At 38.5% G+C, this 144,179-nt stretch overlaps 2 protein-coding genes and 1 non-coding gene across 3 annotated transcripts; 2 read left to right on the forward strand and 1 right to left on the reverse strand.

Moving 5' to 3' along the window:
* The first annotated feature begins 17,293 nt into the window (after window positions 1–17,293).
* On the forward strand, window positions 17,294–19,236 carry LOC149848174 (putative serine/threonine-protein kinase WNK11). Its single transcript, XM_090010621.1, has 2 exons — window positions 17,294–17,902; window positions 18,701–19,236. Exons 1-2 carry the CDS (start codon window positions 17,399–17,401, stop codon window positions 19,070–19,072), a joined length of 876 nt encoding a protein of 291 aa, XP_089866747.1. The 5' UTR covers window positions 17,294–17,398; the 3' UTR covers window positions 19,073–19,236.
* Window positions 19,237–31,063: 11,827 nt separating this feature from the next.
* LOC149848175 (DUF21 domain-containing protein At1g55930, chloroplastic-like) lies at window positions 31,064–118,839 on the forward strand. The gene is made up of 14 exons (XM_089981681.1): window positions 31,064–31,827; window positions 32,482–32,579; window positions 32,722–32,815; window positions 62,821–62,898; window positions 63,022–63,125; window positions 66,527–66,608; window positions 68,650–68,789; window positions 68,879–68,957; window positions 69,102–69,165; window positions 69,431–69,522; window positions 105,593–105,658; window positions 116,007–116,123; window positions 117,722–117,892; window positions 118,482–118,839. Exons 1-14 carry the CDS (start codon window positions 31,270–31,272, stop codon window positions 118,731–118,733), a joined length of 1,995 nt encoding a protein of 664 aa, XP_089837807.1. The 5' UTR covers window positions 31,064–31,269; the 3' UTR covers window positions 118,734–118,839.
* Window positions 105,820–105,893, reverse strand: TRNAT-AGU (transfer RNA threonine (anticodon AGU)). Its single transcript has one exon. It is a non-coding gene; the product is annotated as a tRNA-Thr (tRNA).
* Window positions 118,840–144,179: the final 25,340 nt, after the last annotated feature.

Genomic DNA, 144,179 nt, shown 5'->3' on the forward strand with positions numbered 1-144,179 from the left:
GACAACATTGAGAATCGTGCTCATCTTTGAGATTCATGCCCAGCTGTGGCTAGGGATGGCAGTGGACCGGGGCGGGGGCGGGGGCTAAGGTCTCCACCTTTGCCCCGTTTCAAAATCTGAACCTTCATCCCCATTTCATGTCCTCCATCCCCAGTTCAAGCGGGGGCGAGGCGGGGCTACGTTTTCCCTTAGTTTATAGTCATCCTTTAAAGGATTGGGGACGGGGCGGGGCGGCGCTAGGCGGAGATTGGGATGGGGACGGGCGGGGCGGGGAAAAACGTAAGTCCATCCCCGCACGGAGATAGATTTTAACCTTCATTTTCGCCTTAATCCCCGTTTCATGCCCTTCATCTTCGGTCCAAACGAGGGGAGGCGGGGCGGAGCCCTGTTGTCCCCCGGTCCACTGCCATCCCTAGATGTGGCCATGTATTTTCCTCACTATCATCATCTTCATCTCTTTCATCTCCTCTATCTTCATTTTTTTGTGGTTCCTCTACTAGCCGACCGCTAGGGGAGGTGATTTTTATATTTTTTTGGGATACATTCAGCAACAAGAGATTTGTGACATTGGGATGCATGCATCCAGTGTAGAGGATGCCCAACTATGAAGAACTAGTCCAGCCTCCATTGCCGAATTGGGGTTTTTTGTCGATTTTGGAGAAATTGCCTCACTCGATTTTCGATCTACGTTGATTTGTATGTGAAATAACTTTTGACATCACCTCGTGTTTTAGCACTCTCTGTTAGTGTAAGAGAGTCTCAGTTGAGCCTTAATTGTTGTTTTTTCTGGGTGGTGCACACACACACACAAAGTGTTCGATGAATTGCCAAACGGCAATTCATTACAGTTTTCGTGAAACTCTTTAAATTTTTGGGTTTTGCAATATTACATTTCTGGATTTACGAAGGTAGAATCTCTAAATTGAACTCGATAAATACGTAATTAGGTTGTTTGGTAGCAATCTAGTTTATTTGTAGTGTTATATTGAATGATACATGTAGTGTAGTATCATGTTTAACGAATTATGTTTTGAGATGCCTAATTAAATGATTATGCCATAATTTAATTATTTAATATAGCAAGTGTATAATTACCATGATTACATTAGTTTATTTAATTTTGTAGTACATGTATCTAATTCTGGAAAATCAATTTATGCCTTCAGAATTGTGTTCATTGTGTTCTGTAAAATGCCTAAGAGCGTGAATTCCAAATTTTGAAATGGTTTTAAACAAGATTTAAAATCAGTTTTCAAATATAATTATGTGTATTTAAAACTTAGTTTTGAAGAGGTTTTATACATAATTACGTCATGGTTATGATTATGTATGAATTGCATCATAAAAATGCATATGAGTAAGTACAAATATGCATAGTTAACTTTGTTAACATGTACATTACCAATGCAGTTTTGTGTACGTGCTCATGCATTGTTTATGTTCGGAATTGAAAGCATGTACCTCGCGAATTGTATAAATACTTAAATGTATGTACCTTGAGAATATATGAATTGTCAAGCAGGTACCATAAATAAAATGATAATGCTAAGTATCGCAAAGTGACCATTGAACCAATGCATATTAAAAAAGAAAATGAATGCAATATTTAAAAAAAATGGATAAACTACTCATGATGAGTATGTGTGATGCAAAGTATCATGCAAACCTTAAATTATAATTCAAAGATCATGCAAAGCATGATTTGAATGTATAGGGATAAAATTGTTCTTTTATTGTGGTTCAAGACATCATGCTTCACATGATTTTAAATAGAAGAATATGAAGTGCTTTTGCAGGTACATGTGTACATATGCATGATTGAACTGAATGTTCCATGAATGATATGAATGCATGGCTAAATTGAATGTTTGCATAAATATTTGCATGTAAAACATGTCATGTATGTAATGAATATATCATAAATATGAATTTGAGTCAAATAAATCATATATATGAACATGAATTGATCATGACATGTATCATGTGTCAAAGTATATTTGAATGTATCATATATCATGAATGAGAGCATGAATTAAATATAACATGAATCATGCATAAGAGCACGAGAAGGATATCCTGTGAGAAAATGGCACTCAAATGTGACATGTGACTTTAATGAAAAGATAACCCTAGGACCACGAGCCCGAATGAGATATTGGTTAAATTGGGCTCTCAAAGATAGTTAAGTCTATCATTATCTCATGTCTTTTTTAAAGAGAAAAATGTGGTGGGTATTATGATGTTGAAGGACTACATGTATCTTGTTGCCGCCCTACGAAGGTTATGGAGATAGGCCTATCCGAGGATTCACAAAGTAGAGCAAAAAAACTCTCCAGAGTAAAAGAAGACATTTCTTTTATTTTTAGCTTGGGTGGCATACGTGGGTATGGACGAATATAAGGACTTCATGTCCATCTTTCAATCGCTGCATTACAGGATTGACCTCTTGGGATAAATCCAGCTACGCCACATAAAGGAAAAATAAAATACATAGAATAATAAATACTCGTATGGTTGTTTCTAGGCAGCTATACTATCTATTTTAGCAGACGTGTTTAAAATAATCAAGAGAAATAGTGCATTAGATTCATAGAATCACAATTATCATATGCATAAATACATAGAAGTAGACATGTAGAATTTATAATGTTTACATATGTCATTGCATATGAGCGTATATATAAATGAAAAAAACATATATAGGGTCATGTGATTGACCTGAAGATTTAAGTCACGAATTTGATAGAATGCATATAAGATATATGTATGTATGAGACATAAGGAAAAAGTTGAGAGAAATGACATATTTCTCATATGATTAAAATACAAAAGTGCATAAATGGTCTTAAGAACAGACTTAATGGTTATATAAATGTAAGAATGTGTATGATAGTCATGAAATGAGCATATTTATGGTCATTTGAGAAAAGAATGTGAATGCATTCATTGTTCATAGACTTGTATGTCTTATTTACTTGAAAAACATGTGCGTATAAGGTATGCTAGAACGGTTGAATATAATTTTGACTTATTTTTTATATGCAACTTTATAAATACATATGTTATATTTTGGAATAGACTCTTATGTTCTGACTTGTTTGAAAAGCAAGAGCATGTGTTTCACGTTGGACAACATCAATGATATCTGACTTATTACTTTATGCAATTATACATGAATTGCTTAATTATTAATCATTTATGTGAATGAATGTCATCGAATAAATGAATGAATGTCATTGATGTGAATGAATATTATGATGTGGATTCCATTTACCCTTATTTTATAAATGATGGGAATCACACTATGGTTCTATCATTACAAACTTGTTTTGTATCATTCAAGTTTAATTGTGGGTTTTCTATTGGTACATTGTTAATGTTCTACCATGTTACATATATCATTCTTAAATATTAGAGCAAAAGACGGGTTATCACACACTCAAAGGGATTCTCTTACTTATTAAAATGCCTAGGGGATCCAGACTTGATTTCTTTTCATATTTGTAAACATTAATTTTTATTCTGGATCATTTCTACTTCAATGACTTGTAAATATTTTGGAATGAGAGAGACTCGTTGATGTTGTCATTTCTTCTATGTAATAATTTCGATATGAATGTAAAGCTCAATTTTTACGTAACTCTTCAATTTTCTTAACCCTTAAATAAATTTTGTCTTTCATATTTTAATATGATTTTTCTAAAGTAATAACCTCAATCGATTTGTGTCTAAGGTTAGTTTTGTATTATATCTGATACTGAGAGGCTAATATACGCTCACGGTTGCGCTTAAACAAGCTATCCAATATTTGAAATAGTTGGAATGGGAGTCATAGATGAATTCGCTGACATATTACTCTCTAAGACTCATGTAAAACTTTATAATAAAAAAAATATTTTCTCAAAATTTTGGGTATTAAGAAAAGTTTTAAAATGTTAAATTTTTAAGGAATGTTACGATTGGTATCAAAGCAAGGGTAAGAGTGACCTCGAGTTGCGAGTGAGCCCGCCTTTACTCGTAAGATATATGTTTATTAATGTTGTTGATGTGCACATATGAAATATATTTTGAATTATCGCTCATGACATATCATGCATCTAACATCATCAAAAATTTTAAACTTAGGTTGGTTTTCGGATTCAAGTGTCTCTCACGACGGTTTATCCCTCAACTCTAACTATCAAGGCAATGATACATGTTCATTAAGTTAAAAAGTAATTATTATTTGTTCATCGATTCACTCAAGATAATAATGTTATTTTTTAGTTTCACTCGTCTCACCGTTGTGTTAAAGATTGTTGTAGATTCTATAACGGATAAAGGAATTAAGAAATGATTAAGAATGATATTGTCAATTGGGCCACCCACATTCAGAATCGCCTAGCAAGTGAATTCTAGATTTAGTTTGTATTTTATTAATAGTAGACTCTATAAGTCGCATCCTTGGACAAAAGCCCCTTGTCATCGGTATCATTATCCACCCTGTATTGTTTGGCCAACGATTCAAGTGAATCCACCGATACCCATACTCAAGTGAATACTTATTAATCGGCTAAAAAATAATTAAAAAATTTATTATGTCTCGATTAGAATGCGACTCATGTTAAAGGTATTAAAATAATTTTAAGTATTTTTTGTATTTATTAAAAATATTTGTTTCAAGGGCTACCGATAAGATACGTGTCAGCCTGTACTAACAACGCTGGTTTGAAGTTCACTTTCTAGTAAATGCATGGAGAAAGTGCTGAGCTGGCAATGGTAATAGATACTTTCTCACTAGATATAAAACAAACATCAAATCATCTTAGTGGAAAGTGTCATGTTGACACAAACAGCTTCAACTTTTTTTCACCATGTACCCATTTTTTATGTGTAAATCCTTTTGGTACCTCTCTCGTTATGAGAAAAAATTGAGATAGTAAGATATTTTAGAAATATGTGTTCATTCCCTTGTAAAATTTTTCTTTTACATGATAATGAAACAAACAAGCCCTAAATATCTGAAAACAATCGTAACCCAAATCTGATTTGCATGTTACTCAGGTTGGGTTTGGATCAATACAAGTAACATTCAAATGGGCATTGTTTATGCCAGGGGCGTAGCTAGGATTCATGTGAGGGGGGGGGGGGGCAAACAGGGGTGTAGCAAAAAAAAATTTATTTGTGTGAGTCGGAGGTTCGGGGGCAGCGCCCCCGAAAAAATTTTTTTTTGAGATAAAATAAAAAATAGCTACAATTATTAATAAAAATCCATTTCATATGGACAAATCAAACTATTTGCTGCAGTCGGGGCTGGGCTGGGCTAAAAAATGGATAAAAATCTATTTCATATGGAATCAGGGCAGGGCTAGGACTGGGTTTTTAAAAAAAATTAACTGTTTGGGGAGGCAGGACTGGGCTGCCCCCCCTAGCTACGCCCCTGGTTTATGCCCATAACCAGATATCTAAGTTTTTGGTGCAATTAACAAAAACAAAACTCGTTCATCGCTTTATTTATAACTACCATCTTCTAGAGGCTGTAGCTACCAATTCAAAGATTTGATGGTCTACTTTTCAAATCCATAACATCCTCCCGCTTTCAACTTTCCAAAAAGGGCTTTGTTTGGAGAATTGGTGGTTGGGAGTAAAATGTTTAGGAATCAGATTCCAGTTTCAGTCAAAACTCTCTTTCACAATGGTTGCTTGGGTGAAAGACATTGATAAGGGAATTGAATAATTGAGGAGGTAGGCATTTGCTCGGCTGTGTTGACTATAGTTTAAAAAACTCGCCGGGTCAGAAGTGACTAAATTGACTCAGCCCGGATCGCCTTGGATTGCCTAGGCACTGGGTCAACAAATTGGTTGAACTGGGTTTTTACAAAACTTGGGTGAGTCAAACATATATAATATATTTTATATATAATTACATATATTATATAAAATATAATATAAATATTATGTATATTATATATATAATTATGATTATACATATATTAATAAAATTATACATTAAATATATTATAAAAATATCATATAATACATATTATACATAGTATATTAGTAAAATACTATAAAATATAGATAATATATATTTTATATAAAATATAAAGTTAACATGACCCAAGTGAGTCACTAGTCACTCAAGGATGAGCCTAGATATAAGTCACTGGGTTTCAAAACCATGGTGTTGACACCCAGAACTGGACTTAGCATATACCACTTTTCTAATTCCTCGAGGAAATGAGCCGCCGCTTTTCCAACTCCTCGAATTTCTTCCAACAGCCAGCTGCTACCCAAGCAGAGCTACTTTCCCTTCCCTCCAAGTCCTCCTTAAAACCAAACACGGGTAAGTTTGGAAGTGAGAAAATGATAAAAAAATACAAGGGAAAAAGAAAAAGTGGGAATTTTTCAAGAGCATATCAGGTGATCCAAAAGTGATTTGATATATTCACAGTCCACTGCTTCATCCCACATGGACCTCAAGTGACTTGTCTAATCACCTTTTTTTCTCTCCAATTTTTTCATTCATTCCAAACAATAAAAAAGTAAAAAGAATTTATTTTTTTTGCCTTTGATTTTGATAAGAAAAGTTTCTCTATTTTAGGAGAGAGAAATTTTTCCAATTTTTTCCAGCCCTCTCTAATGAACACACTTTAACATTTTTCTGACCAGATTTGCTCAAATTACACAAACAGGAGAATATTTTTCATACAGAAAAGTTCTCATATGAGAACTTCTCATAGGCTAAATTTTATTTTCATATGAGATTTTTTTCTCCAACTTGTAAACGTGGGTGGGCATTTGTTTCATTGTAGAGCATGAAAAGAGGCTCATTTTTATATAGACCCCCGCCTTATTTGCAATTTGCAAAATAGTCCTGCCTGGTGCTATTTTGTAAAGTTGGACCCATATGTGTTCTATAGATTGTAAAGACAAAAAAAAAAAAAGGATTAGACTCAATACTGAAATATTAAATGCCATGACCGAGCATTGAACCGCATGACTCCTAACCGAAAATCACGGCTTCTTGAAAATTGTTGAAGAAAGTTTATAAATAGAGAATTAGAAATCATTAGAGCGTCAACTGAACATTCTTGCAGCGATTTTGCTTTGCACATAAACAAAATGCCCAATAAAAAGGAAAAATAAATAGCTCATCAGAGCTAAGACCCAAGTAGATATGATACGTAGACGCCCTTTGCTCCACTTTATATAACACTGAATCGGCCCACTCCTCAACCAGGCTACTAGATCCAAAACCCCAAATCGCCTCGAACTTAAAATAAACCTATATATATATATATATACAAAGCCGGACCTGTCAAGAGGCCAATGAGACTTGGGCCTCAGGGCCCCTGGCCAAAAAAAAATTTAGGGGCCCATTTTTAATAGGGATTCAATTTTCAATAGGGGCCTCAAAAAAATTGGAAGCGCTGCTCTCAAACAGGCTCAAAAAATTTTGAGGCGCTGCCCCCGAACTCCTACTATTAATAGGGGGGCTATTTTTAGGGAGCCCATTTTTAATAGGGGCTCAAAAAATTTTGAGGCGCTGCCCCCGAACTCCTACTATTAATAGGGGGCTCATTTTTTCCCTCTGCCTCAGGCCCCATAAAACACAGGTACGACCCTGTATATATATATATATATATATATATATATATATATATATATATATATATGTGTGTGTGTGTGTGTGTGTGTGTCAGAGAACTCCGCTTGTGTATAATTGTTTAGTTATACATTGTCGGTCCCAAGCCCGGATAAAGGAGGAGGGTTGCGGTAGGCCAGTGACAGCCAGCATAAAAACTTAGTCATACCCTATGAATATGAACCAATTTGAGAATTTCATTAGGGTGTTCTCTACTGAGCGACGCGATGTACTCTATAGGCCCGGAGGCAGTGATAATGAGCAAGGGTTGCTAAGTCGTCGCCCAAAAGCGACACATCACACCGACACCCGGGTGTGGTGTCAAATAGGCAAGGGTTCTCTCACTTTGTTGGACGGGTGGGGGTAAAGAAGTTAGCCCAAGACCATAAAATTAGGTTAGCCACTTGGAACATAAGGTCTTTAACTGGTAAGTTGGTAGAGTTAGTACATGTTATGTGTAGGAGAAAGATTGATATTTTATGTCTACAAGAAACCAAATGGGTAGCTTAGAATGCAAAAGTGATAGAACCTTGGGGATATAAGATTTGGTATATAGGGATAAATAGGAATAAGAATGGAGTAGGAATTGTTATGAGTCGTGAGTTTATAGATAATGTAGTTGAGATCCGTAAGAAGGGTGATAGGATTTTACTTGTTAAATTAGTATTATATATGGATATTATTAATATTATTAGTATTTATGCACCTCAAGTAGGTTTAGATGATTCCAGTAAGAGTCAATTTTGGGAAGATTTAGATGTAGTACAAGTAATATCTTATGGAGAAAGGTTTTTCATCGGCGGTGACCTTAATGGGCATGTAGACATTAGTAGGGATGGATTTAAGAGTATCCATGGAGGCTATGGTATAGGAGAAAGGATTTTAGATTTTGGTTTGTCCCATAATATGATCTAAGCAAACACTTGGTTTAGGAAGATGGAGTCTCACCTAGTAAAATTTAAAAGTGGGGTTAATACGAGTCAGATAGATTTTTTCCTACTTAAAAAGAGAGATAGGGGTTGTTGCATCGATTGTAAGGTTATATACCGAGAGAAAGTGTAGCTACACAATATAAAGTCTTAATTTTAGATCTTAGCATTAGACAATGCCGTAAAAGGGATAGACATAGGATAGATCCTAGAATTAAGTGGTGGGCACTGAAAGGAGCTAAACAAGGAATGTTTGTAGAGCAGACAGTTAAGAAAGTTGATTGGTGTCTCGAGGAGGATTCAGAATCAATGTGGAATAAGATAGCGGGTGGCATGAGAAAGGTGGCTGAGGTATTGGGTGAGTCTAAAGGCGGTGTACCACTAGGTAAGGATACATCGTGGTGGAATGTGGATGTCAAATTAGCTATTAAGGTTAAAAGAGAGTGTTATAAAAATCTAAATAAGAGTCGTGATAATGAGAATTTGGAGAAGTATATGATAGCAAAGAAGGAAGCTAAAAAAGTAGTTCGGAACGCGAGGGATAAGATATATAAGGAGGTTTATGACAAGTTGGATACCAAAGAGAGCGAGAAGAATATTTATAGGCTGCAAAGATGAGAGATAGGAAATCGAGGGATCTGGGTATGGTTAGATGTATCGAAGATGAAACACAAAGGGTTTTAGTCAAAGATGAGGAGATTAAGGAGAGATGAAAAGATTATTTTGATAAGCTATTTAATGAAAGTCATGCTCAGGATCTTGGAGAGTTTTCTATTCCTTTTCATGAGATGAATCGTGACTTCATGCGTAAAATTCAAAAGAAAGAAATTGCAGAGGCTTTGAAGAAAATGAAATCAAGAAGGACAGTTGGCCCAGATGGTATACCTGTCGAGGCTTGGAAATGCTTGGGAGAGAAAGGTTTAGAATGGATGACAAATCTTTTTAACAAGATTTGGCGGACAAATAAGATGCCTAATGAGTTAAGGAAGAGTTCTTTGATGCCTCTATATAAGAATAAAGGTGATATACAAGATTGCACAAACTATCATGGCATAAAACTCATGAGTCATATTATGAAACTTTGGGAGAGGGTGATTGAGTCTAAGTTGAGGAAGGTTGTCATGATATCGGAGAATCAATTTGGTTTTATGCCTGGAAGATCAACTATAGAAGCTATACATCTTCTTAGACAACTTATTGAGAGAAATAGAGAGATGAAAAAAGATTTGCATATGGTTTTTATTGATTTGGAGAAGGCATACGATAGAGTACCTAGGGACGTTCTCTAGTGGAAAATGATGAAAAAAGGTGTTTCTCTCAAGTACATTAGTATAATTAAAGATATGTATGAAGGAGTAGTAACTAATGTCCGTACTTGTGGAGGTGTGACAACCAATTTTCCTATAACGGTTAGGTTACATCAAGGATCTGCTTTAAGCCCTTTCCTATTTGCTATAGTGATGGATGAGCTTACGAGATAAATTCAAGAAAATGTGTCATGGTGTATGTTGTTTGCTGATGATATTGTTTTGATTGATGAGTCTAGAGCTGGGGTTAATGCTAAGTTAGAATGATAGAGACAGACATTGAAAGCAAGAGGTTTTAAGTTGAGTAAGAGTAAGACAAAATACATGGAATGTCGGTTTAGTAAGCAACAAAATAGTGATGGGAGTGTAGTGAAGCTTGGTGAGCAAGAAATATCGGTGTATGATTGTTTCAAATATTTGGGATCTATCATTCAAAAGTATAGAGAAATTGATGGAGATGTAAATCATAGGATAAAGGCTGGGTGGATGAAATGGAAGAGTGCAACTGGAGTGTTGTGCGATCGTAGAATGCCATTGCGGTTGAAGGAAAAGTTTTATAGAACGACTATTAGGCCCGCTTTACTATATGGTACGGAATGTTGGGCTGCCAAGAGACATCATATTCAAAAAATGAGTGTAGCTGAGATGCATATGCTGAGATGGATGTGTGAAAATATAATAAAAGATAAGATTCAGAACGAGGAGATACGTAAGAAGGTAGGCGTTGCACACATTGAAAATAAGATGAGAGAGAATCATTTACGGTGGTTTGGACATATTCGGCAAAGGCCTAATGATGCTCCAGTTAGAAGGATGAAGAAATGAGAAAATATATTAGTTAAAAGAGGTCGGGGTAGGCCTACGAAGACATGGATGGAGGTGATAAGAAAGGATATGAATGCTTTGAACCTCACCGAGGACATGACATTGGATAGAAAGATTGGAGGAGAATGATTCATGTGGAAGACCCAGAATGATTTTATTTTTTGGTTCATATCGCCGACCCCAAATATTTTGAGATGACGGCGTAGTAGTTGTTGTTGTATATATATGCCAGAGCTGGGTGAGTACCATAGGGTATGAAAGTGATAGAGGCAGTGTCTGGTTGAAGGAAACCCATAGGCCAGAGTCCTCCTCTTATTGGGGGTATACAAGTCATTTTATGTTACCATTTAACTAAGATAAACGGATAACTATGGTTAAGTTGATGCCACCGGACGGAAGGACTTTTTTGCACTATTGCCATAAAAGATAGGGATGAATTTGTAAAATCTCTTAAGGCAGGAACCCTTTTGCAAATCTAGTATAAGTCAGGAATCGTTTTGCAGAAAATCCTTTTATATAAAAATGAGTACTCGGTGAGTGGGGATGGCAGTGGAACGGGGGGAAAGTAGGTATCTGTTTGAACAGGGATAGAAGACATGAAACGAAAACGGAGGCGGGGGATGGACTTTCCCCCGCCCTGCTCGGTCCCCATCCTGATTCCTGCCTTGCTCTGCCCCGCTCCCTCTTCAATCCTAGCAATGGATTGAGGAGGAAACGAGTTCCTACACCGCCTTACCCTGTTTGAACCGGGAATGAAGGACATGAAATGGGGATGGATGTTAAAAATAAAACCCCGTGCGAGGATGAAGGCAGGGACGGAGGGCATGATTTTGAGATGGGGCAGGGGTGGAGACCTTGTCCCAAGCCCCCTGCCCCGGTCCACTGCCATCCCTATTGGTGATATGGTGTTTAATGCACAAATATATGTGCAATTATATTGCACAGTGAAACGAACTCCTCTGCAGGAACGATAAGCCTTCCTTTTTTTTTATCTTTTATTACGTCAGCGGTAAACATGTGTGCCATTCCCACACGTCGGGTGGATTTTGGTGAGAGCCACAATCCCAAGATGCTTCAAACTTGTTGGTGGTCAAAAAGTAAAAAGAAAAAATCAATAATCATTAGACACACCACCGCCGTGGTTACCCACGTGGTCATCGGGCTCTTCTGTCAAGCTGAAGGCCTGAGATCGAATCACACTAACGCATCAGAGCTGCCGTTGCTTTATCATGGTTGGGAATGTAAGGTTGTGAGTGGTCTTATCCTCAAACCAAAGTTTTACCTGGCAGGGAAGCGCGGGCCAATTGACCGAGTCGTTTATGAACCGAAATTGTTCAATTCAACAATCTCTATTCAAAGTAATTGTTCCGGGGAAGTTTGTAATGTTGTCAGAATCAGTTTATGAACCGAGTCGTTTTCAAAACAATTAAAGAAGCGGCCAATTGAATCAAACCGAATTTGTTTTGAATCAACCCTTTTAAATTTTCAATACATATATACAAGTAAAAAGCAGAAAATTTGTGTAAATAAGAAAATCAGAGATATAAGATAAACAAGAAATGACGTTGATGACACTATTTTTTGGCATAATACCATAACTGGTCGAGAACTTTGGATTATCTTTTTTCAACTAAAAATATGATTTTTTTTTACTCGTGAAATTTTGGTACATTGTGGGGCCTTAATTTTGGAAGCCCTTGAAATACAAAATTACGTGTTCATAAAGCACGATCCAAAAGCTATTTTTCAGTATATAACTATACAGTTCACAACCGTAATGTTAGATTAAAAAAATTAAAATTATAGAAAAATTAAGTGTTTTTTACTAGGTTGCATGTACAATTAAACGACTATAGCAAATTTATATCCCAATAAAAAACCATCTAAATTTGGACTCTTCTTCCTTATATATATATATAGCAGTGGCGGAGCCAGAAGTTTTTCGTTGGCTGGGCAGACTTCAGGTCTCGGGGACAATGCTATGGTCTTGAAGGACGATCCTATAAAGATTATGCACAAATAGCAATGATAGTGGAATTAAATGTATGAAATTCTCAAACTATTTAACATGACTAAGGACTGGTTTAAGTATTGATTTATGGAACAAAACAATTCAGCAAACTGTCTCCTAAAAGATGCCTAAACGCTGTTTAAAATGTGCGAACACTATAGGAACTCGACCCTTAGAAAAAGACAACGGGTGGCCAAAAAATCTGAACCAAACTGGTTCATTTGAGTCAGAGAGCCATTTCACCAAACAGTTGGTGTGTGTCCCACACCCATACTACTAACATCGCTTTTGGCTTAAAATCCAAGACGAAAAAAATCGTGAAACACAAACCCTATCCTAAACCAAATTGCTAACAATTCAAGCAAGCAAAAATAAAAATCAGATTTAACTCAAAAACTACATATAACAGTTGGAGTTGGTTAACACAGATAAATAGGAATAGCTAACTGCCCGACAAACGGTATTCAAATTGAATTGAATAGCGTCAAGTAGATAGGAAGATTATCAGCTAAATGCAAACAAAATAACCCACTGAAAATACGCATTCAGCTGGGATGTTGGGACGTTTCACCCAGTGGCGGAGCCAGGGGTGGGCATGGCTGGGCGTCGTGTTGGCAGTCGTCGCCGATAGGTCTTTCGGTCGGCAACATGGGCGATATGGGTCGTCTGATGCTTTGTGGTTTCTGAGAAACCGAAGGCTTCGGTTTCTCAGAAACCGCAAACAGGGTTATCGTGTTTGCCGATCGACAAGAAAAGCAAGAGACAGGGGGTACGGACTAGGGAGGTTACATGAGACAGTGTGACGGCTGGCTGCTAGCGATGGTCACCGGAGATTGGCGAAGGTCCGACTGACTGGGACATCGGTGCCTCGCGTCGCCGAAAATTGCAGCAGAGAAGGAGAAGCTCGGAAGGGGGCACCGCCACCGCAAATTCACCGAAGGGAGGCCGGCGGCACTGCAAAGCACAAGGGTTGCCGACGAATGGGGTTGTCGCCTTGCCTGTGACAGAAGGGGAACGCCGGAACGGAGGGGCAGAGCACATACGATAAAGGAAAACTGGTGAGGGTTTTACCCCTCGCCCCTTTTGGCAGGCTCTAGACTCATCGAGAGCCCGGGTCCCGATCGACTCAGTTTGACGAGTCCCAATTCGATTTGGTTTTCCGAGTCATGAGTCGACTCAGTTTCAAATTTGGTTTTTCGAGTCAAGAGTTGTGGAGTCTGATTCAGAGTTTTTGCCCTTACAGAAGAAGGGTTTGGAGGCTCCTCTCAGCGTGGGTAGCATCGTTTAACTTGATTCGTTGTGGAGCCTAATTTAGAGTTTTTGCCTTTACAGGAGAGGGGGTCCGGGGGCTCCCCCCCCCCAGCGACCAAATTTTTTTGGGGCCTTCCAACAACGATTTGTAGTGTTATCAGACTTTCCTATATCGATTTGTAGTATTTTCGGGTCTCCAACGAGCCCACAATGATTTATAGTGTTATCCGGCTTTTCAACATCGATTTGTAGTGTCTTTCGCAAATCGCTATAGCGATTTATATTGTTTTTGGATCTCATTATAGCGATTTGTAGTGTCTTCCACAAATCGCTATAGCGATTTATAGTGTTTTTGAATCTCACTATAGCGATTTGTAGTGTCTTCCGCAAATCGCTATAGCGATTTATAGTGTTTTTGAATCTCACTATAGTGATTTGTAGTGTCTTCCGTAAATCGCTATAGTGATTTATAGTGTTATTCAGTAAGCAAATCGCTGTAAATCGCTACCCGAATTAGGACCAACTTGTGAGGGCCATATCTCCTTAACCGGATGTCATATTTCAAATCCGTAAAAAATGGTGTCTTCGTTATTGAAATTAGTTTATTCCTGTAAATTTTAAGCAATTTCTATTGTCATTTCATTCCCCATTTTAACTGAAAACCAGACCCTTATTATTTTGTGTTACTTGAGTTGCACAACACCATTCTCGCTTGACATCCACATCTTGATTCTGGTATGCTCCCTGTTGGATTTTTCATTGATTTCTTCCAACCTTGCTTGAAACAAACATATGTCTTTCTCACCACGACACCCTATGCATTTTTTGACCACGACACCCGGGACCCGTGCCGGGGGGGAGCCCCCGGATCCCCCTCCTGTAAGGGCAAAAACTCTAAATCAGGCTCCACAACGAATCAAGTTGAACGATGCTACACACGCTGGGAGGAGCCCCCAAACCCTTCTCTTGTAAGGGCAAAAACTCTGAATCAGGCTCCACAACAAATCAAGTTGAACGATGCTATCCACGTTGGGAGGAGCCCTCAAACCCTCCTCCTATAAGGGTAAAAACTTTGAATCAGACTACACAACTCATAAAGTTGAATGATGCTACCCACGCTGGGAGGAGCCCTCAGACCCCCCTTTTGTAAGGGTAACAACTCTGAATCAGACTCCACAACTCTTCAAGTTGAATGATGTTACCCACGCTGGGAGGAGCCCTCAGACCCCCCTTTTCTGTAAGGGTAAAAACTTTGAATCAGACTCCACAACTCTTCAAGTTGAATGATGCTACCCACGTTGAGAGGAGCCCCCAGACCCCTCTCCTGTAAGGGTAAAAACTCTGAATCAGGATCTACAACTCATTTAGTTAAATGATGCTACCCACGCTGGGATGAGCCCCCAAACCCTCCTCCTGTAAGGGTAAAAACTCTGAATCAGGCTCCACAAAAGTCAATGTGCAGGTCAGCCGGTGCTTGATGGAGCAATGTAAGATCTTCTGTTGGATGTGCATAGAAGCAGAAATAGAAGGGAGAGAGAGAGTGAGAGGGTTGATGTTCATGGACTCCTCCAGGGGAGATTTCTTTCTCAGATAATCCTGCAGTGCAGAGACTGGGTCTTAAATAATCATCTTCGGGGCACTTAAGTCTTTACAACTACTCCTTTTCAAGAATCGTCATTTTTTTTGCACCAATGGAGAAGAGGGTACTTAAGTATTTGCAATCGCATCAAACTCCAACGCTAATTAATGCTGACAAACATGGGGATACAAGACGCACATGCTTACATACGTGGTGCTCTTTGGGACCCCCGAACAGGAGATGTAGCTAACTGTCCTGTTCAGGGGGGGGGGGACATATAACCTGCTTCACCAAGTACGAGTCTGCAGAATTATTAATTGATGCATTTGGTATAGGTAAACGGCAGGGGAAGACCTATTCTAAGGATGTAAATGGATCAGGTCTGGTTAGACTTTTGATCTGGATCGAGCAATTTGTTTCTTTGTTTGTACCCTTAAAATATGATCCAGACGTGTATTTCATCGGATTTGGATTTTTTATCCAAATTAGATTTGATCAATATTTTCATCAGATTATGTTTATATTAAGGGTCAAATCCAATACATTTGTGCTTTTGACACGTACAAAGCTTCTTTTCAGCCTTCTTTTAACCGATCCAATGTGGCACATAATTTTGGATCTGTAACTGGTCCTATTTCATCAGATGTCATCTGGACCTGAACTTTAATTTGCATAGAATTTAGATTTAGATTTGGATGAAGGATGATTAAGCCTGTATTCAAGATGTTCTCACCCTATCCTATCTGGTCCTGGATATAAACCTGAGTGTACAGTCAGTAAATGGTAAAAAACAGTGGATAGAGGATCAGAATAAAGGAAAAAAGTGAACCATCAAAACCTGATGTGAGGTTGGACCAAGTCCAAGATTCAATCATGCACAACGTGTGGACCTAGTTTTGATCTAATTATGCAGGTAGTTGAAACATAACATCCCAACTCACATATGGCCCCAACAGACCAGCATGTGCTAGTGGAAGAAACCATCTCATCTAGCCAAGTCAACAGATCCATTTAACGGGTTCAGACCTGATAAAACCTGACTCTCATCATGGATCAAGTCAACTGGATCTGGTGCAACCATACTTAGGGATGTCAATGGCTCCTATTTCAGGTCGGAATCTGAGTGGGGGATGTTCCCTTTAGTCACAAGTGGGACAAAGAACAATCACAGTTGAGAAAGTTGAAGTTTTGATTGTTGGTAGAGTTCTGCCTAACCCCAGCTTGCTAGTCCAAAAAGAAAAAGTCTAAAATCCAAAAATACCGTTTGATCAAAATTTTATAGAGGAAAGAGCATCCATTAACAGTCTGAGTTAGATTCAGTTTTGTGATTCTACATCCAAATGTTAATCAAAGTCTAAACCAAATCCAATACCTGTATTTTATTCTAGTCATTACTACATTTTTCCATCCGAGTCCGAATCAGATTAAGAATGGGATTAAATAGGATACGATTAGGTCGGATTCAGTGAAGCCTGTATCTGAACCCAATCCGACCCGTTTACACTGACCCAAAGTCCTCACATTACAAAGGTCAGTTACGTAATTCCGTTCAACTTAATCAAAGTAAAACTGAGTTTTGCCGAAGTTGCGTAACCCAACCAAACCTCTCTCTTGCATAACCTCGGAGTCAAACCCCACTCTAGAACCTCTATCTTTCTCGGGTCAACTGCATCCTCCTCGCCCATATAAACGGCGAGCCCCTCCACGACTTCTTCGTTGCTCTCCGTTTTCCTTTAGGAGGAAACACTTCGGCGGAGGCTCGGTCGTCGTCTTTCTTGGTGATCCGTTCGTCATCGGTGTTCATCTAGCCGGTTTTTCAACGTTTTCCGGTTCTCTTGCCGTAAAACTTTAGGATTCCGTTCCGGGAGGATGCAGAGCGTTCGGCCGGATCCGGCGGGCAATGACGCGGAGCCGTTCGTGGAGGTCGACCCGACGGGGCGGTACGGGCGGTACAGCGACCTGCTGGGCTCCGGCGCGGTGAAGAAGGTGTACCGGGCGTTCGATCAGGAGGAGGGGAGGGAGGTCGCCTGGAACCAGGTCCAGCTCCGGAAGTTGACGGAGGACCCGCCGATGGTCGGTCGTCAGTTCGCGGAGGTCCGGCTGCTGCGATCCCTCCGGAACGAGAACATCATCGTGCTGTACGCCGTGTGGGTGGAGGAGGCGCAGTGCACACTCAACTTCATCACGGAGGTGTGCACGTCGGGGACGCTGAGGGAGTACCGGAGGAAGCACCGTCACGTGTCTGTCAAGGCCTTGAAGAAGTGGATGAGGCAGATCCTGAGGGGTCTCCAATACCTGCACACCCACGAGCCTTGCATCATCCACAGGGACCTCAACTGCAGCAACGTCTTCGTTAACGGAAACGTCGGCAAGGTCCCTTTCTTTCTCTCCTTCCTCAATCCGATTTAGTGTTTTTCCATCCATGATCCAGGTCTCATCATGCTTCCGATCATGTAAAGAGCTTTGTTTGAATTCAAGCAATTTTTTTCTTTAAACAAGATAGCTTTAGCTCAGGCTCATTATAAGCCTGAACTTGGTTTTGGCTCAGTTTAAGAATAACTCAAGCTTGAACGGTTCAAGCTCAGCTCATTGGGCTCGTTTACCGGCTAGCTAGCTGGTTGTTAAGCAATTTTGTCACAAAACCAACTTTCTTTCTGTGTTTTCCATTGGGGAATCCATTCCCATAACCATGGTGTGTTTTCCATTGGGGAATAAGTCTTTTCTTTTGTGGGTATCCTTGCCCATTACGTCTCCTACAGAATCTGCTGAGGAGACTCTAGAGAAGGCTGCCCTCTTTTACCTGAAAACGAATCCCATCATTTGAAACAGGTTACATTCAATCCTAACCATCTAGCCGTTGATTGAATGATATGGGATCCGTGTTCTTTCTACCTTCATCTATATGTGAAAGTTGGCGTTGCGTGACACCTTTATTCAAACGCCTACTTTTTTTCTTATTAATAATTCCTACTCTTTATGGCCCACAGTGGCCTGGGTTTATTCGACCCATTAACATGCTCTCTCTTGTTTGATTCGGCGCACCGTTTCATACACATATATTCACTTACTTATACATACACATACATGTACGTACATATATACTTACGTACTTGTATATCCTTGTATATAATTTGATCATCTTCATTCTCATGCTCCAATACAAACTTGCAGGTGAAGATTGGTGATCTGGGTCTGGCGGCTATAGTCGGAAGCGACCACGCGGCGCACTCGATACTCGGGACACCGGAGTTCATGGCTCCGGAGCTCTACGAGGAGGACTACAACGAGCTGGTAGACATATACTCGTTTGGCATGTGCGTGCTGGAGATGGTCACCCTGGAGATCCCTTACAGCGAGTGCGACTCCATCGCCAAGATCTATCGGAAGGTTGCCTCCGGCATGAGGCCCGCCGCGTTGAGCAAGGTCAAGGACCCCACCATCACGTCGTTCATCGAGAAGTGCCTGGCTCCAGCCCAAACCAGGCCTTCGGCTTCCGAGCTCCTCAATGACCCCTTCTTCACCGGTTTAGATGATGCTTGTTGAAACGATCACTTTCATATAGCTTGATTTTTGTTGTCCTCCTTTTCTTTTTAGGCACTTTTTATAAACAATGACGTTGTTTGTTTTTTTTGTTGCTTTTGGTGGTGGTCTCTTTGTAAATGTATATGCATTTCTCTTTAATCACCAAGAAACAGAGCTTTGTAAAATATTTTTGTTTCCTTTACAGGTGATGATGTTTGCTACCCTGGTAAGCAAGGAACCCAATAATAGGAAAACACTATTTGTTTATTTATTGCTTTTACACATCTGACCATCCTGAGGGATTTACATGTTTGGTTTAAAGTATAAACGGGTATTAAGGTCATGATCTTCATGTTTGGTTTAGTATAAAAGGATATTAAGTTCATGTTTTTATTTTATTGCTCGTTGAAATATCAAAAGGTCACCGTGTTTTCAAATTTTAAATATTAGAAAACATATTTTTATGTCAAAAAATACGATTCAAAGATCATTTCCTACTATTTTGACCTTTTGACCATGCTGAACACATCTGCGGCCCCTGCGGGGGTCAATTTTGACTAAAACAACCATCCTTATGAATTTCAAATAAGGCGGTACCTTGTGTGGGTAATCAATATTTTCTCATTTTATATTCATTCTTCTTCGAAGTATGAGTTCGTGTGTATGGCTGCTTTCTTGTTAAAGGGTAGAATTAGGGGTGATCCATTTGCGTATTCAAACATGGTTGGTGAATGGTGCTTAAGGGTATGTTTGGTGGCTTGTCCAAGTTTGGACAGAACAACCCAACATAGAAGATGTGTCCTATAACAACTGCACTACATTTAACGGTAGTCTCGACTAGACAAGAAGTTGTGTTTCTTGTACTTAACGTTTGGTGCTTATGTTGTGTGGATAACACATATGGATAATAGGTCGGATAACTTTGTTTTAGATCGCACCCAACCACATAAGTGTTTTAACATATTTATTATAGATTCTAACTTTGGATATGGATCTCAGATTAAATCTAAAAACTAAAAAATATTTAAAATTTGAGTAATTTGAGAACAATAAAAATTAATAATTTATTAATATATAAATGTTTTAATCAATGCCATGTTGGATCTAATTATGAAAGCTTATCCAAAAGTTAAGGATTTTAGCCTTGACATTGTGCAACCATTGCTTCTCCTATTCAAATGCAAGAAGAATCACTTATCCTAAACTAACACTACAAGAAAAACTCTAATTAATTAGCGATGGAAATTTGCAAGGGATTTTTTTTGTCACAAATTTACGACAGATTAGCTAGAGAAAACTATCTGTCGCTAACATTCAAACTATTTGCAGAATTAGCGACGAAAAAAATTTCGTCATGAATCCGTCACTACCAAAAAATTTTGTCGCAACTTAGCGATGGATCAACGACAAAAAAATTTCGTTGTTACTTGACAATGGATTCACGATAAAAAAATTTTGTCGCTAATCCATCGCTAATTTCTCCCGTAAAACCTTAATGCGAGCCTCTTTCTTTCCCTTTTTGTTTCATCCCTCACCTGTCGCCCATCGTCGGTCGCTTGCCACCTGTCGACCTCCCCCTTCGACTCAATCCTCCTCTCACCTCCACTCACCTCTCTTTTGCTCTCATCATTTTTCGGCCCACGAGCTCCGTCCAGCAATCCCCTTACGACCACCCTGTCTCCCTCTCCCGACTCCGGTCTCTCTCGTCTGCCGACACCAATGTTGGCTCCTTTCAGGTAACCCCTGACTCCCTTCTCTCTTTCCTTTTTCGCCGACCGATGAGCCCCTTTCTTTCCCTTTGTTTTCTTTTTCGATCTCTCGGTCTTACGGGATGCGAGGGAGGGGCTTGGCCCCCTCCCTATTCTTTTCTTGCTAGGGAGGGGTCGAGCCCCCTCCCTGTCTTACGAGATGTGAGGGAGGGGCTTGACCCCCTCCCTGTTCTATTTTTACCAGGGAGGGGCCGAGCCCCCTCCCTGTCTTACGGGATGCGAGGGAGGGGCTCAACCCCCTCCCTGTTCTTTTTTCGCTAGGGAGGGATTGAGCCCCCATGTTGTCTTACGAGATGCGAGGGAGGGGCTCGATCCCCTCCCTGTTCTATTTTCACCAGGCAGGGGCTCAACCCCCTCCCTGTTCTTTTTTCGTCAGGGAGGGGCCGAGCCCCCTCCCTCTCCTACAGGATGCGAGAAAGGGACTCGGCCCCCTCCCTGTTTTATTTTCGCCAGGGAGGGGTTGAGCCCCCTCCCTGTCTCCCTATCTTACCGGATGCGAGGGAAGGGATCGACCCCCTCCCTATTCTATTTTCGCCAGGGAGGGGCCGAGCCCCCTCCCTGTCTCTTTGTCTTACGAGATGCGAGGGAGGGGCTTGGCCCCCTCCCTGTTATATTTTCACTAGGGAGGGGCCAAGCCCCCTCCTTGTCTTATAGGATGCGAGAGAGGGGCTCGACCCCCTTACTGTTCTTTTTTCGTCAGGGAGGGGCCGAGCCCGCTCCCTGTCTTACAGGATGCGAGAAAGGGGCTCGACCCCTCCCTGTTTTATTTTTGCCAGGGAGGGGTTGCGCCCCCTCCCTGTCTCCCTATCTTACAGGATGCGAGGGAAGGGCTCGACCCCCTCCATGTTCTATTTTCGCCAGGGAGGGCCGAGCCCCCTCCCTGTCTCCTTGTCTTACGAGATGCGAGGGAGGGGCTTGGCCCCCTCTCTGTTATATTTTCACTAGGGAGGGGCCGAGCCCCCTCCCTGTCTTACGGGATGCGAGAGAGGGGCTTGACCCCCTCCCTGTTCTTTTTTTGCCAGAGAGGGGCCGAGCCCCCTCCCTGTCTCTCTGTCTTAGGGGATGCGAGGGAGAGGCTCGACCCCTGCCCTATTCTTTTTTCTCTAGGGAGGGGCCGAGCCCCCTCCCTGTCTTACGGGATGCGCGGGAGGAGCTCGGCCCCCTCCTTGTTCTTTTTTTGTCAGGGAGGGGCCCCTCCCTGTTTGCGTGTCTTACGGTCTCCCTCTCGCTAGTAGATTGTTTTGTATTGTATTATTTTATATATTTGTGCTTCGCAGGTACGTAGCTGAGCTAATTGCGCGATGTTTAGTGCTAAGCATCACATACGGTTAAAAATGCAATGCAAAAAGAAATAAGAAAAAAATGCAAAGACAAAAGCAATGCAAATCGGGTAAATACCCGTGGTGAGTAAGTGATGCAAGCACATCACAGGTTATTTAATTTCTTGGATGCAACACTTTTTTTTCCACACACTCACTTAGTTGTGGATATCTAGGACTGCTTTGATGGAGTTCGGAGATGAAGGCCAGTGCAATAAGCACCCTAATTATGGTCATCCGAGTAACTGGAGAATAGGTGTTTAAGTAATCTATTCCTTCCTTTTGTTTGAACCCCTTGGCAACCAGTCTAGCCTTGTACTTATCAATAGATCCATCTAGTTTTAAGTTTTTCTTAAAAATCCATTTGTACCCAATAGTAGAGCTACCATGAGGGAGGTCAACCAGTTCCCAAGTGCCATTAGAGACAATGGAGTCCATTTCACTCATTATGACTTTTTTCCAATGCCTTGCTTTAGGTGAAGCCATTGCATCTCGAAAAATGGGAAGATCATCCTCGATCAGGTAAGTGATATAGTCACTTCCCAAATCTTTGGTAATTCATGGTTTCTTGCTTCTTCTTGGTTCAATCACTTCCTCATACTCAATTGGTCTAGAGTGAGAACAATATCGCTCAACCCACATCTGTCATCCTTTCCACATGTTCAGGAATAAAACTAGAAGTTGAAGATACATCTAAAGAAGAAAGATTCTGAGGTACACCAACTTTAATGAAAAATGCATCCTCAAAGAATGTAGCTTCTTGAATCTCAACAATAGATTTACATTTATGCCAGATATCTCAGATTTAATTACTAAGAACTTATAGGCATAGTTGTTCTCTACATAACTCAAAAAGATAGCATCTACGATTTTAGGACACAACTTCTTCCTATTGTACTATAGGACAAGTATCTTTGCAAGGCACTCCCACACTTTGAGGCATTTTAAGCTAGATTTTCTATTTATTCAGAGTTCAAATGGACTACTATCCTTATGCTTCTAAGGAACTCTATTCAGAATATGACAAGCTGTATTTAGAGCATCCCCCCACATATAGGTAGGTAATTTGGAACTCCCAAATAGAGCATTTATCATGTCAGTTAGGGTTCTATTCTTTCTTTCTGCAATCCCATTAGATTGAGAAGAATATGGAGCGATAAACTCATGAACTATGCCAACAAATTTGCAATATTTATCAAGTTTATTATACGCATATTCTCCTCCTTTATCAGTCCTCAATCTTTTAAGTTTTCTACCAGTTTGTGTTTCTGCTTTATTTTTAAAAATAAGAAACTTATCAAAAGCTTCATCTTTTGATTTTAGCAAATACACATAACAATATTTAGTGTCATTATCTATAAAAGTGATAAAGTACTTTTTATAATTTATAGTTAACACTCCATTAAACTCACAGATATCTGTGTGCATCAGATCCAATATTTCAGAATCTCTAATAACCATATGAAATGGTTTCCTACATTGTTTTGCTTGCACAAAAATTTCATATTTTTTGGTTTTATCTATGGAATGTTTAAGAATCATTTTCAAGTTCACCATGCATTTTATAGAATTAAAATTCACATGACCCAATCTATTATGCCACAAATCAGATGATTTTATATCATAAGCAATATTAGACAATGAATAAAAAGAAACATCATTCTCTAATTTATTACTGCAAACATGTTTAACACGAAGTTTAAATAAACCATCATCTAAGTACCCCTTGCCAATAAAGGTTTCAGAATGTAAAATAACAACTTTATTATATTTAAAATTAAATTCATAACCCTCTCTAACTAGATATGAACCACTTAAAATATTTCTTCTAACTACAGGAATATGGTGCACTCTGTGTAAAGATAGATCTCGTCTTGAAGGAAAGTTCAGGTCCACGCATCCAATCCCCAACACCTTTGCAGCCATAGAGTTGCCCATAGTCATGGATCTGCCAGCAGCAGCCCAGTAGTGCCCTCAACGACGTCAGTCACCGTATTGACTTGAGGCATTCCATCTGTGGTCCCATGAGCCTTGGCCTTCTTGGAAGGACATTCCTTAGCCTAGTGCCCAACCTGTCCACAGTTCCAGCACAGTTAATTTGTTTTTTGCCTTTTTCTGGATTTTGGCCTTAGGTTTAAATTGGTTTTTCATTACAGGTTTCACTTTTTGTCCCTTGCCTTTAAAAGATCTGATCATCATATTTATTTTAGGTTGTTCAATTGGCATCACAACATGTTTCTGACTCCTATGCTCTTCCTTAATGACTATGGCTACCATAAGATCACCTAGGGAGATATTTTCCTCTACGGTGCTTGAGAGACATGCCAAAGTCTACCTTCAATCTGATATTTCAGAAACTTGCCAACCGAGTACTTCTCAAGACCTTGGTCTTCGATTTTATACTTTTTATCAAGTTGATCCTATAAGGCTTTAGCAGTGATAGATGAAGAACAATATACATCGAACAAAGTATTGGACAGAGCCAACAAAATGCAACCACAACATATACTATCATTCTCTTTCCATTCAACAGTCGCATTAACAACAGCAAAATCAGGATCAGTCTCAGAAACGAAAGGGCATTCGAGTTCTAAAACAAATAACAAGCCTATAGTCGTGAACCATATTTTCATGCGTTGTTGCCAGCGCTTGAAATTCTAACCAACAAATTTTTCAGGCATACTGGACATGTGTACTTTCGGTATAAAACCTGATGTAATCGACATGCTGCAACTCTTCTCTAAGACTGATAAAATAAAAAATAGTGTCATGTTGTAAATCAGATTTTCATATAACATGATATGAAAATAAAACATTTGATTCAAATTATAACAGGGTTCAAGCATATCATATACTGTTTTAAACCAAAATCCAGATAAGATCAAAAGATCAAAATATGCATTGAACAAGATAAAAACAACAAAGAAAGCATGTTATTATTCTGTAAAAGGCTAAGGCGTATAAAAATACTTCCCTTAGAGAAGATTTGCCCCCACATACAGTGCAAAAAGGTTCGGCGTCCTTCTCGCAGGATACAGTAGCCTCGACAATCTGAATCGGTGTACTCCGATGGTAGATCGTCCTTCGATGACAACCTCAGCGAACGAATGATGCAGAACTTCCCTTTCAGGAGAACATCCACAGAAAAACAAAGAGAGAGATATATATAGCAGGGAGAGAGAAAACCAAAATGCGAGAGTCACATGCATCTTCGTTTGTGTAACCCGAGCCCTCTAACCACATTTTATAACCCCTGTACGGTTACAAAATGTTAAAGAGACCCGTTACAAATTACGAAGTAAGGTGACCCAATAACAGAATGATCCGTTATCCATTTCTCTTATCCCATTATTTAAACCAAATAAAAACAATAATGTGGGATAAAAAGAACATTGGATTTATAATGGATATGGCCCTAAATGGCCAATTACCCGAACCCAAACCCGAACTGGTGCGGCGGGCGGGCACGTGCGTGCGTGTGGTAGCCATCTCATCCCCTTGTTCTTTGGAACAAGTGTTAGAATCTCCATGTAGGTTATAAAGCCCATAACCTTTTTGAGATTCTTCAATATGGGATTATTCCATATCATCAAAGTCCAAAAGCACTCCATAAAAGAGTGGTCCCCAATTATTTTCTTTATTTGAATTACCTCCTCATCTCTTCCTACATTCAACATTTTTTACTGAAAGGTATGGTAGACTCGAGGGTAACAAATATTTACACTATCAACTGGTTGACTTAGCTTGGATTGCCCAGGTTAAAAACCAGTATAAACTTGTTTTGTACAAAATTCGACAGTCATTGGCTGACTCAGCTGAATTGTAGCATGACTTGGCCAAGTTTGCCCATGACTCAGCCTTGTGGTGTATTTATACATATTTAATATATTATATAAAATATAATATAAATATTATGTATATTATATATAAACTATAGTTATACATATATTAATAAAATTATACATTAAATATATTATAAAAACATCATATAATGTAGATTATATATAATATATTGATAACATATTATAAAATATGCATAATATATATATATTATAAATATAAAGTTAAAAGAACCCAGCTGAATCCTGAGTCACTCAAGAATGAGCCGACTGACGAGACAATGGTTTTAAAACTATGCTCCATTGTATATAGACAAATTCTTCCAATTCTTTTTAACCCTGTTTTTCTTCATCTCCCTCCAGCTCATTTTCATACATGCAATTATCATATCCCAAACAGAGCCTAAGAAAATTGGTGGATTTGCCAGCTGTTGAATCCTAATTTAAAGAAGTTTGTTGAGACGTGAGATTATCACTGATTGGTGAACAAGCCTTATAAAAGGAGGCAATGATGCTTGAGAAGGTGCTGCTTAGGTGAATAAAGTGACTGTATGATCAACTGTAGCACGTATAAAATTCTTCACCAAAGAACTGAAAGGGGCAATAATTTATAATATTAGATAAAGGATGGTTTCCCTGGCTTCGGTGAGGGTTTTTCATCATAAAAAAAATGAAAAAAGTTTCAAATATCAAATATTTAATTGTGAAAATCAGTAGATCGATAGGCAGCGAACACTAGAAGGGGTGAATAGTATTCTTCAAGGATAATTGCAGAATAAAAAATTACAATACAATCAAATCACATGAAAACACACTATATGTCTTGGTTCGGTCTAACCAAAACCTACATCTAGTCCTCAAGCAACCTGCTTGAGATTTTTACTAAATCAATCTTGATTATCCAAGATCAAGCCAATACACACCCTTTGACGAACACACTCATCAAATTATTAAATAAATTCGCCTACTAAAATCAAACCTGTTGTTTTTCTTAGCTAGAGAAACCTTTACAAACCATTGTTGAAGTTCAATACTTCAACTTAACTTCTATAAGCCTTGGAATCTTGAGTTCTCAGGAAAAATTATAGGCTAAATAGTTATCTCTTGAAACTTAAAAAAAAATATAAGAGAGTTGGACCACAAGAACGTTTTCAGCACAGTAGTGAGAATTTTTTAACAGAAATTTTTACTTCTTGATAACTGTCTAGATCCAATAAACATAAAGACTATATAAAGAGTAGGAAATGTTATCATTTGGGTCAGTTCATCAAGAGTTGTGACCCTTTAAAAAAAATCTAACAGAAAAAATAATGGTCACAAAATTTTTAAAACATGTCTTAACATTAGTTTGAAAATACACATCGTGTTTGAATTTTTTTTTTTTTAACTAGGCTGTTACAGATTTTCAAGGTTTTATGTTGACCAAGGTCAAACAGTCACAATGGTTTAACTCTCCCAACGTCATTTTGAAAATAAACTCAAACTTCATTTTAATCGAATTCTAACAGTCACAAAAATTCAAAAGACAACTGTCCTAATGTCATTTTGAAAATAGACTTTAACAGTTACAAAATTCAAAAGAGAACAGATAATTTTGAATTCAGAGTCGGATTATGAACAGTCAATTTTTTTTTTTGGCCCTAACGTTTTGAACTCAAACTCAAAAGGTCTTTCTCTCTTAAAACTCGTCTTCTTCAAATTGTTTGTCGTTTTCAATTTTGTCTTTTTTTTCAAAATGTTTTCAATGTCTTCTTTTTTAAATTGTTTCAATGTCTTAAAAATTTATTTTATTCTCTAAAAAACATCTTTCTTAAAATACTTTAAAAAAGAAACGCCTTTCCCTGAAAAAAAATGACTATCTTTTAAAACATGTGAACGAAGATCTCTTTTTTATTTTATTATAAACACATGAAACTGGAATAATAATAATAATCATTCTCAGAAGAAAGAAATTTGATAGTGAAGAAAACTCTTTCCTCTTGTTCTTCCCAGTATGGAATGAGTAAAGAATCAAGCATTAATGGTTTCTATCGGTTATTAATGTCTAAAATAAATACATGTGAACAAAAATACCTATATTATATAATTTTGTAATAAAAAACATCTGTCAAAAAATTTATTTTTGACATTTATTATGTTTGGAGTCATCAAAACTTAACTTATCGAGATAGTCATTTGCATGACTCAACAAATTGTGTCAACTTAAATTAAATGATTGTTTGGTGTAGTGGGATGGTGCCTAGGCCATTAGGTGGGTGGTTTAGGTTCAAATCTCATGAGCATCATCCCCATGTGATCGTGACCTTTTGGGGGTGAGGGGTAAGCCCTCTGAGTTTAACGTTGTCAGGACAACAACCGTAAGGCAAACAAAGCCAATGCAACTATGTCTATGATCTTGGGAGGGTTTTTTCGAGTAAAAATCAACAAAAAAACCTCTAAAAAGAAAAGAAAATCTAAATGTGGTTGTCCTAGCATCCTAGAGTCCATAAATTAATACAAACAAATAATTCTTAAAAGCTTTAATTTTCAAAGGGATATATGTGACAATTCTTCCTAATTATACTATAATGCTTACATGTCTAAAAACATAAATATGCGTTACTTAGATGTCTAATAATTAAGGGTGTCAACGGGCCTAGTTTACCCGGACCCGACCAAACCAAACCTTATAGGGTCTGGATATTGTGATAAATAAGAAGACCCGATTAAGACCTAGGTCCGGACTCAAAGGTCCGATTAATAAATGGATCTGGGTATAGTTTGAGAAATTTTATACCAGACCTGGATCTGACCTGAGTTCCATTTAAGACCCACAAATTTTCAATGTAAAAATGATAAAAAGTATGGTTTGATTGGGTATGGTCCGGGTTTGGTTCATGTAGTTCTCATCGAGTCCGGGTATGGTTTTTGTTATAGTGAACCCGATTAAACCTGAGTCTGGACCCGATACCATACCTAAAAATCTGGTCCAAGTTTGGTTCCACCTGGGTCTGCATGACCTATACCCAACCTGTTGATACCCCTACTAATAATAATCAGGACTTGGGTGTCGTTGACCTCACCTCGAGATTAGTGGAGGAGAACTTCATCATAGAAAAAAAAACCAAGTATCCGTATGTGCTTGTGTGTATGCATATCGCATGCATAAAGAGTCAATTGCCATAGCTGGATTGTAAGGTCACACTATTATAAAGGGCAGTCCGCAGTCCCTGGTTCGAATCCCAGGTTATTACCCAGCTTTCTTATGAAAAAAAGTGATGATAACTTCAAAAAAGAGATTGAATTCTGAAATTTTGTGTTGCATGAGGTAGAATTTTCAAGATTATATTTTTTTCCACTAAAGCACAACTAACCCAAGTCTAGATCAGGAAAAAAGAAAAAAGAAGGGCATATAAGATGAGAGCATATACATGAAGTCCAAAATAAAAGAAGAGGAAAGAAAGATAAATATGCAATTGAATACATAATGATAAAAACCTTTTGTACATTCCAAATGAATGAATTCTTTATAATACAGCCACGTAAATGGATATAACATAGGCGTAAAAATATAAAACATTGGTAAAATAGTAGAAAAAATATACATTTTTGAATACGCATATGTTTTTGCTTATATTTTTGGTATGACAAAGATTTAGAATATATCGTTACTTATTTAGTTTTTCAACTACATGTTGGTGATATTATTACCATAAATGTTCCGAAAAAAACAAAAGAATCCGCTCATATATGTAGAAGAGATATGTCTAGCATGTGCTTTCTACAAAAACAAAGTATTTTGAAAAAAAATTGAATTTGGGTTAACAACTAAATGGAAATTATTTAAAAAACAATTGCAATATCATGTTTTATCCCAAAAGGAGATAACGTGGCAAGATCACAAGAACAATCAAGTTACGACACAACCCATTTGCTCAACCAAAACAAACGGATAGTGAGGTGGAAACAAAAAAAAAGTATATAAATAAAAAGCGATCCATCCTTTTATCTGCAAAATCTCCTCCACCTTTTCTTTTAGCTACCTTAATACGTAAACACTGTCTTGTATAAATGGGACACCACATTGCAGGAACTCGAATTTTGAGTTCCATTGGGAGTCTAATTCATCACACCCACCTATGCTAGCTCGAACCCAACAAAACTGTATGTTGGTCAGGTCAACCTCATAACTAGGGGTGTCAACTGGTCGGGTTTGGTTCGGACTCAGGTAGAATCAGACTTGGACATGATTTTCGAGTATGGTATCGGGTCTGGATCTGGGTCTAATTGGATCTACTATAAGAAAACCATACCAGGACCTGATAAGAACTACATGAACCAGACCCGGTAAAATAATATTTTTTTTTATCATTTATACATTAAAAATTTGAGGGTTTTAATTGGAACTCGAGTCGGGTTCAGGTCTGGTATAAATTTTCTCAAATTATACCCGGGTCCATGTATTAATCAAACCTTTGGGTCTGGACCAGGTCGGGTCTTATTATTTATCACCATACCTGTACCGTATAGGTTTAGTTCCGGTAAACCTGACCTGTTGACACCTCTACTCATAACCAACATAGGGATGTAAACGGCTCTTATTCGAGTTGAATGCAGCTAATACCATATTTGACTAATTAATTGAATATTAGCATAACAGATTCAAATTCGGATTCAGATTTGGATAATAAATAAATAATGCTAAATCCGGGGTTTTACATGTAAATGGATTCAGATATCCATCAAATTCGAATATTCAGCAGATGCGGTAACAATAAATCAAGATCACAACCACCCCTTTGGCCACTCCGACGACACCTCTGATATGCTTTTATATCGACAATGTTGAGATGGGTGGCTGTAATACAGCAGAATTGTACTCATTTACAGTTATGTAATACAGCAGAGATAGATAGATTATAGAGGGAGAGAGAGAAGGAAGCTGTCACATAGACACGATGCACATAATTTTTTTTGCACACTTTTCATCAGCTTTTTAAGTAGAAGCAGAAGACAATAGGACACGACACGAGCGTAAAGGTGAGGTATCCCTGTGAGAAATGGATGAAGCCATCTGTTAATGCTTTGAGATTTGTTATTCCCTTCGAGCAAGGCCACCACAGAAACAGCAACAGGCAACAAACGGGGACACTCCCTCCCCCCTTCCCCCTCCTCACCACCCCAAGAAAAAAAAGCTCTTCAGAGTTACTCTAAACCAACAATTCACAACACCTAGCTCCGAACAATGGCTCTGATGCGTCCTGTTAGCTCTTCATCAGCTCCCACGTAGCCCTCTCACTCCCTCAGCAGTCATGGCTCTCTCAGTAGACTCCCCCCTTCTTGGATGCTCCTGCGCCCTCACCACCCTCAGAACTCCATTCATTCCCTTCGGAGATCGTCTCCTTCGAATCCCCGCCCGGATTTTGCCGGTTTTCGCGTTCCCGAGTTGCGGTAACCGGGCGGGATTGAGGGTTTTCCCGATAGTCTGCGACTCCGGATCAAGGAGTTTCAGAGGCAGGGAATGGCGGTGGGTACCTCCGGGAATTCGTGGAATCGGTGACCGGAGAATCGAACTTTTTGGTGGAAATGTTGGGGTTTCGGTGGGGAAGGCGAGGGCGTGGTTCATCGTGATTCTTTGCGGCATTCTGGTGGTTCGTTGCCGTTCAGCTTTCGCGGTGGAGGGCGTTTCGGAGGTGGGGCTGAGAACGCTCGGGCAGCAGGAGGGTCTGTTCCGGAGCGTGTGGCTGCCCAAGATTCTGCAGGTGCTGCGGGTATTGAAGGAGCAGGGGCTGCTGCTAACGGTATTGCTGGGATTGTCGGCGTTCTTCTCGATGGCGGAGACTGCAATTACGACGTTGTGGCCGTGGAAGGTATGCCTGCTTTGGTCTGTTTGGGTGTTTTTGTTCATCATGAACCATTAGCATTCTTTTTTTTTTTTCAAATGTAGTTTGGCTCTTCTGATTCATTTAGTGCTTCTCTTTCTCTCTGAATGATTTCCAATCGGAAATTTGGTGGAATCAGGTAGTTTCTTAGTTTTCTGGGTGAGGTAAATGTTGCTTGAAGTTGTAGGGGAACATGATATACTGTACTTGGGTGGTATCTTTACGGAATAAGGAGTCCGTTCATTAAGGGATATCTGTTCTGGAAAATTGGACCTTGGGGAATTTATAAGATATTTGCTAGGCATTGCAGTACTCACTTGTATGATTCAACGCACAGTTTGAGTTTTTTAAAAACCAAGTTGCTTAAACAACAATCTTCTATACTATAGCATCTGGGGCGATATGTGACTCCAGATATTAAATTCACTGTGAATTTAATATCTGGAGCACAATATATGGCATTTCTGAATGAAGAACACCTTACAAGTGCAATATTGGTGGTGATTCTACTGTCAATTGAAATATGGTGTAATAATTAACTTTCAAAAGCATAGGAATCAGTTTGTCTCTGTGTATCCCATGTCGTGTTCCATCGTTTTGCCTTCCTGTTGACAATTTTTTTTTTCTTTTTTTTCCCCTTAGGTTCGTGAATTGGCAGAAAAAGAAGCTGAAAATGGTGTCTTCCGAATGCTTCGCAGTGATGTTACGCGATTTCTTACTACAATACTTATTGGAACAACGTGAACGCTATTTCTTGGCCTTTTGTTTCTCAGTTTTAGCTTTCTTTCTTTTGATCTTGCAATTATTTTCTAAATGTGTTAAGTGGTAAATCAAATGCTTCTTGAGTCAAAGATGACATTTTTTTTTGTTATTTATGCTCAGTGTGGTCAATATTGGGGCAACTGCACTTGTGACAGATGCAGCAACTGCAATATTTGGCAAAGGTGGAGTTAGTGCAGCCACAGGGGTTATGACGGTATGTTTCAATAAGTCTGTAGGTTTTGCAAAGCCTCATCTGGTACTTCTGTTTAGTTATTTGAGACCTTTGTTCTTGTAATATTTATAGCTTCTGTTCTACTTTTCTTAGGATATTCATTATCAAATATACCTTTCCTTTTGTTTGGAAATTGTCCAAGAGAGCTTATCTAATGTTGTGAACCTTTGAGGAGGCGTTTGGATGACACAAGAAATGCTGTTTAAAAAAATGACATTTCTTGTGTCAAACTCAATTTTATTATATAGAGCAAGTGGATCACATCTATATGACCTTTTTGACATCCAATCGTTTGTTTGAAAGGCAAGGACCCTTTAAATATGATGGCATTGAGATCTATGTCACATGGATACGATTATGGATGTGAGAATGCAACCATTTTTTTGAAGTTTCCAATATGAGTTTTATATATATAAGTCAAAATGGAATATTTATGTGACATAGGTTGAGGCCCAAGGATATGAAAGACAGTGAGCCCAAGACAAAGGCCTAGTCGATAAGACAGACAAATGAGAAGAGGTGCTTTATTTGCTCCAAAATTGACTACGAGATTGCTCAGATAAGCCTATCCTTGGAAATGGAGAAGGAGCAAATAGAGCTATGGATGGAGGCGTTGGGCTCAATTAAAGGACAAGCCCACAATAAGGTATCTAATGTATGTTGTCTCGATGGCCTTCAACAGACGGGATGCAAGTCAAATTCTGGCTGTCAACTTCAAGGTGGCACCCATTATTGGGATAGCAGAGGTGATTTCAGTACAAGTTTCAAGTTGGTTTAGGAAGGTCGACTTCATGGTAGTTCATCTTTTGATGTAATCCTTGACATTTTCTTGTTGAATTATGCTAAAAAACTTCTAAAATTCATTTTGAGCATTTGATAATAAGGCCTTGTGCATGGTGCTAGCAACACTTTAGGGAAGACAAAGAGCATAAAAGCGACTCTGCAGGCTGCAACTAAAGCAAGGGATAGAGAAAAACTGTGAGAATGTGGTGGTGATGCTGCCGAAAGAGGACTTGTCCAACCAATTGAGAGTCCATTCCAATAAAGCCTTCATTTGGATGCACCGATTCTTGTAGTTGTCTTTGGACAAACAAGGGACTTGAGCTTGAAGCATCTATTATGGTACTAGAGTGCTGGATCGATTGATGGGACCTCTCCAAGATATGTTCGAATAGATCTTGAAGTGCCTTCTCCTGAATCCTTTCTTTAATCTATTTTCTTGTTCGATTCTTGTTCTTTGACGTGTTTCCCAATCATCGTCTGGTCTTTCCTCTTATTTTTTTTCTACACATTTTACTATGATATATCAGATCTGATTTGTTTATTCCTTTGGAAAATCAGATCTGATCGTTGTGATCCTCTTTCTCGTCTCATCTCTTTCGTATTTTGGGTTTGGTATCTATATCTATATCTATCTATATATATATATATATATCAAATCTTAATATTTGTTCACGTCTATCTGATTTTTCTTTGCTACTAGAGTGCTTTAATCTTGTGGTCCACACTCATATGCATTGACATGAAGATTTTAGCGTATGCACCATCACATCCACTTTTGTGACTCAAGCGTGAATTCGATCATGTGAATTTGAAGTTTTCTTGCTTGTGAAAGCTGTGCCAGACAAAAAATGACAGATTTATTTATTTATGGTCATTTATTGCTTGAGATTTGGTGCATGTTTGTGTGGAGTCAAATCAGGGTTACCGAAAACGCTGTAGGACTCGGGGAAGTGCGCTTCCCCGAAACACGTTTTGGAAGCGCAAAACGCGCGTGGAAGCGACCCTTTTAAATAGGAAGCATGCTTCCCCTTATAGGGAAGCACACTTCCCATTATGGGGAAACACGCTTCCCGTTCGCTTCCCACTCACTTCCCAATATCAGGAAGTGATTTTTTTTTTAGGGGGCTTGGAGTCTTTAACAAATTTTTTTTGCCCAATATCAGGAAAACTCGATTCGTATTCGTTTCACACTCGAATCCTAGGTCACTTTCCTCTTCGTTTTCTCTTCTCTTTCGGTTTGCTTCCTAGGTCACTTCCGGTTCTCTTCCTTTTTCGCTTTCGAGATGATTCCCGGTTTGCTTCTAAGTCATCCCGCACTTTTCGCTTCCTAAAATTTTAGAAGTGCCTCGCTTCCCGAATCACTTTATGCTTCCTCAATTGGCAACTCTAAGTCATATTGTCTTTTTGATTGGCCCTACACACATTGTCCTCTTTATCGGTTACCCTTCTTCTGATCATCTTTATGTTATCCCTCTTTCATATGTTATCCCCTTTATTGGTCACCCTTCTTTTGTTCATCTTTCCGTTTGCTTGTCTGCATTATTTCATTTGCTTTCTATCATTTATTATTCATTGATTATCATGGATTTTGGTCTTCAGTCATCTTCCCCAAATCTATCTTCTACATTCCTTCCTCAGTTAGTCTAAAAAAAGATCATCAATTCTAACTTTTTAATATGAGAAAGGCAAATTACTCGTTTCATAAGGAGTCAAGATCTATTAGGACATATGGATGAGTTCGTCCCGGTCCCACTGGAGTTCATGGCACTGGAGGATAAAGATGAGAAAGGGCATATAATTGCAATGAAGCAGATCAGGAATCCAGAGTTCATCACTTGGATGAAAAAGAACCAAGCACTTGTTGCCTACATCACATCCACTCTTTCTCAGGAGGTGTTGATCGACATACCTGATGATTGCACAACTTTTCAGTTGTGGGTGTACTTGGCCTAGACTTACTCTTAGATATCTGAGTCTAAGGTCATGTATCTAAGGCGAGAGTTTCAGAATCTAAAGAAGGACAACAACACAAGTATCATGGACTATCTGAACAAAGTTAAGAGCATAATTGATCAGCTTGCTCTTATTGGATATGAGGTTTTAGATAAAGATAAGGTGCAACAAACCCTTAACAGGTTAGGTTTAGAATATCATGTTCTTGCCATGACCCTGTCATGGCTTGATTCTCTTCCCACTTTTGAGAATGAGTCCCAAACTGCTAGCTTATGAGATGTCACTTAAGGATAATGTAAACAAGAGTCAAGGGGATTTACATGAGGTTCTTTTCACAGGATTCGCCCGTGGTGGAGGTCATGGTTTTCGTGATGGTAGATGTCGTGGTTGAAATAATACATGTGGGCGTGGTTTATTGCCTACTCCAAATACACCTCCTTTGGTGAATAACCAAAGAGGACGTGGTATCCTTGCCTATTACTTGTGCAAAAAGCTTGGATACATAAAAACAAATTGTTGGTATAAGGATGACCCCAGGTACAACTCTGAAGCGAATATGGTACAAAACAAGCAGAAAGGTGAAAATCAAGGGCAACAGAAGACTCAACCGAATGGAACTAGGAGTCCCACCAACATTACTTTGGACAAAAAATCTCCTCCTGGAAGCACTTACCGGCTTGAATTTAAAGCAAAACGAGCAAGGGATATAGTACATTGATTCTAGGGCAGCAAATCATATCAACGGTGACGTGGGTAAGTTTTCTGAATTAGTTCCTTATCATGGAAAAGGCAAAGTTATAACTGGTGATGAAGCTTGACACCCCAGATCACATGGTCAAATTTTTGTTCCTATGTCTAACTCTGAGTCTCTTTCTTTGTCAAATGTTCTTTATGTTTCCAATGTTAAGAAAAACTTGATTTCTGTTTTTAAACTTGTGGATGATGCTAATTCTAGCATCGTATTTACCCCTAATTCTGTTTATGTGAAGGATTTTCTCATGAAGAAGGCGTTCACTGAAGGGAAAAGATGGAGAAATATGTATATCCTCAAGGAGAGTCATGTGAAGCCCGTCAAGCAAGATTCAAATATGTTGCCAAAATTGGAGTTGCTGCCATTGTCATCTTCTTTTGTTTATGTTTCCAGTGTTCATAAGTCCAATAAGCCTAAAATATGACATAATCGTTTAACTCATTCTAGTAGGTCTTTTAGTGAGAAGCTTGTCTCTAGTTGTTTGATTCCTGAGTCTAATTTAAATAAGTTGTCCGAGGGTTCTCTATATTCAAGTTGTCAAGTATGCAATAATCATGTATTTTCTTTTTCTTTATATGATAATAATACTTCAAGACCTTTTGAAATTATTCATTCTGATGTTTGAGGTCCTATACCAAAGAATTCTTTGTAAAGAAGTAAATATTATGCCATATTTGTTGATGACTTCACGCGATTTTCATGGATATATTTTATGAAGCATAAGTCTAAAGTCTTCAAACATTTTTCGTAAATTTTATGCGTTTGTCAAGAACCAATTCTCTTCCTATTGTTAATTTTCAATGTGATGAGGGTGGAGAGTTTTGTTTAAATGAATTCATTGACTTTTTACATGACAATGGGATTAATTGCAGAATATCATGCCCATATACTACTCAACAAAATGGCATTGCGGAAATAAAACATTGCCACATTGTGGAGAGTAGTTTGGCAAGTAATATGCCTTTGTTTTATCGATGGAAGCTTTCCACTCTTCTGTGTTTGTAATTTACAGGTTGCCGATGAAGAAGTTGAGAAATAGGTCAGCATTCTTTAAGTTGTATGAAAAGAATCCTGACTATAATGAGTTGAAGGTGTGAGACTGACATTGATGAAGCCTTAAAGACTAAATTTGACAAAATGGCTTGTGTATGCAGATTTGTTGGCTGTGCAGATAGATCTGAGGGATATTGTTGCTATGATCCCTCAAAAAGGTGCATTCGGAGATCTCAAAATGTAGTGTTTGATGGGTTGTTTAAAAATGTGTCCAGGGACATAGATGTTCGTGTTGAGGTTAAAGATACTGTACAATCCAAGCCTTATCAGCCATGGCTCAATGCAGAACTGTTTGCACTTCCTGATCCAGAATTTGTTTCACAAGACGATGTTGGTAAGATTTCAGATCCAAGCAGTGAAGTTGAATCAAGGGATGAGCAGTAGACAGTGATTAGTTAGCCTATGGCAGAGTTCCAAAGGTATAAGGAGGGTGTAGTATACATCCCATGGCCAAGAATTTCAGAAATAGAACCAACAACTCAAGAAGTTCAGCATGCTGAAAATGAATTTATTGAACCAATGATATCAGGAAGGATTCGGCATCCGATAGAAAGATGGGTGAGTTATGACAGTTTTTCTGTGGATCATCCGTTATTCTTAATTGAGATAAGTAAGCATGATGAGCCTAAGTCATACAATCACGTAGCTAGGAATAAAAGGTGTGTGGAAGTAATGAATGAGGAGATGAAAGCCCTACATGAATGCCAAACATGGGAGATAGTACCAGGTCCTAAAGAAAAGAATGGGTTTATAAGATAAAAGTATAAGTACAAAGCTAGGCAACAGGCTATACTAAAGAATATGTCTTAAATTATGATAAAACATTTAGCCCTGTTGTCAAAATGTGTACTGTCAGATTAATTCTGTTGTTTGCAGTTGATTATAGTTGGCCTCTGAATCAATTAGATGTAAAGAATATGTTCTTACATGGGAGTCTTAAAGAAGTGTGTATATGGAGCATCCCTCAGGATATAGTGTTGAAGACCCCAGATCATATGATCATATTGCAAATTGAAGAGAGCGATATATGGCCTAAAACAAGCCTCCAAATCTTAGTTTGAAAGTTTTTCATTAGAGATTCAAAGACATGACTTCCAAAGATCGCCCTTTGATCACTCTCTATTTATATATAAGAAGAAAGATATTATTCTTTTGTTTATTTATGTTTACGATATTATAGTGACAAGGAATTCAGAACAACGTATTAAAGAAAATCAAGTTTTCCTTGGCACAAAGTTTTAGATGAAAGATCTTGGGAAGCTGAAGTATTTCTTGGGTGTCGAAGTGGACAGAACTCAAGATGGTGGCCTCCTCCTGACTCAACATAAATATACCATGGATTTGCTTGCCAAAACTGGTATGAAGGATTTTTAGCCGGTTTCTACACCAAGTCTGATACATCAATGATTGAGTAGTGTAGAAGAGGAATTGTATTATGATCCAACTGAGTACAAAAGTGTAGTAGGTTTCCTTTAATACCTAACTTTTACCCAGCCTGACATTATATATGTTGTCAATTAAGTATCTCAATTCATGCATGAACCGAAAAATTAGTCATATGGAGGTAACAAAGAGAATATTGAGATACCTGAAGGGTACCGCAAGAGATGAATTAGTCTGCAAGAGAAGAGCACAAGGAGAGCATATGTAACGACCCCAACTCATACCCCTTGAAAAACACAATTTTTTTTTTAACCATTGCGGAAAACTTCTCAGAGACCGGGGTCCTCACAGTTCCAATTTCAATTGGATAGCCAAACACTACAAAGGGACTTACATTTATCATCCACAAGAACCAAAGCAAACCTCTTTATTTATGAATCAAAATCCAAGTCCAGAGACAGTGTTCTACTCAACAGAAAATAAAGTAGCAACTAACTGAAACAAAAGAACTGAAAGAAACCGCAAAACTAAAAGAATGAAAAAAAGAGCTACTCTATCCGCAAGTGAAGCCGTAAAAATCCAAGCGTGACTCTCGTGCCCTCCCAGGAGCTGCTAACTTCACTGATCACTTGTTCCTGCGAAAAACCAATAAAGTAGAGTGTCAGAATCGAAATCCTGAGCACATCTACTTCTTTGTGAAACAAGTGAGACAAATGATTAAGATAAGATATCATGCAATAATTTGAGGAAAATGCAAATATGACAATTTATAGCATTTAAGGAATTTTTCCTGCAACAGTTACAAGTGCTAAGCATGTAGAAACATTAAAGCAGTAGCGAGTAACAAACCTTCAACATGCAATAAGAAGTAAACATCATACACTCACTATCTTGTAATGATTGAGGGAACAATTAAAATATGCATGATCTAATGCATAACAGGAAAATACATGACGTATATGCAATGCATGAATCCTTTTATTATCTTTCATTTAAAATTCTCTTTTCCATATGCATGCTCTATTAAATGCATACAACTTTAAGTTTCTCTTTTTAATTACCATTGCCCGCGGATACACCAAACGAGTATAATCCCCGAGGTTAAGTTAGGTTCCAAAGGTAGCTTAACACACAAGTTGTATTTTATTTACTGGGTCCCAAACTCAGCCCTCGACCGAATCATCTTCGTAACATTAGACTTCCATATCTAATACCGGGGACACAAGGAACATCCCACGCCCACAAATGCCACTTCCTTGATATACCAAAACAACAACTGTGTCAAACACACCACCCCCAGGTCAAGTGACAGGTTCTCCCTAAAATCGTGGTTAGGAGAAGGAACCTCAATATCGGGTTCAGGGGACAAAAATAAAGCCCACAGAGTTTTTGTATCCTCACAGTCTCTCTAAGACCGGATCTCTAAGATCCCCATTCTCCAGATGGGAGACTGCAGAACGTATATTACACTGTTATTAATTATTATCCTTTATTAACAGTCATTTATTGACATTTGCAATACCAGATGCATAAATAAAAGCAAAAGCTCGCATCCACCCCTGCGAGGACCCTTACAGGACTCCGGCCCATGAGGAAAACAAGAACAATGTAGTAGAGTGCAGTACCACCAAGTGTGATTCAAGTGATGCAATTAAGCATATAAGAAAAAGCAACCCAACCGACGACTCTCCAGGCCGGTGATGGTCCATTTAGGCCATCGATGCATCACATCTCAAAAGCCAAAGTAATGTGTTATTTATAACACCAAACTCATGCGCCCAAATGCACGTGCCCTCATGCAAATCAAGGCTTATTCATAAGCATGAAATTTTCCAAATCACATGCATCCTTGTCATGTGTATTTCTTGCATAAATATATGTGTCTCCGTGCTAATGCATACTCCCTTGGGTGCGGGTGCACGTGAATATATATAAACCCACCAAATGTGCATGTTCATATTACATAAGACATTAATAATCTGGCAAACGCATGAGAGCACACTTTCATATGTATTATTGCATAACCACAAGAATGCTCATTATAATAAAAATCTATATATATTAAAATTCACATTTCCTACTATCAAAACACATAATTCAACATATGTCTGGGCTGCTAGTCGGGTATGTCAACCCCGGACTGGACAACCTGCGGGTCGATCCGACGAAACAGTTCAGCCGACCTTGTCGGCTGGCCCTATCAACACATACACAAGTGTAGTTATATGTGTACACAAACAACCAACACTTGCAAAAATTCTGGTTTGCATAGCTGTATACAAGCTGTCATTTTTTTTTTCACAAGCCAACACTGGGCCTGCCTCAGCCTTGCTAAAACTCGCCCAACACCCAGCTGACCCTGTCGGCTGGGCCTCCTGTGGCCCTTCCAGCCACTGGGTATTCAATGGGGTAATTACCCCTTGTTTCTTCCACATGCCAGGGATACAATTAATTACCATTAGTGCTCACCCCTAAGATCAGTTTTATATCTTCAATCAAATAAAACAAATGCATAAGCTAAGTTTGGATGAGTCTACAATGTCAGATACGTAATAGTGCCCATCGTAGCTAACAACTTGGTGCCCTTACCCATACAAGCAAATGATTCAACCATCCTAACATCTATCAAACTTGCGGTATGTAACATTCTTGAGAAAGATTAACTTTCTGTAACTTCAAATCTTGTTAACCGAGTGTAACACTTAGCCACCTGATTTTAAACATTGTGATACAGTACAAACTGGATTTATCAACCGACCGAAATCTTCCAGACATGCCCAACCGATCGCTCGGCTGGGCCTACTATCATGGGTACGGCCTGACAGGCCAACCGAACCGGGTTCGGTTGGTCTGTCAGCCGTCACCCACACAATCTCGATGGTCATATATAAATTGTTTTTCTTGAGAAACAATGAAAAATACCGAAAATACATATATGCAATAGTAGAAATCGTGGATCCACTATTCCACCATGGGTTTCCATAAAAAAGATGCATGAAATCCATCTCCACCCTATTCCTCAATCGATTCGCAGAGAGGTACCCGTACCTTAGTGTTAAATTGTAATTTATAAGACAATGTATTTTCTATATATATTTTATATATATAAAAGAAGATACATATACATATATATATATTTCATATATGTATATGTATTCATCTACTTGTATATATAAAATATATATTTCTTTATTGTATTGGCTGTAGGGGTATTTTAGTCATTTCTATATTTTACGCATATTTATGTTTTTGAATATGATTGTAATTATTCCTTTTTATTTTTTTTATTTTTGTAGTTTTTTTCATTTCTTATTTTTGTTTTTTTATATAATGTTTTTATACAAAGTCAGTGGTTGACTGTGTACAGTGTACAACAGTCAGCCATTGACTGTGTACACAATTTTAAAAATATAGACGTTGGGCTGCCTCCCAACGTCTCTAATAAGAGCTGTTGGGAATAGCCCAACGTCTCTTAAGTTTGCTTATAAATAAGGCTACATGAGCCCATTGTATGAGGTATTAGAGTAAGGAGTTGTCTCCTTAAGCTTGTAAACAGTGTGCATTTATTGCACTTTCTTTGGTGTAAAGCTTATAAACACTGTGCATTTATTGCACTTCTTTTGTTGTGTAAAGCTTATAAACACTGTGCATTTATTTTGTGTATTGAGTATTTGAAGTATCAAGTTATTTGAAAACTTGATTGTTTGCAAGGATTCTTCACACTTAGAACCGACGCTTGAAGGGAAAAACTCAGGGATACCGATGGCGAGGAACGACTCAATCAGGCGTCGTCTGAGTGCCTGCCGAACATAGGAAAGAGGTCACAACAGGGAAAAGATTTAACGAAAGGAACAAGGGAGAACAACCCAGAACACGGACCTATGTTCGCTGCTCGTACCTAAGGTCGCTGTCTTCACAACGTACGCATGCTTATCCCCTAGCCCCAAGGCATCCCCACACTTCGGTCTAAGGGGTGCCCATGAGATTTGAACCTAGACCGCCTGCCTAGCAGCGTAAACCCCATCCCACTACGCCAAGTCCCTTTGGGCCTATGTTACACATCGGCTTGCGCAGAGGGGCGTCACCCATGGGGATCGAGCATTGACTGTCCTGCCTAGCAGCCAAGGCCCAACCCCACTACGCCAACCCTTTCTTTGGGTTTTGAACCTGCAACATCCCACTACAAGGAGACTTGCGCTGACAACTCCTACCAACCACGCGGAGCCCCGTTGGTCTCCCCGAAAAGAGGGATCAGGCTGGGGCATCAGCCTTGCCTGTTGGCCAGAACAAGAGAGAAGGGGCGGCAGGGGCCTCCGGCCCCCTGTCGACCCTCAGCAGAGCCCCATGGTAGAGGTGGCAAGGGCGGCAGAGGCGCCGCCGGCCACCTGTCGATTCCCTAACGGGCATAGGGGGTGGCAAGGGCGCCACCGGCCACCTGCCGTCCCGCGGCAAGCCCCAAAAAGGGGAAAGAAAAAGGGGGAGACACGGCAGGGGCCTCCGGCCTCTTGCCGTCCTCCCGACGAACACAAAGACAGAGAGGGGGAGAGAAGAGAGGGAGAAGAACGAAGGCATACCTGGATTGGCCGGCGTCGTCGGTCGGCGTTGTTGGCTGCCGCAACCAGGGAGGAAAAACGAGAGAGGGGAAGGAGAGGCTGCACGTGAGGGCCTCCCCTCCCTGGGCGTTGCTTTAAAGGGTGAAAACGAGGGAGACAATTACGCGTTTCTCCCTTTTTTTTATTTTAAAAAGAAAACCCTACCGGGTTACGGATCCGGGTCGAGTTCAACCCGGGTCCGAGTGTTAAAAAAAAACTCTTTTTATTTAAAAAAAAATACGGGTTTTACATCCTACCTCTCTTAAAAGAATTTCGTCCACGAAATTAGAACGTACCAAACAAGTGTGGGTAGTGTTGACGCATATCTGCTTTAGGTTCCCAAGCGCACTCATCCAACCCATGATGTTGTCAGCGCACCTTCACGAACGGAATCGTCCTACTGCGTAATACCTTTTCTTGGTATTTCACAATCTCTATTGGCCTTTCTTCAGTAGTTAAGTCAGGTTGTACCTCGATCGCCTCATAGTGAATCACATGTGAGGGGTCAGGTACATACTTTCTCAACATCGAGACATGAAACACATCGTGGATTTGCGAAAACTGGGGAGGGAGTGCTACTCGGTAAGCGGTTTCTCCAACGCGTCCAAGAATCTCGAAGGGTCCAACATACCGAGGACTCAACTTCTCTTTCTTTCCAAACCGGAAGACACTCTTCATAGGTGAGATTCGAACAAACATGTGGTCGCCTACCTCAAAACTGAGCTCCCTACGCCGCTGATCGACGTAGCTCTTCTGCCTAATTTGCGCTGTAATCAACCTCTGTCGGACCAAACGCACCTGGTCTGCATAATGCTGGATGATCTCTGGAGACTCCACTTCTCTCACTCCAACCTCATCCCAGCACACCAGTGATCTACATGGTCGGCCATACAATGCTTCATACAGGGCCATACCAATATTTGCATGAAAGCTGTTGTTATATGAAAACTCTGCAAGCTTCACATGCTTGTCCCAATCACCTGCCCAATCTAAAACACACGCTCTCAATATATCCTCGAGTGTTTGGATCGTACGCTCCGACTGTCCGTCCGTCTGCGGATGGAAATCAGTGCTGAACTTCAACGTAGTGCCCAAGGCCTTCTGCAACTGGCACCAAAATCGAGACATGAAACACAGATCTCGATCTGACACTATCGAACGTGGCACCCCATGAAGTCTAACGATCTCATCCACATAGAGATCAACCAGGCTCTCCAAACTTTGACTGATCCTGATTGAAAGAAAATGGGCACTCTTCGTCAAACGATCCACTATTACCCAAATGGCATCTCGCTGCCGTTGGGTCTTAGGCAACCCTACTATAAAATCCATCGAAATGTCATCCCACTTCCACTCTGGAATCTCGAGTGGCTGCAAAAGTCCACCAGGTCTCTGGTGTTCGATCTTCACCTGCTGACATGTGAGACACCGGGACACGAACTCCGCGATGTCCCGCTTCATCCCATTCTACCAGTAAGTTCTTTGAAGATTTTTAAACATCTTGGTGGAATCAGGGTGAACGGAATATCTAGACCTATGAGCTTCACTCATCAATTCTTTCTGCAACGCCTTCAAAACCCACCATCTGTCTCCGAACATGATGGTTCCATCCCCCTCTCGGCGAAACTGCACTTCTAGCTTCTGGGCATTTTCGCATAACTTTTCAAAATCTGGATCTACTGATTGAAGTTCCTTAATTCGGTCTATGATCTCTGGTCGTGCCTGCATCCCGACACAAAGGATGCGTCCGAAAAAGGTTGCCATCTGACGAACGCCTCCTCGACTAGATCCCAACTGCGTTCAATCAAGCTAGTTGTGTGTCTGACACCTTTCTGCTTAGTGCATCCGCCACCACATTTGCCTTACCCGGATGGTAAGCGATGGAGAAGTCGTAGTCCTTCAAGTATTCCAACCACCTACGTTGCCTCAAATTCAAGTCCCGCTAAGTGAAGATATACTTGAGGCTCTTGTGATCGGACATGACCTCAAACTGTTCCCCATAAAGGTAGTGGCGCCAAATCTTCAGCGCAAAAACTACTGCCGCTAACTCCAAGTCATACGTGGGATAATTCTTCTCATGCACCTTCAGTTGTCGGGAAGCATACGCTATGACCTTTCCGTGCTGCATAAGAAAACAACCAGTCCAGTCTCCGACGCATCATTGTATACCACAAAACCATTCGTCCCCGAAGGCAATGTCAAAACCGGTGCCGTGATCAACCTCTTCTTTAGCTCTTGAAAACTATCTTTGCATCGAGGTGACCACTCAAACTTTACTCCTTTCTGCAGTAACCGAGTCATTGGGGCAGCTATACGCGAAAAGTCCTGGATAAATCGGCGGTAATATCCCGCCAATCCCAAGAAGCTTCTAATGTCTGTCACCGTCTTCATTTGTTCCCATAACAGAACGACCTCTACCTTGGCTGAATCAACCTCAACACCTCTCTCGGATATCACGTCACTGAGAAACATCACCCTATCAATCCAAAACTTGCACTTTGAGAACTTAGCATAAAGCTGATGTTCTCTTAGTGTCTGCAGCATAATCCGCAGATGCTCTCAGTGATCTTCCACACTCTTCGAGTATATCAGAATGTCAGCTATGAACACGATGACAAAAGAATCCAGCCACAACTTGAAAACCCGATTCATCAGGTCCATAAATGCCACAGGGGGCATTGGTAAGTCCAAAGGACATTACCAAAAACTCATAATGCCCATATCTGGACCTGAAAGTTGTCTTAGGAATATCCTCAGTTTTAATCCTCAACTGATGATACCTCGAACGAAGGTCGATTTTTGAGAATACCTTTGCCTTCCTCAACTGATCGAACAAATCATCGATCTTCGGCAGAGGGTACTTGTAGTCAATACACAACCGCATCGATCCATCATTCTTTTTAACAAAGAGGACCGATGCACCCCAGGGGATACACTCGGCCTGATAAAACCTTTGTCAAGAGGCTCCTGCAACTGCTTTTTCAGCTCCACAAGCTTAGCAGGTGCCATGCGATACGGAGCTCGAGAGACTGGTGCCGTACCAGGCACTAGCTCAATCGAGAACTCAATTTCTCGATGCGGTGGCAAACCTGACAAATCCTCGGGAAAGACATCCAGAAATTCACGGACGACGTCTAACTGCTCCAAGGGTGTCGCCTGGCCATCCCGAGCGGACACATTGGCCAAGAACACCACACAACCCTGCTTGTGGTATTTGGAGATCTTTAAAGCTGAGACGATCTTAACCCCGCTCATCGGTCTCGTCGAATGATATAACAATGCGGACAAGTTGGGACGCTCCAAGATAACTTTCTTGCCCCGACATTGGAGGGTAGCATTATGTTTAGATAACCAGTCCATACCCAGAATGACATCATAAAACGTCATATCTAGTATGACCAAGTCGGCAGACAACTCATGTCCCTCGATCACGATGCAAACTGTTGAGAGATACTTCCCGCAGGAAGATGATGCACCCATAGGTGACATCACATTAAGAGCCCTTTCGAGGCTAGATGGAACCAAATCGAAGAACTTTGCAAACAAAGAAGAAATAAAGCTGTGGGTTGCAATCGAGTCAAACATCACACGTGCAAAGTGTTCAACAACTAAAAAGATACCTTCGATTAGATCAGTCTGCTCGCTCCGAGAGGCTGCTGTCATCGCGTAGACCCGCTCATTGGTCTTGCACTGACCCTGTTGCTGTTGAGGCCTCTGTTGCTGCTGTCCTCCCGGGGTCGCAGGCTTGTTCGGACAGAAGGGAGTAATGTGCCCTGGCTGCTGGCACTGATAGCAGACCCCCTTGAACGATGGCTAAAAACCTAGTGGATGGTTCTTGCCGCACCTACGACATGCCGGCTGGGCCTTCCCCTACTGTCTCTGTGGCTGAGGTCGACTCTACTGCGCGCCCTGCTCTCGCCCATCACGGGTCCGTTGCTTCTTTCTACTCTGCACCTTCCCTCCTGCCGGTGGGTTCTTCCTTGTCCCACCCGAAGAACCCCCTTCATTGCCGCCCTTTGATCTCTTCCAATCCTCTATCAAAACTGTAGCCGACTCGATCGCATCGGCCAAAGTAGTAGGCCGAATCATCAGGACGCGAGTCCGCAACCCGTCCTTCAATCCGCGCACGAACTTGGCCGCCCTCTCCTTCTCACTGGCGAACAAGTTCGGACAGTACCTCTCTAAACTCCGGAACTAGGTGGCATAGTCCACCAGGCTCATGTTCCCCTGAGCAAGGTCCAAGAACCGCTGCAGCATCTGCTCCTGGGCGTAAGAAGGGAAGTAGGTGTCTAGGAACTCCTCCCTAAACACATCTCAAGGAATCAGCTCCATATCCGCGTACTTCACCCTCTGCAGGGTGTCCCACCACTTTTTGGCATCACCCTTCAGACGGTACGTGTCAAAAGGTGTCTTCCTGTCCTCGGGGACAGGTAGGACGTCAAACGCCTGCTCAATCTCCTCGACCTAGCTCTCTGCAACCTCTGGGTCGGCCTTGCCTGAGAAGGTCGGTGTGTCCATATTCAAGAATCTCTCAAAAGTCACTCCCCCAGAGTTCGAAACCATCTCAACCTGAGGTTCTCGGGCTGCTGCCTACGCAGCCTGTGCCTCCTGTAAGACCTGGGCCGCGTGCATCACCTGCGTCGTCTGCTCTGCCTGCGCTGTCATAGCCTCAGTTAGGGTGTGGATATCACCCATCATGAAGTCCCTCTGCGCCTGCCAGTTTGCAGGAGCACTGGCGGAAGACGAAACACCACGACGTCTGTACATCTACAACGTACAAAATTTATGCAAAATTTAGACTCTTTTTGTTTTTCGATCCTTCCCCCTTGGGGTTGATCCTGTACAAATACTTTTAGAAGATCACATAAGATTACTAGTGTATTCTATAATGAAGTCTACCCATGGATACAAGAAAGAATACAAAATGTTAATGCTTAAATGAAAATATTTAAATAACTTTACCAGTGAATAAGACTGCTCTGGAGGACGAGGCACAACTTATTAATGCTTCAGGACAGAGCTCACATACCAAAAATAAAATTTATCACTAAAAGATGATAAAGATGTAAGTTTTTGTGGTTGCTCTGATACCAAACCTGGAACGACCTCAACTCATACCCCTTGAAAAATGCATTTTTTTTGTATTAACTATTTCACAGGCCAGCACCCAGCCGACTGGGTCGGTTGGGCCTGCCTCTGCCCTGCTAAAACTCGCCCAGCACCCAGCTGGGCCTGCCTCTGCCCTGCTAAAACTCACCCAGCACCCAGCCGACTGGGCCTGCTGTGGCTCTGCCAGCCACTGGGTATTCAATGGGGTAATTACCCCTTGTTTCTTCCACATGCCAGGGATGCAATTAATTATCATTACTGCTCACCCCTAAGATCAGTTTTATATCTTCAATCAGATAAAACAAATGCATAAGCTAAGTCTGGATAAGTCTACAATGTCAGATACGTAATAGTGCCCATCGTAGCTAATAACTTGGTGCCCTTACCCATACAAGCAAATGATTCAACCATCCTAACATCTATCAAACTTGCGGTATGTAACATTCTTGAGAAAGATTAACTTTCTGTAACTTTAAATCTTGTTAACTCAGTGTAACACTTAGCCACTTGATTTTAAACATTGTGATACAATACAAACTGGATTTATCAACCGACCGAAATCTTCCAGACATGCCCAACCGATTGCTCGGCTGGGCCTACTGTCATGGGTACGGCCTGACAGGCGACAGTCATATATAAATTGTTTTTCTTGAGAAACAATGAAAAACACCGAAAATACATATATGCAATAGTAGAAATCATGGATCCACTATTCCACCGTGGATTTCCATAAAAAAGATGCATGGAATCCATCTCCACCCTATTCCTCAACCGATTCACAGAGATGTACTCGTACCTTAGAACCGACGCTTAAAGGGAAAAGCTCAGGGATGCCGATGGCGAGGAACGACTCAATCAGGCGTCGTCTGAGTGTCTGCCGAACATAGGAAAGAGATCACAACAGGGAAAAGATTTAACGAAAGGAACAGGGGAGAACAACTTCCCAGAACACGGACCTATGTCCGCTGCCCGTGCCTAAGGTCGCTGTCTTCACAGCGTACGCAGGCTTATCCTCTAGCCCTAAGGCATCCCCACACTTCGGTCTAAGGGGTGCCCATGAGATTTGAACCTAGACCGCCTGCCTAGCAGTGTAAACCCCATCCCACTACGCCAAGTCCCTTTGGGCCTATGCTACACATCGGCTTGCGCAGAGGGGCGACACCCATGGGGATCGAGCATTGACTGTCCTGCCTAGCAGCCAAGGCCCAACCCCACTACACCAACCCTTTCTTTGGGTTTTGAACCTACAACATCCCACTACAAGGAGACTTGCACTGACAGATCCTACCAACCACGCGGAGCCCCGTTGGTCTCCCCGAAAAGAGGGATCAGGTAGAGGCATCACCTCTGCCTGTTGGCCAAAACAAGGGAGAAGGGGCGGCACGGGCCTCCGGCCCCCTGTCAACCCTCGGCAGAGCCCCACGGTAGAGGTGGCAATGGCGGCAGAGGCATCGCCGGCCACCTGCCGATTCCCTAACAGGCACAAGGGGAGGTGGTGGCAAGGGTGGCAGGGGCACCACCGGCTACCTGCCGTCCCTCGGCAAGCCCCAAAAAGGGGAAAGAAAAAGGGGGAGACACGGCAGGGGCCTTCGGCCTCCTACCATCCTCCCGGCTAACACAGAGACAGAGAGGGGGGAGAGAAGAGAGGGAGAAGAACAAAGGCATACCTGGATCGGCCGGCGTCGTCGGCCGGGCGTTGTTGGCTGCCGTAACCAGGAAGGAAAAACGAGAGAGGGGAAGGAGAGGCAGGCTGCGCGTGAGGGCCTCCCCTCCCTGGGCGTTGCTTTAAAGGGTGAAAACGGGGGAGACGGTTACGCGTTTCCCCCTTTTGTTTATTTTAAAAAGAAAACCCTACTGGGTTACGGATCCGGGTCGAGTCCGACCTGGGTCCGAGTGTTAAAAAAAACTCTTTTTCTTTAAAAAAAAACACGGGTTTTACAACATATGTTGATGCTAATGACATTTCTTAATGTAGATTGAGTTGGAGATTCGGAAGAAAGATCTATTTTTAGCTATCGTTGGTTGATCTTTTTGCAATGGTGTTTTTTAAAAGATATTTTTCAATAAAGAGTTTTAGAAAATCGTCAACCAAAAATATAAAAACTGACTTTCCACTTTCGTGGCAAGTACGGGTCACATCCTCAGGGAATGAGACAATATTCTAATTAAATCTAAAAATTTTACTTTATTAATATAACCGATGTTTACAACTAAGTTAAACACTATAACTATAATTAAGTTACAAACTAAAAATAAAAATTAACTCCTAAAGTAGGTTGCTAAAGCCTTCTCCAGATCACAAGGGCATTTTCATCTTTTCACCACATCTGCATTCGCGCTCTCAGTATGAATACACCTTTTGACCTGTAGTGAACTTATCAACCTAAACAAAATAAAATAAAAAGTCAGTATTCAAACAATTTCAATAAATTCTAAATTACAACTAATTCTAAAATTAGTTACTAAAACTAAATTACAATTAAAATAAAAATAAACTAAAATACATCTAATTAAACTAATTAATTATATCACATCTAACTAAGCTAACTACTGTCAATACACTAACTATTACGCAGAAAAACAAGAAAAACTATAAAAAACTAACTAATTAGCAAAATGATTGTTTTGCCCTCAATATAATGCAAAATTGAATTCTGACAGGTTTTTGAAAACAGACTGTTTGGAGGGGCAAACAAAGTCCAAAATTACTGAAATTTGTTCTGTTCTATTTTTGACACATTCAAGAATCTGTCAGATTTTACAGAGTTGAAAAATTCATCCAGAAGCTCCGGATATAAGCGTTTCAAATTCGATTTTTATTTGGAAACTGCTTATTCCGAAATTTAAAAACTCGAAAAACCTGTTTTTGGAAAACGCTTAAAAATCAGACCAAATCAACTCTAATTGAGCTAATTTTTGGTCAGTTGACAGTCAACACACAAATGAATATAATAGAATTGATTTTTCAGAAAATTTCAGAAAAAATGTACATAAAATGATGAGTACAATATGCGGCAAATTCCGGTTCAAAAGTTTAATTCCCTATTCACATGCAATAATTTAATTCATGCACTGTTAGATTGAAACACATGCAATAACTGACATACAAACTCTAGCACTGCTAAACTACAGTAAACAAACCGAATTATACTACGAAAATTAACTCTACAACCAAAACCTAAGTTACTTGAAGAAATAACAAGCTTAATTCTAAAATAATGCTTAAATATACACGATTAACTAAACTAACTTAAGCTAAAGCATAAATTCAGATTAGAATGTCTACAGTAAAGAAAATAACTAATCTAATGCATTTACTTAAAGTAAACTAGCTACTTACCTTTTAAAAAATCGAATTTAAAACTAACTTGAACTTAAAGTTAAAAACTAACTTAAATCTAACTAGGGTTAATTGACCTAATTAGGGCACTAAGGGGCGGTTTTGAATTTGCTTTAGGCTTAGAGGCTCACGCCCACTAGGTGGACCCTACTATGGCTGATTCAACTTACTACTTAAGGAAGTAATTCATTAATATTCAAAAATCAAAGCTAACATGAAAAATGCAAGGGATAAATGATACAAATGCAAAACGTCTAACTAAAGCTAAGATTTCCTAAATTAATTACCAAAAGGAATAATTACCCTAATCAAAGCAAATCCAATAAAGTATGAAACACAAGAAATTAAAATTAAGAACTTACCTAAACCTAACACGATTTTTACAAAATCTAAGCAAGTCAATTATTACCAAAAACAAAATGCAAAGATACACTAGTTACCATTAGAAATCTACTACTATTAATACTTACTAAAATTGAAACAAATCATTACAATCTAATAACCAACCTATCAATGCAAAAAATGGAATTTACCTAAAGCTAAATAAAGTAATCAAAAGACTTACATAACACATGCTACACGGTTTTGAAAAGCCTAATTAATAACCTTACCTAAATAAATCAAGACAAAGCTGGAAATAATGTAAACAATTCAAGTGTAGAATCTAACCTAATAATTGAAATTGGAAATCAAATGGATCCTAAGAAAAATGTCAACTATTACCTTAAATACCACCTGCACGAGTTTTCCAAAGGGACCTAATTTAAAATCAACGAATACTAAAACTACACGCCCAACCTATATGCTAACCTAATGACGTGATTGTAAAAGTTTATATTATCCTAAGTCTAAAGCAAAGTAACCTAATCTAATTATATTAATTACAAATTAGTAATGCCATAGAACTAAAAATGAAAAGAATCTAAGCTACTCGATTTATAAAAAAATAATTAATCTAGCATACCTAACATTTTAGCTATGTTAATTTTAGCTAAGTAGCCATCTAATAAACGTAATACCTACATTAAGCTATTGTTAAACAAACTGTGAAATATCATACTCATGATTAATAAAATTAGTATTAACTAATATTGGTTAATCATTAACATAACGACTACCTAATTTTGATATACTCTACCTGGCTGATGTGCAACTACAACACTAACCAATCTCACCGAATCTCATTGCTGGTCGGATCTAGTGCTGCAAATCACTATCAGACTTGCCAAAATACAGAATACAATCAACTCTAATTTTTTTTTTAACAGTCTACAGTATGTACATAATCAACGAATTAACCGATTTTTATTTTGAAGATAGCAATTTTGATGCAATCGACTAAACTAATTGAAATCGGTTCTTGCAGAAGCAAGAACACGATTCCTAATGCTGTAAAACAATAAAACAAATATATTTGTGGCTGACAAAAATTGTAAAACAGACCTATGACTGGACCAAAGCACTACACATAAGGGCTGACTCGATCTAACTAGAAGAAAGGGGTGAAGAAGACCAACCTCAAGGGCGATCCGACGAATGTAAGGGAAGGAAGAGAGCGATCTTTGGTGAAGCACGACCCCCACACGACTTTGGTGTTGCTGCTGCACCTCTGCTAGCTGCTGCTTCAAAGTAGCTCCCAAGATACGAAGGGGAAGACACGTGGTGGAAGCAAAGAATGAGGCGCGGTTGAAGAGGGTTCACGGCCAAGCCTCAGCGATGGTAGACGGCAAGCCGAATCCGAGTTGAAGGTGCTATTTGTATGATTGCAACCTGCAAAAACACAACAATAAAAACAAAGTAAGTCACAACAATGGATAATGCATACGAAGTAAAGAAGAGGGAAGAGACACAAAGTGGGCGTTGAGAAGGAAGATGTTCACAAAGTGGCAGATCGAGTGTGAAAGTTGGGGGAAAGATAGGAATCAACAAGAGATGACATTAGAGATGAAGAGAGGAAGGGAGGGGCGTCAGTTCTCCTGCTAGGGTTTTTCAAAAACTATTTAAACCTATACAAACTTTTGCAAATTCAAAAACAGGTTTAAAATAAAAATAATTGCTAGGCGCCACTTCCTGATGGGGTTTTCTGAATTTTTTTATCATTTGGACCTTGGATCACGTGTGGACTGAATTAGAACATTTACAAGCTGGTCCATGATCCAAAAGTAGGCTAGTGGGTCGGATTTGGATCCGATTTGCCTCGAAAACTGCTCCAAAAACTTAAAAATGCTCTATCTTTCTCATTTTAACTCTGATTTAAGTGAAATTCGAACCGTGAGCTCTTTGAACCTAAATACATCAATACATGAGTTCTAAACCTTTAAAACACGTAAAAATACATGAATATCCTATAAAATGATATGCATTTCATGCATCATCAATCGTGTTTTTATTGGCAAAAACTTAGTTTCTTGTAGTACTCGGAAACAAAGAGCTGTTGCCAGGTTAAGTGCTGAAGCTGAATATAGGGCTATGAAAACAATCACTTCAGAATTAACTTGGATTAGCTTTCTTTTGAATGAGTTGGGAGAAAATGTGCAAAGGTCAATATTATTTTATGATAATCAAAGCGTAATTAGGATATCATTAAATCTGGTTCAACATGGTAAACCAAAGCATATAGAGATCGATCAAAACTTTATCAGATAAAAGATTGAGGATGGGGAGTTGGAGGCCAGATTTGTGAGAACAAAAAATCGAATAGCGGATTTATTTACTAATGGTCTAACAGTACAAAGATTAAGATTTTGATATCTAAAGAACAAGTTGTCCATGGTGAAGACCATGTACAACTTGAGGGAGGCTATTGAGACGTGATTGGGACTTTATTGGTTCATATTGATTATAATCCAGACCCAGATCCACTGTTGTTATTATGCGTGTGCTGCTGTGTTTTATTAATATTTTTTTATGTTTTTACCAAGGTTGTATGTATCGAATCGTAACCCATATCGCTCGGGCCCAAAATAAGATATGCATCGTATCATATCATATTGTAAAAAATCGTAAATTTTGAAAAAAAAAGTTAAACATTCTAAAAAAATCATAAAAAATCAGAAAAATGGCAAAAATTCTAAAAATCATAACACACAAAACAATGATAAAATGCACAAAATTCAACCATAAAATCACATGTGAATCATTTATGTCTCTATGAGCTACATAACACATTATCAATCATCAAATCTCATAAGAACAATAGTAATATCTTCAATTAAAAAGTAAAAACATGCCACAAGATTCATCAAAAAGCAAAAAAACCAAGTTCATGAATGCTTAACGGTTACAAATTTCAATACACAACAAAGTTTTTAAGAAGTATACCATCAGTCATCATTATCTTCATCATCTTCTTCTTCTCCTTTTTTGACATTCAAATCATCTTTAATATGTGCGGGGTCTTCGTCATCTATGTCCTGAGCTCCCTCCATGTTTATCCAGTGAATGTCCTCTTCATTTAGGAGGTCTGCTTCTTCTTGAACCCATTCATCCAATACATCGAAGTTCTCTAAATTGATGAGATCAAATTGTTCTTTTTGCCTCTTTGATAACAACTTTTGTATTTGCCTAAAAAGATAACATGAAAATTTAAAATAGTTGAGTTTTGTATGCATAAAAAATATTAAATAACACATGAATATGACAAATAAACTTTATAATTTTAAAATTACCTTTGCCTTAGTCGTAGGTTGTAGCGAATGTACACGAGGTCATTGAGCCTTTTATGCTCTAATATGTTTTTTTGCTTTGTATGAATTTGCTCAAAGACACTCCAATTTCTTTCACATCCACTTGCACTACATGTTTGACTTAGGATGCGAATAACAAAAGCTCTTAGGTTTGAAACATCACTTCTAAACCTAGTCCACCACATGTATGAAAAAATAAGAAAACGAGAAATCAATAAGACAATAACTGATACAAATTATACGATTATAAAAAATATCATAACTAAATAACAATATGAAATTAAAATTGAAATAGACAAATAAATTACCTGGGCGCATCGTGGTAGAGTTTCGAATTGCTGCAGGACTCCCCATATCATATAATGCATTGTCGTAAATTTTCATTTTCTTATGAATCTTATCTTTATTGCCATAATCAGGGTTCAACCTTTCAATGCAATCCAAGAGACCCTTGTTGATTTCCCTGTCCATCTTAAATGTACGAGAGTATCTAAATACATGATTTAAATAATACGCTGCAATATGAAGAAGTTGATGAAGCTGCCAGTCCACCTATGGTCAATGATGTTCCATATAGGCAAATACAATTTTTTCTTTTCATTTAAATGATATCTAATAACCTCTTTTGCCTTATTCATGGCCTCATAAAGATAACCCATAGCTGGTCTGTCTTCGCTGTCAACCAATCGAAGCACCTTCACCAAAGGTATACTTATTCTTAACAACTTAACACATGAATCCCAAAATTCACTTCTAAATACAATATCTATAGTTTCTCTTAGCTTTCTTTTTTGGGAATGGGGATATGCATTCCACTCGTTTGGAGATAACATCTTTTTAAGTGCACTTCTATTCTTTACAATACTCTGCACTGTTGAAAAATTCGTAGCAAATCTTCTACTGCTCTACGAATCAACTCAACTTTACTAGTATACTTCCTCATTAAGCTCAAAAGTCAAAACCCATGCATGATTATAAATAAATTTTGTAATTTCTTGACAACATTTAACTGTATATCGTATTTCATCCATGCTGCTAATGTCCTTAAGCTTGAGGTCTATGTAATGTGAAGCACACAGGGTCCAAAAGAATGACCCATAACTTTTTGCCAGTTCTTTACTTGCTGCTCTATAATTCACTGTAATGAACTATACAATGTTCTGAGGCTGAACCTCTTCTACAAAACCTTCAACAATACATTTGTTGTTTTTGGCATATCAAACAAATCAATTGATTTTGAAAACATGGTTACTTTTGGGCAATAGACAAGAAAATTTATCAAAGTCTTCAACTTTTTGTCTGTCCATCCATCTGCCATAATGCTGTAATGAAATATGCGGAAAAGAAATGTATGTCCTACAATGGACATTCACACATAGAAATCAAAGAACAAGTCCAAAAGAGGACATACACAAAAGCCAATAATGGCTAGAAAGCATAAAATCTTATAAATGCACTAAAGGGCTTGAAGAAACCACACATTACAAAGGGGGAGACCCCCACTTATTTATAGGCAAGAGAGGAGTGAGGGAGAGTTAGAGAAAAGCAAGAGAGAGGGACCATTGGGAGTCACAACAAGGAGTCGTTGGGCTCCCAACAGTCACAATTGTGACCGTTGGGGGCCCAACGACTCTTTGTTGGGGCCCCCAATGGCTGTGCATTAAATGCACAAAAAGAAACAAAAAAGAAAAAAAGAAATAAGGAAAAAATAGAAAAAGGAAAAAGGGAAAATGAAGAAAAGGAAAAAGTCTAAAATGCCCCTATTGGGCGAGATTACAAAACTACCCCTTATCGGGTAGTGACTGTTAAATATATTTATATATATATATATAAATATATGTATTACATATATTTTAACACCCTCCCTCAAGCTTTACGGGGATACAACAGAAAGCTTGTTGAGAAGAAACATGAAACGAGGAGCAGCAAGAGCTTTGGTGAAGAAGTCCGCCAACTGGTACTCGGATGTGACGTAGGGCAGTGCTATGGTTCCTTTTAGGTATTCATCTCGAACATAGTGGCAATCCATCTCAATGTGTTTAGTACGCTCATGGAAGGTGTGGTTGCTTGCAATATAGATAACACTCTTGTTATCGCAACGCATCTTCGAAGGAATTGAGATAACGATGCCCATATCACAGAGGAGACTTCTAAGCCACACAAGCTCCATGGTTGTAGTGGCCATTGCTCGATATTCTGCTTCAGTTGAGGACAATGATACTTTATGCTGCTTCTTGCATCTCCAAGAAATCATAGTCACCTAAGAAAACACAAAAACCAGTGGTTGAGACTCTATCATTGGGATTTCCTCCCTAATCAGCATCTGTATAAGCAATTAAATCAAGGGATGATGAGGAGGAAAGAAAAACTCCCTTAGTTATGGTGTTTTTAATGTATCTGACAATCCTTAAGATTGCACTCATGTGCACAGTTGTAGGTGCATGTTGAAACTGACTGACGGAGTCAACTGCATGAGCTATGTCTGGCCGAGTGATGGATAAGTATGTCAAAGACCCAACGAGTTGACGGTAGGGAGTAGGATTCTCAAGAAGTGTCCCATCTTCCAGCCTTAGCTTTGCATTGATAACCTCAAGGGTTTCTGTCTTCTTATCATCCGAAATTCCAGACTTGGAACAAATGTCAGCAGCAAGTTTCATTTGTGATAGAATATACCGTCAGGGTGAATATGCAACTTCAATACCTAAAAAATATCTTAAGAAACCAAGGTCAGACATGTCAAAATGTTCTTTTAAAATTTTCTTAATATCATGGATTCCTTGCTCATCACTTCCAGTGATGATCATATCATCAACATATAGTAGTAGAATAACTACAGAGGACCCTGCACTTTTCACAAATAACGCAGTGTCAGTATAACATGAACGAAAATTTAGGCTAGTCATTACATTGCTAAATCTATCATGCCAAGCCTTTGGAGCTTGTTTTAACCCATAAAGTGTCTTTTTTAGTTTAAGAATTTTGTTTTCACCAATAGATACTCCTGGTGGAGGATCCATGTAGACCTCTTCACTTAGTTCACCATTAAGAAATGCGTTCTTAACATCCAATTGATAGATAGGCCATTTTTTAACGGATGCAACCGCAATAAGAGTCCTAACACTAGTCATTCTAGCTACGGGAGCGAAGGTTTCTTCATAGTCTATTCTGTACTCTTGAGCATATCCTTTGGCTACCAACCTAGCTTTATAACGTTCTAATGACCCATCACTTTTAGTTTTAATTTTAAAGACCCATCTACATCCAATAGTTATGACATCTGTCATGGCATGAAAATGAAATGAATTCGCCGCATTGAATGGAATGCAAACATCATAAAACCATCTCCTAACCATGACATTCACTTGTTCGACTAAATGCTAAGGAGTCATAGTAGTACGAATGTTGGGTTGAGCCCCAGGGGCAGTCGTAGGAGGGAAAAACTCCTAATAGAGCCTCTAGCTCTACCTCCTCTCATAAAACTCTCTCCTACTCCTCTTTCTCCTCATTTTCTTTTTGTGCTCGCGACACTACTACTGGTACCAACCACACCTTTTCCCTTTGCTGCAGAACTTCTTACTTCTGATGCTACGCGGATCAGAAGTAGGGAGCTCATCTTCGTCTTTCTAGGGCTGCACATACCCCATTTCTGCTTTACTCATCTAATTTTCTTGTCTTTTTTCTCTAAAACCAGTAAGTAATTGCTGGCATTGCCATTTCACGGCATCCAACAGAGTCCTTGACGTGCAGGTCGCAACATTTAAATGTGTCTAAGCTAAATGATGCTTCAACAGAGAGATACCACCCGAAATAACAACATGACAATAGTTGAACTCGGTTTTCAACCCGTTTTCACTCATTATTCGAGTGCCCTGTTGCCATGCCAAATCATTTGATGACATCTTCTCTCAAAAAAGCTCAATAAGAAGCAAATAAGAGGGTTTTTTTTACCTTAACCTACTTCTTTGAGTGGAAAAATGGTGAAAATGCACTCCTGATGAAATCGCAAAAGCCCTCTCTCTTGCACACGGATCGACCCCTAAATCGCTCTCACGAGTCCTATGGTGCTTGGATACCTCTCTAATAGCCTCTACATAAATGAGGGAGTTGGCCCTCAAGAGGTCTTTATAACCCAAAAATGAAAAAATTATGTTTCAGGCATTTTTTAAGTGCACCACACCTATATCATACCACATTGTACAATACGGTACGATACAAACAACCTTGGTTTTTACTGCCCCTATCAGTTATGTACACCATGTATTATGTTTTGGGGGCATTGTTGTAATTTCTCAATATTGCTAATATAAAATAGAAAGGAGATCACACATTCCCACATTGAGAAATGTGAATTGGAGGCCAGCCCTCTCTTATCCTCTCCTATTTTCTTCTTGTGCAAGAAAACTTTGTTTAACCTATAGATACCTAAATCTATTAGCTCTCACGCTCACAAAGGAAAGGCTTAAGAGAGATAAACACTCAAAAACGTCAATTTATTGAATAATACTCTTTACTCATACTCAAATTACATAGCCCATAGGTATATATAGAGTTAGGGCTCCTTTATGCACACTTCTCATGCATACACGATGACTTTTGGCCTTCCTTTTATGGGCCGCATCTCTAACTACGAAATTTCATCTTAATGACTTACTAATGACTACTAATGACATGCACCACTATTTACACTACTTGTATGTCTTAACACACATAACTCATAACTCGTATAACCTCCCTCTAGACTCTTCACATGCTATCTCAATGGCTCAACACTTGACACTTGTCCCGCTACTTGACCCACTACATCCACTTCATGAGTTAAAGCTAAGAAAACTACTCAGGAAGCTGATTAAATCTGGCTATATCAAGGTTGTAAGTATCGTATCATTACCCGTATCGGTCGGGCCCAAATTAAGACCGTATCGTATTGTAAAATATCGTAATTTTTAAAAAAAATCCAAAAAATCAAGAAATTTTTTAAAAAATTAGCAAAAATTATAAAAAAATCATATCACATGAAACAATGATGAATCACACAAAATACAATCATAAAATCACATATGAAGCAGTTATGTCTCTGTGAGCTGCATAAGACATCATCAAACATCAACTAATATAAAATCAAAGATAATATTGCATGCATATCTCACAAGAACAATGTAAAATATTAAATATCTTGCAATTAAGAACATGCCACAAGACACATACTTTCAAATTACATAAACAAAAATATTATGGCAATAGTTGCACTCGATTTTCAATTGGTTTCCACTTATTACTTGAGTGCCTCATTGCCATGCCGGATCATCTGATGACATCTTTGTTGGAAGAGTTTGAAGCCTAATTTCTACCTTGATATAAATTTTTAATTTTCGCGGAATCAACTTTACGGTAAGTTGGTAGAGGGTTGTAGGGGGGAAATGTCCCTCGAGACAAATTTTTTTGGAGGGTAACTTTATAATTTTACTTATAATAAAGATTTTTTACCTTAACCCACTTTCTTGAGTGAAAAAATGGTGGAAATACACTTTTACTTTAGCAAACCGCAAAATCCCTCTTTCTTGTGCACGGATCGGCTCCAAATCGCTCTTACAAGTCCTAGGGTGCGTGGATACCTATCTAATGACTTTTACACAAATGAGGGAGTCAGCCCTCAAGAGGTCTTTAAAACTCAAAACTGAAAATTTACGATTTGGTCATTTTTTAAGAGTGCTGACCCTATATCGTACGATACGTACACGTATCGTATGATACATATGATGCAACTACGATATGCACTTGTATCGCGATACAAGTGCGTATCATATCAATATTCTAAACAGTAAGGATACGGTATGATACGTACAACATTGGGCTATGTCAAACCCTCGAAAGTACCGTTCAAGGTACTGCTGCTATTCTAGAAAAAGCATGCATAAGTCTCTATCTATTTATCAACTGTTGAACGGTGAACCTATTGAAAAAATTGGATTCCAGAGTCAATTGCTCCTATTGGAAGACAATGGATTCGATGCTTCCTTGGTTATGTATAGAAAGAATAAAGCCAAATGACCACAATTTTCGTTATTCACATAATCTTGTCAGTTTTAGGCGCTTTTCTCCTAGTGTTTAAGGCTCTTTATATTGGAGGCCATGTATGATGCTCAAGACCCTTGTAGGGGTGATATAAAAAGAATTATCAACTTGATCCTTAGCTTGTTCTACTCATGTTCACATGTATCTAATCATAGAGTGGAGAGGAGGGGAGAGGAGGTTTGGTTTATGTTTTCTTTAATATGCCACTATTTCTCATTAGTCCGATACAGGTTCTAGAGCGGCCTGCATCATCAATATGGTAAGTCTTACACTAGTTTGTGAGATTTAGATGGTGAGAGTTCTTTGCATAGAGAAAAACTGCCACTATGGTGTATTACCATACATAAATCTAGTGTGGCTGATCACCCCTTATTACTACAAATTTGAGGTGCCTCATTTGCGATGTCTATTCCCTTCATCAGTAATTACAATCAGTCAATCAGAATAAAAAGACAACCTTTCAGACATTTTATTAGCAAAGTCATTCATTGATTTCATCAACACTTTCGACTTACATGATTGCTGAAAAATTCTGGATAGCAAGCACATAGATTTGCTTATTTATATCACATATACTTGTATGATTTCATTTTGCTAAGTACGCGTACCATATTTAGTTTGCTTTATTGCATACACACACACATCCTTTTGCCTGTTATTGTATTATTTTTTGGTCTATTTATTTCCTCTCAAATGCTATCTATTTTTTTTATTCAAGTTCTTATGTTCTTGCTCCTCCAACGTGACCTCCCAGTCTTTCTGTGGTTGGACTGGCTGGCTAGAATAGTTTGAGTTTGCAATCCTGAAAGAGACATGTTGGATTCTGTTCTCCATTATCTTATATCTTTCTTACATAAGGTATTTGGAAATCTGATTTATCTATGAGATTTATTTACTTGCCTGCCATCATGCTGCTACTAACTATTTCATTTAAAATCCATGCTATTCATGTTAATCCATGCATGTATTTTATGTTCCCAACTAATTTCGCTTATAGGTTGGTCAAGTGTACAATGTTCATTGATAGATATAAGTATCATGCAAATGATTTGCATGTGATGTTATAAGGGTGATCTCAAACGTTTCAAAGCACTGCATGGGTTCAAGTTATAAAATTTTGTATTTTTGTAGTGCAATTCCTATGACGTAGTGCATTTTTTTTACATGCATAAATGCGTATATACACATGCATGCATGTATGTGCATACATCTAAAATTTGGCTCAGCGAATTAATGCTTCCAGTATTTTTTTTTGAATGAATCAGGTTGCTATTTTACTACTCACAGAAATTACTCCAAAAAGTATAGCAGTTCATAATGCCACTGATGTTGCTAGATTTGTGGTAAGATATCTCTCTAATTGGAATGTGCTGGTTTATGTTTGTTAAACTCAACTGTAATGAGCTATTGTGAGATCTAAAATATTGTTAATGTGAAATTTTGATCCATCCTTCTAATGCTACTAGGTCAGGCCAGTTGCTTGGCTTTCCCTGGTCCTTTATCCTGTGGGGAGGGTGGTGACCTTTTTATCAGTGGGCATGTTGAAGATCCTAGGTCTAAAAGGTAGAAGGTACAGTATCAAAACTGGTATGGTGTGAAATTTAGATAAATATGCTTTACATACGTTGCTGATGTTAGAAAATATTTCCATTTTATTTGTTTACAAGAGGCACAAACGAGTATGGTGACTCCTTGCATTTGATTTGTATAAGTTCCATAATAATATTGAAATGCTTATGGATTTCCTTTTTTTTTTAACACAAAAAAATTGCAGAAACATTCTACTAATGATCAATCTTAGCTTTTGCGTGTGTGCAAACACATGCACACATCACACACTTCTTTCAATTCATGTCTTTGACACATATACCCATGCATACACTTGTGAATTCATGACTTTGTTAGTAGAAAGAAACTTGTTAACCCTTAGAGATGTAGACCCTGTTTATGCTTCTGGAATGGGGGTAAATGGTACATTTGGAAATAATAAGCTAAAATTGTCAGTTTGCATTAATGCAGAACTCATTTCTTCTCTATAAGACTATTACGTGGTTTTTGTTTGTCCTCTTTGGCCTTTGTTTTCTCTTGTATCTTCCTTTGTGGCTTCAGGGTTTTTTCTTCCCTTTTCCTTCAACATTGTATTCTATTGTGTAGAATAATGAACATGGTTAATGTTTGCAATTGTGAAGGACATGGACTCTTCTTTTCCTTTTTCTTTACATCTAATGTAACTGATGTATCGTGTTTCTATAAATTTGAATACATGTTCTATTAAAAAAATTTGGCAATAATTATTGCCATATGAATTTTTCTTTTTTTTATGTCAATGGCACGTAAGAACAAAATGCACTTCCATGCATGGAGTGTAGATGAACTGTATTTGCTTTACCACCTGTCCTCATCTTTGGCTACTCTTTCTTATATATGCATTCCTGCTTGTCATGCACCACTTCTTAGGTCATGCTAGTCATGCATTTCAAATCTTCGAAGGGAATATTTCAACAAAAGGCTCACAAAGTTCTCTTCCATTGCCTTGCATTTCAAATGCACAAGGGCTTTCTTCTTATATTTGAGAAATCTACTTCATATCTGTGTGTCCTTTTGAAGTTGTTGATTCCAATATCTTGGTCCTGCCTTTTATAATTTTCATGAGCAGTCATCGTTTTATGTTAGTGCTTTGGATTATTAGTATATTATGCTATGCCTCTTTAATCCAACTCGTATAATGCTTTTTTTTTTTTCAATTGATCCTTTTTGGATCGCCAATGATCCTATCAGGTTTTGAGTTTAACAAAACTATCAACAGTCCCAAGCACCCCCTTCAAGCGTGAGTTCAATGGTTCATGCAATGTTTGGAAATTCTTGGTTTCATAGAGTCCAGTACTGTTGTATCATTGTTTGTACACTTCATCAATGGCCCATCACAATATATGTCATTTATGTCGGTGAATTATTGTAACTCGCAATTCATTGAAGTTGCTGAAAGTGATCTGGACAGTTCTTACTGTTTACCTTAAATACAAGTTATTTGGGCAATGCAATGCTTCTTTGTTGATCGGGTAGTCTTTAATTTTGTTAAACTGAACTCTTCTTTTCTTCTACATGGAAAAATTGCTAGGGTGGGGCTAGTCCAATTGCCTATTTCCTATAATTCTAATTATTGAAAGATATGGGTGATCAATGGAAGATGTCAGAGTATCTTACATTGACATGATCTGCTGTTGCTTTTTCGACAAACCAAGTACGTCAGTTTATATATGTCTAAACTTCATGTGGACTTACCAAAGGCGTAGTACAGTTATCAATGGGTTGATCACTTGTACTCTTCATACTTGGTAATATTGTCCTTGAGTTTTTGTCTTTGATTTCTGCCTTGAGAAATGATAATCAACAAGTGGCTACATTTTCTATTTTGCCACCTCTGTCACTAATTTGCTGTCATCGTCACTGGTTTAGTATACTTTCAATCAAGTCAGTTGCTGGGTGAACTTGTCCTTCTCTGTCTGAGCTCTGCTTATTAACCATTCATATGCCTAAGGTTAGTAGTGGGACCCACAGAAACAGTTCCCTGATAAGCGACGATCTCGTCCTGTTTCTTCCTAGCTGGATTATTGTCTGGCAAAGTTCTGGCTTCACAGATTATTTGTCAAGTTATGGGTGCGCAAGAGGGTTGTTACCTCATAATTTTGGGCTCTACCAGATATCTGGTAGGCTTGCAGCATGATCTTTATGTGAAATATATGAAGCTTATTGAATATTGGGTGTAAAATAAAAGATGCCGAAGAATACATGAAGCAAACTTGCATGTTGATAAATTCAAGGACTGTTGCAGATTGAATGAACTGTCCAGTGCTCTACTAGGTGAAAAAAGAGTGTATATTATGCTTAAGCCACTTTGTTCATTGCAAATGCTTATGTTTAAGACATTATAAGAACGTGCAATTATTCCACATGTAGAAGTAATTATATATATCAAGTATGACATCTCAAACTGATCAAAACAAGAAAATAATAAGAAGAAAATGACATTGTTTGCTTGAGGTACCCTTGACCAGATGCACACTGCACAACCAAAATTTGTTATGGATAGCAGGTTCCTGTATTATCATATTATTGAGTATATACGCTCCACCATTTGTCAGTCTTAATACTTGGTTTTAATATATATATATATATATATATATATATATATATATATATATATATATATATATATATATATATATATATATATATATGACTGCAGTGTGGTTTAGGTATGGTGTTAATCATAGTTGCATGTATCAATGATATTTTGAATATATTGCAGAAGGAATAGGATAAAATTATTAAACAACAAAAAGCGATTTAATCATATTCAACATATACAAATCACCAAATTTGAATTTATTGCATGAAAAAAAGTAATAAGATCAACTTGAGAAATTATATTATTCATGAGGTGAAATTGTCTTTCAGCTTCACTTGACTTTTTTTCAGAACACAACATAAATATAAAAAAGCTGTCCACATCTCATGGGCTGTGGGCTGCTGCCTTTATGTGTAACCAAGGGGGTGAAGGGCTTTTTAAAGATTAAGGGAGGGTCTCCCCTCTTTCATCTCTTTTATATGTGACTATTCTCATTGGGAAGAATGAAGAAAGTAGCGATTAGGGAGCATAAACACCAATAGTTTCAAATACAAACGTATGCAAAGGATCCAAAGAATGAACGTTAAAATAAAAACAATCAACTTTTTAATATCTTTACATTTTTATTTTTATTTGCCTAGATTTTCCCAAGGAAAATACATTTTTTCAAATATAATGGGAGATTCGCTTGTCAAAAATATCCTAAGAATGTGATTTGTGACTATGGTATTAAGTATTAATAATATTAATTTTGCTCTCAAGATCTTTCTTTCATACTCCTATGTGTTTTAGTGATAGAATTGAATTCCTTCTGATTTCTCATGATCTATCTTTCCATATAGTGAACCATATGTTACTGAAGATGAGTTAAAGCTAATGCTGCGAGGTGCAGAATTGAGTGGAGCTATTGAAGAAGAAGAGCAGGTTTGTGCCTTTTGGGCCAAATAAGTCAGGCTTCCTCATTTTAGTTCTTCTCTTTCCTTTCTATTTTATGATTTAGAACCTGAATGTGCAGCTATCTATATTTTCTACTAAAATTGTGATGTCAGTGAAACCCAATAGTGTTGATAAGTTTACCATGCATGGTCTTTCAAGTATATCCTGTTTACCATGGGTGTATGTGCATCATAAACTTGTTTAAGTTTATTCTTAGTTGCTTCTAACCTTCTCAAAGCATTTGAGAGCATAAAAACTTTTTGTTACCCTATAACCATGGATAAATATAGATCTTTTTGAATTACCTGACTCATTGTCAAATGTGTTGGAATAATTACACATAATCTAGCTGCATGTCAAAAAAAAGGAGTGTGATCTCCCTATTTCTGTGTGTAGCATGTTGCATGAAATTACTGAATGTGTAAGCATATAATAACCATGCATAATTCAGCCATCATACAATATGTTTTTATATATTACATATTGTGTAGATTTAACTTTGTATTTTTTTATGTGTACGCACACATATAATGTAGATTTGACTTTGTACTTCTAAGTATCGATGAGGTATCATAACAGGTTTTAATCATCAAACCTTTGAAGAAAACAAGCCTAACAAGATTATGATTGGAGTTGGTGCCTTCTTGATGCATGATCAAAGTTTACGACTTCAACATTTATTTGAGGTTTTCTGCATCTTTTTTAAGTTATAACAAAAAAGTAAACAAGAATGAAAGTAGACCGAGAAGAGTGGTTTATTGGAGAAGAAAGAGGAGAATGATGTGTCAAAGGGGAACAATCCAACACATCTAGGGGTCAACTAATTCCTTATTGTAATAGAGTTTGGTAAAGTGCCCAACAAGTATGGTATAACCCAATACACCATAAGTGTCACTATGGATGCCACATGATCATAGCTTTGCCATTTTCGCACCATAACTGCAGGCTTGGATGGGGCTCAGGAGACAGACCCCAAGGCCCTGGTCATCCTTGGGTAAGTCTTGACCCAACTGAGCTTGGCTTGGTTCTTATCAAGCCAGGTCCCTAAATCTGGCCCCATTGTAGCAGGCTGGGTTGGTCCACAGTCTGACACGATTTTTGCCTAGTGCAAGACTGGGCCTTTTTTAAGTTGGGTTGGGCATGTGAATGGTGTAATTGGGCTCACATGCGTGCACACACTGCTTATCAGTTGCAGCAGTATCCAGTTAGAATTCATTCTCCATCACTAATTTAAGCATCTGCTGGATGGCAGTGTTACACTTTTCACTGAACAAATTTCTAAGATCACTTGTGACTTTCAAGCATGACGATTTATGTTTCACCACCTGTTGGATGTGGAAAGAAGACTAATGAAGACCATGAGGTGCTTATGTAACTGAAACACCAGCTAGTTGAGATTGCAATTACATCGAGGAAGATATCTAGTAATCTAGGTGGTAGGCAGCCTTTTGATTATCATGTGGTGCAGAATTATTTCTTCAAGATCCATAGTTATCAAGGTCTTTTGTTCATCTTAGCAGTCCTCTAGAAAGTTGGTATTGTTACACTGCCATTCTTGCTGGCTTTAACTGATCTTCAGATCTCCAGTTAGAAGACATTTTGATAAATATAAAGTTGACGTTGAGCATGAATTTTATTGTGGACATACATCCAGCAAGAAAATTGGCACCTATTATTGAAAGTTAGCATCAATTTCTGAAAAAATAATCTGAATGTAAGTTCATCATTTTAAAAGTAGGAGACATCTATTAGCATTATTAACTCACATGTTTGACTCGTTGAATTTTTTTATGAATTTTATTTCAGACCTTTGTGGGGTGACCAACATAGCTAAGTGAAATTGCCATCTTTTTAATTGCTTAAGGAGCGATTATTGTTCATTCTGTGCCATTCTGTTTGCATTAAGGTGCATGGTCAAGAACATTCTATTTTCTTAAGTGATGGGTATATCCTAAACATTGTTTTCTTAAAATAAATTAGGATCTTTATTAATCCATATTCAATACACATCTATTTAAATTCTTTACAGGATATGATTGAAAATGTGCTAGAGATTAAAGACACACTTGTTCGAGAGGTTATGACTCCGCTTGTTGATGTTGTTGCCATTGATGCTAGTGCAACTCTGATTGAGTTCAGAAATTTATGGGTAACTCATCAATATTCCAGGTATAAAAACCAATTAAAAAATGTTATTCACTAATATGCATTTATACCACAATGTCCTCTGTCTAAACAGGTTCTCTTAAAACTGCCAGGGTGCCCGTTTTTGAGCAGCGAGTTGACAATATTGTTGGTATTGCTTATGCGATGAACATGCTTGATTATGTTGAAAAGGTTAGCTTTTGTAATTCCATGTTATCCTCACAGGTTGCAGTATTTCTGTTGCATTGCATGCTTTTCTTTCTTTGTTTTTTTTTCTTCTGTGCATGTTTATTCTTCAGAGTTTCACTGTAACAATGAGATCTATTTGATTTGTAGACTGACCTACTTGAGAGTTCAACTGTTGAAGAAATTGCTCACAAACCTGCATTTTTTGTACCTGGTAATTGTTATCTTGCAATTCCATGATGGATGTATTGTTCCTGTAACATCTAATTTTTGTGCTTCAATCAACTATCTTGGAAGATTTCATCTTTTACATTTATTTGGGAAGTTTATGGGGCAAAACAAGTAGCTATGAGCCCATTTGGTAAAGAAACTGTACAGTGACTAGCACATTTTATAATGCATCATCTAGGTCCTAGTTTATCCAACAATGCTTGTCAATTTCTAGCAATTGTACTGATAATTTGATGTTTAAAACTCAGAATCAATGTCTGTTTGGAATTTGCTGAGAGAGTTCAGAATCAGGAAGGTTCACATGGCTGTTGTCCTTAATGAATATGGTGGAACTGTAGGGGTATGTTTTCTTCTTCATATTATCTCAAAAGTTTGCCAGATTGGCTTTGTTTTGAGTGCAAATTCTTGATACTTGTTGCTTACAACTGGCCTCTGTTGTTTAAAAATTGCAACAAGCATATTCTCATTCACATGCATGCACTCACTTTAATACTTAGTCCGAGCCTAAGTCGCCATCTATGTCACATGGGTGCGGGTACGGGTTCGGAGCAATTTCAAAAATTTTGGGCATGGGGACACGGTTATATATATATATTTAAAATATATATATATATATAATAAGATTGTAAATTTTAAAGCAAAAATAAAAAAATAATTCTATTGAAGTAACAACACAAACTTACCAAAATATTACACGTAAAGAAGCTTGTGAGTGTGATAACAACAAGACTTATCATAAATCTGCCTCATCATCTGAATTAGAGGGAAGAATAGGATCGAGGTAGTCCACGTTGAGAGTATGCAAATCATGTTTTCCCTCCAAGTCAAAATCTTCTGGATTTACATCCCAATACTTGGATGGTCCACAACTGCATCAAAATATGACTAACTTAGTATCTAACTTCAAACTTTGAATACAAATATTTAAATACGAACTTTGAATACAAAAAAAAAAGTACCTATACTCATCTTTGGTGCGACGAAAAATTAATCGTAGATTAGAGTGAACATAAACCAAATCCTCTGCTTTTTTACTAGTGAGTTTGTTTCTTTTAATGTTGTGAATTTGAGCATATGTACTCTAATTTCTTTCACAACACAATGATGTAGCAGGTTGGGATAAAAACTTCATTGCAAGACGTTGCAGATTTGGTGTCTCTGATCCATATGTTGCCCACTAATTAAGGAGATCTTTCTCGTCTCTTGTTATAAGTGCTGCTAAAGAATCAAATCTCCCAGTAGAGAACTTTTCAAACTCACTATTTACAACCTTAAACATGTGAGGATCATTAAAAAGTCTTCCCAAACATATCATTCTATTCCTTGATATCTCAGGATCTTCATTTGGAGAAACACGACCAAGACCTTCTGTCAACCATTTTTTTGCATAATATTTTGGATTGAGAGAGTGTGCCATGCAATGCAAAGGTGTATTGCTTTTATCCCATCTTCTCACTAAAACTGAATGTACATTATTGTAAAATTCTGAATCATCAAGTGCAACATCTTTTTTCTCATGTTTGAAAATTGATACTTTGAACTTTTTCAATCATATTGTCCCACATTTCGTAAATTCTATGAAGCATGGGTATATCTATGTGAACTTCTCTCAACATTTCCCAAATGCTCTGAAAATTCAACAAAATATGTTATTTTATCCCACAAAAAATCATCGCAGATGCATTTTTTGATAGCTTGAGCCTTAACATCATCTTCAGTATGATAAAAATCCCAATCTTGATCAACCACCATTATCATCAATGCATTCTTGAGTTACTTAATTCTTTTCATCATAACAATGAGAGAAACAAAACGAGTTTCAACAACTTTCAGTAACTTGAGATCAGAATGTCTATTAAATATAGAAAGGCTATGATGATGGTTTACAACAAAATTTCTAATATTTCGATCATGCTCTATTTCCTCAATCCATAAACACATCTCACGTGCATGTGCATCATCTTTTGATGGATTGCATATACTCTTAAGTGCCAAATTTAAACTGTGTGTTGCACAAGGAGTCCAGAAAATATGTGAATACGTATCTTCACTTGCCAAATTCATTCCTACACGACTGCAAATTGGAGCGCTGTCAGTAATGATTTGCACCACACTTTCTTCATCAACTTCTTTTATCACTTTGACAAATAATCTCTTTAAATATTCAACATCTTTATATTCCCAGATGCATTAACAATCTTCAAAAAGATTGGCCCATTAAATAAGTAAGCAATGAAGTTTATCAGTGGTCGCTTTTGTATATCAGTCCACCCATCAGAAACAATAGACACTCCATGTCGTTTCCATGCAATTTTTTGGGTCAGTAACAAGTCTTCAATTCTATTTTTTTCCTCTGCAAAAATGACCGTTCTTCATTTTTCTGAATTAGGAGGCACATAACTACTCAAATTACAATTAGTCAAAGATGTAATCATATCTTTTCAGTATGGACTTCTAGCTACATTAAAAGGAATTGAGCTTGAGTAAAAGAATCGACCAATCTTTTTATCAATTTTTGCTCTTGTCATGTTTTTGAATGACCCTTGTATTGTTTTATTACCTTCCATCTTTTTTTTCTTCAAAAGCTCTTCTTGTTCATCATTAGCAATAGCAAAAGGCAGATTAATCGAATCGCTTCTCATCTCTGCAATTTTCTTCTTTTCAGCTTCCTCTTGTTCTTGTTTTAATTGCTTTAACAAGTCTTTGTCAACCCTAGAACATGACCCAATTCCTCAACCACGAATATGCAAAAGATGTGCTTTCACACGCGTATAAGAACACGTGAAAGCAGTCTTACATAGATTACAAAGAAATTGCACATTTCCACCACCACCACCACTAGCTTTTATTCCTTTTGTCACAAGCCTCCAAAGTGGTTGAAAAACTTTTAATTTAGAGTTAGAACTTGAACCAACTGTATTGACACTGCCATTAGAAATCGCCATTATATTTGAAAATTGAAAAGAAAAGTGAATCTGAAAACTAAACACAAAATCGTATGCAGTACACACTAAAATATGTAAATAAAGTTAATAAACACTTCAAAAAAATAGTAATAGGAGCTCCACCCCTCTCACTGTGTGCCTGACAGAAAATAACAGTGGCAGGGCCCCCCCTGCTGAAAAACTGCAACACATTAGTATGCAAAAAGGAAAAATCGAAAAAGTAGGCAGGGGCTGGGGCCCTTTTCGCTTGCCTGCGCTGCAGGAGAGAGAGCGCCTAGAAGGGGCGTCGCTCCTGCCCAGGGTTACCGGAAGCGCCTAGCTAAAAGGGGAAGCGCGGAACGTCGCGCTTCCGAAGCGTGGGGGGAAGCGTCCCCCTTTTTTGGGAAGCGTGTTTCCCTTTAATGGGGGACGCGTTTCCCTTTAATGGGGGACGTGCTTCCCTTTAATGGGAAGCGCGCTTCCCATCACGCTTCCCCCACGCTTCCCCCACACTTCCCCCACAATGCCCCCTCTCTTCCCCCACGCTTCCCCTGTTTTTTTTCAATTTTTTTTTTTATTTTTTATTTTTTTTTTTATTTTTTTCGCTTCCCCCTCGCTTTCGAGACGCTTCCTAGGTCGCTTCCGAGACGCTTCCTAGGTCGCTTCCGAGACACTTCCCGAATTGCTCCTAAGTGGTCCCACGCTTCCCCGCTTCTTAAAATTTTGAAAGTGCCTCGCTTCCCGCTTCTCGCTCCCGCTTCCTCAACTGGCAACCATGCTCCTGCCAATGCTGGAAAAACTGAGCGCCAGGGGCGAAGCCCCTACTGGATGAGATGCAGGGAGGCAGGGCCTTGCCCGCCCTGCCTGCCTGTGATAGGGAGAAGAGGCCGGGGCGAGGCCCCTGCCTACCTAAGGGTGCTCAGGGGCAGGGGCATCGCCCCTGCTGAAAAACTCCAATCGACAGAGGGCATCGCCCCTGCCGAAGACCTACGTGTGGCAGAGGCATCACCTTTGCCATGCTGGGCAAACGAGCAACAAGGGGAGGCGAAGCCCCTTGCCGAATAGGTTCAAGGCGGCAGGGGCTGCCAGCCCGAACGGGAGGACAGGCAGGCCCTGCCATCCGGCACAGAAGAAGGCGGGGGAAAGAGGGGCTCAACTGACAGACCGGGCCCCGCCTCGCCTGTCAGAGCAAACTAACACGAGAAGGAGTCGATCCCCTCCTCTGCGGAATAAGAGGCGCAGGGAGGGGCCAAACTCCTCCTCTGCGAGCAAAGGATGCAATAAAGGGGGGGGGGGTCAATCCCCTACCTGTCCTGCAATAAGGAGTGCCGGTAGGCCCTGCCTGCCGACAATGAAGGAGAGGACGAAGACGGGAGGGGAAAGAGACGCACAGGGGAGGGCTCAACCCCTCCTCTGTGTACAGAAGGAACGGGGAGGCAGGGAGGGGCTTGACCCCTCCCCTATGGAAAAAGGGCAGCAGGGAGGGGCTCAACCCCTCCCCTGCAAAAATGGGGCACCGGGGAAGGGCTCGGCCCCTCCCTTGCGAAAACGGGATGGCAGGGAGGGGCTCGTCCCCTCCTCTGCGCAAACAGGGAGAAGAAGAAGAAGAAGAATAAGACAACGATAGGGAGAGAGAGATATTACCTGAGAGGTGGCCGGAAAAAGGGGTGTCACCGGCGTTGGGAGATGGTGCACAGGGGGGTGTTGGCGTCGGCTGCCGAAATACGATGAGTGAGAGGGAGAAAGGAGCGTCGGGTGGTCGGGAAACATGAGAGAAAAGGGAGGGTCGAGGGGCGGTGGTCGTCGGTGGCCTGCCGGAGCTCGGATGGGAGAGGACCCTAATCCTCAACTTCTTTAAAAAGAATTCGAGGGGGGGGGGGTATTCCCCTCTCCCCGCGTAGCCTCTTAAGGGTTGGGCCCTGACCCCGATACTGTCTTGGATCCGGGTCGGGTCCGGACCCGACTCGAGTCCAAATTAATTTTCAGAAATGGACAAAAATAGACTCGATCAAAGTTGATCGAGTCCAAAATGTGGACGGACTCGGCCCCGATGCATTGACCGAGTCCGACACTTAGTTGACCATGTCCGCCCCTTGTCCGTGTTTGCACCCGTGTTGGGGCGTGTCGACGCGGGTGCGTCGACCTTTTAGCCGAGTCCGTGTGACTTAGGTCGTCATCATTATCATCATCATCATCATATATATATATATATATATATATATATATATATATATATATATATAGAGAGAGAGAGAGAGAGAGAGAGAGAGAGAGAGAGAGAGAGAGAGAGAGAGAGAGAGAGAGACACACTCCTGAGGGCCTAGGGTAAGTGGAAAGACTACCAATTAGCAAACCAAAAAATTTCATTGCCAGTCAAAGGCCCCTTACCGTCGGCCTTCCACAAGGAGACCTTGGTCACTTGTGTTAAAATGTAATATATATATATATATATAATTCTTGTAATACCCACTAGGGGTAAAACAATCTTTTCCTGATTTCATGCATATTCCTTTTGAATATGCTTTTCTTTTTTGTATTTCTTTATTTTTCCTTTTTTATTCTTTTTGGCTTTTAGCCATAGAGGGGCCCACATCATATAGACGATGGCCCCCTCCAACGTCCATATGAGGGAGCCCCTCCAAGGGTTCTTAATGTATGTAAATAGGGGATTCCTCCCTTTGTAAATGCTAAGTTTTTTGTAAAGCTCTCTCACTCATTCAATAAAAGTTCTCTTTATTTTTTTTATGCCTTTGTGCATTTGTATTCTTTTTGAGTGTTCATCTTGTGCCTTTGAGCACACATTTCATATTGAGAATCTAGTGCCTTTGTGCACATAATCTCTTTGAAGACATTTTCACATGGTATCAAAGCTTGGTCTCTAGATGAATAGCTCGTGTATTGCGTCATCACGGTGGCTGCCTCGAAAATCATGCCCATACTTCATTCTTGTATTTTGGTGTGGAAAGCTCTTGCAATCTACTTCTAGTGAGACATGTAATGAAATATGCGGAAGAATCCAAGAATGCTAAAGCATTCACTATGTCCCACACGGACAAATGCAACAAGCATAAGAGAGGAAATCCACTAAGGGATATACGAAGGGCCTTATAAAAAGGCTACACACATGAAAAATAATATCACTATTATTGAAGAGGAGCTCTCAAGAGCAATACAACATACAAGGGGGGTTCTCCCTATTTATAAGAAAAGGAGACCAAAGGGGCTCCCAATAGAGTCGTTGGGAGCCCCCAACGGTCACAATTGTGACCGTTGGGGGCCCCAACGACTCCATTGTGGGGCCCCTTTTCGGTATCCAAAAATACATTTTAAAAAATAAAAAACAAAAATAAAAAACAGTGAAATAAAAGAAATAAAACAAGTACCCCTATTGGGTACTTATGAAAAGACCATAATACCCCTATCGGGTATTATGGTGAATATACATCTATATTTTTATATATATAGATGTATTATTACATATGTTTTAACACCCCCCCTCAAACTTTACGGGGGAATGACCGAAAGTTTGCCAAGAAGGAACAAGAAGCGAGGAGCAGGCAGGGCTTTGGTAAAGAAATCTGCAAGTTGATATTCTGAAGTGACATATGGCAGTGTAACTGTCCCACGAAGATATTCATCACGTACATAATGACAGTCCATTTCAATATGTTTAGTCCTCTCATGAAAGGTGTGGTTGCTGGCAATGTAGATGGCACTTTTGTTGTCGCAACAAAGCTTCGAAGCACCGGTAATTTCGACTCCCATATCTTGATGAAGACTTCGAAGCCACACAAGCTCCATTGTAGTAGTTGCCATAGCCCTGTATTCTGCTTCAGTAGAAGACAATGAGACTTTCTGCTGTTTCTTGCACCTCCAAGCAATTAGCGAATCTCCTAGAAAAACACAAAAGCCAGTAGTTGAGATTCGATCATTTGGGTTTCCTCCCCAGTCAGCATCAGTATAAGCCAGTAAGTCTAAAGAAGAGAGTGAGGATAGGAATAGCCCTTTAGTCAAAGTATTTTTGATGTATCGAATGATTCAGAGCACAACACTCATATGCACAGATGTAGGAGCATGCTGAAATTGGCTTGCAGAGTGCACAACATGAGCGATATCCGGCCTGGTGATAGTCAGATAGGTGAGGGAGCCTATGAGTTGCCTGTAGGGCGTAGGGTCATCCAGCAGAACTCCATCCTCCAGTCGTAGTTTAGCATTGATAACCTCGGGAGTCTCCACCTTTTTGTCATCTGAAATCCCAGATTTGGAACATATGTCTGCAACAAGCTTCATCTGTGACAATATATACCCTCGAGGAGAGTATGCTACTTCTATACCAAGAAAGTACCTGAGAAAACCCAGATCAGACATATCAAAATTATGTTTTAACATATTTTTAACATTAAAAATACCACTTTCATCATTGCCAGTGATGATCATATCATCAACATAAAGCAGAAGGATGATGATACTATTACCTGCACGTTTAACAAAAAGAGCAGTGTCAATATAACATGAGCGAAATCCCAATTGTAACATGATAGCACTAAATCTATCATACCAAGCTTTAGGGGCTTGTTTAAGACCATATAAAGCTTTTAATAACCGAAGAGTTTGACCTTGGTTAACGCTAATTCCCGGCGGAGGGTTCATATATACTTCTTCATTCAACTGACCATTAAGAAAGACATTTTTAACATCTAATTGGAATATAGGCCATTTCTTAGATGATGCTACTGCTATTAAAGTTCTAACGCTTGTCATGCGAGCCACGGGAGCAAAAGTCTCCTCATAATCGATGCCATACTCTTGTGAGTATCCCTTAGCAACTAATCTAGCTTTATAACGTTCTAGGGAACCATTACTTTTAGTTTTGACTTTGTAGACCCATCGACATCCTATAGCTTTCTTATTTGGAGGAAGGAGAACTATTTCCCAAGTTTTAGCCTTATTTAAAGCATCTAGTTCAACTTTCATTGCTTCAACCCAATGCGGTATATTTTTTGCTTGATTATAATGGGAAGGTTCATAGTAAGAATGCAAGGCTATTAGACAAGCTCTATAGTTAGGTGAGAGAGTTTCATATGAGACAAACCTATTAGGTGGAATGAATGTTCTAGAAGAACGCCTAAGAGAGGTTTCTTCTAGGGGTTCATTAAGCCGCAAGAATTTTTCTAAAGCACTAATAGGTTGGGCTTCCTCACGCCGAGTGTAAACTTGGAGATTGTCACCATTAGTTGGTGATACATTACTATCATGAGAATCATGAGTATTTTCTAAAACTTCCGGATGACTCAAAGAGTCATCATTTGAATCTTCTAAAAGATCATTGATAAACATATAATCAATTTCATTTGGTTTTTCCAATATTTCAAATCCATTTTCATCTTCTAAAAAGGTCACATCTTTGGAGACAAATAATTTATTGTTTTTATGGTCAAAGCATCTATAGCCCTTTTGATTTTCACCATATCCTAAAAATACACATTCTATTGCTTTAGGTGACAATTTATCTCTTTTATGTAAAAGAACAAAGCATTTACACCCAAAGATATGAAGACGATTGTAGTCGGGTGTCATATTGAAAAGTTTTTCATAAGGAGAGATATTGTTCAATTTTGAAGATGACATCCTATTGATTAAATAGGTGAATGTTAACACGGCTTCGGCCCAAAAACTTTTAGGAATATTTTTAGAAATGAGTAAGGATCTAGTGGTTTCCAAAATATGTCTATGTTTTCTTTCCGCTAAACCGTTTTGTTGAGGAGTTTTTGGACAAGATTTTTGATGACAAATGCCATGTTGTTTTAGATATGATTGAAAATCATTTGATAAATATTCTCCACCCGAATCGGATCTAAGAATGGATATTTGACTTTGAAATTGATTTTGAACTTTTGCATGAAATTCTTTAAAGAAGTTAAAAACTTCCGATTTAAAGTTAAGAAAATAAATCCATACATATCTAGTATAATCATCAATAAAAGTAACATAATACGAATAACCACCTTTGGATAGAACCGGAGATGGTCCCCAAACATTGGAATGCACCAATTCAAAAGGTCTTGTTGTCACAAAGGTTCTAATAGGAAAAGGAGTAGACTTCATTTTTCCAAAAATGCAATCTTTGCAATTGATATCTTTTTCTTTACAAAACTTGTGTCCAAAAGAAAAAAGATACATTTTAGAGTAACTTGGATGTCCAAGCCTTTTATGCCAAGTTTCAATATTTTTGTCTTGGACATAAGTACAAAATGAGGTATTTGGAAGCATTAAGTTATCCATAAAATAAAGGTCTCTCTTTCTATGGCCTTGCCCAATCCGCTTCTCGGATCGGAGATCCTGCACAAAGCACCCTTGGGATGAGAAAGATATTTCACATCCATGGTCGGCTATTTGAGAAACGGAAAAGAGGTTAAGATTTAATTTTGGAACTATTTTAACTTTTGGAACAAGGAAATTTTGAACATTTTTAGAATCAAGAGTTCCAACACCATTTATTTTGAGAAAAGTTCCATCGGCCGTAGAGACACAAGATATTTTTGAATTGGTGTGCACATTGGTTAATGCATTTTCATGAGGAGTCATGTGAAAAGAAGCTCCGGAATCTAAAATCCAAGAGTACGTACCGGGAGGTGATGATGAGGCAATGGCGGCACCGGAGGTGGAAGAAGTAGCCTTTAGAATTTGTTGGAGAGCCAAGAAAATTTGTCCAAGAGTATCTTTGAGATCCCCATTCTTGTCGTCATCTTCTTTGGTGGATGATTCTTCAACGGAAGCCACCTTTGGCTTGAATGCTCTATTTAGCTTTGGGCAAACGGGTTTAATATGCCTCGGCTCATAACAATGATGACATATAATCATTTTTCTTCCACCACTCCCTTGCTTACCAAAATGAGGTGGTTTGTATGTTTTGACATGATTGCCGGGTTTAGATACGGCATGAACTTCATCAATGCTTTTACCCATATTATGCCTAGTCTCTTCTTGAGTAATCTCAGCAATAGCCTCTTCTAAGGGAGGAAATGTAGATCTATGGAGAAGTGAGGATCTCACTTGTTCAAATTCGGGACGAAGCCCAAATAAAAATTGAAACAATCTATCTTGTTCCATTTGTTTTTGTCTTAGTACCACATCCTCTATAGACACCCATTTAGGCTCTAAAAGAGCCAATTCATCCCACAAAGGATTTAGAGCACTATAATAGTCTTGTATGCTCATGTCACCTTGCTTTGTGGTTCTCACTTTTTCTTGTAAAAAATAAGCTCTTGCAAGATCCTTTTGGGTAAACATACCCTTCATAAAAAACCAAACTTCATTTGCCCGGCGGAATTTTGCAATATTTGCACATACCTTAAGTTCAACATTATTCATAAACCATGCTAGGATTTTTGCATGGTTGCTCTCCCAATCTTCCATTTGGTGATGATAATCTTCAATAGCCTTGAGACGAGCATCGCCTTCAAGTGCTTTCTCTTGATCTTCTTCCATCTTTGTGAGCTTAAGTTGGGGTTCCGGAACGGTTCCCATTACATAACCCCAAAGCTTCTTGCCTTTGAGATTATTCTCCATTGCGGATGCCCACATCATGTAATTTTTCCCATTGAGCTTGAATGATAGATCGATCTTGACTTCCATTGCTACAAAATGGAGGTGAGAGAAAAAAAAGGAAGTAGAGAGATACACAATTTACCTTAGAAGATCGTATGGCTCTGATACCATGTAATGAAATATGCGGAAGAATCCAAGAATGCTAAAGCATTCATTATGTTCCACACGGACAAATGCAACAAGCATAAGAGAGGAAATCCACTAAGGGATATACGAAGGGCCTTATAAAAAGGCTACACACATGAAAAATAATATCACTATTATTGAAGAGGAGCTCTCAAGAGCAATACAACATACAAGGGGGGTTCCCCCTATTTATAAGAAAGGGAGACCAAAGGGGCTCCCAATAGAGTCGTTGGGAGCCCCCAACGGTCACAAGCCCCAATGACTCCATTGTGGGGCCCCTTTTCGGTATCCAAAAATACATTTTAAAAAATAAAAAACAAAAATAAAAAACAGTGAAATAAAAGAAATAAAACAAGTACCCCATTGGGTACTTGTGAAAAGACCATAATACCCCTATCGGGTATTATGGTGAATATACATCTATATTTATATATATATATAGATGTATTATTACATATTATTACATATGTTTTAACAAGACACACTACATCAAGTAAGCTTAAAGAAGACCCGTTGTGGTAAGTGTTCTATTTTTTGAAGGCTCTTTTGTCTCTCATAAAAGCTCCTCAATGGCGAAAAAAGACTCAATTTTCCCTTGGTTTCAAACTCAATGTGTGAAACTATCATGTTTGGGCCAGCAATATGGAGGCTCACATCAAGGGTAAGGGACTTTGGGGTTACATCCAAGGTACGGTTCCGGAACCCGAACAAAAAATCACTATAGTTGAAAAAGGGGAAATAAAAGTTCTTGATGGAGAGGAGAGAGTAAAAGCATTTGAAGAATATAACAAAAATCATGAAGAATGAGAGATGAAAAATTACAAAATTCTCTCATAAATTTTTTCTTCGGTTGAGACTAGAATCAATGCAAATATTTTGAAATTTAAAAAGGTGTCTCAAGTTTGGGAATATCTTGAGAGGATGTCCTCGAGAGATTTATCCCACAAATATTATCTCAAAAAAGGGCGTTGACCCTTCAATAAGGCGAATTGACTATTAGAGAATATTTTACCGAATTGTTATCTATTTGGAATGAGCTTGCTATGCTTGAACCCAAATGGAGTTGGGAAGCCATTGAGATCCGATATAAACAATTGAAAGAAGATTGATTTTTTAATTTTTTGAATAGACTTAGACCCGAATTCGAGCAAATAAGATCTTCCCTTCTACCTTTTTTCACTTCTCCACCTCTTGAAGATGTTCTTACTAAGCTAAGTGGAGAAGAAACTCGAATAAGAATGAGTAAAACCAATCCAAGTGTTCTTGCTATGCCTTCAAATAAAGATGAAAATGAAGGAGCTTATGCCGTTTCTAGACCGGGGAATAATTTGAAAACCTATAAACCCCCTCACTTTAATAAATTTCAAAATCAAAATCATGGAGCAAGAGAAGATGACAGTTAAAATGGTGGCCAAAATAGAAGATACCAAGAAAGAAATTATGGTAAAATCATTTGTCATTTTTGCAAAGAACTGGAACACATTAAACCGGTTTGTCCAAAATAGAAGAAGAAGGTGGCAATGTCTACAACATTTCAACCACATAAGGAGGAGAGTCCATCTACTTCCAACAATGGAGCATTATCACTAAGTCAAATTATGGAGGCTCTTCAACCTCTTCTCAAGGGTTTCATTTCTGGAGCCACCATGTCAACCTTCTCTCCTCCCGGTAAGACTTCTTGGCTTTTAGATTCGAGTGCCTCCTTTCATATGACTCTAAATATTTTTGCTCTTTCCGAATACACAAAAAATATATTACCTTTTGTTTTAACCGTGGATGACACTTCTCTTGAAATCAAAGGGATTGGAAATTTTGAAAATCAAGGATTTTTTATTCCCCAAATTAGATTTATACCAAAATTAAATTTAAATTTGCTTTCGGTCTCTCAACTCTCGAACCATGAGTGTGATGTCAAATTCTCATCAACTAAATGTTGGATACAGAATCGCCGGTCCGGAAAGTTGATTAGGGAAGGCTCTAGGAAGGGCGATCTATACTACATGAAATTTTTTCAAATTCCAAAACATTCTTTTTGTAACATTGGCCAACATAAAGATATAAATGTTTGGCATAAACGTCTTGGGCATCCCAATATTACTAAGCTCTCTTATTTACATTTTGTTAAAGATCATTGTAAAGGAGATTTCACTTGTAATGATTGTATTCTTGGAAAATTGAGAAGCTTGCCTTTTGATCAAAGATCTATGTTCACAACCAATGTAATATCGTGTATTTTCATACTTAGTTAAATTCATAGACTTTTGAAAATTTAGCTAAGTGTTGTAGAAATATAGGTAGAACCCCCGTTGTTAGGGTGTCATATTTGAGTCTGGGCTTGGCCCAAGTCTCATCAACAAGACTTAAACGAGCTAATTAAAAGGTGATACAAAGTTTTATTTTTGACCTTTAAATTCAAGCAAAATTCGAGCGAAATTCGGGTTAATTTCAGGCAAATTTCAGAAGCGAAATTCAAGTTATATATCGTTGGATGTGTCTCAAAATTCTGAGCATAATAATATTTTACTTTTCTGAATTCGGGCTACAGTTAGCCCAAAAATCGTAATTTTTCAAAAAAGGATCACCTCGACGGGCCAAGTTCGGATTTGGATCGGATTGGATCCAATGCTTTTGATCCAAATTAATATGGATTTGGACTCTATCTAAGACCCAATTGAATATTGGATATGGATTTGGATCTTTGATCTAGATCCAAAACCCATGCCCAACAAAAATTCAACTTTAAATTCACCTTTATATTTAAATGAAGTTATTTTAGAGTTAAAAGGACTCTCAAATGGATAAGGTACCCTTTGAAAGTTTCTAGGTATTTAATTATTAATAAATAATTATTAATTAATTAATTAATTCTGAATTTCAATTTTTAGAAACTAATTAGGACTCCTTAGTAGAGTCATTAATGGACTTAAGAAAGGCTAAAGAAGGTTTGAGAAAGACTTTTAAAAAAAAGGAAAGCTTTATCTTTCTCGCCCGTCTAGAAGGGTCTGAAGAGGGGGGGGGGGCGTTGTGATCATTGCAAAATTTTTCCTCTTTTCCGCTTTTTCTTTTTTTCCTTTCTAGCCTCTATTCCATTTTTGAAGGGGAATAAAAGATAAAAAAGAAGAGAGAAGAGAAAAGAAAAGAAAGAAGAGAGGAACCCTTTTGCAAGGTCTCACTTGACCTTTAAAAATATTTTGAAATTACTCCTCTGTTTTTTAAAATTTGCGAAAACAATGAAGAGATGAGATTTGCTCATCGGTACGAGGTTCAACCGTTCCTGGTGCCTTTACCAGGGGTAATTGAACCATGGATCGAACTTATGCCTTTTGTTTTGCCTAAATATTTTCTAAGAAATTATTCTACGTCTAAAAATGCACAAAGAATCATGCTTGTGTAATGCAAATGCAAGGATGTATGCTTTTGAGAAGAATAATTTTAGAACTTTTCGGATTTATCCAAGTGATTTTAAAATAAGTTTGAAAAATACTTTGAAGAAATGGTTTTTGAAAATTGATTTGGAAAAGTTAAAATTTGAATCTAACTTAGAACTTGAAATAGATCTGGAAGAAGAGACTTGAAGTTCTAAGTCTTGGAATAATCAGAGATTTGAAAATAAATCTTGAATTTGAAGAAATGAAGAAAAAAGGAGAATTGGAACTGAGATAGAAGTTGAAGTAAAAATGAAATTTCAAAGTAAAAATGAACTTTGAATTTGAATTTGATTCTCAAAAATCGATTTTGAATAGAATTTTCGATCTTGAACTTAAATTTAGAACCTGAAACAGGAATTGAATTAGGAAGTTGAATTTAGACTTGGGAAATAGATTTAAAAAGTGAATTTCGAAAATAGAGTTGGAATTTGAATTTGGAATTGAAAATCAAGGTGAGATTTGGAAATGAAATTGGATTTGAGAAATCCAAATGGAATTAGAAGATGGAATTGGATTTGAGAAATCCAGATGGAATTTGAAAATAGAATTGGATTTAAGAAATCCAAATGGAATTCGAAAACAGAACTGGATTTTAAAGAATCCAGATGAAAATTTGAAAATAGGAATGGATTTAAGAAATCCAGATGAAAATTGAAAATGGAATTGAATTTGGAATTGAAATTAAGTTGGAAAATGGAATTGGATTTGAAAAATCCTGAATTGATCTTTGAGATCTGCCTTGGATTTAGAGAAAACCGATTTTTGAGATTCAGAATCAATCTCAAAACTTCGATTTTGGATGAATGAATTGGATTGAGAATCAAGACTCAATCTTAGATAGAACTTGGAGATTTGGGAATTTGAAGTGAAGAATAGAGAATAAAACTTGATTTTCGAAATCAAAAGATGAACTTGGAATTTCAAAGTTGATTTGAACTTTGAAATTTGATATGGAATAGTGAATTGATGTTGAATTGGGAAATGAATTTGGAATTTCAAAGTTGAATTAAACTCTGAAATATGACTTGGAAATTGAATTTTGAGTTTAGAGATGAACTTGAAATTTCAAAGTTGAATTGGACTTTGAAATTGGAATGTTTGGAGTTTGAATTTTGAGATAAGATAGAATTGGGAATAGGAAGATGAATTTGAATTTATAAATAAGAATTGAAGATTGATTTGAGAAATGAGAAAAATATTTGAAGATTTATCTCAAAATCACTTGGATTTTTAAGAAAACTTGAAATACTTTGAAAAAATGATGTAATTCTATTCTAAATGATGAAATAAATTAAAAGAATTTTGAAAATTGGATTTGAAAAGCATATTTCATTCTTTAGGAGAATTAAAATAAGATTAGTATTATAATACATTCCTGACTATGGTCATAGATGTATTATAAAATAATCTGTATTTAAATGCAGATAAAGAATAAAATACATTTTGGTGCCTTTATAGAATTTGAAGTGAAATTAATCCTCAATATATCCTGACTATGGCCATGAATATATATTTTGGATTAATTTTCAGGTCAAATCCTAATAAAGGAAGAAAAAGTTTAGAAAATATGATGATTTTTGAAAGAGATCCAAGTGTGGATCCAATGTTATTCCATAAAAGATAAAAATCCTAAGTATTGTTCATATTTTGACTATGGCCATAAATGCAAATCATATACTTAGGATTAATTACCTCTTATTAGAATGATGCACGTGCTATTCGTGTTTCACCATTTGTGGATTTTTGAAAATAAAGAAAAATGATATGAAAACAGGTAATTCATGATATTTACATGCTCATACATTCTAATCTAAATTAGAAATATGAAATTCTCATTGATATCTAACTATTACAACTTTGAAATTGAAATTCGAAGTTAATATCCCTAATCCAAGGAGATCAACATTTTACATATATTTCCTGCAAAAAGATTGAGTTAGCTACAAAGCAAAATATCAAACATGGAAAGAAATTTAAAGTGTTAAATTAGAACTAAAATGGATGTGCTGATAAAAAGATATATATAGTATGCTAAGCAAATGAGAAAGCGGGTATAAAATGTATATATGATATCCTAAACTAAATGAAACGAACATGCATATGTATCTAAGTATGATATTCATACTAAATGAGGCAGTGTACATGTATTTAAATGCTTATGAAAGGGTGCCTATGAGAATACATGAATGATGTTCATGCTGAATATCAGCTGAAAATGTTATGGAAGATGCATTGGCATGAGAATGAAAAGATAGAAGATTTATGCGTATGTTGTGGTATACATGACAACATATGTATAAGATGCTGGAAAATATAATGGATAGCAATGGGTAATGCACAGAAAATGAATTTTAACAAATGCCTATGATGATATGATGAAGCTCTAATGATGTTATGCATTATAAAATACAGGAAATGCATGACAGGGCATGGATGGTAAGTGCTGGAGTGAGTGCAGGAAGTGGCTGTGAAAGAGAGAATTGCAGGGAATGGAGCATATGTGTTAGTGATTGCTGTGCAGTATTGGTGTTGCAGTGATCATATCAGCAAGCTGCATACTGAAGATGCAATGGTGGCGGGAAGCCACTGCTGTGGTTACAGCAAGTGAAAGGAGGTGGATATTGTGCTAGGGAAAGGTGAAAATGCTAATGGAGTGTGCTGGCGCACAGGTGCAAGTGAGTGCTGTGGAGATGGCTGCTGTTGTAAGTGGAGATGTAGAAATTTGAGGTGGTGATATAGCAGGGGGTGCTGCTGTGAGCAGGTTGCAGGAAGTGACAGTGAGATGCGTGCTGTAGCAGGGAGGTGCTGCAGTGGTGTGGATATGGAGGCCACAGTGAAGGTTGAAGACTATGCATGAGAAGGCTGCTGTAGTCATAGCAGACAATGTACTCTGCTGTAGGTACAAAATAGTGTTATGCCTATTAGTGTAAGGGGTATGAAGCTGGGTTGAAGCTTGTGCTGTGTGGTAGGCTGCAGGGAAATGGTGACATGCTGTAGGTAGATGGAGTGTTGTGAAAGGTAGAGAAAGCATGCACATGTGAGGAAAGGTCTATGATAGCAGCAGATGAATGTGACTGTGGTAGGGTGCTGATAAAGTGGGAGTGCACAGGTGGTAAAGGGGCAGATTACAGCGATGTTGAGCATTGCTTGTAAATGAAAATTTTGATAGCAATGCTGAACATTGCATTTTACAGTGATGCTGAGCATCGCTGTAAGTGAGAACATTTACAGCAATGCTCTGAATTGCTGTAAGTAAAGAAAATTTTACAGAGCAATGCTGAGCATTGTTGTAAGTGACTAGCAGGTATGTGTGTTGTAATGTAGCACAAAAAAGGGGGTGGGGGGGAACCATGGTCATGTCCTTGAAGTAAAGTGGCTCATGAATGTATGTTGAACTTGGATCCCATGAATACAGTTCACTTTGTAGGAACATAGAGCTCATTCCACAGGATTATCCTTTGTGATGGATTCATATGTATTCTAAAACATGCCTGACAGCACCCATGTTTGCACGACCTCTGCAACTTCTTTATTGGAAGGCCAGATATCCTTGAAGAAGACATCCTTCCCATCCTTGCCTTTCCCAATTGGTTGAGTCTCAAAATTAATGTCAATAGTGCCAGCAAGAGCATATGCAACAACAAGAGGAGGTGAAGCAAGGTAATTTGCACGAGTTAAAGGATGAACTCGTCCCTCGAAGTTTGTGTTTCCAGAAAGTACGGCAGCAGCAACGATGTCATTATCTGCAATAGCCGAAGCAACTGACTCATCTAGGCCCCCGGAATTACCAACACATGTGCAATCATACCCAACAATATGGAAGCCCTGCTGATTCAGGAACTTTTGCAGGTCAGATTAGTTTTTCACACTAATTTTCACAACAAACCTGATGAATTATCCGGGCAGATTACCACGACCATTCATGTTTGCTCTCACAACAAATCTGATCTACTTGAATTTCATTTTATAACAAGACAAAAGCCTTTTCATAATGATGATTAGCAGGTCTTCACAACAGATAAGGATTTTTAACAAGTTATACCAAAGCTTTGGTAGCAGGTGAAACAAGAGTTTGTGGTAAGCGAAATGAGAATTTACAATGAATTAAATATGAACATCAATCCTTTCAACTCAATGTACTAACCGACTAGCAGATCAACCTCAGGTATCAGCTTCTCAAAGTTCGTAGCAGCGAAATAGTTTCTGCTTCTCAAGCATACATGGAACCAATATCCTAAGCAAATCGCAGGAAACTCATGCGATTACTGTGTTACAACAGGAGAATAAAATACACAAGGGTTCGTAGAATATCAAAAACATAATGCAGCAAATCAACAAATAAGTAGAAGGGTGCTAAAACATTAAGAAAACAACAATATATTGATTCTGCAGGGAGTGAGAGATGAGATGGATGGATTAGTGAAATGATGCCATGCTCAAGCAATCATAGTATATCATGGGTAAATCAATCAGAAGGCATGGTGATCAAACATGTTCATGCTATGTAACAGACTATCCAAAACGAAACAGGAAATCCGATAAAACAAGAACTCAAATGCAAAAACAGAATGAAAGTAAGATACATATCAGAATTGCCATATGTAGACTGATGATGGCACAGATCAATGCACGAAATGAAATGCCCCAAAAAAAATGCAGATGAGAGGGGTTGGATAACACAGTGTAATAAATATCTTGGCAATGAAAGGATATATACATTACTGAGGTTAAGCGTAACATAGGGCCTGCATCACAGAGGCATGCTTTTTCATCACTGTAAAATATGAACCCACACTGTAACGAGAGCAAAGGCAAAGCATACTAATGGTATTGAATCCACGCAGAAATATGCATGGATACAGGGCATGCTGAGGCTGCATTTAAGACGATCAAGACCTCCTTTGACAAAATTTTGATCCGATTACCAGAATAAGATCAGATATTGACTCTTTTTTTTTTTTGGTAATGATTTTATTACGTGATTCTGCAGTCAGTTTGGTTTGAGGCCCCCATCTTCATCCATGGGTGTAGGTAGAGCGGAACAACTAACTCAGATGGATGTGGGCGATGATGAAAACGAAACTTCAGAAAACAAAGTGCAAAAATCGAAAATAGAAATGATGCTCTAAACAGGAACGTAACAGGAAATGAAAATGGTGATACTAAACAAAGAAGTTAGTAGACAGAATCGATCGATGAAACCAATGATTGCCAATGCTAGGAATCATACGGTTCATCGGCAGATGGGTATTCAGTGCCCAGATCTGCCTCCTTCGAATGCTAGCAGCAGAACCCAACCAGGTGGAATAAATTACGAGGAAAAGGGAAAAATGAACAGATGCAACAAACTAGGACGAATGAAGTGCTCTTCGATGCTATTTAAAACGGGAAAATCAAAATATAGATGACAACTAAAATAAATAACAAAAAAGAGCAGGAAATCGGATAATGAAAACAAAAGCAGGAAAATCGGATATAAACAGAAAATTGATCGAAAACCAGAGAAAATTCAATAAACGTAAAAGGGAAATGTCGGAACGAATGTTTCGTTGCTGTTGCACAGGGGTGGGTTGATGTTGCACAAGCAACTCAACACCACCAGAAGTGTGTTAATGGGGGCCAAAACCGAAAATCCAGAAGAAGACCAGAAAACCAATGGGGAAAAAGTAAAATAAATGCAGAGATAAAATTGAAATTCAGAACCCAGATGAATCGGCGATGCCATTGCGAGGCATCGTCGGTCATCAGTACGTAAGGAAAGGTATTAAATGAAAAACTGAAAATCCAATGTGAAACGGAAATAAATACGAGAAATTAAAATGCAAATGAAGAGTTATATGTAAACGGACAACGAAGGCGAAAATAGAAAAATCGAACTATAAACATGCGTTAAAAATCCATGAAAATCAAATTTGTGAATAAATGATGAAAGGGAGGAGGGAAGATGAACGATGACTTACCGTGGCTCTGCAGAGATTCTGAAGGAGGGAGCTCTCCTTTTGCTATCGTGAAAATCCTCTGCTGCTGAAGAGGAAGAGAAGGGGAGGAGAGCGATCGAGGGAGAGGAGAAGATGGGACGATGGTAGGGTCGAAGATGGATCCTCCATACCCTCCCTGCAACCTCTCTTTTATAACGAGAGGCCGTTAGGAATTTTGCAAATCGGGTCTACGAGGTTTTAAAAATTTTTAAAAGAAAGGCTCCTTTCAAAAGTTTTCTGAAAAGTGGTTTTAACAAAAAGACAATTTTCAAAAAGGGGCTTTTACGCCTTTCTTTTCGTATTTTTCTTTTTTCTTTTTATTTTTTTGTTCTTTTTCTTTATATTTTCTACATTTTTTTGTGTTTTTGAAATAAAAACTCCAAAACTATGGGAAAATAAGGGATTTTGAACTATTTTTGTAAAATTTGAAAATATTTACAAAAGAGGGGTTTTCTGAGAATTCAGGGCTATTCTTTGGAAATTTCTTCAGAAAATGGGTTTGGATCCAAGGTTTTGATAAAATGTTTGAGTTGTGGATCTCGAATCGAGGAATATAGAATAATAGATCCAAATGGATACCGGATGAACTGTCTGAGCCATTCAGAAACTATTTTTGATATTTTTATAATTTCGATTTGAAAATTGGATATCAGGGCTCAAAATTAGATTTTGATATTGGATCCAGATCCAAAATTGAGTCAGATATAGAAAATAGATTTGGATTTCAGTGAATCCAAGAAATAAGTGGAATTTTGATCAAAACTGACTCAATTATTCAGAAAATGGGGGCCAAGGGCAAAAAAGGAATTTTTTTATAAAATTTTGAAAAATTTGGGGTGTTCACAGGCGTCACCCCTTAGTAAGTCTATATAAGGTTTAAAAAAAATAATAGAGAAAGAGAGAGAAAGAGGAAAAAAGAGAAGAAGAGAGGAAAAGAGAGGAAAAAGAAGAAGATCACGCAAGAAGATCCATTCATCTCCATCCGTTTTTAGTTTTCAACCCATCCGTTCTTAGTTTTCTTTCGATCTACAGTTAATGTACGGGTCTTTCTCTTGTTTCGAATAAGAAAAAGAGCATGGATTGGATTTCCATGCAAGATTTTAGTGGAAATCCATGAGAAAAAAGTAAATCTGGATATTTACTCTAATGAGGGATTAATGTTTCTCTTTTCCGAGGTTTATTTTGTGGAAAATACATATATCAATACTTGTATTTGTATATGTACCCTATTATGTGCCGTGGATCCCTAAATCGGGACAGATTTGCCATGTTTGAAACATGCGCAAATCTGACCCGTATTTAGTGCATGCAAAATCTTGAAACTGGATGTAAAAATAAGTATATGCATGTATTGGTGAAAATAAATTTGTTTGTACATGCATACTTAACTGAAGATCTGTATAAACATTGTTTATTGGTTTATGAATCTATGCAAATCTGAACATGCATATAATTCTTGAGTGAATAAATATATGAATGCATACTTTAGATTTGAATCTGTTCATACATGCCAAACTGAGTGAAATCATGCATATATATATATACTTGAGAGATGAAATTTGCGTATACATGCAGCCTGAATATGAATATGCATATGCATAATCGGAAATAAGTATATGTATTTTGGTTGCATATTCGAAATATTTTTTTATGCACATGTGCTGGTCCGACGGGCAACCCAGCCGAGTTGGGTTCGGTTGGGCAAGACCCTGTCTCTGCCAGGCCCAGCTAGCAGGCTGGGTGAGGGCTGGTCTGACAGCACTTGTAAGGTGCTGACAGACCCTACCTGGCCCAGCCAATTGGCTGGGCAGGTGTTTCCTTTAACAAAAAAAAAGGTTTTATTTTCAGAGCCCCAGCCGACTGTCAGTCGGCTGGGTACAGTCTTGGCTTTAGTCCCAGCCGACTGTCAGTCGGCAGGACGTGATGTGGTTATGGCAGTAAAAAAAAACAATTTTTTTAAAACAGAAACAAAAATTTCTTTTCTGTTGTTTCTTTATGCCAAGCCATTAAGGCCCCAACCGACCCCCTGTCGGCTGGGCTATGTTGGCCAGGTCAGCCCCAGCCGACCCAGTCGGCTGGGCAGAGGGCTTGACCCAGCTGACTGAGTTTGACATCATACCAGACCCAGCCGACCGGGTCGGCTGAGTCCTTTGTCTAAAAAAAAATTGGGTTGAAGAATTTCAAAGTGGATGCTATTGTCATGAGTTTGATTAACTAAAATATAAATTTGCAGATAATCAAATATGTTAGTTCATGTTTATTGTTGATACCGTGAAGCTTGATTTGAATTCAGTTATGCATGCAAATTTCCATAATATGCTATTTGTATTAGACTTGGCTTTTTGCATGCAAAAGAATGAAATAATCACATGCTTAAACTTGATATACTATGCTGAATCAAAGTATTAATGCAAGGTTGCTTTCTTGTACATGTGCATACATTAAATGGATGTGTTTTGTCATGTGCATAATGGCATGAGTGTTCACATTGTTTACTTGAGATTATTCTTGAGTGAAAGTATGTAAGTGGCATGATTTTGTGAACACATGCATATAAACATTGTTATTCATGCACATCTCTTAATTTGCATATGTGATTGTGCATTCACAAAGTATGTGAAATGAACGCATAAGTTGCATGTTCTTTATGATTTTTGCATATGGATGCATCGATGATCAAAATGGGTCATCATGGGCAGTGTGAGCCTTGGGTATGTGTTGCTCGTTTAATTGTTTATGCATGGCAAAAATCAAACTTGATATTATTGTTCTAGTTGCACAATTCTATGTTGCCACGGGTTGTGGTTCCGTGAAGAGCATCGCATGTTGATTTGCGAACCTGTGTTATTAATTCTGCATGTTGAATTACAAATTAAAGAAGTTGAATTAATAACAAAATAAAAGAAAAGAACAGTGTAATCTACGCTTCTTCGATGTCCCTTGTATAGTATGAGAATCTTAAACATTGCGGTTTTGGAGAACCGTGAAGTTACTAAGACTCTGTGTGCGTTGTTATGCCCTTGAACCCGATATGGAGGTTCACCTCTCGACCACGGTTTTAGAGAGATTCCGTCACTTTTCCTGGGGGTGGTGTATAAACATAATTGTTGTTTTGGTATACCAAAAAAAGTGGCATTAATGAATATTGTTTTCCATAATGTCTCGACATTAGATGTTGATTTTTAATGTTCCGATAGATGGTGTTGATTCTTGATATCGGTTGAGGGCTAAGTGTCGAACTCAGTAATAAAATACAAATTGTGTGTTAAGCTACAACTGGGGACCTAACTTGACCTCAAGAATTTTTGCCCGTTTAAATTATCCGTGGGCAACAATAATAAAAAGAGAAACTAAAGTTTGCATGTATTTAATAGGGACATGTATATAAAAGAAAACTCTGATAAAAGATAATAAATTATTCATGCATGTGCATTGAAATCATGCATATTCCTTTTATGCATTAGATCATGCATATTTAATTATTTTCTTACTTGTGATGTATTCGTGATTGCATGATATTTGCTCCCTATTGCATGATAAACTTCTTTATTGCTTATTTGATGTTTCCTATTGGTAAAAAATGTTTTCAGCAATTGTTCCTTATTATTTAAATGATTATTTGAATTGTGAATTTGTCATAATTGCATTCATCTAAAATGTTGCACAAATCTTATGTGTTCTTTTTATTTATTTGATTCATTAGAGGGACCTGCACGCAGGATCTTTGGGTTCTGACACCCTTACTTTTGCGTTTTTACAGTCTCTGAGGCTCAGTGAGGGGGGACTTGCTTTTGCGAGGAGCTACGAGGACTATTCGACTACTTGACAGACTTTTCTTGGGACAACGTGGCTCTATGTTTTTGCTTTATTTCTATTCTTTTGCACATGTCTTGTAGATTATATGTTTTTAATTAATAAAGTTGGTTTGTTTTGGATGATGGTTGAAATGAAATGGGGATCTTCGAAACACGAGCTTTGATTAACAAGAGCAAGTGTCAAGAATGACACTAAAGCATAACCCTTAAAAAGGGTATAACTGGAAACAAAATAAAAATAAAAATGTATTCTTTATTGATATGAAAAACCAATTGCTTAAGAAGCATTGGAGTAAAATACAAGAGGGGCTGCACCCCTTTATATACACAGCTGAAAGAGGACTCAATAGAGCTGTTGGGCACAGTCCAACAGCTCTATTTAGAGCTGTTGGAATGTGTCAGTCCAACAGCTCTATTAAGAGCTGTTGGACTGTGTCAGTCCAACAACTCTATTGCTAGTCAAGTCTGGACAGGACTTGACTAGCAACAGTCATTCTAGTTCAAACTGAACTAGATGACATAAAGACAAAAAATAAAAATAAAGGAAAAAAAATACAGAAAAGAAAGAAATTAAAAATGTATTTATATATATATATATAATAATATAATATTATTATATATACATATATGTACAGTTTTACATTTTAACACTCCCCCTCAAACTTACGGTACAATGAGCGAAAGTTTGTCTAAGAGAAAGTGAAATCGGGGAGCAGCGAGAGGCTTTGTAAAGAGGTCTGCTAACTGATATTCTGAAGTGACATATGGCAGATCAATTATCCCGTGTAGATATTCCTCTCTGACGTAGTGACAATCCATTTCGATGTGTTTGGTGCGTTCGTGGAATGTTCTGTTACTGGCAATGTAGATCGCACTTTTGTTGTCACAACACATTTGTGAAGCCTTTGTTGCTTCAACTCCCATGTCAGCAAGCAGTCGTCGGAGCCAAACTACTTCCATGGTCGTGGTTGCCATGGCTCTGTATTCAGCTTCGGTGGATGAGAGAGATACCTTCTGCTGCTTTTTACACCTCCACGAGATTAATGATTCCCCTAAAAAGACACAAAAGCCAGTGGTTGAGTGTCTGTTATTGGGATCACCTCCCCAATCAGCATCAGTATATGCAATTAAATCAAGAGAAGAGGAGGAAGATAAGAAAAGTCCTCGTGAAAGAGAGGACTTGATGTATCTGATAATACGCATGACTGCTCCCATATGAACAGAAGTAGGAGCATGTTGAAATTGACTTGCTGTATGAACAGCATGTGCTATATCTGGTCTGGTAATGGATAGATAGGAAAGTGCCCCGACAAGCTGTCTGTAAGGAGTAGGGTCTGCAAGAAGTTATCCATCATCAATCTTCATTTTAACATTAACAACTTCTGGAGTGTCAACTTTCTTATCATCAGTAATACCAGACCTGAAAACAATATCAAAAGCAAATTTAGTCTGAGATAATAAATATCCTCTAGGAGAATAAGCAACTTCAATGCCTAAAAAATATCTCAACAAGCCCAAATCAGTCATTTCAAAATGAGATTTAAGAAGTGTTTTGATTATTTCAACTCCCTTTTTATCGCTTCCGGTGATGATCATATCATCCACATAGAGAAGAAGCACAATGATCCCTGCATCAGAATTCTTAATAAACAAAGCAGTGTCAGTTAAACAGAATTGAAAACCAATATCAATCATAACACGACTAAACCTATCATACGAAGCTTTTGGTGCTTGTTTAAGTCCATAAAGAGCTTTTTCTAAGCGAAGGACTTTACCCTTAGGAATACTTAGACTAGGAGGGGGTTCCATATATACTTCTTCAACTAGCTTTCCATTTAAAAAAGCATTTTTGACATTCATTTGAAAAATAGACCATTTTTTGATAGAAGCTAAGGCAATTAAGGTTCGGACAGTAGTCATACGAGCCACCGGAGCAAAGGTTTCTTCATAATCAATCCCATATTCTTGGGCATAACCTTTGGCTACTAAACGGGCTTTATATCTTTCAAGAGTACCATCACTCTTGGTTTTAATTTTATAAACCCATCGACATCCTATAGTTTTCTTCCCTGGAGGAAGATCTTGAATATTCCATGTAGAAGCCTTTTCAAGTGCATCTAATTCAACTTTCATGGCTTCTATCCATTTGATATCATTTTTTGCTTGAAAATATGTGGATGGTTCTTCATATGAGTGAATTAATGCAATAACTGCCCTATATGTGGGTGAGAAAGACTCGTATGATACAAACTTTTCTGGAGGCCTCGAGATTCGGGATGATTGTCTAGTTGGAATGTTAGAATATTTCTCAAGTGCACATGGAGTATTAGACTCTTGTCGCCTGGAATATTGAATACTAGTATCTCTATGAACTTCTTCATTTTCAACATTAAGATCAATAATTCTTGGATCATCATCAAAGTTACAATCAAGGTCATATTCATCAGATGTTGATGTTAGATCTAGCAAAAAGGAGTACTCAGTGACGTCTTTTAATTTTCTAAAATCAAAGAAGCTCTCCTTTTCAAGAAAGGAAACATTTCTAGACACATATAGTTTATTATTTTTGAAGTCAAAACATCTATAACCTTTCTGGTTTTCAGCATATCCTAAAAAGGCACAGGGAATCGCACGAGGGGAAAGTTTATCATTTTTGTCAGTAAATATAAAACATTTGCACCCAAATATTCTTAATCTAGAGTAGTCTGGAGAAATGTTCATAAGTTTTTCAATGGGAGTGATATTTTGTAACGAAGAAGATGGCATCCTATTAATGAGATAGGTGGCAGTTAAGGCAGCTTCTGCCCAAAAGTCTTTAGGGACTTGATTTGCTATTAATAAAGTTCTAGTGGTTTCTATAATATGACGATGTTTTTGTTCTGCCAGTCCATTTTGTTGAGGTGTATAAGGACAAGATCTTTGATGTGTGATGCCATGCAATTTAAGATAATTTTGAAAATCTGTGGATAAAAACTCTCCCCCTGAATCTGTGCGAAAAATAGTAATATCATTTTGAAATTTGTTTTTAACCATATTATGAAAAGTTTGAAAGTATGAAAATACTTCAGACTTATGTTTGAGAAAGTACATCCACGTATGTCGGGAGAAATCATCGACAAAAATAACATAGTAAACAAATCCTCCTTTAGAAATTACTGGTGCAGGACCCCAAACATCCGAGTGTATTAATTCAAGTGGTCTTGAAGAGAAAAAGGTTCTGTTCTGAAATGGTAATCTTTTCATTTTGCCGAGAATACAATCTTTACAATCAAATGATTCAGAGTTACAAAATTTCCCTAGATTTGGAAAATGTTGGATTTTGGCTATATGTGGGTGACCAAGTCTCTTATGCCACAGTTCCAACTCTATTTTTTGAATATTATAACAAAAAGCTTTCTTCGGCATTTCCAAAAAATCCATGTAATAGAGTCCTCCTTCTCTATGGCCTTCCCCAATCAGCTTGCCTGACTGGCGATCCTGTACCCAACAACCATGAGAAGAAAAAGAAATATTACACCCATAATCAGAAATTTGAGATACAGATAAAAGATTTAAATTTAATTTGGGAACATGTCTAATTTCTGGAATAAAAAAATTTTTTGTTTTATAAATTTTTTCAAAATCTCCTATTCCTTCTATTTCAAGAGAAGTCCCATCAGCAGTAAAGACCTTTGACACACTTGTTTTATTTTTAACACATTTGGATAGACTTTGATTATTTGGGGTCATATGAAAAGATGCACCAGAGTCAAGAAGCCAAGAAATTTTACCTAAATCAGAAAAAGATGAGGCTGCTGCGCCGGTTGAAGCTTCAGATGAGGAAGAGGCACCTTTGATGAGAGGCTGAAGGATCTCCATTAGTTGGGCTAGGGAAACTGGTGCATCCTGATCTTTAGGCTCCGATCCAGCAATTGCAGCTCTTTTTTCTCTCAGCTCCTTAAGTTTGGGACATTGTGGCCTGTAGTGTCCCGGTTCATGACAGTGATGACAAATAACTTTCTTCTTATCATAGTCACCATTTTGTCGGTTAAAGTGAGGAGGCCTATATGATCGAACATGATTCCCTGGTCTAGACACGGCTAAAACGGAATCATCTTCAATTTTTAAAGAACCTTTCCGGAGACGATTTTCTTCCATTGTTAACTCTTCAATAGTTTCAACAATAGAAGGAATTTTTCCCCGGTGAAGTAGGGCCGATTTAGTGGTTTCAAATTCCGGCCTTAATCCAATGATAAACTGGTAAAAATGTTCAACATCGAGTTGTTTCTGATGAAGCTCGATGTCTTCGGCACAATGCCACTTTGGTTCTAAAAGGGAAAGTTCTTCCCAAAGTTCGGACAACCCATTGTAATATTCACGAATAGTTTTGTCTCCTTGTGTCATCATTCGAACTTTTTCTTGGAGGTTGCACACGTGTGCAATATCTTTAAGGGAATACATATTCTTAAGGTATTCCCATGCCTTATCGGCATGATCAAATTTGGCAAGACTTGAGCATTTTTTAATGTCAACGCTATTGATAAGCCATGACATTATCTTCGCATGAGATATTCTCCATTCTTTCCATTTCTTCTCGTATGAGGCAATAGCCGTGATTTTCTCTTCTTCCGATAGAGGGACGTCTTTATCTCCCTCCTTTTTAGTAAGAGATAGCTTAGGTTCCGAATCGGAACCATCCACAATCCCCCATAAGCCTTTTCCCCATATATGGTGCTTCATGATTGAAGCCCATGTTACATAGTTCGTATCGCTTAGTTTCATAGGCATGATGGTGACTTTATCATTGTCATCCATCGATTACAAGGAGAGAAAGAATAGGGATAGAAGAGAAACAAGAAGGAAAATGAGAAAGAAAAAAAAAAAAAAAAACAATACAACAAGATGTGAAATCTTCTCCAATGAAGTGATAAAACACTTCTCTTCAAGTGGCGAACACTTTTGCAAACGGGCACGGAAACTGAGGCAGCTTTTCCTCAAGATTTAGTACTTCCGCGGCTCTGATACCATGAAATGAAATGGGGATCTTCGAAACACGAGCTTTGATTAACAAGAGCAAGTGTCAAGAATGACACTAAAGCATAACCCTTAAAAAGGGTATAACTGGAAACAAAATAAAAATAAAAATGTATTCTTTATTGATATGAAAAACCAATTGCTTAAGAAGCATTGGAGTAAAATACAAGAGGGGCTGCACCCCTTTATATACACAGCTGAAAGAGGACTCAATAGAGCTGTTGGGCACAGTCCAACAGCTCTATTTAGAGCTGTTGGAATGTGTCAGTCCAACAGCTCTATTAAGAGTTGTTGGACTGTGTCAGTCCAACAGCTCTATTGCTAGTCAAGTCTGGACAGGACTTGACTAGCAACAGTCATTCTAGTTCAAACTGAACTAGATGACATAAAGACAAAAAATAAAAATAAAGGAAAAAAAATACAGAAAAGAAAGAAATTAAAAATGTATTTATATATATATAATAATATAATATTATTATATATACATATATGTACAGTTTTACATTTTAACAATGGTAATATAAGATCCCTTGTGTTTGTGGATGCGTTATAACTGTAAAGGCCCCGGGTCTCTGGGAATATTTCTCTTATTATGTCATTTTTTGTTGATGATTACTCTAGATATTGTTGGATATACTTTCTTAAGCATAAACATGAGGTGTTTGCAAGACATACCATATGATGATTAAAAATCAATTTAATGGTAACCTAAAGATTCTTAGAATTGACTCCGGAAGTAAATATCTTTTAAATGAATGTAAAAATTATCTTAAAATTAATAGAATTGTTTATAAAAAATCGTACCCCAAAACACCTCAACAAAGTGTTTAGTCGAAAAAAAATATAGACATATAGTTGAAACCAATAGAACCTTGCTTATTTCTAAAAAAATTCTTAAAAGATTTTGGGTCGAGGCGGCTCTTGCATTCGTTAATCTTATAAATCGTCTTCTCTAAAAAAATTTAAATAAAATCTCACCTTTTGAAATTGTTTATCAAGAAGAACTGACTACAATAGGTTAAGAGTTTTTTAATGCAAATGTTTTGTTATTACCGATAAAAATGATAAACTTTCATTAAAAACTATTTCTTGCATATTCCGAAACACAAAAAGGTTTTAGATGTTATGATGTCAAAAATGATAAATTATATGTTTATAGAAATGTAACATTTTTAGAAAGTGCTAGTGGTTTTGAAGAATATGAACCTCATGGAGATAATATGGATTATTCTTTTTTGTTTAAATTGATATAAAAAAATGATGATGTATACAGTGATGATAAAATGATATATGATGCTCATAGTAATAATAAAAAAATACAAGAGAGCAATGGTTCTCATTTTCAAACTCTTGAATAACATACTGAAATGAGAACATCCAATGAACCTATTACCTATACCCATAGAGATTGAAATACTTTTAGAAGTGCAATTGAAAAGTATAGTGAATCTAGTGAACCTATTTCCACAAATAATCTAAATCATTGTAGGATCGAAAGAACTAGAAAAATTCCTTCTAGATTTATATCCTACGATTCTTTCTCACCTAAATATAGAGCATGCCATAGTGTTATTTTATTCATATGTAAAACCTAAAAACTTTGAAGAAGTAAAGAAAATTGTAGAATGTAGGGATGCAATAAAAAGTGAACTTAAAGCTCTTAGAAAAGCTAAAACTTGAGAATTTCAAGATCTACCTAAAGATAAAAAGACAATAGGATGTAGGTGAGTTTTTACGGTCAAGACTAAGAGTGACGGGTCTCTTGAAAGATATAAAACTCATCTCGTTGAGAAATGATATAGTCATGAATGTGAAATAGATTACGATGAAACAATATAGTCATGAATATCGAGAAATGATAGTCATGAACATGCCACCGCCCACGCATCCCAAGATGGATCTTGGAATGTGGTGCGGGTCGGATCCAAGATCCAAAACTAACAGGTAGGTGGTACTATCCTTGGCTGAGCTCATCTTCCTTATTGAGGGCAGTTAAAAAGAGTTGAAGGTCCAAGGAGAAGTTGTTATTAGCTAACCCACCTGTCAATGGGATGTCGTATGCGGTTTGATTTTTTGACCTCAAGAGTATGAGGAGTAGGATTGGCGACTGAGACATGATCTGAACGGCTTGATGCTGTCGGTCTCTGTCTAGAATAGACAATGCCTTTGTATCTGCCCGGTACTTCCTCTGCATTTTGTGATCCCGACGTCCCAGTGTTCTCAAACATCTCTTCTTCTTGTTGCACGCAATCTGAGGAACATGCTTCATTGGAGCCAGCAAAAAGTTCTAAACTCAGCCAAGGATAGTAAACTTCAGTTGACATATTCGTTGCGTCAGCTCCGTGATCAAATTTTTGTTCATCAAAGACAACATTTCTTGAGATTCTGATGCGTTTGTTGGTGGGATCATAACACCTATATCCTTTGTAGTCATCTGCATATCCCACAAGTCTACACTTTTGGGCCTTGTCCTGAAACTTGTTCCTCAGGGACTGATCAATATGCACATAACAAACACATCCAAAAACACGCAGATCATGATAACTAGGATGAGCTCCAAAAAGACAGTGATAAGGAGACTTATTTTTCAGAACAACCATAGGCAGTCTATTTGTCACATGTAGGACAAAATGAAAAGCTTTTGTCCATAGGTTGATGGGAAGATTACTGTCATGAAGCATACTCATAGCACTTTCAACGATATGCTTATGTTTTCGTTCAGCAATCCCATTTTGATGAGGGGTGTGAGGGCAGGACACCCTTCTTCCTATTCCGTTATTTCAGAGAAAAGAAATAAAATCACGGGATGAGAATTCCCCACCTCCATCACATTGGAAAAATTGAATGGACTCAGAAAATTGATTTTTGACCAAGGAAAGAAAATTTTGAAACAAAGAGAAGACTTCCGACTTATTTTTTATGAAATATATCCAAGTGTATCGAGAATAGTTATCAACAAAAATTAGATAGTATCTGCTCCCTGATCCAGAGGCAATCGGGGCGGGTCTCCATACATCAGAACAAATTATCTCAAAAGGTTTTGAAGCTCTCTTATTAATGGAATGGAAAGGCAATACATGACTCTTGCATGAAAGACAACTGGAACACTTATGACTGCTCTCATCCCCATTGAGACTTTCTTTTGGAATGAGATTATTAGAGACAATTTTTTCAATAAAATGACTCCCACAATGTCCTAATCGACTATGCCATAAGAATGACTTATTACATTCAGAAATACTAAAAACATTAGCAGAAAAGGATGAACATGACTCTAATGAAGGCTTCGAATTCAGATGAACAGGGAAGACAACATGACATGGAGCTTCTTCAAAGACATACATATTGCCTCGTCTCTTTCCTTCAGCGAATGTTTCCCTCGTGCGTAGGTTCTTGACCTGCACAGAGAAGGGAGTGAATTCAACTGAAGCATTATTATCATCAATAAGTTTGGAAACAGAGACAATATTTTTCTTGATGTCAGGAGCATGAAGAACGTCAGAAAGAGTAAGAGTGAAATATAACATGGGAATGACAGTTTTTCCAACATGAGAAATAGGATGGTGGGATCCATCTCCAGTGAGAATCTTACTTTTTCCAAAATAAGGAATAGGGTTAGAAATTTTACCTGTATTGCCTGTCACATGAGTCGCTGCCCCTGAGTCGACAAACCAAGTGCCTTCATCACTCTGCTTTAATTTCAACTCTGACAAGGCAGATATCAGTAGATCTTTAATCTCTTCACTGTCTCTGGTATTTGTGAACTTTCTTTTGGTTTCTGTCTGTGGACCCTTTCCTTTATTCTCTGGATTATGCCAACAATTCGCCTTGATATGCCCCTTTTTGTTACAAAGGAAACAAGTAGGGATGAATCTTGGTCCCTGCGCATGAGCTAACATGTTTGGAGTGGGAAGCAGACCACGCCCTCCGTGTCCACTTCGCCCTTGTCCTCCTCATCCCCGTCTTCTACCATAAGTCATTCATGTGGCAAAAAATTCTTGAGAATTTGGGTGAATGTGAGTTTCTTCAGAGAATCCCTTCAGAGTCATTTCATACTGGATCAATTTGGCTCGTAGCTCATCAAAGGTAAGAAGAACAGGATGGCACAATAGTGAAGTGACTATCATATTGTAGTCAGATCCCAATCCACTCAGAGTTTGTTGCACCATGTCATTGTCACTAACAACACATCCTATAACTCCAAGATGATTTGTGATGATCTTTATCTTGTTCAAATATTCCATGGTGGTCATGGAATCTTTTCTTAGCAACTGAAATTCCCTTTTTAGAAAAACCACCTTTGCTTGAGAAACCTGCGAATACGTCTGAACCAGTCGCTCCCAAAGTTGTAGTGTTGTACAATTGTCAGGAATGACAACAAGGACCTCTTGAGACAGGGTTGAGGTGTTGTATGCAACAACTGATTGATCTTTCCTTTCCCAATTGAGGAATTCAACATTTTTTATATACACGATCGAACTTGCCCCTTGATCATCTTTCTCTTCTCTCGGGACAAATTCTGGTGGGACTGGAGTGGTTCCATCCAGGTGACCTAAGAAACCTTGACTCCTTATAAAAGGAATAATTTGTCTATTCCAAATCAAGAAATTTGAGGTATTCAACTTTTCATAAACGAGCTGGTTGAGAAAACTTGAAGAAAGATTTGATTGAGAGTGATAAGAATCCATTGAGAATGAGAATCAACAAGAGTATCCACGAAATGTTCAACCCTCTTCCTTTTTTTTTTGAGAAACAGAGGGTCGTAGGCTGTCAGATTCAGAGAATAAAGGGACTGAAGCTTTTTCTATATATTCCAAAAACTGAGGTTGACGTGATGAAAAATACCTTCACATGTTAAATATACCTCCCTTTTTGACAAGTATAGAAATGAATAATCAAGAAGTAAATTGCACAACATAACAGTAAGGAATCATGAGAAACACTGTAGTATTCGAATATGCAAAGGTAGATTTGGAGAAGATAGGGCAAAGGAAGATCAAGCAATTAATATATAAAAAAAATTTGGTGTTTCATGTGAATCGATTCACGTGAAATACTGTCACCTTTTATCCACGATCTGGGTTCACGTGAATCACAGATTCACAAAAAATGTAAAACCCACGCGAGGTGTGAGTACACAGGAGATTTCAGAAAGAGGAGACAGAAGGGAATGAGTAAAGAAGGAAAGAAATGAAGAAGAACAGAAGGGAAGAAAGGGAGGAACGAAAAACCTCAAATTTCTGATTGTCGCCCCTGCCGAAATCTTTTTCGGCCTTTAGATGGATCTCCGCTCTGATACCATGTTAGATTTTCACCTGTACCTATATTGAGAAAGAGAAGAGAGAGAGAGAGAGAGAGAGAGAGAGAGAGAGAGAGAGAGAGAGAGAGAGATGACTGTGGCTGTCACGATTTCTGAATAGAAATCGTGACCTAAAACTGTGCATTTATAATTTTACATTATAGAGATGTGGATCCGGGTCTGGTGTATCCAGACCCGATTAAAAAGAAAGGTTACATGGCTTGGGTCCTAATGTATCCAGACTGTACATAATCTTTACATGGATCGGGTCGGATCCTAGTGACACTTTTGCACCTTTTTCAATATATATATATATATATATATATATATATATATATATATATATATATAAAATTCTTGTAATACCCACTAGGGCTAAAACAGTCTTTTCTTTATTTCATGCATATTCTTTTTTAATATGCTTTTATTTTTTGTATTTCTTTATTTTTCCTTTTTCTCTTTTTTTTCTTTTTGGCTTTTAACCATATAGGGGCCCATATCATATAGACGTTGGGCCCCTCCAACGTTCAATAATATGACCGTTGGAGGGGCTCCAACGTCCATATGAGGGAGCCCCTCCAAGGGTCCTCAATGTATATAAATAGGGGATTCCCCCCTTTGTAAATGCTAAGCTTTTTGTAAAGCTCTCACTTATTCAATAAAAGTTCTCTTTATTTGTTTTATGCCTTTGTGCATTTGTATTCTTTTTGAGTGTTCATCTTGTGCCTTTGTGCACACATTTCATATTGAGAATCTAGTGCCTTTGTGCACAGTCTCTTTGAAGACATTTTCACAACTTGGTGGGTGGGTAGGACTACGTACTTAATCTTCTTGTAGGAGGGTCCAACCTTTATCAAAGACCCATATAAATAACAACCAGAACTTATTAAAGAGCCACTTTGCCGAGTTATTTATCCAGCAGTGGAACCATAGCCTGGAAGGTTGATCCAGCAATTGAATAAGTAACGTGGGTGTGCCCCCCCCCCCCCCCCCTGATTAGTTAGCCAGTATTCTTACCAGGTTGGTATGGGCACACACGCGTATCCACATCCATTTCCGATAGAAGATTTTCCGGAGGCAGAAGTACTACAGGTATAAACGAGGAGACAATGCTGGTGGGGGGTATGAGCATTCCTTGCATCGGAATCTTTCCCAGTCCTAAGTTCTTTTTTTTTTTTACTTTTTTTTTACTTTCTTTTTATTGAAAGTTAGGACTTACTCGTTTTTCTGGACCTAACTTAATGAAATCCCCCATCCTGCTCTCAATGGTTTGTGTAGCCATAAATCCTTTTGCATGCATTTTTGAGACATGTTGACTTTGTATACAATTCCGTTGTAAATGAACTATCTTATCGTAGATCCATCCATCGTGGTCTTGAAATTACCTAATAATGGAAGCTGCAACTTTAGTCGCCATCTCCATATCTGGTTTAGTTGTAAACTTTACTGGGTATGCCTTATATGATGCCTTTGGGCAACCCTCTCAACAACTAAGAGATCCATTTGAGGGAAAACGGGGACTAGCCTACCACGAGCAAAAAGGTGTTTTCAGGCTGTTTTCTGCAAATCTGACCCTGCAGATGTGCTCGGCATGGTCAATTTGCTAGAAAACAACACTTGGATCATGTTTTTTTGGAGAAAAAACATGATTTTTTAAGCCATGAATATTTATAAAAATCTTAGACCATCGATTTTTAAGAGTCTGTTCCTATAGAACGAAGCATGTAGAACACATCTGTATGGTCAGATTTAAGGAAAACATAGAAAAACCCTTCAAAATCCCGGTAGGCTGATGGTAAGCTAGAAAATTGGTAGGCAACTACCACCTACTGTATATATAAGATAGAATTTTGGCATATGTATATGCATGTGCATGTGTACATGTATGGTTTCACTTTGAATGGAAGTTTCAGCAGACATGATATTTTGCTGAGGTTTGGCTGGAAACCGTACATTGATGTCATTCCCTATGTACACATACCATGTAGTATTGAATTGTTAGCCAAACTATTTCACTTTGATACTTGCATCACCTACTCTGGATAAGTCATGAGCAGCTGCTCCACTGTCAGTGTGAATTGTCCACAAGTATCTTTTAATATTGCATTTGGTTGAGCAAATGATGTTTTCTGATCTGGCGTTTCATAGTAGTCATTTGGTGTTTATATTAGATACAACCATGTTACAATATCATTTTTTTTGGAATGTGGATGAAACAGATAGTTACTTTGGAAGATGTTGTTGAAGAAATTGTTGGAGAAATATTTGATGAGAATGATTCAAAGGTAAGTGAAAATCATGGCGTCATTTAACCATTAGTTTGTGTGAATAAATGTGGAATCCATTTTAAATTTGTTTCACATGGTTCTTCAATTTCTTTGCTGAAAAATATTTTATAGCTTGGAAAATATCTGGCTTTTTTTTTTTGGATTGGCATAAGCAAAAGTGCTTTCATTGAGATTTGAACTCAAGACCTCCTGCTTACTAAACGAGTGCTCTATCCAACTGAGCTATGAAAGCATATCTGGCTTGTTTATGTGATATTCACATATAATTTCTGCACAACTGGAAAATATATTCACAAATGATACCACAAGTTAAAGAATTCTGCTTTATGCCTTATCTTTCTCCTCTTTATCCTTTTTTGTTTTGCTTTCTTTTCTGCTTTTCTTTCTAGATCTATCAGGCTCTCACTTAATTTTTGGGTCATGATTATAAGCCTCAAGCAATAACCCATTCTGTTGGACCCTGTTTGTACTTGTACTTATAGGTGTTATTGAACTTTTCCACTTTTACACTTCAGTGGAGTTTAGCCAATTGTCTGCTCGTTTTTGACATATGATAATGAATATGATTCTTGTAAACAGTTGTGGGACATGATATTTACATGTTCTTGTAAAGAGATCTTATTTATATTTTATAATGCCTGTAATTAGGGCCTTTTCTATCATGCCTAGTTTGTCTGACTATTAGGTAGAACTGTAATGACCATCATTTTAGTATATACAACCATGTTCATCATGTTGTGGTGATCCAGGTACAGTGACCCGTTTTGTGTTGGACGCTGTGTCCATCATGTCTTCTTTCAATCAACTCAAGAAATGATACTGGTTATACGTTATGATAAATTGATTAATGATATTGCAATATCCTTACCTCTAAAATCCTTATTGGTGCAGATGAGCTTAACAATCTTCTGTACTTTCTTTTTGAACCCTAGTATTTTTTTTTTCAAGTGTTTGATGTAAATGGGTAAGCACTTTCTTATGTATCATGAATAGAGTCGTGTTTCCTGGTGTAAAAATGTTGCAAACTAGGTGTGACTTTTTTCTCCTTGTAACTTTATTATTTGTTATGACCACCTCTGCCTAGTTACTTTGTTACTATGTCACAGGGATTCGGCTAGCAGGGTGCCGCACCCACGTCGACGCGACTCGACGTGGGTGTGGCACCGGGTGCGGTCAACCCGACCCTGGGTGCGTTGACCGCACCCAGGGTCATTTTGGTCCATTTTTTGTTATGACCACCCCGACCCCCCTTTTATATATATATATTTTACATTTTTGCCCCTGCCGCACCCCCGCACCCGGGTTTTTTGGAAGTGCCGAATCCCCGCACCCGCACCCATGTGACATAGCTTTGTTATATACTATATTGCTTTGATGCAGAATCATGTTGTAGGTTGTCAATATAATCCTCTTATATTGGTATAATTCTCTAAAGTTTTTCATACAATATTGCTTATGTATGTTTTCTCTTTTAGCTGTAGATAAGGGCTATATATATATGAGTAGGTGGTAGCTGCCTACCACTTTTCTACCCTACCGCTAGCCTACCAGGCTTTTGAAGTGTTTTATCCATGTTTTTCTTAAATCTAACGATACAGATGTGTTCTACACAAGGTTGCCAGACTAAGAAACAGAAGCGGGAAACGATATGGGAAGCGGAACCGAGAAATAAAAAAAAGCAATATAAGAATTGAATGAAAATAAAAATGCAACGCAAATAAAAACTAAAATAAAAGCGATTATTCTTAAATTTCATGATTTTTTAGTGTAAGAATTAAATTTTTAACAAAATCTTAAAATGGTGATTGCCAATTTAGAGAAAGCACATGGAAGTGAGTGAGAAGCGTGAGAGGAAACACAAAAACATGAAAAGTAGAGTGAGAAAACATTTGTCTAAACATATAAGAATAGATGAAGCATGTGAAAAGATAAGGGGAAGCGTGAGAGAATCGAGATTCCTTTGGAAGCGAGGAGTAGTGTAAGAATTAATTTTTTAACAAAATCTAAAAATGATGATTGCCAATTTAGAGAAAGCACATGGGAGTGAAAAGCGTGAGAGGAAACACATAAAAGAAAACATATAATAATAGATGAAGCGTGTGGAAAGAATAGAAGCGTGGGAGAATCAAGATTCTCATCAAGTTTCAGAAGCGAGGAGTATCGCGCTTCTGAAGCGAGTTTCCGGGAAGTGGGCTTCCCACCTATCTAAGAAGCTTCTAATTACTCTGGTTCTACATGTAATGAAGTATGCAGAATCACAAATAACAAAGTGTAGAACACTTACAAGTCCAATAATGGACAATAACAAAGAGAGTAAACAAGCACTTTAAGTGCATACACAAATCCACAAAGGGATAATGCCAAACAGCAAATAAAAAGTAAATATTATTGAGAATATGGAAGAAAGGAATGTTACAAAATGAATGGGGAACACCAGGGTTACCGGAAGCGCCTAGCTAAAAGGGGAAGCACGCTTCTCCGAAGCGCGAAACGTCGAGCTTCCGAAGCGTGGGGGGAAGCGTCCCCCTTTTTTGGGAAGCACGCTTCCCATCACGCTTCCCCCTCGCTTCCCCCACGCTTTCCCCTCGCTTCCCCTGTTTTTTTCAAATTTTTTTATTTTTTATTTTTTCGCTTCCCCCTCGCTTCCGAGACGCTTCCTAGGTCGCTTCCGAGACGCTTCCTAGGTCGCTTCCGAGACACTTCCCGAATCGCTCCTAAGTGGTCCCACGCTTCCCCGCTTCCTAAAATTTTGAAAGTGCCTCGCTTCCCGCTCCCGCTTCCCGTATCGCTTCCCGCTCCCGCTTCCCGTATCGCTTCCCGCTCCCGCTTCCTCAACTGGCAACCATGGGGAACACCCCTATTTATATACAAGAAGAGAGAGTGAAAGCCCTTGGGGAGCTCCCAACGGTCATATTTATGACCGTTGGGGCCCCAACGACTCCAAGAGTGGGGCCCCAAGACACTAAAAAAGGAAAAAAAGAGAAAAAAAATAGAAAAGAGAATAAAAGTTGTTTCTAATAAGCAACTTTAAGTACAGTGAAAATACCAAAATGCCCCTATCAGGCAATACAAAAGAAATAAAGAATTATATATATATATATATATATACAAATACACACACACATATATATATATATTTTAACACTCCCCCTTAAACTTTACGGAGAAATGATTGAAAGTTTGCCAAGGAGAAAGAGAAAACGAGGAGTAGGAAGAGCTTTGGTGAATAAGTCGGTCAACTGATACTCCAAGGTGACATATGGCAATGTAATAGTTCCTCATAAATATTCATCACGAATATAATGACAATCCATCTCAATATGCTTGGTGTACTCATGGAAGGTATGATTGCTCGCAATATAAATTGCACTTTTATTGTCACATCAGATTTTCGATGGTGTTGAGATAATGATAATCACTGAGAAGACTTGTAAGCCACACAATCTCCATTGTTGTGGTAACCATTGCTCGATATTCAGCTTCAGTTGAGGATAAAAATACTTTTTGTTGTTACTTGCACCTCCAAGAAATCAGTGAATCTCCTAAAAAAATACAAAAACCAGTAGTTGAGATTCTATCATTTGGATTACCTCTCCAGTCAACATTAGTATAAACAGTTAAATCAAGAGATGAGGAAGAGGATAAGAAAAATCTTTTTGAAATAATGTTTTTAATATATCGCACAATCCTCATTATTGCTGCCATGTATACTGTATTAGGAGCATGCTGAAACTGGCTAGCCACATGAACAACATGAGTAATATCAGGTCAGGTGATGAAGAGATAGGTGAGAGATCCAATTAATTGACGATATAAAGTAGGATCGTTAAGCAGAACACCATCTTCGAGTCTTAATTTAGCATTTATGACTTCTGGGGTCTCCACCTTTTCATCTGAAACTCCCGACTTAGCACATATGCCAGCAGCTAATTTCATTTGAGAAAGAATATATCTTCTAGGGGAGTAGGCCACTTAAATGCCTAAAAAATATCTCAAGAAACCCAAATCCGACATATCAAAATTTTTCTTTAAGATTGATTTAATTTCAATAACTCATTCTTTATCATTTCCTGATGATCATATCATCAACATATAGAAGAAGAATCACAATAGTAGTACCTGTTTTCTTGACAAAGCGAGCAGTTTCAGTATAATAAGAAATAAATCCCAAATTAATCAAAACATTACTAAATTTGTCATACCAAGCCTTAGGGGCTTGTTTAAGACCATACAAAGCCTTTTTTAGTTTTAAAACTTTTCCATTTAAATTCACCTCTAGAGGAGGTTCCATGTAAACTTCCTCACTAAGTTCTCCATTCAAAAAGACATTTTTGACATCTAATTGAAAAATATGCCATTTTTTAATAGATGCAATGACAATGAGAGTTCGAACACTTGTCATTCGTGCTACAGGAGTAAAGGTTTTCTTATAATCTATTCCATATTCTTGAGCATATCCTTTGGCAACTAACTTGCCTTTATATCTTTCTAATGATCCATCACTTTTAGTTTTTATTTTAAACACCCATCTACATCCTGTAGGTTTCTTGCTTAAGGGAGGATCAACTATTTTCCACGTGTTGGCCTTTTTAAGAGCATTAAATTCAAATTCCATACCTTTAACGAGGGTATTGTTTGACATTATTATAATGAGATGGTTCATAATAAGAGCGAAGAGTTATTAAACATGCTTTAAAGTTTGGAGAGAATGAGTCATATGATACAAATCTACTTGGTGCACTAGAGATACGATTTGATTTTCTAGGTTGGGATTCTTCTAAAGGTATGTTTTGGGAGAACTTGTCAAGAGCATATGGGCGATTACCTTCACTCCGTCTAGTATACACATCTGTATTATTTGATATATGTTCATTCAAATTTTCATGTTGAGCAATATCCTTATTATTAAGAGAATGCTCACTATTAGAGCCATTATCAAAAGATTCAAATACCTCATTAGAGTTAGACCAGAGTTACCAGTCGAGGAAGCGGGAGCGGGAAGCGATACGGGAAGCGGGAGCGGGAAGCGAGGCACTTTCAAAATTTTAGGAAGCAGGAAGCGTGGGACTACTTATACCATGTAATAAACCTAAATATTAAAACATAAATTTTTTTGAACTTCAAAGTACCACTGCGTGAGGACTCAGATCCCTACCAGTCATACAACTATACCATTAGATTTCGTGCAGCTTCCATATGAAATAAGAAAGATGACCAAATAAACTCAGTTAAAACACAAAATGTGAAATGCTTCTCAACCAATATACTTTTCTTTTCTTTTATGGGACTCACATAAGAATATAAATCACCATCGTATTGATAACACAAAAGATAAAGGCCACCATGTTATTGCAACAGGAAAATGAAACAAATAGTCTCTAACAATCCCCTATTCCCTAAATGTACCTTCTAGAGAGAATAAAGGGATCAAACCTGCAACACAAACCTCTACTCACGAGTTGAACCTCACACAGGTCAGACACCAGCCCTATATCACTTGAAAACTCTTCATCAACGCGAAATACGGGCCCACCATTTGGGGAAAACAATTTGGATGGGTCGAAACAAGTCTAAAGTCTAAACTCATTGACTGACCTTATTTCCCACCTTAACGCCCTCTAAGTAGCCACATAAATCTCAGATTTCCAGAAAGTGCACCAAAATAAAATTAAGTTAGACAATGATGTCCCAAACCCTAGGTAGAGAATCGGATCTCCAAGGACCAAAACTTTCAGAAAATAAAACTGATAAGCTTTCCGTTTTCAGAAGATCAAGGTTACGGTTACAAGGCAACGATAAGCTATAAGCAACCCAATAAATAATGATAAACATAGATAGAATAAATTGTTTCCAACAGCATGCACATGAATAAGCAATTCTGCAGAACCGACAAAGAGTGTAAAACATATTCTCATTTCGTCATGCTATTCATAACCTAAATGTCATATTGTATGACTGCAGAAAGATTGCTTGTTCCCTGGAAACGAAAGGGAGAACAAAGATGGAGGGAAGAGATGGAAAGAGAGAGGTCGTGGGAGATACAGAGAGAAGAGATGGAGAGAGATAGAGGGAAGAGATGGAAAGAGAGAGGTCGTGGGAGATACAGAGAGAAGAGGCAGAGAGAGGAGAGTACGTACCTGAATGGATTCATCGCCGTGGAGGTCGCCGGATGTCGGTGAAGGTCGCCGGATTCTGGGTTCTGCCGATCGGTTGCCAGAGAGAGGAGAGAAGAAGGGAGGAGACTCAGATTGAGCTGCGTGAAAAAACCCTAAAGCCCTTTCGGGTTTTGTTTTCACGGGTTTTTCAAAATCTCTTTTTTGCCCTTTTTAAAAAACTCGTTCTTTTAATTTTTTTTGGAAAAAAAGTTTAAAAAAAAGACAAATATGTAAATTCGCCCCTTCGTACCCCTTTAATGGGGTACGCGCACCCTCATTAAAGGGGTACGCGCACCCCATTAAAGGGGTACGCGCTTCCCATTTGAAATGTGCGCTTCCCCACGCGTTTCGGAAGCACGATGTTTCGCGCTTTCGAAGCGCGTATCGGGAAAGCGCGCTTCCCCTTCTATAGGGGCGCTTCTGGTAACTCTGAGCTAGATTCATCATTTCGTGGTAATAAATCAAATAGAAATGAATAATTAATGTTTTCTCTTGGTTCTTTAATATCAAACCCATTTTCATTTTCAAGAAAAGTAACATCTTTTGAAATATAAAATTTGTTATTTATTGGATCAAAACATCGGTATCCTTTTTTGTTTTCTCCGTAGCTTAAGAAAACACACTCAATAGCTTTGGGAGATAGTTTATCATTTTTATGAGTAAGAACATAACACCTACAACCAAATATTCTTAGTCTTTTAAAATCAGGAGTCATTTTAAAAAGCTTTTCAAATGGAGAAGCATTGTTTAATGAGGACGACGGAGTTCTATTAATTAAGTTGTGGTTAGAACGACTTCGGCCCAATTTTTTTTTAGAACATCCTTGGAGATTAAAATAGTCCTAGTGGTTTCTATTATATGTCTATGCTTTCTTTCCGCTAACCCATTTTGTTGTAGAGTTCTAAGGCAAGACCTTTGATGATAAATTTCATTTTGTTTCAAGTAATTTTGAAAATCATTAGACATGTATTCTCCTCCCGAATCCGATCTAAGAATAGAAAGGTTGCGTATGAATTGATTTTTAATCATTATATGAAATTCTTTAAAAAAGAACACATCGGATTTATGATTTAGAAAATAGATCCATGTGTATCTAGTAAAATCATCAACAAAATTAACATAATATGAATAACTTCTTTTTGATATGATTGGTGAGGGACCCCACACATCCGAATGTACTAATTCAAAAGGCTGTGTAGAATTAAAAGTTCTTTGAGGAAAGGGAATTGCTTTTATTTTTTAAAAAATGCAATCTTTACAAGCTATGCCTTTTTCATTACAAGCATTTCCCAAAAGAAAAAAAAACATCTTTGAGAAGCTAGGGTGGCCAAGTATCAATACTTTTGACATTTACAAAATTACAAAATGACAGGTGGAAGTGACAAAAAATTCATAAAATAAAGATCGCCCCTCCTATGGCCTCGCCCAATCAGCTTCCCTGACTGGAGATCCTGCACGGTGCAATTTTTAAGTGAGAAAAAATTTTTGCAACCATGATCGGCAATTTGAGAAATCAAAAAAAGATTTAAACTTAATTTTGAAACCACCCTTATTTTTAGAACCAAAAAATTTTGATAATGTTTTAAATCAAGTGTTCTAATACTTTCTATTTTTAAAAAAGTTTCATCGGTCGTTGAAACATAAGATGAAAAAGGATTAGAATAAACTTTGAAAAGAACATTCTTATGCGGTGTCATATGAAAGGAAGCACCCAAATAAAGATTCCACATACCTGGAGGTGATGAGGGTGATGCAATGGTGGTACCCATAGTGGAGGATGATTTGAGAAGTAGATGAAGTACCTCCGATATTTGATTAAGCGTTTCTTTAATGTCTCTTCAATTTTTGCTTGGTTCTTCCTTCTTAGGTGTGATTTTACCAACGGAAGCAACTTTACCTTTAAGATTAGGACGTATCAGTCTAATGTGTCCCAGTTCATTATAATGATGACAAGTGACACCTTTTCTATATCCACTATTATAGTTGGGCCCATTACCATAGTTATTAGGTTTTACAAAGTAGGGTGGCTTATAGGTTTTTATATTGGAACCGGGCCTAGTAACAGTCAAAACATCATCATTCTTAAGTGTCATGCCAAGACGGGTTTTTTCTTGACATACCTCGGCAAGAGCATCTTCAATAGGCATAACTTTAGTCTTATGAAGAAGAGAAGCCCTTGTTCAAATTTCGGTCTTAGACTATGAAAGAATTGAAAAAGTGCTATTTCTCAATTTGCTCTCGTCTTAATTCAATATCTTCGAGAGCCACCGATTTAGGTTCAAGAAGAGCTAATTCGTCCCAAAGAGGGGACAAAAAACTAAAGTAGTTACGGACACACATGTCCCCTTGCTTGGTGGATCTAATTTTATCTTGACAAAAGTATTGTCGGTATACATACCCTTAAGAAAGAACAAAGCTTCGTTGGCTCTTTTAAATTTAGCAATGTTGGCACATATTTTTATGTCAACATTGTTCATAAACCAATTTTGGCATGGTTACTTTCCCAATCTTCTACCTTTATTTGATGATCATTGATGTCTTTAAGACGATGATCCCCAATGAGAGCTTTTCGACACCTCCTTCAACTTTGGTGAGCTTTAGTGATGGTTCAAGAGAGGTTCCCATCACAAAACCCCAAAGTTTCTTACCTCTAAGATGATTTTCCATGGCCGATGCCCACATCAAGTAGTCTGATCCATTAAGCTTGAAGGAGAGCTCTACTCTTGATTCATGCTTCATGACGATAAGAAAGAGATAGCTTCTTTGTCACGAACTTTAAACACCACAATAAATGCTTCCAAGATCAAGAGAACCCAAATGACTTTGATACCATGTAATGAAGTATGTGGAATCACAAATAACAAAATGTAGAACACTTACAAGTCCAATAATAGACAATAACAAACAATAACAAAGAGAGTAAACAAGTACTTTCAGTGCATACACAAATCCACAAAGAGAAAATGCCAAAAGGCAAATAAAAAGTAAATATTATTGAGAATATGGAAGAAAGGAATGTTACAAAATGAAGGGGGAACACCCCTATTTATATACAAGAAGAGAGAGTGGAAGCCCTTGGGAGCTCCTCACTCTTAGAGTCGTTGGCGAGCTCCCAACGGTCATATTTATGACCGTTGCGGCCCCAACGACTCCAAGAGTGGAGCCTCAAGACACTAAAAAAGAGAATGCAAAAAAGAAAAAGAGAATAAAAGTTGTTTCTAATAAACAACTTTGAGTAGAGTGAAAAGACCAAAATGCCCTTATCGGGCAGTACAAAAGAAATACAGAATTATATATATATATATACAAATATGTATATATATATACAAATACATATATATATATATATATACAAATACATATATATATATATATATATATATATATATATATATATATATATATATATATATTTAACACTACATGCTTGATTTTATAGGAACCAACTCTTGGATTGTCTGATTCCAATACATAGGTAGGTTTTTATAAGGTTTAAAAATCAATGGTCTAAGATTTACATAAATATTGAAAGCTTAAAAACTCATGTTTTTTTATCGTTTCCTAGCAAATCGATCATGCCAAACATATCTGCAGGTCAGATTTGCGAAAAACAACCCGAAAACACCATTCTCTCTCGGTAGGCTGGTGGTAGGCTAGAAAAGTGGTAGCCAGCTTCAACTTTTCCTATATATATATATTGTAATGACTGTAATAAGTAGATTGTTGATGAATAAAGTGACTCCTTGAACCTCTCTCTCTCTCTCTCTTGTCCTCTATCATTTCTCTTTATCTTCACCATTGATTATGATGTGGGTTCTACATCAAGCATTTTCTGCTTTGCCTGTTAATCAAGTTGAGTAACTTTGTTCCTTTCATTTCATGTATAAATGTCAGCTCATTGTTTTTACGTACTTGCATTCGACAAATTTGGTGCTGAAATAATTCAGAATTTAATGTCACTGTGATTGCTTTTGCATTATACTATTGTAATATAAAGCCATCTCATGGAATTGTAATTTTATTACTGTGTCTTGCTGTTACTTTCTTTATACTCTTTTAGATATTATGGTACCAGAGTTATTGTGTTGGAGTAGTTGTGATACTGGATTTTAAAGCGAAATTGAATTTCAACACTCTTGGAATTTCAGAGGTTGTTGAATGAATCCCTTGCTAACTTCTCATTGTATCAGGAGGAGATCCAGAGAAAAACTGGTTATGTTGTTATGCGAGCTGATGGTATCTTTGATGTTGATGCAAATACTTCGATCTACCTCTTCTCTGAAGAACTTAATGTTAAAATTCCAGAGGTTTGATTATGTACTCAATTTTTTTTTCATGTGATTTTCTTGAGCTTTAAACCCGTTCACCTTCATTTGTTCAATTCCATATTAAATGCTTATCCAGAACAAATAGGATGTGACAGAAATTGATAGATTCTCAAGTTAATATTCTGTCATCAGTGCCACGTGCTATCTCCTTGTCTTTGTGTAGCCTCCCTCTCCTTCAGGTTTCTCACCCATTAGAGGAGTTGAAAAGATATATGTCATTCTCTTGGCTGACTGGGGATGTTGACTTGGGCCCCTGGAAGCTTGCCTGTTGCAACCAGCAGTGGGGCTGCTTATGAGCGTGGGTGCTAGGTTGCTTGTAAAACATGATTTCTCTTATTTTTCACTTTCCTGTATTTTGAAAATTTCATACCTTTCTTTGCCCTTATATTACAAGAATTACCAAAAGCTTTCTTGTCCTATTCTTTATATATATATATATCTTAAAAGATGGTGACATTTTCCTAATGCTTTTGTTTTAATAATAAGGGTGTTCAACTGCCTAAATTAGCAAACTACTAATTTTCTAGCATTTTTTAGCTTTTCGTTGTTACTTTTAAGGGTAATAAAACTATGACATTCTTTTGATAAAAGAGCTATAAGATAAACAACACATGAAACCTATTGTAAAATATGAAGGATATTTTGTAGAAAAAGCTCAAAATCAACTCTTTTGGTCCTTAAAAGTATTTGTAAGAATTTCAAAAAATGCAGCTGCCTTAGGGGTAGTTTGGTAAGTGAGGCTAGTTTTAACACTCCCAATGTTAATTACTTAATTAAATGGATTTGGCTTACATGCACATGCGTATGTATGTATAGAAAGTTAATAAAACCAGGTTGAGTCACTGGTTGACTCTCCTGAGTCCTGAATCAAGCCCAAGCTAGGCGTATTCCTAAATTACTGTGTTTCTAAACCATTTTAGACTTTATGTGATTTGGAAGTAATCATAAAATTAATGATATGAAAAAAAACTGAGAACATTATTTTTGTTTTTTTCTTTCCTTTTCAATAGGCAAGTTGGGGTTGACCCCGCCTAATGGGAGAACTTTATTAGCTTATATTAGAACCTACTTTTTAAAGAAAGAAAATCTCAGGAATAATATTTTATAATCTAAATTAGGAAGTATCAACAGATAATTAGCAAAATTAGATGTCCAAAGAGGTGGTAAGATATGTAGCTTCTCTCTTCAATATAAGATGAAAATCAACAGAACCTTTTGTCTAGTGTGTCCAACAATGCACTTCGAGCATTTGTATAAATTGCATGAATGGTTACTTTAACCTAATACTCTATTGTTATTTGTCTTAAATTTGACACTTTTGGGTTCCATGCTAGTGCATCTCTTTCGTATCTAAGTTCATGTGTTTGAATTTCTTTGCCTTGAAACCTGCAGTATTTGTAAGATATCTATAAAATACATAATTACACATGTTACTGTTTGATAATTTTTAAGTATCACTTCTATTGGGTAGATTTTACGTGAGTTTATATTTATGATAAGATCTTTCCAGTGTACTTAATATCGATCAAGATTTTACCTTTTTGATCTTTGACCTTTTATTCTTATGGTTGCAACAGGGTCATCAGTATGAAACTGTGTCTGGTTTTGTTTGTGAATCCTTCGGATATATTCCTAGAACTGGGGAGAGTATCACAGTGAAGCTTGAAAATGCAAGCCTTGAAGAAAATGATGAATATGTTGATGGTGAATCTGATAATCACAAGAAGTATCAGATATTTAAGCTTGAGGTACTGCACCCGATTACTTTTTCTGATGCTTTTGTACAGAGCCTTTAGGGATTAACTCTTAATCGTCCAGTCTGAATAAATTGGCTGGTAACACTGCATTTACCTTTTCATTCATGACATTTAGCTCTTGATCATTTTCCTTGTTGGGGTGAAGTGGGTAAGTTGAATATTTTGTTTCAAGAAAGATGGATCTAAATGGCATGGGTACGAGTCAAGGCACTCAATTGGCTTTATTGGGTTTGTGTTCTCATTCTAGATCCAATTCATTAATGGTCAGAACGAAAAAGGGTTCTAAGCCTGGATCTGGTAAAGATCCAAATCTGGAGAAAATCTGAATCCTTTCATGATTGATTTTTTAATGATGTTACTGTTAAGCCTATTTAAACTTGGTAATCTCCCAGCCCAAGAGTGATCTCAGTCCAGCTTAGCTAGTGCTACATGTGGTTGTTTTGTTATGTAAAAATGTACCTAGACCCAGCCAAATCTGTCCTGTTTACTTCTCTGATATAGGGTAAACAAAAATTTGTGGTTCATTTGTCATTAATAGTCTTTAGTTACTTTTTCTAATTCCACTGTTGTACTTATGCAGATATTGGCTGGAAATGCAAGGAAGGTGAGTGCAGTTCGGTTTGAAAAGATAAATGAGGATGATACCAGGCTGAACACCAAGTCAGTTGCTCGTGTAGTTCCAAGAATCATGAAAAGAAAATGTAATGGTGAGGACATGGATAGGATTGAATGTGTCGAAGTTCCATTTGAGGATAAAGTAGAGGACTGCCTTTCTGAGGGCCATCTTATTGACAGCAAGCTCGAGGACTTTGACAATAACAGCAAACAGTAGTTACAGTACTACACCCTCTTTTCATCTCACAACCACAAGAAAAAGAAAACTAAAAAGAAAAATAGAAAAAAAGGAAAATAAAAAACGAAAACTCATGTTGTTTACAGGTGAAGAGATGTATCAACATCCGTGTCATCGTAACTCTGAGTGCCGCAATTGAGGCCGAGTCCCACAGCTGGTCTATCCGAGCATGACACTGTAAGTGCTCTCATCTCTGCAGGTTGGAAGTTGAGATGCTTGCTTTGTGAGCCATATTGATTGAAATGGATTGCTGGTGTTCTATAAAGTAGAATCGAATCTGGCGGATTGCATGCTGAAGCATTATAGCGAGCCGGAGCCACCCTTTCCGTCTCTGAAAACAATTTCAACAGCTCCCTCTCCTCCCTCATTTCTTTGACCCTCTGCAGCTGTTTAAATCTTTCTTGTAAGAGAGCAATGGATGAATGCAGAATTGCAGAATCGTTTTGCCTGCCCATCAAAGCAGAATCACTTGTAATTGTTAGTGGCAGTGGGATGATGATGACGATGATAGAAATATTCAAGGAATGGGCTGTATGATGAAAGTGTTGGAATGTTTAAGGAATGGGGTGCTTGTATTTATAGACAGAGGCTTGTAAAAGTAGGGTCTTAGAATAATCATAAGAGGTGCAAAGTCCAGGGAGGAAATGGTTGGGAGGGCCTTGTGGTTATCTTAGGAGTTTTTAGTTGATGGGCATTGAGGTGTAGGGGCATTTGGGCTTCTAGGAAGAAAAATGGAGGAAGATCCAAGCAAGTCTGGAGCCTTCCATTTGGAAGGGCCTTGTTGGGGAATAATGGTTGGATTGATGGCCTTGTCGCCTTGCTTCCAATTCTTTTGCCTTGGTTTTTGGTCTTGCCAGAGGGAATAATTCCTCACAGATTACCAAACTACTCCCTGCCTTTGCACAAAGCTACAAAAGCCCAAGATGAAGATGGTAGCAAAATGGCAAGGCAGAAATTGCCACCGTAGTCTTGCTGTGGAAGAAAAGATCATGAGGGTAGTCTTGTAATTTGTGGGGTGGGGGTTTTATGTGAAAGAGGAGCAAAGTCTGCATGGTGAGTGCCTGTCGTCTTGTTAAGAGTGTACCTTGCTTTTTGGTAAAATTTCCCAATAATGCATGTGTAGTGTGGAGGGACAAGATGAGACAGGGGAAGGGAGGAAGGGAGGGAATAAAATTAGGGGGAGATGTTTCGATGGAAGTGATGGGGGTGCCCCCACCACATTTGTCAGGGAGTTGCTTGGATGGACATGGCATGGTGTGTGGGGTTGGAGGCCGTAGCTGTTGGTATTGTTGCTCTTGCTTTCTCTTTCTTTAGTATCTTTTCCTCCCTGCATTCCTTATATCTTTAGTATCTTTTCTCCCTGCCTTTTCTCATGTTAATGTTGGTTCGTAACACAGCCAATTTAATCGTGTCCGGCCTCCCTGCCTTTTTGTTCTCAATGCTTGATTAAGTGTGAATTTTTTGATTGACATTGGATTCTTTGATTCATGATGGTAGCCATCTTTGGTTGCATCTGGTGCCGTTCAACTCGCTAAATGTACGCTGTTGCCATGTTCTTCTGTTTGTTTTCTTCTGTCTACTTGTGTGTTTGGTCTGGTGATCGCTCAAATATTGTGAACCGTCTCAAAGCCTTAGCCACGGGATCTTGGTTTACATTCTGAGTTTTGTTAGGAAACCGCGCTAACTCGGTTTGGGTCTGATGCCTACCCAAGTATGTAAGGGATTCAATGTTATTACAGTGTGGGTTCAGTCTCTTAATCCATTGAGCCCATCAGTTCGGATTTGAGAGTACGAATGTTTGGGGGATGCTGAAGTGTGCAATGATATGTATAAATCAGCCCATCGTCAGGGTTATGTATGATGGCCATGGTTACTCGGTTGAGCTTGGCTTATTGATAGTCTGATCTAAAAAATCTGAATATCTAGGCCATGTTTCATCATGGAACACTCGACTCACTGAATAATAATAATAATAATAATAATAATAATAATAATAATAATAATAATAATAATAATAATAATAATAATAATTTAAAAAGAAGACTCGATAATATAGATAGCCGTACAAGCCAGATGCACATCTTATGCATAATTGTATCAATCATCTTAATATCCAACAGAAAATACTTTGGGGGATTGTGGTGGTAGTATTGATGGTGTGTGAGTGCACGCTCATGCACCTGCGAAATTCCTGAGGGCCTAGCTGCACGTGCCCACGTGCACCCTTGTGTGTGTTCCCACATGCACACGGATGCGTCTATGCATAGCATGCAATGCACGCCTGAATGGATGTACGTGCTGGACATGCCCTAATTTGTATTCGTGGCTAAACAGTTGTGGTGGCTTTATTTTTAGATTCATTGTTTGTCGCCCCTCAAGTCTACTGTCCAACAAGCCTGCATGAACGATGGACTCACTTGTGTGATGACAAAATTATTGGAGTGCCACAGCCTTCGCGTGTCCTAATCATATCGGATAGGACAGCAAAATTGCTTGTACGTAGACAGAAACAATGAGAATCAGAAGTCCTTCCGGGTCGTATTGGGATTCTCTCAGAGCTCCCACATCAAACAGGTTTTTGACAGAATTTACTGCACATTGCAAGTTGGCTGTACCCCGAGAGAGAGAGAGAGAGAGAGAGAGAGAGAGAGAGAGAGAGAGAGAGAGAGAGCGTAAATGATGGAAACGATAAAGCCCGCATCTCACTTTAATTTACCTTTTGATTCTTTTCTCCTTTTTATCTTCTCAAAGCCAAACTGGGAGATGGCCTCCAGTAAATTGGGATCAGTGCAATTCAAACTTGATGTAGCTATCTTATTCATCTCTGTCTCAGCTCTCTGTGCAGTTTGGCCTGGCTTCAGCATGCTTTACTCAAGCGTGTCCCTATAAACTAGGCCCGAGTACCAAGTATCAGGTGGGTCAGCTAAGTGGATGTCTGGTAAGGTTCTTCATAAATGAGCTGAATGAACCAAACAGAATCTGTTTGGTCTAGGTTCGTTTAGCTCTAGATCCATCTCGCTTTTCAGGTGAGCTCAGCCGAGCCAAGCTAAGCACCGTCTGCACTCAGTTCCTTTGTGCTAAATGAGCGGCTGGTGGCTAGGGTCACAGACCACTTGACAAACTCGAACGAGGGTTGCTTACTAGCCCGAGTGTTTTGATCCCAAAACCATGCATGCACAATTATCTACGTTCATTGCCCAAGGTTCTTATATAGTCAGGCTTGGTCTCACATTTCGTGGCTACCTCAGAGGGACATGCATTTGGAGTCGCGTGTCGTGATATGACACGAAGATACCCCACGTGACACGCGTCCTTGTTTCCTAAATTTTCACAAAAATCACATATTCACGTCTGAAGTCTGAAAATGTACTCGATGCCGTTCATCTTCGTGATGAAGAACGACACCCAAACCCCTCAATGTGAATGGGCCCCACAAACCTTCACAGTGCCGTTTCACTCCTTAGATGAACGACATGCATGGCTGCAAAAATGAACAACCGTGATGCACTCAACGTATGAACTTCTTGGGTGTGTCCAAGAAGCCTTGGGCCTGAGCTATTCTTGTAGGAGGGTAGCTTCAGTCTAAGTTGGTGGGCCTAGACGTGTCCATTGGCCAACTTTAAGCATTCAAGTACATCTTGACTGTGAACTTTTGTTGACAAACTAAAATAGTTCTTATTTTTTAATTTTAAATCATAATTGTCTAATTATTCTTAAGTTTAAGAAGTTTTAATCCCCCATATTATTTTGATTTGGAATCCACTAACCATAGGGGTAATTTATGATTATTAAGAATGTATTCTACATTACAACAAAAGAAAAGAAAAAGCCCCCTGACAACTGACATCCCATGTGCAAAGTTACCACAACTTTCTTTCAGTAATAGCTTCAACCTTTGTGCTAATATAAAAAGCAACCCCCGATTTTATAAAGCTGACTGCAATACAGTGAAGGCTTGACTTTTAGGTTCTCTTTAGGCTATTCGTTTGATACTCTTTTTTCTTTTGATAAATAGGGTCTTATCAAAAGACTTTTTCTGTACCAGATATTGGTATTTTTACAAATTTATGACATAATTATTTTTACTAAAAAAATGCCTTTTAGAGGAGCAAAATTGAAAAACACAATCACACTTTCGATCAATGAAGAACTAATGGATATAATTTCAGGGATCATCCTGCCACCAAAGGTTACAATACTAGTTAGGACTCTTCAAGAATCATAGTTGTAGGTGTTTTATATATATATATATATATATATATATATATATATATATATATATATATATATATATATATATATATATATGTATATAGAGAGAGAGAGAGAGAGAGAGAGAGAGAGAGAGAGAGAGAGAGAGAGAGAGAGAGAGAGACTGTCCAAGCCAAGAAGGTCCAAACCACTTTTAAAAGGCAATTATAGATGTGTTTTTTTGAAAAATCGAAGTGCATGGATGTGATCTACATGATAAAAAAAACCTAAGAACCAACACTTAAATTAAGTTTTGTTTATGTATAAATAGGATGTCTATAGTGTAAAAAAAATTTTAACCTTTGATTTTAACACATTATAAAATCCAATTTACAAAAAAAAAAAATACTTGATCTAAGGATTGGTTTGGATTACATCCATGCACTTTCATTTGTAAGAAAACACATTTATAATTGCCTTTTGAATGTGGTTTGAATGGTTTAGAGCTTCCTTGGTTTGGACGGTCCTTTTTCTCACACACACATATATATATGAGCCCGTAACAATGAGCAATCCATTCACTGTTATTGAGCATGATCCTTACAACAACCATTGTAGGAGAATTGAAACCCTTTCTGCTCTGATCGATGGGAATGATGCTTTGAGGTGCGCAACAATGCACTCTCTTAAAAGTGACAGTTGCCCCCATCGAGAATGAACCGAGTGCAAGAGGGTTGTTCATAACTTCACTTTTCAGATACAACTAAACCCGCACATTCTCATGCTATACTAACCACCCATGACACTAGGTAGATTAGCCTTCATGACACAACCACCTTGAACAACTTCGCAGTGAGGAAGAAGAGAAGGAGAAGAAGAAGAAGAAAAACCCACTGGGGAAAATGCAAAGAGCCGGCCATTTTGCACTTTTTTTCTCTTCTCTTTAAAACCAACCTTTTTTGGACCTTATAAAGCATCTGACATACTCGGAGTAAGTACAACATAACTGGTCCATCAAGGGCGGCCACCGCCCAAAACTGAGTGCCATATGTACCTTCCCAAACCCAAAGGTTGTAAGGCAAAAATGAATTTCACAAGTCACAGAGAAAATTCTAAAGTCACAGAGAAAATTTGCAAGTCACAAAGAAAGTTTGCAAGATATGAGGAATTTTGCAAGTCACAAAGGAAGAGAGAAGATTCACAAGTCACAAATGAATGTGGTAAAAAACATAGGACAAAGAACCAGACCGAATCTCAAGACCAAGACAGAACCAAATCCAAATCTACAATATTTACTAAAGTTCTTTTGACAAGCCCATGATCTAAGCCCCTTGTTCTTTAAGGCAACCCTCATTTTACACACAGAGAGTTTTTTTTTTAAATGATCAATATGGAATGAAACATTTTTAACAAAGTGGGTTTTTCTCTTCAAAAAAAACTTTATCAAAAAACTAGACAAAATAAATGGTTATTTTGCCAAGAACCTTGTTCCAAAGAGATATATTTTGAACCAAATAACACAAATAACTTAGCAAACTTTATATATATATTTCACTTTTTGTGTTTTTGGAACTGGCCCTATGGATGTGATCTACACCCTTTCAAGGAAGAATCACCTAGCACATGAATACAAATGAAGAAAATATGAGCAAAAAGTACCATAATACAATGCAAGATGGATAAGCTACCCAGGCGGTCTGCTCCAATCCATAAGATGTCATGATCGAGCTATTTCAGGACAGCAAAGCAATGTACATCTCTTTGGACAAAAGGATGGACAGAGACAGAGAGAAGCAAATCAAACTTTTTTTAGAAGGGGGGGGGGGGGGGGGGGGGGAGGGGTTTACCTTAAATTATTTAAAGAATAATTACATATGAACTGTTCACAAGGGCAGCCAATCCTGTGACTTATCCTTCCAACATAAGCTATTACAAGAGCGCAAAAATAACAGGACATAGCCCATGGCCAGCAAAGGATCATTAGGCAAACACTTTTCAATGAAAAAGTGCCTAAAAAATGATACAACTGCAGGGTTTAAGGCGCGGCCTTCACAAGCGGCAGCAAGAAGTCTACACCATTTTCTGTCATTATCAATCACCTGCACATGCATTCCAGCTGAAAAATCCTTAAATGGGTCACAACAACTCGCCTCCACCAATTTCCTATCATACTGGCGTCTAAAGCCTCCAATAAAATAAAAAATTTCATTATCATATGCTGCATAAGAAATCAGATCCATACCCTTGAAACTGACTGACGGAAATCTGAATGTGATCAGGTTGACGTCCCCCATCCAAAACGGGTCAGTGATGACGCCAAGGAGAGAAAAAATCAGAACCCGTTTGCACTCCTGTCAATCCATATCTGGAACTGCTCTGAGCATGCAGTCCAGACGTGCTCTATAGCAGCCTCCCTTCCCGGTATATCACCTTCATGATAACACTTATTTCTCATGCGCTAAATCCTCCACAAAGCAACGTGAAAAGCAATATCCCAACACCTTTTGAGCCAAGGGAACGGGAACTGAACCAACCTCCACCATCTAAGTTCTTGGATAACATTTGAGTGCGGGATCCTCCTTATCAGCTCTCCAAATATTCTGAGATGTCAAACATGAGAAAAACATATGGTCATGATTTTCCTCCTTTCTGCAAAAAAACCAAACATCTAGTGGGAAGGGCCACTCCAAACCCTTTCAACCTGAGTGAGTAAGTCTTTGATAACAAGCTAGGTAGACTACCCACAGAAAGATCTTTTTGAGCCACACCAGAGAATGCCATGGTTGGGGGGATCCTTCTGAACGAATCAACTCTCATATTTCCTTTCTAGTGATCGTTTCCGCACTACAACCGCCTTTCCACCAAAGCTGGTCCTTCCCTAGAGATAGTTGGAAAGTGTAAAATTGATTCTAAATGTTATCAGTACATGGGAACAGAGCGTAGGCACATCACCCAAAAGCAACAAGACCTTTTATCTAATAATGGTAACAGTAAAACAGTCCAGATATGCATGCCACGGTTCAGAATTATGATAAAGATAACAACAATAACCCAGCTGTTCAAGATCAAGATAACACCGGTCACAAACAGAATCTCGGTGAAAACAAATCTTCCCTAGCTGGCGATAAGCTGAACTCGTGTAATATTGTTGAGAGCGATAAGCATTGTAGCCGAGATGCATGGAAAATGCTATATATGATGTAACTGGCATAAGTAAAAAACAAGAGAGAAAATATTAGATTTTTTGTGGACGTAGGTACAAACAGGCCGAACCACGTAAAACTTCCTCGTGCGTCTTTCTTCTTAAGGTATCAGAGCCAATCGGTCAATAGTGTCGATCTGATCCCTCCATGGCTACTAGCAATTCAGCTACTTCATCAAAATTCTCTTACCCCACAACTCTCAATGTTGCTAATTTTGTATCCATCAAGCTCCTCCCACAACAATTACCTTATGTGGAAAACACAACTGATGGGTCTTATCGAATCTCAAGACTTTCAAGGCTTTATCGACGGGTCTGTGCAGCAACCTGCAAAGCAAATTATCAATGCAGATGGGTCAGCTTGAGAGAACCCAAATTATGTGGTTTGGAGAAAGTCAGACAGGCTACTACGTGGATGGATTACCGGGACTTTAACTGAAGAAGTCCTTGGCTTTGTTTTTGGCCTCAAATCAGCGACTCAGGTATGAACTACACTCAAGCAAAATTTTGCCTTTGATTCTCAAGAAAGGGAGTATTTTTTTATTCAAAAAATGCAAACCCATAGAAAAGAATCTCAAAGCATGAGTGAATACATTTCCTCCTTCAAAAATATATGTGATGAATTGGCAACTATTGAAAAGCCTCAGTCTGCTGAACACAAGGTGTTCTCTCTTCTAAATGGTTTAGGTAGTGACTATGAGTCATTCATCACTACTATGCTTAAAATGGCCATACCAACTTATAGTCGGCTCATTACTTTATTGCAAGGCCATGAAACAAGAAAAAATTTGAACCCTGCTGGACTTAATGTTAATCAGAATGTGGCATTTTATAATCAAAAGCAGGGACAAGGATATAACAATAGGCGTGGCGGCTACAACCAGTTCTCATCACGAGGCCGAAGTATTTCTCAAGTTAGCAATCAATCTTCTCAATAGCAACAACAATTAGGAAACTCTAACAATCAGAATGACAAACAACAGGGCAATAAAGACAAAGGGGTAATTTGTCAGATATGCAACAAGCCAAATCATTCAGTAATCAAATGCTACCACAGGTTTAATCAAACGTATCAAGCTTCAGACGTGCGGCAAGCCCTTGTCTCAATGACTATTGCAGATCATCAAGATGAATCTTGGTTCCCAGATACGGGAGCTAGCGCCCATATCACTGCTAATTCAGGTAATCACTCTCACATTCATTCATACTAAGGTTCTAAAAAAATCATGGTTGGACATGGCAATAAACATAAAATTACTCATGTTGGAACAACCACTCTTAAAACCGACAAAGGTGATCTTACTCCTGTAAGTCAATTATCTTTTGACCGTGACTTAATGTTTGAATTCTATGCTACTCATTTTGTCATAAAGGACAGGAAAACTCTGAAGATGCTAGCATGGGGCCATAGAGATGGAGATCTCTACATTTTGAAGCAAGGAAATAAAGAGGTGTTCTTCTCAAATAGGCAATGTGTGGCTGATCTTGATCCTTGGCATTGGCATCTCGGACATCTCAATATGGAGATAGTCCAATTTTTACATAAGAATAATTTTATTTCTAGCTCTAGAAGTAAAAGTTCAGGAATTTGTTCTAGTTGTGTTGTCGTCAAATCATGCAAACTTCCTTTTGAGCATTCCTTTTCTCATTGTGATGATCTTTTTTAACGGGTTCACTATGATTTATGGGGCCACACTCCTGTGGTATTTGTCCAAGGTTTTAAATATTATATGGCGATTGTTGATGACTATTCTGGTTACACTTGGATATATCCCTTGAAAACGAAGTTTGATTTTTTCAATCAGTTTCAAGAGTTTCACAAAATGGTTTCCACACAATTCCAAAGAAATATTAAAATTTTTCAATTAGACGGAGGAGGAGAATTTGTTGGAATTGAGTTTCAACATTTTTTGAAGAACCATGGAATTCATCATAACATGTCATGTCCTCACACACGAGAGAAAAATGCTCGAGTCAAGAGAAAACAAAGTCATATAATTGAACTTGGTTTAAGTATGATGTTCTATGATGCTATTCCTTTAAAAATTTTGGTGGAGGCTTTTTTGACTGCTATATGGTTGATTAACACAGGTTGCCTATCGAGGTACTTAGAATGCTTTCTCCTTATAATTTTTTTTTCCAGACCACCTGATTATGCTTATATGAGGGTTTCAGATCTAGGTGTTATCCCCACCTACGAGTTTATGCAAAAAATAAATTTGACCCTCGAGCTCTGTCGTGTGTATTTTTGGGCTATAGCAATATCTATAAGGGATATAGGTGTTTACACCTGGCTACTGAACGAGTCTACATAAGCCGACATGCCATTTTTGATGAATCCAAACTGCCTTTTCAACCAAATCAACATGGGAACAACCATGTGAGTATTCAACCAGAACTCGACTATTTTACTGAATGGATATATCAAGAAGATCATGATGTTGAACCAAATAAGCAAATTACTTTTGATACTCGCAACATTAGTAGCCCTGACGAAGAACATCTTGCGCCTATCTCAGCCTCATATGATCATGGGCCAACCAAAGACCATGGTAGCCACAATGAAAACAATACCTCCACCATTGCTCCTTTACCTCCGCAACCTGAGAACATGTGTGCCATGACTACTAGATCCAAGGATGGCATCATCAAACCTAATCCCAAGTACTTCTTGGCCTCTTTGGATATCTCTCATGAACCAAAAAATATCAAAGTTGCCTTACAAAGACCGCAATGGTATGCTGCCATGAACGAGGAAAAGTGTGCCTTACAATTCATGCATACATGGGTGCGTCTCAAAGCTCGTCTTGTTGCAAAAGAATACACCCAACTCCCTGGAGTTGATTATCTTGAAACCTTTTCTCCTGTTATAAAGCCTACCACTATACGAATTGTCATCTCTCTTGCTCTCTTGTGGGGATGGAAAATTCGGCAGTTGGATATCAAAAATGCCTTCTTACATGGTTGTTTAGAAGAACCTGTGTACATGGAGCAACCTCATGGTTTTACTGATTCCACAAAACTAGACCATGTCTGTCGGCTCAATCGGGCTCTATACAAACTCAAACAATCTTCAAGAAAACGGTTTGACAGATTCAACTCTTTTCTTTTACAACTTAGTTTTTTTTGTAGTGTGGTAGATTCCTCTCTTTTCATTTGCCACACCAATGCCGGAACCATTTATCTCGTTCTTTATGTTGATGACATAATCATCACCGAAAGTAGCTCCCAATACCTTCAAACTCTTATCTTTCGACTAAGCATAGAGTTTGCCATGAAAGACTTAGGGCCTTTGCATCATTTTCTTGGAGTACAGGTTCAATCATTTTCAGGAGAGATATTTCTTAATCAGGCACGTTATGCAAGAGAGATACTCAATCAAACTCACATGGCCGACTACCGCCCAATCTTCACACCAATAGTCGCCCAACCCAACCCACTGTCTGATGATCCTCCCATAATGATGTTCGGCACTATCAAAGTATTGCCAGGAGTTTACAATACCTTACTTTCACCCATCTGGATTTATATTATAGTGTCAACTATATTTGCCAGTTCATGCATGCTCTCACACAATATCATTTTCAGCTTATTAAAAGAATTCTTCGGTACATCAAAGGGACATTACACTATGGGATTCGTCTTTTATCTCACAACCCCACTGTCCTCTATGGGTTTTCCGATGTTGATTGGGCTGGATGCCCTTTCACACAAAAATCAACTACTGGCTACTGCCTTTACCTTGGAAGCAATTGCGTTTCATGGAGCTCAAAACGGCAACCAACTGTAGCCCGATCCAGTTCTGAAAAAAAATATCAGGCTCTTGCATCAACTTCGGCAGAAATTACATGGGTCACATTCTTGCTTCGTGATCTCGGCGTATATATTCGTCAAGCTCCTGTCAGCTTTTGCGATAATTTATTTGCATTATACATGACTGTGAATCCAGTTTTTCACAATCGGAGCAAACACGTCGAAGTTGATTACCACTTCGTCCGCGAGAAAGTTGCTCAAGGTCAACTAGAAACTCACTTCATTCCTTTTGCTGATTAGGTTGCTGACATATTCACCAAGCCCCTCACAAAGGCCTCCTTTCATCCTTTACCCATCAAGCTCGGCCTCTCCATTCTTCCACCGCCTAGCTTGAAGGGGGTAATAACGGTAACAGTAAAATAACTGCTGATCCAGATCCAGATATGCATACCACGGTTCAGAATTATGATAAAGATAACAACAGTAACCCAGCTGTTCAAGATCAAGCTCGGTGAAAACAAATCTTCCTTAGCTGACGATAAGCTGAACTCATGTAATATTGTTGAGAGCGATAAGCATTGTAGCCTAGATGCATGAAAAAGGCTATATATGATGTAACTAGCATAAGTAAAAAATAAGAGAGAAAATATTAGATTCCCCGTGGACGTAGGTACAAACAGGCCGAACCATGTGTCTATTTTCTTATTATCGACGCCCTCTTAATGTATGACAATGATACCCGGTCTCTCTCAGATATGAGACAGATATCTGAGAGAGATAAGAGGTGGGCCATTTCAAGGATCGGTCCAAAATTTTGATAGATCCCCATTATGAACCTTGCATTTCAATTTTCAACCGGCCCCCAAGAATAGTACCTTTCCATGCACCTGAACCAGGTAGAGAATTAACACCCCCAAAACTTTTATTCCATAAATATTTGGCTCTCATAAGTTCAGCTCATAAGGAATTGCTGAAATAAATATCTATGACTAACTTAGCAAGATAGGCTGCATTCATTTCCTCAACCCTGTTTACACATCACCTCCCACGACATAAGATGTGGATATTTCTCCGAGTGCGCGTCACGCCACAAAAAATTTCTGAACATATATTCTAGCTGGTTTATAATTTTCTAGGGCATCCTAAAGGAGAGGAGCCAGAAGACCAAGATACTAGATAAAGTGTTTTGAATCAATAACATCCAACATAGGATAAAATTTTTACTTTCCAACTTTCGACAAGTTGCTGCACCTTGGACACTACTTGACATAAATTTGCATTCAATTTGCCTACACATAACAAAGGCCTAAATATTTAATAGGCAAATCATGCAGATTCCAGTCCACCAAAAGAGAAACGGTTAGCGTATGACTGGTCTATATTGACCGAAACAAAAACAAATTTTAAATTATTTACCTGCATGTCAACTGCATCATCAAACTCCTTTAAAACTGATTTAATAGCTCAAAGCTGATCTTCACCCAGTTGTAAAAGAGGACATCATCAGTGAAGAAAAGAAGGAAATATGCTTCCCATAATGTGGAAAATCAATAGGGTCAAGCTGGTTCTGAGAAATACTCAAATTCATTCTCCTGGATAACCTCTCCGTCAAAATCATGAATACATAAGGAGAGATGGGATCTCATTGTCTGATTCCTCTAGAACTTTGAATTTTCTTTCTCGGCACTCCTTTTACCACAATACAAAAAGATGCAGTCCTAACCCAGTAGGATGAAATCCCAATATGAGAGAACTTTCCAAAAAACTCCAAGCGTCACAAGCTTTCAAGAGATCCAGTTCGAGGCATAAAGCAGGAATCTTGAGCATAATAATAGAATCAATGATCTCATGGGCCACCATAATACTTTCCCGAATATCTTTCCCTTTAAGAAAAACACCCTAATTCCTGGAAATGATTCTTGTGAGGATACCCCACATGGGATTCACCATCACCTTTGAGATAATCTTGTACAAGAAATTACACTCACAAAAAAAAATTCTTCAGCTGGTCAGCCCCTGGCGTTTTTGAAATGAGAGCCACAAGAGTGGAACTAACATTTCTAACAATTTTTTCTTTCACCAAAAAATCTATATGACATCCTTTCCCACAATTTCACATCGTTGGAAGAATAAGCCTAGGAATCCATCGAGCCCAGGAAGTTTCTCATCATTTGACTGAAAAACAACAATTTTTATTTCAGCATCACTGATGGGAACCAACAACAAATCGTTCCCATCTTTGGGAGACTAATTAACCCCCATGCAACGACATATAGTCTATTGTCAACATCCTCTGAAAGTAGACCCTAGAAATAGTTAAGACACTCATTTTCGATGCGTTGACTATCAATCACATAATCTCTATTAATCAACAATGAATTAATACTATTATGTTGCCTTCTACTTTTCACAGAGGCCATAAAAAACTGAGAATTTTTATCACCTTCGATAAGCCACTATACTCTTGATTTATGTATCCACAGCGATTCTTCTTGGAGGAGGGCTTTCTCCATTTCGTTTTTCAACACAATCTCTTGTTCAATATCCTTGTATGCTAGTGAGGGGCAATTCATCCATCTCTAGAAGCTTTTCACGCAAAGCTCCCAATCTCTCCTCAACATTTCCCATCTTAAATTTTTTCTAGAAACATATTTTTGATTTTACCTCATCAAGTTATATTTAAAATTATGTATAATTGGAGAACCAACTTGTGAGAAATTCCAACAATCAGAAATAATTTGAATACATTCCAGTCCAGAAAGCCACCAAGAATGCAATTTAAAAGGATACATCTTCTTTTGATGCACAACCGTCTCTCAATCAAAGATAAGCATGTTATGATCTGCAACCGATCTCTAGAACACCTATAAGCTTTTCATGCCCACATCATCGAACCACTGATAGTTTATGAAACACCTATCAAGCTTGCACTGAACTAGCTCTGCCTTTCTGATTATTGGTCTAAGTATAGCAAGCATTCATGCCACTAGGGGTGGCAAAACCTGACACGACCCGCCAACCCGCCTCTTAGGCGGGTTCGGGTTTGGAAAAAACTAACCCATTTAATAAACGGGTCGACCCGCCTAACCCATTGTCGGGTTCGTGTTAGGGGTATGCCAACCCGCCAACCCGACCCGTCAACCCGCCAACCTGACCCGCAAACCTGAGAACCCGTTTACCCAACCCAACCCATTTATTAAATGGGTTGGTGGGTCGTGTCGAGTTACCCGTTTATTAAACGGGCTGGGTTCGTGTTTGCCACAGCCGACCCGTTTAATAAACGGGTCAGGTTCGGGTTGAGGTATGCTGACCCGCCAACCCGTCGGGTCGACCTGTCAACCCGTCGGGTCGACCCGTCAACCCGTCGGGTCGACCCGCCCACCCGTCGGGTCGACCCGCCCACCCGACACGATTGCCACCCCTACATGTCACTAATTTCAAATAACCCTCTAGCTGAAATAAACTTACTAAAGTTTTCAGCAAAGAGGCAGCCTTGTCCTCTTCTACACTCAACCTACAATTAAAGTCACCAATAATGACCCACAAATGAGCACGGGTCTCAAATAACTCTAAAAGAACATTAAAGTGGCGTTTTCTATGACCATAGTGATTGCTCAAATAAAGACCAACCACACATGATATACATACGATCTTCATCTGACATGACATCATGTACAAGGTTAAAATCAGTGTACCTAAACATAAGAGATTTGAATCTATTGAAGAAAATCACCGGCTCAATAATAAACATCAATTTGGGCCTGCAAGAACGTATGGAGTTTTGCAACTCCTTATGAGCAGAGGCTTCAGCGAAACCTCTTACATTCCATGAAAGGATCTTCATTTAGCTTTGCTACCCCAGCCCCTCGTGGACGTAGAGTAACCCCACCCCCTACTTGATGATGCTAGGTGACTGCACTGTTTTTCGGTCTACCTGATTTTTTTTAAGACTCTTGGCCACCCTCCTGCCCCTTGGCCACCACCGCCGAGACATACATATATATTGTCCCCTACGGGCTGGTCCTGGTGAATAATCACATGTTGTCCTTGCTGGTCCCAGACCAAGAGCTGCCTCTATCTCCGTGATGCTGATCATCCAAATCAGAGGCCTGCACGCACTCGCTGTGCATCACCTCTACCCTCTGGCTGGCCTCTCCACTCTCGACAACCTGATGCAGCTACTTCTCCAATGGAGGGAACTCAATGACTTGAACCAAAACTGGCTCACTCTTCTCCAAAGAATATGCCTTCTCCTGAATTTCCACTAGCGGCTGTGGAACATTATCAACAGCGGCGTCTTCATCAATGTCATTGAGAATATAAAAAACATTAGTGCTCTCTGGTGCAGCATTCGGAACCCACACCTTCTTTGCTTTACGTTTTTGGACCTGTTGCCAACCGTCATGCTGAACATTAACATTAGATACTGAATGACTTCTTACGTGGGGAATTTTCTGTAGCATGCGATCTGGCCTTGCACACATCACATGCGCCAGTATCTGATTCAGCTTCAATTTGCAGCCCCCTAAAAAAAAAATAGTCCTCCAATGAAATTAGAATCAAACTATGAATTTTCTACCAGCGGGGGCTCTTATTGTTTGGCAGGAGCAATTAGTGCACGTCACCTTGTATTGGGACGTTACAAGTTTGAACCCCAAATGGTATGGTTGTATAATTGGTAGGGGTCTGCCTAACCCCAGCTTTCTCTGTCGAAAAAAAAAATTATGAATTTCCGCATTAACTTGCACCTCCACAAGGATGCGTGCAAAATTAAAACAAACTTGAGAGGAGGTCCTCTGGTCGACCGCAACCAGCTTCCCGTCCAGTGCTTCCGCTATTAAACAAAATATGTCATTGCACCATATTACGAAAGAGGTTTCTGGGAGCGGTTACATAGAGCCTCTCGCCATGTGTCCAACTTTTTGAGAGTAGGAAAATGAGGAGAATGCTTCCTCCATTTTATCCTTTCAAATTTTAAAAAAACTGTAAAAAAATCCTTCTCTCCCTCCTCCCTATGCAACGGGTCCTCTCCTACCTCACAACGTTCTCACCCATTTTTCCCATCATTCTATTCATTCACCACTATGCATTCAAACGCTCCGGCCATTATAGTTATTGTTTTTTTTTTTTACATTTCTTTACACAAACTTGGCTACCAAGAACAGGAAAAAAAGAAAAAAGAAAAAAGAAAAAACAAACAAGCAGGAACTCAAAATCTCTGGTGGCCTCAGGCACGGCAGAAGCATCACACAATTCTCAGTGATTCACATCTGAGCTCTAATCCTCTCTCCCCAATTCCTCTTTCTCTCTATCTACTTTTTTTGGGTATGCTGTTCTAGAGAGGGACACAGATTCTCTACATCTGAGCTCGAGCTCTCCTTTTCTTTTTCCATATTTTCTTGGGGTGTTGCTTTACAGAGGAAACAAAACAGAAGAATAAGAAGAAGAGCTGGCGAACCGGTGGTGGGCAGAGAATGTGGGGCTGGGAGGGGTGGATCCTGTGTCAGCACGGGCGCTCGCCCCCTCCACCTCCACAACTCCGAAGACGAGCCGGTGTGGCTCGGCAAGCTTGGCATGCTGCCAAAGCGCGTACTATGGCGTGACGGCAGCAGCCAACAACTCCGGCAACGCCACCGATGACGACGAGAAGGACGGTCTGGTAGAGGCTTCTCTTTTACAATTTTTTTTTAAAATTTGAAAGGGTAAAATGGGGAGGCATTCCCCTCATTTTCCTACTCTCAAAGTTTTGGACACCCGGCGAGAGGCTATATGCCATGGCATATAGGAACTGCTCTCCCATATTACAGGCACAAGTCCATACACCCTGATCCATAATTGAACGAGAGGGTGGTGTATGTTCTCCCCCGATGATTCACTGAATCCCACGTCTGTGTTCGGGGGTCTGAATGAGCACCACGTATACAAGCACATGGGGCTTGTATTCCCGTGTATGTTGACATCACTTAGCATTGGAGTCTGGTGTGGTTGCAAAGACTTAAGTACTCTTGCTATTCTTCTCATAAAGCGATGGTTTGAAAAAATGACAAAAATGCCCTTCATTCAAAAAAGAAAAAATAAACAATTCAAAAAAAGGACAAACATGTCCTCCATCCAGAAAGTCAAGGATGATGTTGACTCTTCAAAGTCTACCCAGCGAAACGAACCTTAATTGTTTCGCCGATGGTAATCCGGCGAAACGATGGTGAGTCGACGACCCGATGGTTATCCGACAAAACAAACCTGAGCCATCAAAAATGTTCGTTTGAACTTTTCATCGTTATCTTCTTCTTTTTCCTTCTCCGTAAAATACTGTAAAACCTCTCTCTCTTTAGAGAAGAAATCAAGGGAGGTAAAGAGTTCTCTTGGAGAAGGCCATAAACATCAACCCTCTCACTCTCTCTACTTCTGTGAACATCCAACAGACGATCTTACATTGCTCCATTAAACACTGACTGACCTGCACATTGACTGTAGCATCGTTCAACTTGATGAGTTGTTGAGCCTGATTCATAGTTTTTGCCCTTACAGGAGGGGGTTTGGGGGCTCCTCCCAGCGTGGGTAACATCATTCAACTTGATGTGTTGTGGAGCCTGATTTAGAGTTTTTGCCCTTACAGGAGGGGGGTCCGGGGGCTCCCCCCGGCGCGGATCCCGCTGATTTATATAGCGATTTATAGTATTATCGGGCTTTCCTACAGCGATTTGTAGTATTTTCGGGTCTTTCGATAATCGTTATAGCGATTTGTAGTGTCTTCCGCAAATCACTATAGTGATTTGTAGTGTTATTCAGTAAGCAAATCGCTACCCGAATTAGGACCAACTTGTCAGGGCCATATCTCCTTAACCAGAGATCATATTCCAAATCCGTAAAAAGTGGTGTCTTCGTTATTGAGTCTAGTTTATTTCTGTAAATTTTCAGTGATTTCTATTGTTATTTCATTCTCTATTTTAACTAAAAATCAGACCTCTATTATTCTGTGTTATTTGAGTTGCACAACACCATTCTCGCTTGACATCCACATCTTGATTCTGGCATGCTCCTTGTTGGATTTTTCATTGATTTCTTTCAACCTTGCTTGGAACAAAAATATGTCTTTCTCACCACGATACCCTGTGCATTTTTTGACCACGACACCCGGAACCCGTGTCGGGGGGAGCCCCCGGACCCTCCTCCTGTAAGGGCAAAAACTCTAAATCAGACTTCATAACGAATCAAGTTGAATGATGCTGCCCACACTGGGAGGAGCCCCCAAACCCTCCTCCTATAAGGGCAAAAACTCTAAATCAAGCTCCACAACGAATCAAGTTGAACGATGCTATCCACGCTGGGAGAAGCCCCCAAACCCTCCTCCTATAAGGGCAAAAACTCTGAATCAGACTCCACAACTCATCAAGTTGAATGATGTTACCCACGCTGGGAGGAGCCCTCGGACCCCCCTTTTGTAAGGTTAAAAACTCTGAATCAGACTTCACAACTCTTCAAGTTGAATGATGCTACCCACGCTGGGAAGAGCCCTCAGACCCCCCTTTCTGGAAGGGTAAAAACTTTGAATCAGACTCCATAACTCTTCAAGTTGAATGATGCTACCCACGTTGGGAGGAGCCCCCAGACCCCTCTCCTGTAAGGGTAAAAACTCTGAATCAGGATCTATAACTCATTTAGTTGAATGATGCTACCCACGCTGGGAGGAGCCCCCAAACCTTCCTCCTGTAAGGGTAAAAACTCTGAATCAGGCTCCACAACAGTCAATGTGCAGGTCAGTTGGTGCTTGATGGAGCAATATAGGATCTTCTGCTGGATGTGCACAGAAGCAGAAAGACAAGGGAGAGTGAGAGAGTTGATGTTCATGGCCTCCTCCAGGGGAGATTTCTTTCTCGGATAATCCTGCAGTGCAGAGACTGGGTCTTAAATAATCATCTTCGGTGCACTTAAGTCTTTACAACCACTCCTTTTCAAGAATCATCATTTTTTTGGCACCAATGGAGGAGAGGGTACTTAAGTCTTTGCAATCGCATCAAACTCCAACGCTAATTAATGTTGACAAATATGGGGATACAAGACGCACATGCTTACATACATGGTGCTCTTTGGGACCCCCGAACATGAGATGTAGCTAACTCCCCTGTTCGGGGGGGGGGGACAAATAACATGCTTCGTAATTGAACATATTTTAAGCCGTGAAATTTCAGAATCCCACAGCCATCCCAAGGTTCCATCAACAACATACAACCTGCAACAGTCCATGGGCCTATCTTCAGCACCGACATTAAATTTTCTTGCAAACTGAATCACACAAAAAATTCACTCTCCGGCAATGCTAAAAAAATCGAGTTTGTCGGTAGTTTTCAGCGCTTGTAAAGCACTTGAGTGTTGAAATCCATCCCCCATAGGCTTAGTATCCCACTTGCACACCAAGTTGTGGGCAAACGATTTGCGTTTTTCCTCATAAAAAATTCGTGGAACTATGATAGATTTCTTTCCATTAATCACAGTAGATCAAGGGAGATTCGGGTTGGGCGAGATCATCGAGCAACCCATGATCGGTTGACAGTCAACTGCGATCCCATGCAGGCGTCTTCTATTGCACCCTTTACAACACCATCAACAAGAACTTGTGAAGAAGAGATAGCGGGGAGATTGGGGCTCTCCACCACAGACGATATCCCCAACACCAAGCTCTTGGGCAGCAGGACGAGGCAGTCGTTTTGGGATACCACCAGGGATGATAGTCTCCGTCAAGATTTGACAACGAACATGAGTAGATCCAAAGTCGTGTTCCTGCACTGTAGAGACCACTCAAGATACACCCGATCTTGGTACTGTCGTCATGCTCCCTACGTTTGAGCGCTGATCAAGATCTTGGATGATCGGACCCTTGGGCGAAACAACACACCTAGCAGACGAGACTGGCATGAACTCCTTCTTCTTACCTTCTAAAACCGTGAGACACTGAGAAGGAAGGTTACCAATGGCGCCAATAGCACCATCAACGAGAGTCTAGAACTTTCCTGACTCTGCCTCCCGCATGGGGAGAGGGGGAGGGGCGGATCACTCTTCCTCTAGCTCCATGCCTCAACCACCCCTAGCTACGCTAGTTGCATGAGAGACCGACACCAGCGAGAATATGAACCTCGGACGTCCTGGTTGGGCGTACCAGCATCTGAGTGGGAGAGAGTCAACCCCAGAGGGAGGCTGAAGTGGCCGGAAAAAGACCAGCCGACCAGAGGTAAAAAAAACTGTAGCAGAGCTTCTCTTGTTGGGGTCAAAAACGATATATTGTACTAAAACAGTAAATACAGAAGACACAAGAAGAATGTACCTGATGTCTCTGTCATTGATGGATAAGGAGACTCAGACGCTTGAATAAAATGGGAGAGCCTTCTCCTCTAGTTTCTTCTCTGCCTTAGGTGAGTCACATCACAAGATGAGAAGAATAGAGCAGGGACCCTTACCGTATCTCAAAATCTCTTATTACCGATTCTTAATTTTTTTTTTTGAAAAATCAGATTGAACTGCCCTCAATCATGCCAACTCATTTATGAGATTTTTCCATAACTGATTAACAGTTACAGATAAGTCTACGACTAAGTGGGACTTATCTCTATTTCAAATCACTGCATATTTGACGTCCATAACTGTTAGTTATGGAAAATGAATTTAGATCCAATCCGGATCCAAATGAATTCAATCTAGATCCAAATTACTAACAATCTCCCACTTGGACAAAAATATGCTATTACCAAATAATTTGAATTACAACTTGAATAGATTGGCCTTAATTCTATTCGGGTCCAAATTATATTGCTTAACAAAATTCTATACACATAGAGAACTTTCATGCAGTATAAATAAAAGAATCAACCTTTATTACAATATGTGATTAAATGTACAAAATGTGTATGTGACTACAACGAAATGGATAAACCCATCCTCTTTATATGTTTAGCATATTATCCCTGGGTGATTGTAGATAGGCTAACTAAGTCAGCTCATTTTTTAGCCTGTAAGATGACTCATACTTGTGACCAGTTGGCCTAACTTTTCATCAGAGAGATAGTCAGACTTCGTGGAGTACCCAATTCGATTGTTTCGAATTGAAACTCCAAGTTTACGTCATGGTTTTAACAGAGTTTCCAAGAGGCAATGGAGATATAGTTAAAAATGAGCACGATATTTCACCCTCAGACATATGGATAATCAGAGTAAACCATTCAGACCCTGAAAGACATGTTGCAAGCATGTACTGTAGAGTATAGTGACTCGTGGGATGACATCCTACCTCTGATGGAGTTTGCCAACAATAATAGAATTCAGGAAAACATAAGCATGACTCCATTTGAGGCATTGTAGGGTCGACGGTGCCAAACATCCTTGTGTTGGGATGAGGTTGAGAAATAAGATTGTTAGGGCCTGATTTAATACAGCGTATGACAAATCAAGTGAGATTTACTCGAGAGTGTCTTCTGGCAGCACAAAGTCGACAAAAAGTCATACGGATTAAAGACATCATAAGTTGGAATTTGAGGAATGTGATAATGTGTTTTTGAAGATATCTCCTTTTAAGGGAGTGATGCACTTTGGTCAAAGAAGAAAATTGAGTCTAAGATATATTGACGTCTTTGAGATACTCGTGAGGGTTAGTCAAACAACATACCGATTGACTTTGCCACATTCCTTGTTCAGAATTCACATGTTTCATATTTCTATGTTGCGAAAGTATGTGCCTGATCCCTCCCACATACTGGATGCAGTGGAGTCAGTAGTAGAAATCCAGAATGACCTGAGCATGAGTGAGAAACCCATAAAAATCTTGGATGCGAAAGTGCAGAAGCTGAGAAACAAAGAGATATATATGATATTAGTTAGATTGGGTCATCACAACAAAATTAAAGCCACATAGGAGCACGAATCATACATTCGTGCATAATTTTCACAATTGTTTTCAGGTAAGATTCAAGGTGAATCTTTTTTTAAGGGGGTAGAATTATAAACCACCCTGACATAATCGTCGGGGGGGAGGAGGAGACAAATAAAAAAAAACATAAGGGAGACGATTCCCTATTTGGGGAACCGCCTCTCCTTTAACCACCGGGGGGGATGAGGATAAACCTCACCCCCCCCCCCCCATGATCCACGAGAGGGGGGTGAGGTTTATCTTCATCCCCCCTCACCCACCGTGAGGACTATAAAAGCCCTCATGTGGTTCCCTCCACCAACAACCAAGCGAGCGACAAAGGGAGAGGGACGTGAGAAAAAAAAATAAGAGAGTGCGAGTTGCAGAGGAGGCTTACCGAAACCTCCATCGTCGATGACTTCAGGTAAGAGTCTTCATCTTCTCCTCCTTTCTTTTTTTTGTGCCGATGGGTTGCAGAGAACCCCCGGACAACAAGGCAGTGGCTGGCCCGTCTGCCACAGAGAGAAGGAGAGAGAGAGGGTTGGCTCAAGGGCCGACCCCTTTGTATCTAAGAAGACAGAAGGGGCAGAGCCCCTTTCGTATTTATTTTTTTTAAAGGACCAGACTGGGTCGTTCTGGGTGCAGCCCAGACCAAACCAGATAAAAAAATTATGCCCAGACCGAACCAGATAAAAAAAGCTGGGTCAAACCGGTTGAGCTCGAGTTGGCTCAGACCGAACTGGTCTGGACTGAACTGTTTGAGACTAACTCAAACAGACCGAACCGGTTTGGTTCACAGTTCGGGTCTGACTGGATCTCAATTCTTAGTTTGGATCTGATCTAAATTAGATTGAATCTGGATTTAGTCAGATCCAGTCAGTCTGGACTGATCCAAATAAAATCGGATCTAGATAGATCTAGGTTTAGATCCTGTTTGACTGATCTGGATCTAGAATAGAAGTGGATCTGGTTCAGATCAGTATTGTATCTAGATCAGAACTGAATCTGGATCCAACTGAATAAGTCAATTTTAGATCCAGATCAGAATTGGGTCTGAATCCAATGGACAGCCCTAGATCCATATCAAAGTTGGATCCATATCCAACTCATTGATGGATGGACCAGTTCTGAATCTAGATCATAAATGAGTCTGGATCTAGTCAGATAGTTTTGGATCTAGAATAGAAATGGATCTAGATCGAGTTTGTGAATAATTTTTTAATTTTGAGATAATTATCGAAATAACCAAAGAACCATTGTTTATGTACCCAAGACCCGTTTAGGTAAAATGGGCATAACTTGGAACTTCGAACTCAAAATTGAGTGAGGTTTGGTGCATTAGACTTGTATCGTAAAGAAGAATTTATTTGTTCTTTGGTTTTGGTCAAATTAGGGGCATAAAAATCAAGGTTTGACGAGTCAAGTCAAAGGAAGTACTTTGCTAATTTTGCTAAAATATAAGAGGTTATGTGTATTAATACGAATATGCTTGTGTAATGATCAAATCCTACTCTTAGATCATCTTGAGACTCGATTTTGATTAGAGCCCAACATTTATATTCGAGATAAGAGATATTATAAGTAATTTTAGTTATGAATAAACCTTTTTGCATTGCATGTTATTGTTGATGTTGTGAATAAGCAAGATTAGAAAGATAGATCTTGAGTGTGAGCATGATATGCATAAAATAATCATACATGAAAGTATTGCAATAAAATGATTACATACACATGTTAGTCGTGATATGTCATGCATAATAGAAAGAGATTATTTCTGTGATACCATATATGTGTTATAATTTGCAAGTAACATGCATTATGATGAGAACATGATTAGACTTAAGTTTCTTTTATTCTAGTCATGTCATATGACTTTTATATTGAGATTAACATGCATAACCCCTTAAATCTCGAAAGTGGCGACCTGTAAAAAAAGTTACCTGATTTGTGGCTATAGTGCAGTCACCATGAAGAGTGAACCACCAATGATTTAACGATGTAGGAACTCTACATTGTTGCATGCTTAGTATGAGATTAATGTGAACCCTAATGCCATTATGAGATTGAGAGTGAGATCTGTCTTAATCATTTAATGATATTACTCGTGAGAGAATGAGTGAAACACGAGCTTGAGAATATGGTTCAATGTGATGAATTTAATATATGACTTAGAGTTATACTCACACAGTGTTTGGGACTCTAAACAACTATGGATGGTTGAAAGTCATCATGGTTAAGATGTAGCATGAACTATGTCAAAATTGAGATTGAGCCTAACCTCTCGGCTAGCTACCGATGAGGTCTCATTTTTGTTTCACTGCAGTGCCTGGTGGTTCGGAGATCACTGGGAGTATATGGTTCATAGTTTGACCAACATATAGAATTTGGATGTTTACTGGGGTTGTTACGCCCATAGACAACTATGACCGATATAGCCAACCTAGTGTTAGTTTGGTGTGATATAGTGTTTGAGAGAGTTAAAGAAAGATAATTAAAATATACAAACTTGTGTGGTGTGTTTAAAACTAAACTCAGAATAGGGGCTTAGAGTCTACTACAGTTGTAAGTCAAAGTCTTTACTTGCTTATAATTATTTTTTACTTTGTTGTAGACTCATCCCCTGTATAATTACAATTGTACACACTAGCACAGGCAGAATGTGATCGACAACTTCTACTTCAACAAAATACTTGATAGTTTTTATTTTTTATCATTGAACATTCATATACTTGTTATTTTCTTATGTTATGAATGATGAACTATGTAAAAGAAAGTGAGTTACTTAAAAAATAATGAAAAAAATTTAGCCATGTTTTCTTTGTGTGAACTTTATACGCTTTCCCTCTGAGAAGTAATGCCAACTGAACTCAGACTCTTGAGGTCCTAGATCAAGGTGTTACATATTCGTTTCTTAGTTGATCTTTTGGATGATGCATTTCAGGTTATCCCTTAACGTGATGTAGAAGATGTATATAACAAAAATCTTGTGTGATTTATTCTAAAATGAACCAAGAAAAGGAACATCATGTTCACCATACTCGAACCAGGCTTATTGACTGCAAAAGGAAGGTAGCCTTGGTATGAGAGATTCCATGAGATCCAACCAAACTTGGTTGGGTTGTGGCATCTATAAGTGAGAGGCGTTGGGCTGTTGCCAAAGCTCGAGTAAATCTGAAATAGGCAATTGACTTAGGTCTACCAAAATGATAAGAATGCCTCTTAGATGAAACCATAAATCATCATGATGGTTGCATGTAAACCTGCCTTTCACCCCCACCCTCTAAAGGGTGAGGATCAGGTGCAATCACATTGCACACTAAAATTCTTTGGGGACAATGAGGAGGAGGCTAGGAGGAGACTGGCGGAGGTGGTGGTGGTGACTGAC

Source organism: Nuphar pumila, chromosome 1, assembly GCF_984573655.1.
Source record: "Nuphar pumila chromosome 1, dmNupPumi1.hap1.1, whole genome shotgun sequence".
Classification (NCBI taxonomy): Eukaryota; Viridiplantae; Streptophyta; class Magnoliopsida; order Nymphaeales; family Nymphaeaceae; genus Nuphar; species Nuphar pumila.

What these genes read in the sequence shown, in the direction of transcription:
- LOC149848174 (XM_090010621.1), top strand. Translation starts at nt 17,399, where the DNA reads ATGCAGAGCGTTCGGCCGGATCCGGCGGGCAATGACGCGGAGCCGTTC. An exon ending in TTAACGGAAACGTCGGCAAG is followed by an intron (nt 17,903 to 18,700) that starts GTCCCTTTCTTT and finishes ACAAACTTGCAG; the next exon opens with GTGAAGATTGGTGATCTGGG.
- LOC149848175 (XM_089981681.1), top strand. Translation starts at nt 31,270, where the DNA reads ATGGCTCTCTCAGTAGACTCCCCCCTTCTTGGATGCTCCTGCGCCCTC. An exon ending in CTAGGTCTAAAAGGTAGAAG is followed by an intron (nt 63,126 to 66,526) that starts GTACAGTATCAA and finishes CTTTCCATATAG; the next exon opens with TGAACCATATGTTACTGAAG. An exon ending in AATATGGTGGAACTGTAGGG is followed by an intron (nt 69,523 to 105,592) that starts GTATGTTTTCTT and finishes TGGATGAAACAG; the next exon opens with ATAGTTACTTTGGAAGATGT.